This window comes from Spea bombifrons, chromosome 1 (genome assembly GCF_027358695.1).
Source record: "Spea bombifrons isolate aSpeBom1 chromosome 1, aSpeBom1.2.pri, whole genome shotgun sequence".
In the NCBI taxonomy this organism is placed as follows: Eukaryota; Metazoa; Chordata; class Amphibia; order Anura; family Pelobatidae; genus Spea; species Spea bombifrons.
In genome coordinates this window covers 61,879,160-62,015,501 of record NC_071087.1, presented here as the reverse complement: position 1 = coordinate 62,015,501, position 136,342 = coordinate 61,879,160, and the positions used below count along the sequence as shown (strand labels likewise).

At 39.8% G+C, this 136,342-nt stretch overlaps 2 protein-coding genes across 2 annotated transcripts; one reads left to right on the top strand and one right to left on the bottom strand.

The window, feature by feature from the left end:
- Nucleotides 1-40,292: 40,292 nt before the first annotated feature.
- LOC128490531 (tyrosine-protein kinase ZAP-70) lies at nucleotides 40,293-70,318 on the bottom strand. Its single transcript, XM_053462439.1, has 13 exons — nucleotides 70,254-70,318; nucleotides 60,821-61,249; nucleotides 52,636-52,796; nucleotides 52,310-52,448; nucleotides 51,743-51,813; nucleotides 48,810-48,858; nucleotides 48,388-48,430; nucleotides 45,775-45,949; nucleotides 45,394-45,606; nucleotides 44,720-44,912; nucleotides 41,814-41,954; nucleotides 41,632-41,744; nucleotides 40,293-40,582 (listed from the first exon to the last, which is right to left on the bottom strand). Exons 2-13 carry the CDS (start codon nucleotides 61,220-61,222, stop codon nucleotides 40,480-40,482), a joined length of 1,803 nt encoding a protein of 600 aa, XP_053318414.1. The 5' UTR covers nucleotides 61,223-61,249; nucleotides 70,254-70,318; the 3' UTR covers nucleotides 40,293-40,479.
- A 19,900-nt stretch (nucleotides 70,319-90,218) lies between these two features.
- ADAMTS10 (ADAM metallopeptidase with thrombospondin type 1 motif 10) lies at nucleotides 90,219-124,347 on the top strand. The gene is made up of 24 exons (XM_053462416.1): nucleotides 90,219-90,376; nucleotides 93,399-93,754; nucleotides 94,536-94,689; nucleotides 94,978-95,195; nucleotides 96,255-96,338; nucleotides 96,765-96,904; nucleotides 97,140-97,183; nucleotides 97,291-97,396; nucleotides 98,095-98,241; nucleotides 99,470-99,611; nucleotides 102,760-102,867; nucleotides 103,375-103,520; nucleotides 103,814-103,877; nucleotides 106,596-106,698; nucleotides 110,701-110,834; nucleotides 116,775-116,898; nucleotides 117,110-117,190; nucleotides 120,605-120,771; nucleotides 121,097-121,223; nucleotides 121,303-121,432; nucleotides 122,139-122,343; nucleotides 122,670-122,846; nucleotides 122,935-123,091; nucleotides 124,180-124,347. Exons 1-24 carry the CDS (start codon nucleotides 90,277-90,279, stop codon nucleotides 124,287-124,289), a joined length of 3,324 nt encoding a protein of 1,107 aa, XP_053318391.1. The 5' UTR covers nucleotides 90,219-90,276; the 3' UTR covers nucleotides 124,290-124,347.
- Nucleotides 124,348-136,342: the final 11,995 nt, after the last annotated feature.

Here is a 136,342-nt window from a genome sequence, read left to right as displayed (position 1 = left end):
CTCTGCCTCCAGAAATGCCTTATACCCCTATATCCCATTCTGGCATTTAGGGGGTTAAAATGCATATTATGGGGCAGAGTGGCATTAAGGGAGGTATAAGGCATTCCAGGAGGCAGAGTGGCATTAAGGGAGTTAAAAGGCATTATATAGAGCACTCTGCCTCCAGAAATGCCTTATACCCCTATATGCCACTCTGGCATTAAGGGGGTTAAAAGGCATATTATGGGGCAGAGTGGCATATAGGGAGGTATAAGGCATTTCAGGAGGCAGAGTGCTCTATTAAATGCCCCCTTAACGCCACTCTGCCTCCTGAAATGCCTTATACCTCCCTATATGCCACTCTGCCCCATAATATGCCTTTTAACCCCCTAAGTGCCAGAGTGGCATATAGGGGTGTAAGGCATTCCAGAAATGCCCTACACACACACACACACACACACACACACACACACACACTTACTTACTTACTTACTTACCGGTGCTTCCAATTTCCTGCTGTATTGCCGGGGCAGCGGGTTGACGTCTCATTCCGCGGCAGCCGGAAGGAGGTGGAGTTGGCAGCGGGGGTTTGAATGCGTCCGTCGCAATTACCTTCCCCGGCTGTCAGAGATCAGGAACTCTTGAACTCTGATCTCTGACAGTCGGGGAAGGTATTTGCGACGGACGCATACAAACCCCCGCTGCCAACTTCACCTCCGGACGCACCGGTAAGTGTGTGTGTGTGGGGGGGGGGCGACGACAGGAGGATCCAGGTCCCCTGCAGCGGTGCGGGGGATCTGGATCTTAGTCTCCTAATCAGACCTCTATTTGAGGTCTGATTAGAAGACGACCCCGATTATAAGACGAGGGGTATTTTTCAGAGCATTTGCTCTGAAAAAAACCTCGTCTTATAATCGAGCAAATACGGTACTATATACTATATACTATATATCTCTTTGAAATATGATTTCAAAATAACAGCTGAACTGGCAGTTATTTTTCATTCTTTAATATTAGCCCCTTCTACCAATGTATATATAAATATTAGCCCCTGCTGCGGATATATACTTATATTATACCCTGCTGCCGATATGCATAAAAATTATACCCTGCTGCTGATATATATTAATATTAGACTCTGCTGCCATTATATATTAATATTAGCCCCTACTGCTGATATATATTAATATTCGCCCCTGCTGCCAATATATATATATATATATATTAGACCCTGCTGCCGATAGATATAAATATTAGTCCCTGCTGCTTATATGAATATAAATACTAGACCCTGCTGCCAATAAATATTAATATTAGCCCCTGCTGCCAATATATGTTAATAATAGCCCCTGCTGCCAATCTATATATATATAAATATTAGCCCCTGCTGCTGATATATATATTATTAGCCTCTGCTGCTGATATGTGATAAACAACACATGGAAACAGCACGTGCAACTGAATAAGGCATAAAAATCCTGTATTTGCAGGTATACATAAATAATGTATGGAAACATAGCATTGCAGGTATAGATCAACAGAACACACAAACACAGCATTGAAGGTATAGATCAACTGGAAATCACATGTTAGCTCAGCACTGAAGGTATAGATCAAATAAACAACACATGGAAAAAGCATTCCAGTTATTGATCAAATGAATAAGACATACAAACACTGTATTTGCAGGTAAACATAAATAATGTATAGAAACATAGCATAGTAGATATAGAACACATAACACACAAACCCAGCTTTGCAGGTATAGATCAATTGAAATTTACATAAAATCTCAGCATTAAAGGTATATAGAAAACCCCCTTAAATTACAGGCACATATCGCAGGTTGAAAACCCAAAAGACAGCCCTGGGGTCCACATTTCCCACATAGAACCTGACCAGCATTCAAATTACACACACATAGGACGTGCCGTCTTTGCCCCCAAACAGCCCAGTATGAGTCAACATTGTCCCCAAACAGCCAAGCATACCCCATCTTTGTCCCATAAACACGCTACCTGTGCCATCTTTGTCCCATAAACAGCCTGCCTGTGCATCTTTGTCCCATAAGCATCCTGCTTATACTAATTCACACAATTCATCCACACATTAATTCATTTATTCTCTCATTCATACAATGCATCCACACATTAATCCATTCATTCTCTCGCTCTCTCATTCTGACTCTTTATTTCAATATTCTTGCTACCCTCCTTTTCCCTATCTTCCCCCTCTACCTCCCTTCTCCCTATCTACCCTCTCTCCCTCCCTTCTCCCTATCTACCACCCTCACTCCTTTCTGCCCTATCTATCCCTTCTGTCCTATCTACCCCTTCTCACTCCCTTCCGTCCTATCTACCCCTTCTCACTCCCTTCTGCCCTAACTACCCCCTTCTCACTCCCTTCTGCTTCACTGCTGTGCGCTGGAATATGACGTCATATTCCGGCGCTCAGCATGAAATGCCGACACCGCGACCAAGACAGAGGCCACGCGGAGGAGAGTGAGAGGCACTGAACGGTTGCTGAACCCGTATTCCTGAACAATCCATCGGCGCCGCTCTCTCTCCTCCGCGTCTATCACAGCAGTGGGGAAAAAACGGCAAGTCCATATGATCCCTACCATGATTAGCTGCTAAATGCTTGTTAAACTCCTCACCAACCTCCATTACCCCATAAATACAATAAGCCTCCCATATCGCATGTAAATAACAGAACAGGGAGGAGCACAGTATGCAAAATGCCCTCAGCCAGTTTCCATGCGTCCTGCATAGTTGAATGCTACCTGCCAACTGTTACTGTTTTGCCTCCCCCGACAACACTCCGCTTTGAGCACCACCACCGTACAGTACCAACCTCATGACAGGACCACCTGCTAACTTTCCCCATCTAGACTCCTGCTGCGTGATCTAGATAGCCTGTGTGTGCTCCTTATGGTTCTCAGCTGACACGCCTTTCCCTGCCTGCTGATCGGTCTATGGTGACACCTTCCAGGTCCTGTTTCTATTGGCTTCTGTGCTTGCATCTATGCTGGGTGATCTGGACCCCTCGTTCCAAGTGCGGGTGCCTGGCCTCCTGCCGTCCTAGTTGCGCCCCCTGCTCCCCATGTCTGAATATTATTCCTCCTCACAGCTGTTGCCAGCTCAGTCATTTGCTACTCCCACTGCTCATGGGATATCGTGGATCCTTTGGATTAGGCCCATCGCATCCACCAGAAAATGGTCCGAAAAAATATCTAGTGAGTAGCAGTTGTGTGGATGAAAATGCTGTGTTGATGTCAGAGGTCAGAGGAGAATGGGCAGGCTGGTTCAAAATGACAGAAAGGCAACAGTAACTCAAATAACCACTCGTTACAACCAAGGTATGCAGAATACCATCTCTGAATGCACAACACGTCGAACCTTGAAGCAGATGGGCTACAGGAGCAGAAGGCCACACCAGGTACCACTCCTATCTGCTAAGAACAGGAAACTGAGGCTACAATTCGCACAGGCTCACCAAAGCTTCCTATTCTTCATACCCATACACCTAAAGCTCCAGTGCTACCAGTTGATTTATATTTTGTATACCACTACACTGTGGCATATTTTGGTGACTTGCAAATGAATTATCAAATTGTATACTTTGATCAACAATCATGACTCAATTGGGAAATCCTATTCTTCACTTACTCAAACCCTACCAAAAAAACACATGACACCAGTTTTTTATTTTTCCAAAAAACACACTAACATAAAACATAACAAATCATTTTGACATTTTATAATAAACATCCATAAAAACCCCATCATAGAAAACCTAGGTTGAAAACATTTAAATCTGTAAACCAAACTTCCACTTGGCACGATCCTGCAAGCATTGACTTAGATGTAACAATTGTGACAGGGCGCCCTGTACCCTGACTGGGTACTCCCGACAAACGTTGCTTCCTCCTGCGAGGTCACCAACGATTAACCCCTTCAGTGCCAGACAGAACCAGCATTGTAGAGAGAAGGAGAGACGTCGCTGCACCGGAGCTGCGCTGGCACTGTGACTACCGAAGCTTAGCTACACAGTGTGGCTATTGTCCTGAAAAGGACAATAAAGTATCATAGCAGCCCACACCAAGCATCAGACCTCACTCATTTAAGGTGAAAACAGGACTCAGTTTATTTGGAAACACAGGGGTATTTAAACAGTGCAAGGGGTAATTTGCATACAATAGACACAGCAAGTCACATAAAGTTCTCCGTCAGGTCCTCCTTTAGACACAGCTCAGTATTTGCACTCAATATTAGACCCTACTTCCAATACATTTTATATTGAAAATATTGGACCCTACGCAAGTATTTCCTTGGGCCCCGGTTCACGCTCCTTAGCATGCAATCACTCCCTCACGCTCCTTAGGATGCAATCACGCTTTTGCACCCAAAAAATATTTGCCACACTGACTGCATACCTCTCTCTTGCTAAAACAGTAAATGAATGTGAGTGACCTGGCTTTAGGTGTTCAGGCACCCTGTACGAGCCTACCCTTTGTTGCCCTACCCCGGTCATCAACCCAGAGTCCCTTTGTTCCCTCTTTCACTGTACTACACCTCTATTTTCCTCCCTCATGTAGTTCAGGTATAGATCAAATAAACAACACATGGAAACACAGCATTGCATGTATAGATCAACTGAATAAAACATACAAACCTTGTATTTGCAGGTATTAATACAAAACATATGACACATAGCATTGCAGGTACAGAGGAACTAAATAACACATAGACTCAACCTTGCAGGTATAGACCAACTGAAAAATCTCAAGCATTGAAGATATAGATCAAATTAATAATGCATTGAAACCCTTAATTGCAGACATAGATTACTGGTTGCACACTCCAAAGGACAGCCCTGGTACCCATGATGCATATGACTTGCTATATTTGTCCACAAACAGCACATCTGTACCATCTTTGTCTCCAAATAGCCTTTCTGTGCCATCTTTGCCCTAAGCAGCTGCTTGCACACCATGTGCACAGCTCCTCTTTTACCGCTCAAGGGGAGCAGGAATAGGGTGACCACACATCCCGGGTCCCTCACCTTCAGTCCAGGACAATGTATTGTCCCGGAATTGAAGTGCCGTCTTTTTTTTTTTTTGACGCAGAGGAGAGAGGGGCACCAAGCGGTCGCTCATTAAGTTTTCAGCCCCTACGTCTCCTCCGCGAGGCCTCTAGCACGGTCACGGTGCCGGCAGTGAAGCAGTACGCACCGCGGAAGAGAAGGGAGACAGAGGCCTTGCGCTCTCACTGCAGGATTTCTGGAAGGTAAGTGAACTACAAAGGGGGGGTAGATAATGACAAGGGAGGGAGAGGGGGTAGATAGTTAGAAAGGGGGGGAGAGGGGGTAGATAGTGAGAAAGGGGATAGTAAGAATATTAAAATAAATAAAGAGTGAGATTGAGTGAGAGAATAAATGAATTAGTGTGTGGATAAATTGTGTGAATGAGGGAGAGAATTAATGAACTAATGTGTGGCTGAATTGTCTGAATCAGGGAGTATGAATTAATGTGTAGATAAATTGTATGAATGAGGGAGATTATTAATTAGTGTGTGGATGCATTGTCTGAATGAGGGAGAGAATAAATGATTATGTGAATGAATTATGTGAATAAAAGTGTGGATTAGTGAGTGACTGTAAAAGTGTTTGTGTGTATCATAGATGTCTAATTGATTTGTGGAAAGGCTTGAGCCTTGGGGACGAAGATGGTGCAGGAAGGGTGTTTATGAGACAAAGATGGCATAGGACGGACTGTTTGGGGACAAAGTTGACTCATGCTGGGCTGTTTGGGGACAAAGATGGCACGTCTTTTGTGTGTTATCTGGGTGCTGGTCAGGTTCTATGTGGGCAGTGTGGACGCTGGGCTGCTTTTGGGGCGTACAAACTGTGATCTATGTCTGTAATTTAGGGGTTTTACCTATACCTTTATTGATGAGTTCTGCAGTGCTGTTTCCATGTGTTTTTTATCTATACCATCAGTGCTGAGTTTACAAGTGATTTCCAGTTGACCTGCAATATTGGGTTTGTGTGTTCTGTTGATCTATACCTGCAATGCTATGTTTCTATACATTATTATTGTATACCTGCAAATACAGGATTTGTTTGTCTGATTGTTTGCTGAGTTCACATGTGAATTTCAATTGATCTATACATGCAAAGCTGGGTTTGTGTGTTACTGTGTTGATCTATCCCTGCTAGGCGATGTTTCCATACATTATTTATCTATGTAATTACCTATGTGTCCAATCTGCGTCCCGGGGCAGGTCCTATGTCTGCAATCTAGGTGCCAGGATGGCCTTTTGGGTGTGAAACCTGTGATTTCTATTGGCACTTTAGGGTTTCAATGCATTATTTATTTGATCTGTACCTTTAATGCTGAGTTTGCTTGGGTTTTTCAGACACTACTACAGCACTAGCAACTTCAACAACTGAACCAACAACTACAACCACTGTTTCATCAACAACTGAATCAACAACTCCTGCAACAACTACAACTGCCACTACAACCACAACTTCATTGACAACAACACCTGAATCAACCACAATTCCAGTAACAACAACTCAAGTAGCAACTTCAACAACTACAACCACTGTTCCAACAACAGTGCTTTCAACAACTGCTGCAGATACTACAACAACTGCTAAATCAACAACTCCTGCAACAACGACAACTGCTACTACAACCACAGCTACGGAAACAACAGTAGCATCCACAGCTGAGTCAACGACAAGTCCAGTAACAACAACGATAGCAACTTCAACAACAGTACCAACAACTACAACCACGATTCCAACAACAGTGATCTCAACAACTGTTGCAGCAACTACAACTGCTGCTACAGCCACAACTCCATTAACCACAACAGCGGCATCAACACCTGAATCATCCACAACTCCAGTAACAACAACTCAAATAACAACTTCAACAACTGCACCAACAACTCCAACATCCGTTTTACCAACAGCTGAATCAACAACAGCTGAATCAACTACAACTCCATTAACAACAATCGTAACTTCAACAATTCCACCAACTACAACCACTGTTCCAACAACAGTGCTTTCAACAACTGTTGCAGACACTAGAACAACAGTAGCACCAACAACATCTGATGCTACTATATTGACAGCAGAATCTAATATTTATATATGTATTGGGAGCAGGGGCTAATGTTTGGGGGCCCAGAATCTATTTGTAGGTGGTTTTGGTGCTAACCCTGCATTTTATTGAACTGGGAGACTTCAGATGAAACTACACATAATAAAGATGGAATATTTAATAAATAAAAGTAATGAGTATATAGTGCAAAACAGTGAAGGAACATGTGCGAAATTAGTGGGTGTCGTCTATGCCTACTCCCATCATCACCACCCAAAACCAAGGCTGATATGCAAACCAATGAGTAAGGACAAAGCAGTATATGGCTTTATGTAGGATCAGGACAGGTGAGTTAATTTATACATACACTCCCTTTACACACACACACACACATATGCACTACCCATATAAACACAAGTACATTGCCATTACACATGCCTGCCCATGCAGGCATTCCCTAAGCACTTTGCGCCGGCAGTTAAGCAGCAGAGCGCCAGATTATAATGTCATGTTCTAGCATCAATTGCTGGTGTATAGTGATTAGGGGGCACAGAAGCTGAAGTTTAAAGTGAAGTTAAACCCCTTAATGTTGGGCCAGTTAGAGGGAGATTGTGATCTCCCCAACTGTCCCTGCTCATCAGGCACAGGATGCCCCTGTGAGTGCCCGCTACCCAGACCAGAGCTTATGGTAACTGAAGACCCCAGGGGTGGCGGCTTACCAGAAAATTTAATGGTAGGCCAGTCTGGCTCTGGTGACTGTCTGTGACCCCTGCTTTATGTGCCCAGAGGAGCCTTACTTCTCGCCCATCTATAGATACGCTACTGCAGAAGAGTAGTAGAAGTATATTAGTTCAACTTCAAAACACATTTGGGTGTATACCGTATTTGCATGACGACCCTGATTATAAGACGACCCCCCAAACATTTGAATATTTATTTAGGAAAAATGAAAAAGCCTGAATATAAGAATATAGAAAAAAGCTTTACTAGTAAATATTAATTAACATGTAATTAATTCACTATTGTTTTCATATTTATAAAAACTATGATCAAGAAAAATGCATTTCCTATTTTTATTTTCTTTTATTTACCAATCTGCCCCCCAGTTATGCACATCTGCTCCCTGACTTGCAACTATGCCTTATACCCCTCTATATGCCACTCTGCCCCCAGATATACCTTATACCCCCCCTATATGCTACTTTGCCTCCCTGAAATGCCAGTCTGCCCCCCCAGACTTACCAATGCTTGCCCCCCCCGTGCTTTAGACTCCCTGGTGTCTAGTAGGGGCAGCCAGTGAACGTCTGTGCCATGCATGTAGATATCCTCTGCTGCTACCCTGCACTTCCGCCGGGGCTTCTATGACTGAGCATCAGAAGGTCATGTCACGCTGGCCCTCCGTCATAGAAGCCCTGGCAGAAGTGTTGGGCAGCAGAAGAGGTTGTCTACGCCCATGGCACAGAAATCCACCGGATGCCAGAGAGGAGTATCCAGGTCCCCTGCAGTGCTGTGGGGAATCTGGATCTTAGTCTTATAGTCAGACCTTTATTTGAGGTTTGATTATAAAACGACCTAAAATTTAAGAGGAGGAGCTCTAAAAAAAAGCCCTGGTCTTCTATTCAAGCAAATACGGTATTCTTTGGTAGATGTACATGCATCAATGTGGCATCTGTATCTAAGGCTCAGTCACCTGCCTCTATAATATAAAAAATCTTTGTACAGTTCTTGACTGATGTTGTTATGGCTGAGTAATGATGATGAAGAGCCATGTTTATTAGTAGACTTGTGCATTTGTCTTCAGGCGAACATGAAAACGAAGAGTGCGTTTTCGTGTTAGTTCCGAAGACATGAAGAAGAGAAGATAGCGGCGGTAAAACCTAGACGAAGACACATAACACGAAGAATCTTCGTGATCATCTTCGTCTACTAATCTCCCTGGTCCCTTCCCCATCTGGTCTACCTTATCTTTGCGGCATCGCAGGAGTTGACGGAAGCGTTAATCCGTAGGTTCGCTGTCAGGGGTTAAAGGGCAGAGCGAGTGAGCCTATTGGCCGCCTACAGGGACCTCCTCTGGCATCAACGCGATGCTGCGTTAGATAATGGGAGCGGAAATCCGTAGGTTAAAGGGCCGTGCAAGCGACCAATAGGCTCACTCACACGGCAACCTGACCACTGGTCTCCCTGCTGCAACAGTTAAAAGTCTGTACGAACGACCAATAATGTCGCTTGTACAGACATTTAACTGATAGAGCACGGAGACCAGTGGTCTCTGCCGGACAAATTGCTGCATTAGGATTTTAAAAGTCTGTACGAGGGACTCTATTGCTCTATTGACATGAATCAACATAAAAAAAGATAACACCAAGGAAGAGAACAGAACAGTGAAGACGTATGAGGCATGTAGGTAAATGTAGGTAAAACCAATGTAATTAATGGTAATTAAATTCCAGTATTGTAAACCTAAATAATTATATGGAATTAATGGGAAGGTTAATAGCGGTAACATATTAATAGGTTTCCCAACTCCAACAACCTGTCGGATTACCCTGTAAACAGTGAGTCAGAAACAGGATAAGGTGTATATATACCCTGAAGGCCATCAAATCACAAAGCTGTAAGGTTCTGGTCAGATTTTTTTTCCAACATAGCAGGCACATTCTTTTATCTAAACTTGCACAACTAGTAAGTAACACCAGAAGGCACAGACACATTAGACACAAAGAAAATCTTCAGACAAAGAAATTTTTATGTTTACAGAAGTGTGAAGTTTAAGAACAAAACTAGAGTAAAATCCTGTTTATATAACACCCACCCTGCAAGCTCATAGCTACCCATATCCCCTTGCGTATAATAAGACATACACATACACCAAATGCTTGGATAAGAATGGTCACAGCTTTTATTAACCACATTAGATGCATAACTTTACTACTTAAATAATTATTATCAGTACATCATTGCACACTATCAAATATCCCCTAGTACAATCACAGCCATGAATTTCTGAATTACTATCCCCTGCCTAATAAAATGTCAAATTTAATATCTTTAATCAGGTGGTGAATAGGCAACAACTTTAGGATACAACTTGTATCCTTCAATAATGCTTGATCCGGTCCAAGCATTCTTGAAGGTTACAAGTACATTTTGTTACCTGAAGAAGCCTATTATTGTGGGCCAAATGCATAGAGAAGATATTGAATTGATTTGTTTGTATTGGACTTTTGGATTTATCTTGCCTGCATTTTATACACACATTTTTCAGTGTGGCTCCTTATTTATTAAAGAACAGGAAAGAACTCCAGGGCAGAGTTTCATCTTTTCTCGTATTGGGCGCATTCCTATTCATCTGTTTGTGAGTGCAACTACTCCCTATTTCATTTATCATACATTTATTTTACATGTTGCACTATTGTTTTAATATTTTATAATATTATTTATTGTTTTTCAAGTTGTATTGGTGTCCCTGCCCATACCCTTTCAGTTTAGTTTTTCGCAAGAATAGTTTTTGGCAGGTTTATTTTTTCAATTTTTTCAATTTACTCAAATATTGTGTTTACATAATTTGATTTATGAACCAATTTATACAGTTTATTGTATTATTGTATTTGTTAGGGCTGTAGATACACTCAGAAAACATTCTGAGCGCCTACACAAGTGGGTCGTCAGCAGAGGTAAGGGGATGGCAGATAGATTTGGGTCACAAGCAATCTGCTCCTAGCAAAGTCGAAGAACACAAGCCTCGATTCAGGCAACCCAGGGCCACCTGTACATGTGTGACTTGGTTTTAAAAATATGCATTGATGGGAATGTATGTGGAAAGGAGTTGCAAAACCCTGAGTGTGATACAGTTGCTTAAAATAAGTTGAAACAGTTCACCTGTCCAGTTTCAGAACTGATGTAACTGATGTAAACGAACATGGGAACTAAGCCTGAAGATGTATTGTTCAGTGTTGCTCCCTTCTCTGTCGTCCCTCCCATCTAGAGTGTGTGAAAACAAGATTGTTTGTTTTTGTTCTGTGTTAGACACATAAAGCAAAGTGGTACTGGCTCTGCCATATATAAAAGGTTAAACTAAAATCTCCAGCAAAACTGCCTCACACGAGGAGACTACAAACACGCAACTGCAAACAAAAATTGACAAAGCTCATGAAAATAGCGAATTCAGTCCGACAATGGGGACATGATTTTCTTTCTTTTCTTTTTCTTAATACAGATTTTCTTCCCACAACAAAGGACCTTTGGCAAAGAACTAGATGAACCTGCTCAGTCAATACGCACATGAACCTCCCTTTGTGTCATAACGCTTTGTTTGAGAAACATATCATGCCCTTCAGCAACTTCTAGGGCACATTCTTTATGTAAGTTCTGTATACACCTTCTACTTCTCTGGCGCCCCCTTTGACAAAAAAGAAAGGGAAAAAACTTGTAGCGAACAACTAGTTTTAATTCGAGATTATTTATGTGCAAGTGCAAACAAGTACAATACAATATAACTGGAAACACTGGTAACAATAATGTACCTTAAATACATTAAATATAGGAAAAAAACAGCTATTTGCCACACTAACTGACTAACAAGAAAGGCACATTGAGAGCCGAAACGTTGGACCTTCACCAAGTCAATAAATTTTATAAAAAGAAGACCCGCTTAGTGCATCAACTTGATTTGCTGTATATATATATATATATATATATATATATATAAATATATATATATAAAATATTTTTATTGAATTTGTTGTCCAATTTTGGTGTGTTAACCACACTTTTATTAAAGTAAAACACCAAAATTGGACAAAAAAATACAATAACAATATTAATTTATATATGATTGTTAACAGCAATCACACTCCTATCATGCCCATGGTTGCCTACCAGTACATGCTGGGATCTGGGTATGCCTGAGATTGCTGTTAACAATTATATATTAATATATATTATATAATAACATTGTTATTTCATTTTGTACAATTTTGGTGTGTTACTTACTTTTATTAAAAGTGTGGTTATTTGTTTTATTTTTAAAGGTGTGGGGGGTCATTTTCGGTTTCGGTCCAGAACTTTCATTTCGGTGCCCTAAAATAAATAGAACTATTTAATTTTTACATATCCAGAATCCTAAATCTGTAGTCACTTCAGAGGATAAAACTTTCTAGGCCCAGAAATCAGCGTGAGGAAAAGTAAAGGTTTTGTGTCATTTACTTTATTTCAATCTGCACATCTTAATAAAGGTCATATTTTCTCTCAGTGAAAAATGAGTGCGGCCCATGCACGTATACAATTCTGATGAAGTGACCTAATGCAGAAAAAACTTGGACACCCCTGGTGTATAGTATTGCAGGTATAGTCCAAAAGAATAACACACAAACCCAGCGTTGCATGTATAGATCAACTGGTTATCACATAAGGTATAGATCAAATAAACAACACATGGAAACAGCACTGCAGGTATAGAACAACTAAATAAGATATACAAGAGAGAGGATATATAGTGGGTGGGGGGAGGATATATAGTGGGTAGGGGGGGAGATGATATATAGTGGGTAGGGGGAGAGGGTATATAGTGGGTGGGGGAGAGGATATATAGTGGGTGGGGGGGAGGGTATATAGTGGGTGGGGGGGGAGGGTATATAGTGGGTGGGGGGAGAGGGTATATAGTGGGTGGGGGGAAAAGGGTATATAGTGGGTGGGGGGAAGAGTATATAGTGGGGGGAGAGGGTATATAGTGGGTAGGGGGGAGAGGGTATATAGTGGGTAGGGGGAGAGGGTATATAGTGAGTAGGGGGGAGGGTATGTAGTGGGTAGGGGGAGAGGGTATATAGTGGGTAGGGGGAGGGAGAGGGGTTAGAAAGTGATAAGGGAGGGAGAGGGGGTTAGAAAGTGATAAGGGAGGGAGAGGGGGTTAGAAAGTGATAAGGGAGGGAGAGGGGGTTAGAAAGTGATAAGGGAGGGAGAGGGGGTAGAAAGTGATAAGGGAGAGAGAGGGGGATAGAAAGTGATAAGGGAGAGAGAGGGGGTAGAAAGTGATAGGGGAGGGAGAGGGGGTAGAAAGTGATGGGGAGGGAGAGGGGGGTAGAAAGTGATGGGGAGGGAGAGGGTGGTAGAAAGTGATAGGGGAGGGAGAGGGGGGGTAGAAAGTGATAGGGGAGGGAGAGGGGGGTAGAAAGTGATAGGGGAGGGAGAGGGGGGGTAGAAAGTGATAGGGGAGGGAGAGGGGGGGTGGAAAGTGATAGGGGAGGGAGAGGGGGTAGAAAGTGATAGGGGAGGGAGAGGGGGGTAGAAAGTGATAGGGAAGGGGGAGAGGGGGGTAGAAAGTGATAGGGGAGGGAGAGGGGGGTAGAAAGTGATAGGGGAGGGAGAGGGGGGTAGAAAGTGATAAGGGAGGGAGAGGGGGATAGAAAGTGATAAGGGAGGGAGAGGGGGGTAGAAAGTAATAAGGGAGGGAGAGGGGGTAGATATAAGTAAAAAGTGTGCATTAATGTGTGCATGCATTGAGTGAATGAGGGAGAGCATGAGTTAATGTGTGGATGAGTTGTCTGAATGAGGGAGAGCATGAGTTAATATGTGAATTATTGTCTGAATGAGGGAGAGCATGAGTTAATGTGTGGATGAGTTGTCTGAATGAGGGAGAGCATGAGTTAATGTGTGGATGAATTGTCTGAATGAGGGAGAGCATGACTTAATGTGTGGATGAGTTGTGTGAATTAGTGAGTGACTGTAAAAGTGTTTGTGTATCATAGATGTATAATTGTGGAAGGGCAAAGATGGCACTAGCAGGAGGTTTGAGCCTTGGGGACCAAGATGGCACAGGCAGGGTGTATATGGGACAAAGATGGCACAGGCCGGACTGTTTGGGGACAAAGTTGACTTGTGCTGGGCTATTTGGGGACAAAGATTGCAAATCTAATGTGTGTTATCTAGTTGCTGGTCAGGTTCTATGTGGGCAGTGTGGACGCCAGGGCTGGCTTTGGGGTGTGCAACCTGTGATCTATCCCTGTAATTTAGGGGTTTTTAAATATACCTTTTAATGCCGTGTTTTAATGCGAATTCCAATTGATCTTTACCTGCAAAGCTGGGTTTGTGTTATCCTGTAGATCCATATGTGCTATGCTATGTTTCCATACATTATTTATGTGTACCTGCAAATACAGGGTTAATATGTCTTATTCAGTTGATTAATACCTGCAATGCTGTTTCCATGTATTTATTTGATCTATACCTGCGATGCTACGTTTCATATATTATTATTGTATACCTGCAAATACAGGATTTGTATGTCTGATTCTGTTTATTTGATATATACCTTCAGTGCTGAGATCACAAGTGAATTTCAATTGATCTGGGTTTGTGTGTTGATCTATACCTGCTATCGGCAGCAGGGACTCATATTTATATATATATATATATATGGGCAGCAGGGGCTAATATTTGGACAGGGGCGCAATATCAGTGCTTGCCATAGGCGCTATTTTCAGTAGATACGCCTCTGCCCCCACCTATAAGAAATAATAAATAACCACACTTAAAAATAAGTAACACACCAACAGCAATCACACTCCAATCATTCCCAGGTTCTATCAAGTACTGGTTGCCTGGGCATGATAGGAGTGTGATTGCTGTTTTATATGTATATATGTAAATATTGCGATTGAATTTGTTTTGTCCAATTTCGGTGTGTTACTTACTTTTAATAAAAGTGTACCCTGCTGATATTTGTTTGAAAATACTCAATTTTTCCTCAGTGTTTTTATCCCTGAAGAGTTTATGCCAGTCAATAAGTTGTAAAGCTGCCCTTATCTTATTGAAATCAGCCCAATGCTCTAGGAAGCCAAAACCCTCCTTCCTAGACCCACGCATTTACCTCCCTGATCTCCCGATGCCTTTCTACTGTTGCACGTGGCACAGGTAATATTTCTGAAAATACTACCTTGGAGGTCCTTTTCTTCAGTTTATCTCCTAATTCCCTGAAATCATTCTTTAGGGCCTTCCATTTTCCACTGACTTTGTCATTGGTACTGTTATGGACCATGACAGCCGGGTCTTCCCCAGCCCCTCCCAATAATCCATCCACTCTGTCAGCAACATGCCGGGCCTGAGCACCCAGGAGACAGCAAACTGTCCGGTTGAGCCTATCAGAGCTGCAGATCACCCTATCTACTATCTTAATAATAGAGTCCCCTACCACCACAACCTGTCTAGCTTTTCTTACGATCTCTACCCCACTCATACTAGAGGGGCTGTTCCCTCGGCTGTAAGAAGGAACAGCTTCCTCCAGTATAGTTACTCCTGAGCTGATGCACCCAACATCTTCACTCAAGCGGGCAAATCTGGTAGGCTGCACAAGGTAAGGACTAGCTAACCACCCTCTACCACCACATGTAACTGTTACCCAACTACATGCCTGTTCGCCGGCTGACTCAGAAAAGCAGAGTTCATGGAAAACAACGACTTGAAAATCATAGAATGATTACCAGATTTTCAAATAATGTTTTATTGATTTAATTTCAACAATTTTAAATGTATGCATATTTGGTAAAATGAAAAGGAAAAGTATCCATAATAAAGAAAGTATTATTCAAAATAAATGTTTGTCTAAGGTACAAACATAACTTAAAGAGCCATTAGCTTTTCTGTCTGTTCATAAAATGTTCAAGCAAGCCTTGTATCCAATAAACCCACAGAAACGTACCTTCGCTGTCCACATACTAGTTCCATGTGTAGTTTCAATTTGTCCCTGAAAGCATCTCTGGAATCGTCACCATTAGTACAAATGTAGATTAGTACAAATGAAGATTTGATGGCATATAGAGATATTGCTGACTCCTGATAACGTGGACACTTCATCATTTAAATCTGATTATAAACATATATGTGTCATTCTATTTACCGTTTCACCTCTGGCCTAATGGGACTTACTTTAATTTCTCTTTTAAGATGCTTCTGGAATAAGGGCGTGCAATTTTGAAGTCTCTACTAATTGTCATTTCTGGTTTTGACTGTGTGCAACATAGGCCAGGGGCATCTTCTGGCCCAGGAACCAGGGGAGCAAATGGCACACTGCCCTCCAACTCTGCATCTCTCCCACACTCCGTGCCTGATACATGCGGGGCCATATAGCATCATGTTACATGACCCTGCTGAGCTTCTGCCCAGCATCAAGGGTCACGATTCCATAGCAGGCCCAGAGCGTACTTATACATGGAGCACCAGCACATGATGTTGTATCATCATAGAGGTCAGCAATAAGGAAGAAAGCCAGGAAGTGGCTTGGGGCACTATCCTGGGTCAGACCTAGGGCAGCACCCCAAATAAATTGTTGGTGTATAGCATAGCTAGATACCAGCCTTTATAGTTTGGGGAAATTACCTTCAAAGCTAACTTTTAAGCACAATTCAAAAAAATCATACTTGCAGTAGCATACCTAGGGGGGAAGCGTGAGGGACGGTCCACCCCGAGTGCCACTCATCAGGGGGATGCTAGAGAGAGAGAGAGAAGCATCGGTAAGCGTGTGGCAGTGATGGGAGTTATACTGTACTATTGTCAATGTGTCTTGTTCAGTGTATGGTGGTGGGAGTTATGCTGTAACTGCCATCAGTGCCCGGCTCAGTATGTAGTGATGGGAGTTATGTTTTAAAGTAGATCAAAACTTCCATCCCTTTATACGGAGACAGATGTTACATTATATGAATGTATATAGCGCCAGTAGATTCCGTAGTGTTGTTGCATTCAGTCAGTATCCAACACAAAAGGAGAAGAAGGCACAGCTCATGCGAGCTTACACTCTATTTGATGGTGGAACAGCATCATTCCTATAACTATATACCTCTGTCAATGTCTGTCGCAGGGTAACTACATCAGCGAAATTTTCCAGGACATGTATAAGTTTTTCATATTAATGACCAACACAGGTAAAGTGCTGCCCAGCGGTATGTGGGATGTACACATAACACATGGGTCTTATAATGCAAATTCCAACCAAGTATTCCCTATAATCAATCCAACAAAGTACTTATACTAGCAAATAATGGCTTGGCGAGTCTTTAAAGGTTAAAGTAACCTCTAAATGTAAACACGTATTGAATTAGCCCACAAATCTGTCGAAACTACGCCAAAGACTGCAGGGGTATGTGGACAAAAGGATACATACAGATATACAGGTACGTTTTGCTATACTAAAATTTGATTTGCTATTTTTTGTATTGCGCTAACCACAAGCCAAACCTGTCAAAAAGTTAAGTGGATTTAGAAGAGCCATTTATATTACAAGATAAGGAATATTAGTCATGGATACATTTGTGTAAAATAATGCTTAAGCATGTACTATGATAGTTAAACCGGTTCTAGGCTGGAATTTTTTTTACCTTGGGGGAAAATAGCATTACAATGTGACACTCCTGTGTACTGTCACACAGAGATTGCACAATAAATACAATAAGAATGCTATAATTTGGTAAAAGAAGACCTGAATAATCCAGATACAGGAACAACGTGTTTGGTGTGTGGCTTCACCTGAGATGTACAAAACAGGTTTAAAAATGTCACGCCTGTGGCATCAGAAGGTCAACATAAATACCCATAAATCTACTCACTAAATCTTCAGTAGTTGCTACTGTCATAGGCTCCAGCAGCTTGAGAGCAGACTTTTTGCAAATAAAGATTTCTGCGTATTCACCTTAAACCTAAAAATGTAAAAGTTCCAGCATACTCCCAGTTGATCTATTGTGAGATACCATAGAGTGATCACCCAAATTCTAAAAGCCCACTTCCCCAAATAAAAAAGTAAGACAACAGTAGACATTCATTTATTTTACCGTATTTGCTCGATTATAAGACAAGGTTTTTTTCAGAGCAAATGCTCTGAAAAATACCCCTCGTCTTCTAATCGGGGTCGTCTTCTATTCAGACCTCAAATAGAGGTTTGATTATGAGACTAAGATCCAGATCCCCCGCACCGCTGCAGGGGACCTGGATCCTCCTGTCTCACCCCCCCCTACACACAAGGAAATACACACTTGGGAAATACAAGGAAATAAAAACAAAAAAAAATATTTTTATCAATCATAGCTTTTATTAAAAAAAAATCGTTTACATGAATTAACATTTACTGGTAAAACTTTTTTCCTTTAGGGTCGTCTTATATTCAGGCTTTTTCTTTTTTTCCTAACTTAATATTAAGATTTTGGGGGGTCGTCTTATAATCAGGGTCGTCTTACAAATACGGTATTTGACATGCTTGTTAACATTAGTTAACTGTATCTTGATTTGTGTGCCTAAACCGTGTAATATTGTGTACGTCACCTACATGGGCTGCATTGCAACTACATGTATATACAGCCACATCCATTGTTTAAATGTATTATGTTTTTAAGAAAATTATTCAGTGTCTACTTATGTTAGTTGGTGTCAATATTATGGAGAAATAATGGGGAAAAATTACATTTTTTTTACACTATATCATGTTATGTGATGTATGATTTGACTTGTACTAGGTACTCATGAATAGTTTCACTTGGCTTGGAAAAAAGGATAGCAAGCACAAACTCCTTACAATAACTATAGCAAAGATACAAAAATTAGCGAGCCTCCCATGTGAAAAATTTGCAATCAAAAATCTCTACCACATCTTCTCTCGTTCTATCACTCACTGCTCTGGTTGCAACCAGATCATTAGATATACTGGCTCACTTTGGAGCAGTCTTTGTGAAGCCATGCCAGCTCAGTAGGAAATCCCATGGATTTTTCCCCAGAGTAGCAGAAAATGTTTCATTATGCTTGATAAAGATAGATGTCCATTTTAAATAAACTGAATTGCAGATTACTTAATTTGTTGTAAAGTATCTCATCTGGGGTTATAAAACCAGTTATATAAAACCAGTGGCTTTTAGGGATGACCGGGCAAGGTTGCTGATCATCACTGCAATCTTGTAAAACAAAATGTGTTTGTTAGCATGAATCAGACCTAATTGCACTTATCGACTGAAGTGAGCAATCCTTTTATTTAAAGGAAATACCATCTTGTCTAATGCTCAGAATTTCTGTGAAATTGCCTTGCGGCCTTCGTATAACTTAATAAACACTGGTAGTACAGTAACTTATCCAGTTATTAACAAATATATGTTTAAAAAAAAAGAAAGATAACAACATTGACCTATTCACCAGCTGCAATGTGAACCTATGTAACCCCTCGTTACACCTTCAAAGATATACCAAAAAAACAAAAATGTGATTCATGCGCTTATATTGATAAAAAAATATATATATATTGAACCTGTTTCTGAAAGCAAATTCCTTTTGATAAACCGGCTCATAAAAGGAGACAAAATAAAACAAGAAAAAACATATAGTATAGTATTCCAGAAATCCTTATTAGTGGTAATAATGCCTCAAATGCACTCACATTTGCCCAAGAGAAAGCAGACACTTCAGGGGATCTTGTGAGAAACTTCCTTATGTAGAGGAGACTTTTGAGACCTCTAGTATGTTCTCATAACAAGGTAAAAGGCAAAAAGCAATACAATAGTGAAATATTGTATGAAATCCTGATTATTTAAATATGCATCAGATGCACTCACATGTAATCCAAGATTCAATAAGCACTTCAAAAGTAAGATAAGTGGATATCTTCTTTATTTTGGAGTAACCTTCAATACACCCCAGGAGTAGGTATGAAGAAAAAAAATGTTTTCTAACGCATATGCTATATTATTCATCCATATCACAAATAGAGTTAAAAAATATATAAAAAACATTTATTTTTCAACAGGAAATGGAAGATTTTAAAAATGTATCAAATAAAAAAAATATAAAAAGGCTCATGAGAAGTAGTGCAGTTACACAACGCATTTCGCGGGCTTCTACCAGGCATCAGGTAAGCGCATGAATCACTTTTTTGGTTTTTTTGAAATTTTGTTTTTGATGCCATCAGGTATTGAGTTGAGGCAATACTATGCTTTGTAAATGCATTGCATTGCAACTCCTTTTTTCTGTCACTTTCTATCATTTTCTTAAAACTTACAGAATAAAACACAAGAAGGCTGTTTAATGGAGCATGGACTTTACTTTAAAATGTTACTTACGTATTATGGATTGTTGTAGTTTTTTGCTAGAATTTTCTAACCACATTAATAAATCAAGTTGGGGCTGCCACTAACTCAAGTTTTTGATTAATGGAGTAAGATTTTTGGTGATAAATTAACATGAACAGTTTTTGTACTGTACTTTGTCATGTTATATGACTTCAAAGACTACAAAACCTTCCTGAAATAAAATTATTTAAAGGGACCCATACAGCCTCACCGACAAATAATGCATATTAAAGAACTTTGTAAGAACTTTATTATGCATTCTTGTCCTGCCCCAAAAAAGCCTGGTGAAAATTACGCAACTCCTGTTTGAAGTCTAACATCACATACAGTTCCACCAGCAGAGAATGCATATTAAAGTATTTTCTGTGTACAGCAATGCTTTCTTTTAATACCCCCAAGGCACTTACCAGAGCTACAGTGTACCACCTCCCTCTTGTGGCTGCAAGAAAGCTTGCAAATTGAATTTCTATACCTGCCAAACCCAGCTAAACCATCTACTTCTACAGAAATATCTGTGGGGCATGAAATAAGCAATAGAGGGATTTTTTTTGGATGCAAAATATGTAAACAATTGGTTCCTACAGGTCAAGTATCTGGGGGTTTAGGAAGAAGTTAAATGCATATGAGGAGGAGGTAAGCATAATCTGTTCATGCATTTGCAAGCTATAATTTGCATCAAAGTGCAATGAAGAATACCGGAAAAGTTGACCCCAAGAGCCAGTAGATCACATTTTCTCCCTCTCACTCTTACGATAATGGATTTAATCCATTCAAACTGTGCCCTGTTCAAAGGGAACATTTTCCCTCACACCTAAAGGCAGCTGACACTTTTATGCTACACAATCCCTCTATAAGATGTGTTTGAGGTGTGCCATAGAGTTTGCGGTGGGCCGCTGTGTTTGTGGTGCTCCAAGGTAAGTAGGGTGTCTGAAATCCCTCACACAATGTGCTTTCAGAGCTTGTGCTTTGTATGGGTTATTTCGGTCTTTAGCATTCCAGGTTCAACTGCAAAAAAGTTGAAATTACTGAGCACTAACTTTAAAGCAAACATTATCCTCAATTTAAAATGGAACAATTAGGTTGAATTAAGCTGAACGACTTGTAAACATGTGTCTTTGATCCACAACTCTCTTGGGACTGGTTAAGTAGATTAGAAATCTCCTGTGAAACCACCCAGTCATACTGCAGAGGTCTCTGCATCTTAGACCTTCTTAGGATATTTTTGGCTCATACCCTCACACTCTGGACAAAGAAAATTGACAAAAGACACATTCGTATGGTTTGTCTGTAGGTAACTGAGAGGGTTGTTTGGATCAGATTTAGGTCAGCGACCCTTATTAATCCATGTTTTAAAGCAGGTGACATGTACCTTTAGGCCTAAAAATAGTTTCAGAGCTATTTGAAGCAGTTGAAGCAGAAGTCTTTATCAAGTGACTTCTCCTGATAAAGGGGATATTTGTTCACGCTATTCTAGTACCGTAGTTGCTCGATTATAAGACGACCCTGATTATCAGACGACCCCCCCCAAAAAATCCTTCCGTCGTAGTAGACATCTGCCCGCTGCCCCGACTACACACCAGGGAGTCAGAAGCACCAGTAAGTTTGGGGGGTTTACAAGATAGGAGGATTCAGGTCCCATGCAGCGCTGTGGGGGATCTGGATCTTAGTCTTATAGTCAGACTTATTTGAGGTCTGATTATAAGACGACCTCAATTATAAGCATTCATAAGCATTTGCTCTGAAAAAAAACCTTGTCTTATAATCGAGCAAATACGGTATTCAAGTAATCCAAGCTGTATAGTCATGAAACACAGAGCAGATGGTGGGGAGTAAATTAAGACAAGTTTTCTTTAATTAATGCTAAAGAAAACAAAATTATGAAAGTGCCTCTGTCACTTTACATTTAATTCATTTGTATAACCGGCTATGTGGTGTATTAAATATATCATTAGGTATTGCATAATCTTTTCTTGTATTTAGGTGTTTTGCCATAGCGTTACAATTGCATCCTCTGGGTTTTGTGACATATGTAAATTGCTAAATTACATACAGCTATGAATACAATTTCATCACACTTAAATAATTATAATTAACTTTTAGTTAATTAGTTAATTAACTTAGTATTTCACCTAACATCATAACAAACTGCCTGGTTAGTACCATCTCAAGCCACGCTCTTAATAGAAAAGCAGACCATTGGCAACTTTTACACACCATGCGTCTCAGACCTCGGTGACCCCGCGGTGACCGCCCAGTGACCTCGTTCTGTGACTTTATGTGGTAAACCGCCTCATGGTTGAGTTGCTGCTGTAAATGCTTCCACTTACCAATAATACCACATTTGATCGTGGAATATCTAACAAGGATGAAATTTCACGAACTGACAACTACGATGACCCTTTTTTTTCACAAATTTACAAAATTAGGAATGTAGTCTACATGGCTAAGTGCTTGATTTTATACACCTGTGGCAATGGGTTTGATTGACACACCTGAATTCAATAATTACGAGGTGTGTCCCAATACTTTTGTCCATATAGTGTAATTTCTTTTTTGGCCAAACTTAAGTATTTACCTTTTCAACTGCACGTTCCTTTGTCCTGTTACCTTCCCCCTCTGGCTTCCTACAGCCATAACGCCAGTCCTCTTTACTTTAAGCTTCTTTTTCTTATTCATCTATGTCTCTTTCCCCTCTTGTAGCCTTCCTTACAACCGGCCTGCTTACTACCTTCTCAAGCGAAGTACTAACCCACTGTTCCCACACTTACCCACCGCTCTTAATTTTATTTATACATCCTTTTGCATCCTGTAACCACTTGCCTCTAATCCCTGTTAGAGAGCCACTATTACTACTACTCCTTTTTTCACCCCTTCTTTTGTTTCAGTTACCCATACTATTCCTTTAGATTGCGAGATCTTGAGCAAGACCCTTAAAACCCCACCATTCTTGCCAGGAACTTTGTATAAAAGTACCATAAGACTAAATGGCAAGCTCATGGACAGGGTTCTCATATCTTTATGTGTTTGTATATATTAATGTATATTTGTTATGTGTGTTACATTTAAATTTTACAGCGCTGCATAATTTGTTGGCGCTTAATAAATAAAGGCTAATAATCATTAATCATGTAGACCTCTACTATTATCACAACATGGTGGACAATCTACATATAGCTTGTGCAACAAAAACGTTTTTGCACACAGATGACTGTTTATGTAACAACTGAAATATATCTGTTCACCTGTAATATTTTGTGAGCCTTGCCCTGAAGCAACTTCTATTATTTTGGTCTAGTCTTGCATGTATTGTTACTAAGTCTGCAATGAAATAGAAAACACCCTGAAACCATAAAGGACAAACATAGTTTCAACTGCTCAGTACTAAATAAACACCATTCTTAGCATGTCAAAGGGTATCCTACCTTATATTTACCACCTAATTAATCAATGCAAACATCTAGTGCATATGCTATTCTGCTGCTAATCTTCCATGTAATTTCTGTTAAATAGTGTTTTTTCTGCTGTCAAGGTCCATGGCAGATTGCAATGCCAAATAAACATCACATATCACATCTTCCCAGAGGCCTAAAATCATGCATGACAGAACTCTATGTTCATTTTGCCATATGGGTAATAATAATGATAAATATACTTTACCTTTATGCACTGATGTGGTGTGTTATCACAGAAAACCCATGGCATATCCTGTAATGTGGTGGAAAACGGATCAACACCACCCTGTTCGTAAAAACAATAAGTACTCTATATACCCTTTACCTTTTTAAAATAACCCCCGCACATGCTAAATATATTGTTTTTTTTAATAAATACCGTATTTGCTCGATTATAAGATGAGGTTTTTTTCAGACCAAATGCTCTGAAAAATACCCCTCATCTTATAATCGGGGTCGTCTTATAATCAGACCTCAAATAGGTCTGACTATGAGACGACTAAGATCCAGATCCCCTGCAGCTGCAGGGGACCTGGATCCTCCTGTCCCCCCCCCCACACACACACTTACCGGTACTTCTGAGTCCCCGGTGTGTAGCTGGGGCAGCGTGTAGATGTCTACGCGATTCGCGTAGACAACTTCCGCTGCAGCAGGAAGGAGGTGTGGCTAGCAGCGGGGGTTGTCTGCGTCTATCGCGCAGACCTTCCCCGGCTGTCAGAAATCAGAACTCGCTGCAGCGGAAGTGCATGGGATCTACACGTTGCCCCCCGGCTGCATGACAAGGGAGTCAGAAGCACAGGTAAGTTTGGAGGAGGGAGGGAGAGGGAGTGTTAAATGGGGGGCATAAGGCATTTCTGGAGGCAGAGTGCTCTGTGAAATGCCTTTTAACCCCCTTAATGCCACTCTGCCCCCAGAAATGCCTTTTTAACCCTCTATATGCCACTCTGCCTCCTGAATGCCTTAAACCTCCCTATATGCCACTCTTCCCCATAATATGCCTTTTAACCCTCTAAATGCCAGAGTGGCATATAGGGGTATAAGGCATTTCTGGAGGCAGAGTGGCACATAGGGGGTCAAAAGGCATATCATGGGGCACAGTGGCATATAGGTTTAAAGGCATAGCATGCAGCACAGTGGCATTTAGAGGGTTAAAAGGCATATCATGGGGCACAGTGGCATATAGGGGGTATAAGGCATTTCTGGGGCAGATGTGCCTAACTGGGGGGCAGGTTGGAAAATAGAAGGAAATAAAACCAAAATATTTTTCTCAATCATAGCTTTTATTAAAAAAAAATAGTTTAGATGAATTAACATTTACTGGTAAAGCTTTTTTCCTATAGAGTCGTCTTATATTCAGGCTTTTTCTTTTTTTCCTAAATTAATATTCAGATTTGGGGGGGTCGTCTTATAATCAGGGTCGTCTTATAATTGAGCAAATACGGTACATACATATAGTATTGATTGTCCATTAATGTGATAATATTTGCTATATAAGTAGCACAGGACCTTAGTGAAAGAATTGTAAATTGTTTTTATTCTTAGAATGTATTATAGTAGATGCGTATTACTTTAGTAGCAGCAATACACATTATCGTGTAAATATGTTACTTCTCTGCCATGCAGTAAAATCAATTAAATGTTGTTAACTAAAAAGTGTAATTTACATGTCACCGAATGGCTTTTCCTCTCCAGCAGGCACAATAAACCCTCTATTTTAAAATTCCATCCTGTCACACCCAAGTCTACAGACCATTTTAAAAATCACACATAGCTAATGCATAAGGAATTCAGGAATTCTATTTCTGCATTGCTATAAACATCTACAGGTGCAAAATATTTATTTGCCTACAACCATTTTTCCTGTCTGGGAAAGTAACTTTCCAACTACATTTGTTTACAAAAATCACTAAAAGAAAGGCATTTGTCCTTTGACTGTTGAGTAACATGTGTATAAAAAGGGGCATCAAGTCGCGGAATAAAGATATAATTTTGCCTCTGTATAAATCAATGGTAAGGCCGCACCTTGAGTATGCTGTGCAATTTTGGGCACCTTTTCTAAAGAAGGATATCACTAGAAAGGGTGCAGAGGCGGGCTACAAAATTAATAAAAGGAATGGAGCACTATAGTTATGAAGAAAGGTTAACTAATTTAAATCTGTTTAGTTTAGAAAAACGTCGCCTCAGAGGGGATATGATAACGTTATATAAATATATTCGGGGCAAATACAAACCATTGTGTGGAAATCTGTTCATAAACAGGACTATGCATAGGACACGCGGTCATGCGTTTAGACTGGAAGAAAGGAGATTTAGACTAAAGCAGAGGAAAGGGTTTTTTACAGTAAGGACAATAAGGATGTGGAATTCTCTGCCTGCAGAGGTAGTTTTATCAGAGTCTGTACAGACGTTTAAACTGCAACTGGATGGATACCTGGAAAAACATAATATTCGGGGATGGGGAAACAGCTTATTGATCCAAGGAGAAATCTGACTGCCATTTTGGGGTCAAGAAGGAATTTTTTTCCCTGGTTAGTGCAAAATTGGAAAGAGCGATATATATATAACAGATATAGGAAAGGCTGAACTTGATGGACGCATTTCTTTTTTCAGCCTATGTAACTATGTAACTATATGTAAATGAAGACATAAATGATTAATAGAACAAATCTCTGTGGCTTATCTGCACTAAAATCTACACCTTAGTTGTATGGATCTTTCATATTTGCACCCAGTGCCATATTTATCTTTACCACCCCTTCATGCCATCATCCTTAGTGCTTGGGGCTGAAGTAAACTATGGAGACTGTGCCAACTCAGCAAAGTCATCCATAGAGTTAATGGGCCACTTGGGGAGATAGTGATCTGCCTTTTTGCAAGCCTGTTCAAGAGTGGTGCTACAGGGAGCCTGATCGCCAAATAGGAGGTTTAGCTCCCTGTTATGCAGCAGAGGAGCTACTGCCCCTGTATCTGGTACCCTTAGCCTATGGTTAGTTGGCAATGATGATCAAGCTACCTGTAATTTTTACTTCAACCAAGGGACAGAAGACGTTATATTATGTCCCTGCAAAACGACTGATGTCAGTGGCCTCAACTGTTAGCAATTACATTTAAAAAATGCAATATTTATTTAACTTTTAACATTTAAAATAATACATTTACAACACTAATTAATGACCCTTTACGTCACTGATAATTGATATATCTCATCGATACCCATTGACCTACTCTGATCATCCCTGAGGCTAACACTATATAGTAACTTTAACCTAACCCTAACACTGCCACTATCCGCTAACGCTTCCCCTTACACTATCCCTTAGCTGCTAACTGCTACATATAATCACTAAACTGAGACACAAAAAGGAAATGAGAAAAAAAGGTCCCAAGCACAAGGAGAGGCTTTTTAAAAAAAACATTTTAATGTAAAAAAAAAAACATTTTAAAAATGTGCCCATAAACCCAGTGAAGTAGAGATACCAAAAACATTAAAAAAATTGACCCAGTGAAGGAACTTCAGCAAAAAACAAACGATGTGTGCAGGAAAAAAAAATCAAAGACTACAGCGTGTAGCATTCATCCTAATACAAGCAAAAATGGGACCAAGGCGGAAGAAAAAAAATCAATATCCAGTGTTCCTGATTACATTCATGGCAGTCCACCTAGAAAGATAATTGACTTTCATGTCATTGGGCAATGTGCTTTCAGATGATACATGGTTTATAGGAGTTATTTTGATGTTAAGGGGCATTTTACCCCCAAAAGCAAGAGGTGCGCCTTCTTCAACTGTAAAAAAAAAAAAAAAAAAAAAAAAAAAGGTAAAACCACTTTGCACTCATGCTTTGGGGGGTCTCTTTGACCCTGTAACACTGACATACTACAGATATGTGGATTCTATGTGCTCAAGAAAAGCAGCAGGAGATTATTGTGGGGATTTTCTTTCTTGTTCCAGGTAGCTCAGTGTGAAGCATCCTGATGTGTGGAAAGGTAAACCAAAAATTCCTTTGTCCCCATTAGATTTGTAGTTACAGTAGGCCACCTAGAAAGGCAAGTAGGTGTCTTGAAACACAGGCACAGCAAAGTGTTCTATCAAAATTGCAAGTTTGAAAACTGAAATGTGCATATTTCAATGTTTTTTTTCAGAAATGGCCATCCCTCTAGTAATACCCCAAATACTAAAGTTTAGACCCCCCAGAACACAGGAATTCGCCTATACTTTATACCATCTTTCTTGTTTGGAATCAGCTAGGTGCATCCTAAAAATATGTAACAGGTGTATAAATAGATATGTGCACTTTGGTAGCAGATATGATTTTAAGGCTTCTATGATTCTTTCCGACCATGACTTATTTATCTTTTTTGGAACATTGATACCTAAATAGCTTATTTCTTTTTTTGAATTATTAAACTGATTTTCTTCTTGAATTTTCCCGTTTGTTTATTTATCTATATTCCTGAATTAGGCCGTTGATTTATGGATACTTAATTCATAATTCGAGACTTTACTGTATTCTGTTATTTCTCTCATTAAACTTCATAGGCATACTAGTGCCTTATCATTTGCATATAAGGATATTTTTAAGTCTTTGTTCTTAATTGGAAAGCCCCTAATTTGTGGATTATTCCTTACATTAATTGCAAAAGGTACTGCCGTTATAATATATAATAAGAGAGACAGGACACCTTGAGCACAAATCTATACCTACTACTCTGGCAGAGGGATTGGTATATAACGTTCCTATAGCCCTAGCCATCCAGCCGGTAATACCAAAGGCATTAATCACCTGTTCCATGTATCCACACCCGAACCTGTCAAACACCTTTTCGGCATCAAGGGACAGGATAAGGAGGGGAGACCCTTTCCTACTGGCTCCGTCCACTATATTTATTAATCTTCTTGTGTTATTTTCTATATCTCTATAAGGGACAAATCCAATCTGGTCCCGGTGAATTATAGTTGGCATTATCTTTTTCAATCTATCTGCCAGAATTGCTGAGTACAGCTTAGTGTCCAGATTGATCAATGATATGGGGCAGTAGTTAGCTATATCTGTAGGAGGTTTATCTTGTTTTAAGATTGGCAAGATATTGGCGTATAGCATTTCTTCTATGCAGTCTCCTATCATTGCTATTTCGTTAAATTTTACCATCAAGTATTTTAATATTTCCGCCTTCATGGTTTTATAAAAAAAAAATTCCAAACCCATCAGGGCCTGGCATTTTATATTTGACCAAGTGATTTATTGCTCTGTTTACTTAGCTATTTGAGATTGGATCATTCAATATTTTTCTTTGTTCTTTTGTGATCTGGGGGATCTTTGTTGTTTTTATTTTAAACCTGTTTATTTGCAATTGTAAAAGAAGAATTTCAAAATCAATCAGATACAAGGAGGTTACACAATCTTGTACAAGACATATATGTAACAGAGTATCTAATCTGGGAGTGGAGCTGGAGAGCAGACAATTGCATTAACATAGAAACAATATTTTTGCAAATGAGATATGAGTAGGACAAGTTAAACAGACAAAAGTACTCATACAACTGTTGGAAAAGCATTGCATAGCTGATGGGACATAACTTGACCAGATAAACAAAAGTGTCTAATCATGGTGGGAAGCATAGACATTGTTCTGTTGCTACAGAGTACACACGTGAGTGACATACTGAAAACATGAGTGGGACATACACTGATACACAAACATATGGAGGGGAGAGGAGAGGAGTAAAATAGAGAAGAGAGGAGAAAAAAATATATATAAGGGTATAACTTGGATGTTGTCTGTTAAAGTGGTCAAAGGTGCACCAGTGGTAGTACCACAGTAGTGTTAGAGAATTCTGCAAGCCAAGGCCTCCAAATCGCCTCAAATTTAAGGATCCTGTCCTGTAGTTTAGCGGTGATATTTTCCATGGTCATGATGTTCCAAAAAGCAGCGTGGATCTCACTGAGCGAGGGAGGATACCCTTTCCAACGTCTAGCTATAACTTGTTTAATGGCTGCACAAATCCTATGAATGAGATGATGGTTAGCAGGGGTCAATTGGGGAAGTGGAGCATCCATGACTAACAGAGCCACCTCCGGTGATGCAGCAATATCCACACCAAGTACCTTCATGAGAAATCCAAAGAAAGTAGACCAAATGGGGAGTGCATGGGCGCATTCCCACCATGCATACAGACAAGTGCCAGGCTTCCCACAGCCGCGAAAACAGGTAGTATTGAATCCCGGGATCCATTGAGAAGGAGTCGGTACCAAGGGTACCAATGAGCCACGACTTTGTAGGATCTTTCTTTAATTATCGTGTTGGTAGTGAGACGGTGAATGTTAGTTGCAGCAGTGTGCAACGTATCATCATCAAGCTCCAAGTGTAGTATTTCGTGCCATCGGGCTCTGTGGGGGGGGTGCATCAATAGCAGTAGTAAGGAATTGAGCGTAGTAGAGGGAGATGGATTGTTTTGCCCGTTTGCGGGTAGAGAAGTGTCTTTCAAAGATGGTTAAAGGTTACATCCCTTCCTCTCTCAACAAGGACCGTATGAAGTGGTTCATCTGCATATAGAAGAATATTTCCCGTTGGGGAAGGTGCTTCTGAGTTTGCAAGTCTGTAAGCGTAAGTAGTTTACCTTTCTGTACTAATGCTCCCAGCCAGACTAAGCCTGCTTCAATCCACCATCGGAATTTAACTGTGTCTTCCCCCTCCGGAAATAGAGATTTGAGTTCGGCTAATTTGGAAGTGAGTGAGGTGATGGTCTCTTGTCGAAGTTTCTTGCGTCTAGCTTTGATACATATAAAGGAGCCCCGGACAAAGGCTTTGTGAGTCAACCAGACAAGTTGGGAATCAGTGTCTGGGAGTTAATTGTTGTGAAAGAAGTCTTGGAGATCTCTGGTTATTTCCGCTATCACCGTTGGGTCTGTCAAAAGAAATTCATCCAGCCTCCACTGAATCGGACCAGACTCCCAGTCAGGAGGGCGAAGAGTGCATTCAACAGCTCCATGATCGGACCAGCAAATCGGATGGATCGTCGAGGACCGGGCCGACGGGGCCAGACGTTGGCTCAAAAGAATACAGTCAATTCGCGAGTAAGAATTGTGCGGGTGTGAGAGAAAGGAGTAATCCAGTAGTTTTGGATGAAGTAGCCTCCAAATATCGACCAGCGCTGCTGTTTTAGCGAACAATTTCAAGTGCCTAGAGTTCTGGGAGGAGCGCGCTGACTCCGACATGCCCTTTCTGTCCATGAATTGGTCCCAGTAGGTATTAAAGTCACCCCCTGCAATAATCTGATGATTACGATAAGGTAAAAGGATGTCCGTGAGTCGCGCAAAGAATGAGTCCAACCCAATGGAGGGTGTATAAACCTTAAGTATCACAACTGGTTTGTTTTGTAAAGTCCCAAGGAGAAGTAAAAATCTACCCCATTTGTCTGCCTTGGAGGAACAAAGATGGAAACCCAAACTGCTTCTGAGAAAAACACTGATCCATTTTTTTCTGAGTAGGGTGTGTTCCATGGTAGTGGTCATGAAAGGACTTACTCCAAAAAGCTGGTAGGGAAGCCCTACGAAGGTGAGTTTTTTGCAACAGTACAATATCTCTGTGTAATTTCTGATAGTATCGCATCGCTTGTCTTCGTTTGTGTGGCGTGTTGAGGCCTCTCACATTGTGTGTGATTATTTTAATTGCTTGTGAAGGCCATCACCCAATGTGGGAGTTGATGTTGGGACCTCGGACCATTCTCCAACCATCTAGGGGCCTGGGTCTTCCCTAATCCTCCTGTGACCGATCAGCAGAGACGGCAATTCAAGCGCTGCTAAAAAGTCCGGTGCCTCTGAGATGGAGCGGATTGAGCCTCTCTTGTCGCCCTTGGATACTTGCAACGCAAAGGGAAATCTCCAACGGTAAGTGACTCCGAAGGCCCGCAGATGGTCAGTGAGGGGTTTCAGGAGTTTACGTTTCTGTAGGGTCCTTGGGGACAGGTCCGTGTAGACTTCTAAATCCACATTAGTCGTCAAATAGTCAGACCTATATGAGGTCTGATTATAAGACGACCCCGATTATAAAACAAGGGGTATTTTTCAGAGCATTTGCTCTGAAAAAAACCTCGTCTTATAATCGAGCAAATACGGTATTTAAAAAATATCTTGGTCCTGGGATCTGAAATAAGAACCCACAGCCGGGGAATTTTTGGCGCTTGTTTGACAAGTATCGGTAAAAAGATGTTGAAACAGCCTCAAGGCAATATCTCAATAATTGATTGATCCGAAAGTAAAAAGAGGAGAAAGAGAGAAACATAATCGAAGGGAGATGGAGGGAGGAAAAAAGGTTAAAAAAAAAAACTCAGGTGAGCACATAATGAACAATGATTTGTGTAATGTATTTTAACTTCCATGATAAAAAAGAGAAAATGTCAACGTCTAATAAACATGACATACTCATGGATGTGGAGCATTGCTGTACGCTGGGGGTGCTGCTGAATATAAATCATATTTTTTCTGTTCTCTCCCATATCCACTCAGAAAAAAAAACCTGGCAAAACTGCAAAGTAGTGTAGATGTGAAAGATGCATTTATTTTAATCTTAATTTTTGGTTTCTGACCAGTACCCAAATATATTTTTGTTTGTTTGCTTTTCATTTGCACTTGTTATATATAGTTTGTATCGGTGAAGCCATGAAAAATCTGACATTTTTTTTCCATAATATATCTATATATTTATATAGTTTTAAAATTAAGGCCTACTTGTCCTAAAGAAAAACAATCATTTATGTGGTCAACCTAAATGAGAGGGGAGGAAAGTGTGCAAAGATAGCAAAGGTGCAAAAAGCCTTCCAGTCATGAAGTGTAAAAATGTAAAAAAAATAAATACATATATATATATATACATATATATATATATATATATATATACTGTATGTGTGCGTAATTATATTTAAGTATATAATTATGAACATTGTGTTACCTTGTTGAGTGATACCTATAATCAAGTTTTACCTGTTATATACTGTATATATATGTGTGTGTGTAATTATATTTAAGTGTATAATTATGAACATTGTGTTACCTTGTTGAGTGACACCTATAGTCGAGTTTGACCTGTTATTTTGCATACATCAGCTTAGACATGCCCTGCAGCTCTTTCTGCCTTCTACTACTTTCACATGGTCTGTTTTGCAAATGCATGGGGTTTCCCAAGTGCTCTTGCCCCCCCCCTCCCAGCTAAATGCCATGCATGTATTCGCCTCCAATGCAAAAGCATTGCTAGGTTCCAGAAAGGTATGTAGCTGAAACTTAAACAAAAATCTATACCAGTCATTTAAGTATTAGACTGTTGATCCACTTGCCATCAAGCTAAGCAGCTAAACAATTCTGCAGAGTGTTGGGGAATTAAATATTAACTGCACAGTTATGTTAAAGAATGGTTAGATAATGGTTGATAAGGTTGACATGTATCATTAAAGAAGTCTTTTTGCCTAAAACTACATTTTAGGAATGTGAAACGTGAATGACAGTTTCATTGATGGGGAGCAGTTTATAGAAATTTCTGTGTAGACTTTCATGAGATTCAAAATCATGTGCTATAAGTCCCCCACTTATCTTTATTACATTGGTCGTTCCTGGAAACTCACAGTGTAGATACATTTGACTTTTTAGTATATTAATACTACCCTGTATGACACTGTATTGTAGGGTAAATGTATTTGTATTGTTTCTCCTGACATCTGATATCTTTCAACAGTGAGATCCCTCTGATGCTTTGGAAGCTCTCCGCGGACCATGGCCTTTTGTCTGAGATGCAACTAAGCAAATGTCAGGTAAATCCAACTAGAACAGCTGAACTTTTGTGATTAATCAGACTCACTTTAAATTATGACAGGTGTGTAATGACTTCTATTTAACATGATTTGAATGTGATTGGTTAATTCTGAACACAGCCACAGCCCCAGTTATAAGAGGGTGTGCACACTTATGCAACCAGGTTATTGTAAGTTTTTTTGTTTTTTTTCCCCTCAAAGATTTCAGCTTGTTTTACAATTGAATTGTTCACATTATAGGTCACAATAAAGGTGGAAAAAGTTCTGACATGATTTATCCCTGTCTCATTTATTAAAATCACAAGAACCTGGCATTTTAACAGGGGTGTGTAGACTTTTTATATCCACTGTAGGAAGTGAACCAGGAGAGAACGCTGTCACGGAGACCAAGAGCACGAAGAGTCTGAAGGAGAAGAGGGTGGTCCACATTGTCGAAAGCAGCAGAAAGGTCCAGTAGGATTAGCATGGAGTAGTGACTTTTGGATTTAGTAGTGAGTAGGTCATTAGTAACTTTAGTAAGAGAGGTCTCATTGCAGTGTTGAGGGCGAAAACCAGATAGAAGAGGGCCAAGTATGAAGTTGGAATCAAGAAACACAGTTATTTCAGTATAAACAATTCTTTCAAGAAACTTGGAGTCAAGAGGAAGTAGAGAGATTGGAGAGATCAGTAGGGTAGAGGGAGGGCTTTTTCAAGATTGGAATAATAGTAGCATGCTTGAAGGAGGGAGGATGGGACAGATCCAGTAGAGAGGGAGATATTAAAGATGTGAGCTAGAGTAGGGAAAGAGTAGATGAAAGGGACTGGGTGAGATGGGACGGGATTTGGTCAAGGGGACATGTGGTTGGATAAGAGGATAGAGCATGTACATGCTCTACAGTGACAACAGAGAATTGATTGTACCGAAAGAAGAAGAGGTCAGTGGGTAGGAAGACACATAGTCAGATGGAGGGTGAGGGCAGGGTGGGGACCGTCCAGATATTTCATATCTGATAGTTTTAATTTTATTATTGATATATGTGGAAAAGTCAGAGGTATTAAGGTAAGTGGAAGGGTTAGTAGGGATAGGCCAAAGAAGGGAATTGAATGTAAAAAGTCCTTTAGGTTTATGAGACAGGGAGGAGATGAGGGAGGTGAAGTAGGTTTCTTTAGCAAGGTTGAGAGCAGAATAGTAGGAACGTAACATTAATTTATAGTGCAGAAAGTCAGGCACTGAATGAGACTTCCGCCAACTACGTTCAGCGGTTCCCCAGATGTTTAAGGAACAGGTTTTAAAATACAGACACTAAGACTAAGGATAGGTCAACGTGCTAGTGCTGAAGTTTATGAGGACAGGAGGTATTGTAGACACAGCAGTTTAGATCTTGAGGGCTGAGAGAGGAACACTAAAGGATCATAACAGAAATTTTTATGTTAGATGTCCTACCTCAATCCCTGTTATGTTGTACCCCCTGTATTATTACAAGCGGTGTGTTCTGGCATTGTGATACGAATTGCCTAAAAATCTAGATGGCCCAATAAGACTGTCAATTGTCTTTGTAGTGTCAAGACCCATAAGAACATCCTCATGTCCCTTTTTAACACCTTGATTTAGAAATGTTGATTGGACAATAGGATTGCACCAAAGTCGCTCCTTTCCCTTTTTTGGTGATTACTATAATTTTAGCCACTGTTAGCGATCAAATATCAATATTTCCTTCCAGGATGTCATTGAAGAGACCAGTAAGTATAGGGGCAAACTAGGGTTTTATAACCCTCCACCCTCTTGAATCGATTAATTGAGAACAACCATTTGGGCATTTGTTAATTAAGGGGATTTGTCCTCTGCAGCAGCTTTAGTCCTTTCTCACTATCCTCCAGTTCCTGTGTTGGTCTGTGTGTTAGGATTACACGTAAGGATCGCACAAAATAAGCCATATACTGTACCTGTATGTTGTTTGAGATGTGCCATGTGATTTGTGTAGATGTGAAAATTTGGCAACCACTCTTAGATTATACCAACTGAGCAATGTTCTGTTCTTGGTGCCAAAGTATTTCCTGTGACCAATGAGACTTATACAATATGAACACTATTCTATTCTAGATTGGAAGCTTGTTTGAGCATGACCCTCCTCACCTGTTGTTTCCGTAAGTCAAATAGTTATATATTACGTGATATGTTCTTTTTACCCATTGTATAGTGCTATGAAATATGGTGGTGCTATATGAAACAATAATTGCAATAATAATAAGTTCAAACAAATATATGGTTGTTTTTTTACTTCAGCCTTGTGTCCACAATAACATAAAATAGAATAATAACCTGGTAATCACACGCCTGTTTTCCTTGTAACTCTGCAATACATATACAATTATTAGCCATGATTTAGTCCTGTGTACTTATGATTTAATAAATAGTTATCAAACATAACTAGAGGAAAAAGACACAGCCATTACAGAAAGATCAGTACCTAGTATGTAAAAATGGAAAAGTGTGCAAAGGAAGAATTATTAATATATGTGTGTATATGTTAGTAACTGGTATACAGTATGTACTGTACAGTGTATTTGTGTGAGCTATATAGTGTCTATAGAAGGTGTACATCGTTTATTAGACTGATTTGTTTTGTTGCTTAGTCAAGTCTAAAATCTAAGCCTATATTTCAGTGCTACAACATGCTAAAAATGCCATTTTTCGGAGTGTTACGCGGGAATAAAATAATAAAATATTTTAATCAAAATGAATATTCGGCCACACCCTGTTGTAGCTTTGAATTGTAAATGCCTCTCCCATCGTGAATACCGGACACATGGTTGCTATAATTAAATTCATGTTTTCAAAGGTCTGACCATAGATTTGCTTTTGAAAACTTCAGAACGATGAATATGATGATGTTTTTGTTTGCCAGTCTGTCTGTCAGTGTTAGGTGCCTAAGCTTTACAGTCAAGGTGACAGATATGTTTTCTTTAAAGTTGTCAGGACTTTGTTGAAACTACAAAATGTTGGTTAAATGATGGACCCAACAATGTCATTAATAAATTAATTAAATTATATAAAATATAATAATATATATATATATATATATATATATGTGTGTGTGTCAACAATTAGCACCTTTTACATTAGACAAGGCTCTTTTACATTTTGAGTTGAACAGTATTTCTTTTAACCACAGGGCTTTGATTATTCGATGCCAGTGGCGGAACTACCGGGGTCACAGGGGTCGCGACTGCAGAGCAGGGAGTTGTGCTCCCTGCTCTGCTTCCTGCCGCCTCCCTCAGTGCTGCCCCGAATGCAGTGGTGGGAGCGTGAGGCGCCTGTCTCGGATGCCTCACGCCGGCATATGATGTCGAGGCGTTACAGCAACACCGTTTAAGCAAAGAAAGCTTGTTTAATGCCATGATGTGCCAGACATGTGCGTCATTGGTCGTTAAGGGGCTAAGCATGTTCTTTCCAACCAATTATTCCTACTCTCATACTGTAAACATGCTATTGTCAAAATGTTATTTTACTATGTGACACTGACATTATGACTATTCCACCCTGACATTGAAGTTAATTATTTGCTGTCATTCAGTAAATACACATAAGCTAATAATAGATCACTTTATAATTTTGTTGTCCTGGATGATTCTATAGCACTACAGCATGTTACAATGACAACAGGTTATGTCATCGTTTATATAAGTTTTAACATATACATTAACATAGTTATTATATTACTATACAGGACTAGATTGTGCAGGTGAATAGAGGCAAGCAGCAAAACGTGTAAAATATTCTTTTTTAGGTGAGATGGTAGCCTATGTACCTAATGGCCCAAAATGTAAAAAAATTAAAGTAAATAAAGGAGATGAGACAACAGTTAAGAAAGCATATATGTCATTATGTAACTGCTAGCTAGCAATGACACCATTGTATGTGCCCATATTTAGCGGTAAGTAAGGCTACAAAGTTTTTTACTCTATTTTTACTTTATTCTACCCAACCTTGTATGTTAATTTGACTCTACAGTAACAAGGAGGTAGCTCCCACCGCATGTGAGCAGGACACAAGACAGGATCCAAGTAAGTATGTGTGAGAAATTATGCATGTGTGCTTATATACGCAGGTGGGGTGCCACTTGGCTTTGCTCGTGGACCAAATGATGCCAGTCCTCTCCTGGTGAGTCGATGCTACCATCAGTGGCGACTCTAGAAACAATATATAGGGGGGGCACACAAGATACCACAGTCAAACTGGGGGGTATTCATAATTTCCAAAAGTAATGTGCTATGGAATTATACTTTTGTTATTGGGCTAAAATAATACTTGATCATTCAACATGGGAAGCCTGAAGCCACAATTGAGTGCGACTAATCCTTGAAATAAACGTTTTGTCCCTACAACTTCAGGAGGGCATTTTATCTCTGGATAAATATAAATTAAATAATTCCTACCGTAAGTTAAGTGCCAAGAAACAGATGACCAAACAAACACACCAACACAGGCTCTGTCACACCAACACCCAGACACGCACACCAGGACAGGCTCTGCCACACAGACACCCGCACACATCAGGACAGGCTCTTCCACACCCACATCCAAACACACACACACATCAGGGCATGCTCTGACACACTGACAAACAACCATGCACCCTACGACAGGCTCTGCCACACTGACAACTGAACACACACACACCTGGACAGGCTCTGCCACACCAACACCCAAACACACACCAGGACAGGCTCTGCCACACCAACACCTATACACACACACACAAGGACAGGCTCTGCTACACTGATAACCAAAAACACACAAACAGCAGGACACAATCTACGTCACAGACGTAGATGGATTTTTCACACTGCATTGTCGTTTATACCCCCCTTAGTGTTTTTGCCCCTTGTGTATAGATGCCCCTGCTGCCCATATATATTAATATTAGCCCCAGTTGCCGATAGCAGGTATAGATCAACAAATTAACACACAAACCAAGCTTTGCATGTATAGATCAACTGAAATTCACTTGTGATCTCAGCACTGAAGGTATATATCAAATAAACAGAATCAGACATATAAATCCTGTATTTGCAGGTATACAATAGTATATGAAACGTAGCATTGCAGGTATAGATCAAATAAATACATGGAAACAGCATTGCAGGTATTAATCAACTGAATAAGACATACAAATACTGTATTTGCAGGTATACATAAATGATGCATGGAAATATATAGATATGGATCTACAGAATAACGCAAAAACCCAGCTTTGCAGGTATAGATCAATTGGAATTCACATAAAAACACGTCATTAAAAGGTATATTTAAAACCCCCTAAATTACAGGCATAGATCACAGGTTGCACGTCCCAAAGCCAGCCCTGGCGTCCACACTGCCCACACAGCAATCACACTCCTATCATACCCAGGCAACCAGTAAATGCTGGTACCTAGGCATGATGGGACTGTGCTTGCTGTTAGCAATCACACTCCTATCATGCCAGATCAGCCAGTACATGCTGGTACAGGGTGGCTGTAAGTGATGTGTAGACCCCATACTGCTGGCAGCATCAATACACAAGGGGGCAGCTAGGTAGGTTTCAGCATGTACTGGCTGACTTGGCATGATAGGAGTGTGATTGCTAACAGCAATCAAAGTCCCATCATGCCTAGGTTCCAGCACTTACACATCCAACCAATAAATGCTGGAACCTAGGCATGATGGGACTGTGATTGCTGTTAGCAATCACACTCCTATCATGCCAAGTCAGCCAGTACATGCTGGTACAGGGTGGCTGTAAGTGATGTGCAGACCCCATACTGCTGGCAGCAGCTAGCTAGGTTTCAGCATGTACTGGCTGACTTGGCATGATAGGAGTGTGATTGCTAACAGCAATCACAGTCCCATCATGCCTAGGGCCTAGGTTCCAGCACTTACACATCCATACTATCACACACACTCATTCATTCATTCATTCATATACTCATTCATTCACAGATTCATTCCCTCAATCACGCATACTCATTCAAACACCCTCCCCACCCCCTTACCTGCACTGCAGCTCCTCGATGCCGCTCACAGATTCAGCAGAGGGCGCGGCCTCCCTCTGCGTTCTCTGGTACTGCACAGAGGAAGCAGGGCTGGAGCAGAGTCATGTGATGTCACGTGAACTCTGCTAGGTTCCACTTCCTCTATACAGTACAGAAGACCCTCCCACAGGTAAGTAGCAGGGCTCGAGGTGCGGCCCGCGTAAGATCGGTTGCCCTGGCTGCCGATCTTACGCAGGCCGCACCCTCTCTCTTCTCTGCATTAAAAAAAATAAACAATAATAATAAAAAAAAGCCGGGATTTAAAGTCGCATTGCGACTTTATTCCAAATTCGGCAGGGGAGCAACAGGGGGGGCAAGGATTAACCCCTTGCCCCCCTGTAGCGACACCACTGGCTACCATAAAGGAGAACAGTAGACAGGGGAGAGTTGACAACCATCAATTTGAGTGGCAAAGCCTGACAAAAGGCCCTATACCAGAAATTACTGCACAAAGCTCATACTACCTACTCCTGTTAAATACACACTCAGAAACTGGGACTGCATAAAGAGCACAGAAAGAATCCTGTAATAATGTAAATGTTGCACAATGTTCACTTGTTATTGTGAACACCACTTTGCCTATACATTTATGTATTGTATTGTCTTGGCTAAAATAGATGAAAACACTGATGACAAGCAAAAAATGATTATTAGCAGGTATAATTAAATTATTGTATCATTAAAGAGATGTTTTACCATGCCAATAGGTAAGTAATCAAAATGGCATGAAGATTATGAAATAAAACATTGTCAATAAGCTGTGGGAGATACTGGAGTGGTTCATTGTGTCTCCTTTATTTGTATGCTGTTATTTGGTGTGGTCTAAAAAAGCTTCAAAGTGTGGCTTTGACAAACATAAAAACCATGATGCTCCTCTTGTATACTCAATTAATCTCACACATTTTTGTTGCAAGGTTTAATTGCTTTTAAACAAAAGATAGAAATAAAGATGGGATTCAGATTATGGTACACAGAATGTCTTGTTCACTACTCCTTTGTCATTTCTGCTTCTTCGGTTTTGTTAGAGATACTGTAGTAATAAAGACGCATGCGAGATTCCACATTTTCGAAATTAGGACGATCTTCCATCCTAAACACAGAGTTTGGAACAGGTTAATGGCATATATCTGGGCATGTTAACCTCTTAAATACATCATATTCACTTTGCATCAGTGGAGACATCTGCAGATGGAAGATTAGTCTTCTAGTCAGCAAGGGCTAGTAAAAACCTAAGATATGTTATAGTTAAACACTTGTTAACTACACAAACTCCTGTTCATGCATTCACTTCTGGGGCTTTAGGTAGTATCTGAGCTTGGTGAGTCACAGTGAGGATATATTTGAGAAGAAAAAAGGAAAAAAAAGAAAGTTACAATCCCATATGAAAATTTAATTATTATATGGATGCAATGTCGTTATGACATCCAGAGCCGGCCTTAAGTGTTCTGGCGCCCTGTGCAGACTACTCCTCTGGCGCCCCCCATCCCAAAAAAAATCTCACTGATTAAACTATGCATTATGCAGGTCCATCTCAGCCTTTCCTGAAGATTAATTTTCCATTTAGCAGAGTGAATTCAGGGAGCAGAAACCACAAATATCGTGCTAACTCCCACTTTAGTGATTAAACTCGATTTCATGAAAGGGTTAATAAATATGTAATTGTTTACTAACCGATTACATTTCCATGGCACTAAACAACCTCTAGCTAGAATGCAGTTTGCAGTGTTTTTACCATTTAAATGGTTATGCATGTACTTGTTAGACTCATCCTTAAAACAAGTGTGCAAGAAGTAATTTCACATTCTTTTGTAACAGATTTGGATATTTAAAAGAGGACGATGTTTCCTTGAGCAGCTCAGTCCCTCATATAAATTATTATTATGTGTATATTTCTTATTTATTCTTGTTTGTCTGCAGGTTTTTTGAAGGACATCAGGGAAAGTGAGATAAATGGGGGGATTTGGGTGCCAAAGAGGTTCTGTCCCTTCTAAACACCAAAATTGGGAGATATAGCAATATGATTCACTACAGGAAAAAACATGATTAGTAGCAGCAGGAGTTTAATGGAAGATGTATAAGAAGCAAATGGAGTTATAAATAAGACACGTTATAGTCAGGTTCTGATAACATTTTACTTACTTGAAAATCCAGCAATCTAACATGAGTTGATGCATCTCTTTAGGACAATTGGTGGGGCAAGGCAGACGTTCATTTCTTTCAATGAAACTCAGGACTTCCTGACCTTTGAGTTTCTACGTCACAAATACAATGATTAGACATCAGGTGTTAATGTTCATACATTACCCTTCGTCTATACTTACCCTGTATGGTTTTTGTCCATAGCTGAATGCTTCCCACATGGTTATACCATAACTCCATACATCACTCCTACTAGAAAATTTTAGAAATTTAATACACTCTGGGGCATACCACTTCAGAGGCCATTTTCCAGATGTCCGAGCCTAAAAGTTATAAATAAAGATGCAAAAAACAAAACAAAAAAACATTACAATTTCATTTACTGAAGTAAAAGAAGATGTATAGATATACAGAGAAAGCAGGGATTATTTAGCCAAAGCCACATCCCCATGTAAGCATGCAACATATGTGTGTAAGTTTACCAACTTACACACATATGTTGCATGCTTACATGCATGCTTATTATGTTACCATGTGCAATGTTACTGTTAGTGAGTAAATATGATACTGAGTGTGTAAGTATGATACTGTTTGTGTAGGTATGTCAGTAGGCTACTATGTGCAAGTATGTTTAAGTATGTGTGTGTTAGTATGTGTAAGTACATGTGTTAGTGTGTCTGTAAATATGTTAGTATGTGCAAACAAGTATTAAGTCCACTTAGCATACATCCATTGATAATAAAGATATTTATACAGAACCTGTGTATGTATTCTGAATTTGAGTAACCTCTTGATATACTATATCTTATAGTGTGAGGGAAAAGAAACAGAGAACACACAATAGTGCAATATAGTCAGAGCACAATCCACTTTATAAGCTAGCTATTGCACTCACATATTCCATTGTCAGTATGTGCTCTTCATAAATCTTTTCTTAGAATTGGCCTTCAACTTCTGAGACCTCGCCGTACAGGATCTTCAAGCATCGTCTCCAGAAAATCCTCCACCGATTCCGAACCTCCCGTGACGAAAAAAGGACCGTACTCAAGGAAAAAACGAATAAATATTTATTTCCAATAAATATTAAAAAGTTTAAATCTGTGCGCTACGCGTTTCGCTCTATTGAGCTTCAACCAGGTGTGAAAAACGCCTGGACGAAGCTCAATAGAGCAATTTTAACTTTTTAATATTTATTGGCAATAAATATTTATTCGTTTTTACCTTGAGTACGGCCCTTTTTTCGTCGAGGTTCGGAATCGGTGGAGGATTTTCTGAAGATGAGGCCAATCCTAAGAAATGATTTATGAAGAGCACATACTGACTATGGAATATGTGAGTACAATAGCTAGCTTATAAAGTGGATTGTGCTCTGACTATATTACACTATTGTGTGTTCTCTGTTTCTTTTCTCTCACACTCTAAGATATATTATATCAAGAGGTTACACAAATTCAGAATACATACACAGGTTTTAAGCGCACTTAATACTTATTTGCACTATTTCTTGTGATATTCATATTTGTATGTGCATGTGAAACCACATAATTAAGGTGCTGCCAGCATAGAAAGGAGAGCGCAGGAACAGTCACTTTTTTTGTGTGTGTGACACTAAATCATGTTAGTATGTGTATGTGTGTGTGTGTATGTATGTTAGTGTGTGTATAAGTATGCTACTGTGTGTGTGCAGTGTCGTAACTACAGGGGCAGCAAAGGCTATGGGGCCTGTCTTTCTAGGGGGCAGGCAACTCCTGTGACTGTGACCACTTGTTCCTGTCTGCTCATGCCTGTTCAAAAGTGTTTAAAAATGGCCCTTCTGGCATAGAGAGAGGCAGCGCCTCGGCAGCTCACACAGTGAAATCAGTGAGGTAAGAGGGGGAAGAGGGCGTATGTATGTGTATTGTACTGTACTGTTTTGTTAGAGTCAATAGGTATGTATGTAAATGTTAGAGTCAGTTTGTTCATTATATCTCAAGACTAAGTGATTGGTGGGACAATGGGATGGACATGGAGCGGGCTGATGGGAAGGGCATGGGGGCAAGGCATTAAGCCTGTTCTTTGCCTACACTCTGATTGCCATAAACGTAGATCCAATCTCCTACCTACAAAGAATTCATATGCAGAATGTCTCGGCTTATGCCACTGCTTCGGGAGAAGGGCCCCGTGTGCATAGTGTGCCCCCATCGTGACCTCCTACATTGCCCAGTTTAAGTACTGTATTCGGTCTATGCAGTGCCTCAAGCAAGAAATGGGGGGGTTTTGCCACGAAGGGGCCCGGGGCAAATACTACAATTGGGCAGGGATATCCATAAGGTGGTGTCCATGGGAATACAGTTTTTTCCTTTCTTTATTTTTTGTATGTGTAAAGCTGCATCTACTAAACATGAATTGCAGATGAAACTCCAAATATAAAACAAATAAACAGACATGAAACACCATAAACCTACTAGTATATTATCCCATGGCAGAAAAAGTAATTGCCTTTCTGTTCATATGAAAATGCTAATTTGTATATATGAGCATTATATTATATTATTCAGTAACCCCACAGTTAAATATCTTAACCATTGCGAAGAGCTCTGCACCTCATAAAACTTAGGAGTTTGCTTGTATTACTCTGATAGTAATAGTATGTCTTATTTTTTGCTTTCTAACATTAAACAAAATCTCAAAACATCTAGTGCAAAAACATCTGTGCTGGGTCCTCTACTTGATTCACACAAATAATGGATGGGACACCCTTTTGATTTGGGTCCTCAAATTTGTACGTGTCATATTATACATAGACATATATTTATTATCACAAATAAAAACATACATACTAGCAATTTGCTGCTAGGCAATATATGGTTCGCTCTCACTTTGACTAGGAGACAAGATTGAGAATAGAGGATACAGAGTGAGAAATTATCCTTGTACCCAGCAGGGCTGACAAGGGCAAGTTACCGTGTCCCAGACAGGGATGACTAAGGTTCTCCTTGTGTGGTTCTGCCAGATATATGCCACTATATTATGAAAGCATTTGGCAGTTGATGTCTGTTATAAAGATATTGACTAAATGGTTGTTCTTTAAATTCAGAAAATAGCATACCGTGTAGTAGCTGTTATCTGCAGCCAGGGCTTTAGAGAGACCAAAATCACTGATTTTAGCATAGTGCTGATTCACCATAAGAACATTACGAGCTGCAAGGTCGCGATGTACAAAGTTATTCTCTTCTAAATACTTCATTCCCATGGAAACCTGGTGCATAAGTTCTACTATGTTGCTAACTGGTATCAAGTCCCTGTAGATAAATAGAATGGAAGGTTACTATAAGCCCATGACAATAGTAAAACATGTAAAAAATATAAAGTAATTTCAGCATCCCTCCCAATATTCAAGAAAAATCTCAAAACTTCAGAGAACTTCTAAGTAGCTAGAACGTGTCTCCCACTAATACAAATCCACACTACTTCTCCTCTTCCGCCATACCTCATGTTTCTCCTCACCCCAATATGTATTGTAAGAAGCACTGTGTAAATTGTTGGCGCTATATAAATAAAAGATGATAATAATAATAATTAACATAGGGTTATTTTTTTAGCCAGTATTAGATTACATATCTAATTGAACTTCTTTATTTACAAAAATGGTCCACATAGCCTAACATCAATATTAACAGGATTCAATTTATTATCTAAATTTTCCACGCCAATTTAACAAGCTAGGTATTTCATAAAGAGAATCCCACTAGTCTAAATCCTGCACTATGGCATGTGACTTACTTCTTGACGGCCAAGAATTTGTTGAGGGGCCCCCCTGATGCCATCTCCATCACAAGCATGAGGCTTTCTGCCTCACAAACTCCAATCATCCTGACAATGTAAGGATTATCCAGTTGATGCATAATCTCGGCTTCCTTCATCATATCATCCTTCATTGTCTTCTCGTTACCATTCTGTATTTTCAGAACCTTGATGGCTACATCAATCTGTCTCCTGAAATATTAGGTAATATATAAGGTGTTATTAAACTACTATTTAGAACTACATCCACACCTTTTTTCAAAAAATCACTGACAAACTGCACACAACTTTAAGAACTATTCGTAAAAGAAAATGTCAGATCTTGTTATTCTTTCTTAGAAATCCAACATGTGTTCTTACTTCTTCATCTTGTAGACACCTTTCTTGACACATCCAAAATTTCCTGAGCCCAACTCTACTTCATCTATTAGAAGGAGATCTCTTTTCAGGAAAAGCTTGCGTTCTCTTAATTCGTCTGGATCGCTGTAAGGACTCTCATACACACTGGTGTCCATTGGTAAGATTCTCGACTTTCCTTGAGCTAAAAAAATATTATAAATAAGTTACATGTTTTGTAACTTTAATTACAAAATTATGTATGTTTTGTTGTAGATTTGGATGACCTCTTCCAAGAAAATATACTGTATAGCTATGAGTGGACCTAAAGAGTCAAATGTGCTCTTGCCAAGTTTTTGTTGGCTACTGCTCCTCTTCCTGCTTTGCATCCCTGTCTCAAATAGGGAGGCAAGCAGTAAGAGTATCATTCCCCATGGTGGCTAGCTAGGGTAGTACAAGATCTGTGCCATCTAGGTATCTAGATAACCTGATCCACTACTTGAATATCAAGATAAATATTGAAACAATGCAGGCTTTGAGCCTATTCACCATACCCGAATAACCATGGGAGTCTTTCTTCTCTTAAACAGTGTTGATGTAATGCCTCGATGTCAAGGCATTCAGCAACACCGAGATCGGCATCAGGGGCCATGTCCCGCCCCTCCCCAGCGTGTCAACATCCACCATACACTTTATGGTGGCAGATGTGCGTTTTAAAAGAGTTTAGGAGGCGATCAACAATATTGTCGCTGAAATGCCTTGATAACGAACCCCAGAGAGCGGTCACGACTTTATTTATAAAAAATAAAGTTGGAAAAGTTTGCTAAAGGGTCTTCAGACAAATACAAGACAAACCCATCCATGGGTGGTATCACTGTACTTGAGACATGTTGCTGAACACATATTGGGGTGTTGTTTGATAGTGACGTACACCTGAAGCTATAAATTTATACCTGAAGGACAATTTGTGTGAAAAAAAAAACATTGGCAAAGGCTAGTGGTAGAATCTAATGCATGGAAAGGGTTCAAATACTAGCATCTGAAATACCTTGGGGTGTCTAGTTTTCAAAAATATATAGTTTGATGGGATAGAATTGTATTAGCCGGCTTCAAAGATGGCCCTATTAGGACATGGGAGCAGTAGTAGTTCCAAGTAAAAAAATGCCCACTTCCTAAATGTGGCGTTTTTACCTCCCACACAAACCGACAAACCCATGCATGGGAGGTATCACTGTATTCGGGACATATGAACACATATTGGGGTCTTGTTTGAAATTTTTGTGAGAAAAAAAACACAAAATAAATTACTACCACAAAGTTTGACAAAGGGTGGTAGTAGAATTAGTGCATGAAAAGGGTTAAATACCAGCATTTGAAATACCTTTAGGTGTCTAGTTTTCAAAAATATATGGTTTGATGGGGTAAATTGCATTGGGCAGCTTCAAAGATACCCGAAATAGCACATGGGGCAGACCAGATTTGGAAAAAAAATGGTTTTTAAATTGCAAAACGCTACTTGTACTTATTGTCCAATAACTTGCAGAAAAAAACCATTTCTAAACTCAGGACAAATCGTAGAATCTATTTAGCAGGATTAGCTTTTTTGGATGAGTAAAAGATTTTTCAAATAAAAGTGAGAAAAACTTTTTCTTTTTTCAATTTTTCATCATATTTTATTATTTTGTTTATAGGAAATTAGATACTATGATATCAAAGATATCCCAAATAGGACGGGATAGGACAGGCAAGGGTGCAGGATGAGCGGATGTCAAAATTTCAAGTTGAACAACTGAAATGTGCATTTTTCCTATGTGGCATTTAACCCCCAAACACACCGACAAATCTATGCATGGGTGGTATCACTTTACTCAGGGGATGTTGCTGAGCAAAAATTGGAGTATTTTCCATCAGCATCACACAGCAATCAAAATTAATTGGAAATGGTGACACAATGTGTTGTTTTTTGTTTCTATGTATTTTAATACTAAAATGTAGTTATATATATGGTATCAAAAAAAGCTTTCTATAACTTGTATGGGTGTGTTAAATGAGAGAGAAGAAATTACATTTCAAAAACCACATATCTAAAAAAAATCGATCTGGTCATTGACCTAGAAAACCCCTTGGTCATTACTGGGTTAAGGTAGAGAAGGAGACACAGCTGTTACATTATTGTTATATGCAACCACTATGTATGCTGGTAGAAGACCAGGGGCTGCGCTATATTATACAATACAACTTGGCTCTTGGAAATATTACAAGAGGCACGGAATGATCTATACAATAATTGTTATATTCTTATTGCAATAATTGTTATATTATTATTTTTATTAACTTGAAATGCTATGGACACTATTCAGACCCACAACTAAAGAAAATGCAGCTGTCCCATCCTCTTACTATCACTGTTTCTGGTTCTCTTCTAATTTTAATTAGAGGGCGATCTAATGCCCCATCTTGCTAAGAGTGGCCTGTGTGAAATGAGGAAGTTCCTGAAGATAGATAAAATAGGTTCAGATTATATAGCATGGAAATGACTTGAATAGAGTGTTAATATCCTATATATGCAGTTTTTGCAGCAAGTGGAAAAGATTGCATTAAATTAGAATACAGTATGCCATAGGTTTATATTCTCACCATCGAAAGGTTCAGGTGTGTAACCATTTGATCCATTTGGCCTCTGTTAAAAAAATATTAAAAAAAATCAAGATAAACCATAAATAAAAAATTCTATTGTTTTTCAGTTACAGACATTAATGCTACATAGTATCTGTTTTACTTTTATTCACAAGGAAATATTTATAGCAAAATATGGACTATTGTGTAAGTGTAAAAGTTACATATTGTCCATAGTATGCTTCCAATCTTTCGTAATTAATTATTTTCTCCAATTTCTCCAATTAGTTAATGTGACTAAGAAACTTGATAAAAAGATTGAAAGGGACACAGTGACTGAAAAATAGTTCTTGAGTAGAGCATATTTGGAAAAAATGACAGGAGAAAATTAAAAACAACACATTCATAAATTGTATAAGGTATATTTTATAGGATTTACTTACACCTTTAGGGAGGGAAGGTGGCGCAGGAGCTACAAGAAAAGAGAAATTATATGGTATCACCTATTTATTAGCAATGTGGTATATGTGATCTAATGTTTACCTAACTACCTGTCAAGGATTGTAAGTTTCTCTGAGGTCTATTCACTAAAATGCAAGTTGAGTAAATGTGGGGTTAGTGCTCACAAATTCACTAGCAAATACACTTGCAAATACACTTGCAAATACACTTGCATTCTGTATTCCAGTTAATAGAGGATGCAGTTCTCCCTCTAACCCCTTTGGCCTGCTGGTGCAAGGGAGTATACAGGTTTCCACAAAATAAGCAGCCATTTTAGCAGGGCAGGCCTTAGTACCAGGTGGCCCAGGCAGCCACGTGAGGAGTCATAATCAGGGGCAGGGCCGTAGCACCCAGGCAGGGCCGGTCTTAGCATCAGGAGCCTCATTGAAGGTAAGTCCCAAGGAAGGGGGGCTGTCCACCTCCAGAAAGGAGGGAGAATAGAAACAGAGGACTGTAGCAATGAACCTCACACTCAAGATCAAACCACCTCAAGATCAAACTAAAGGGAACAGAAAAGCAGACGGCAACAAAGGGGAGGGATGTTAAAGAGAAAAGAGAGATATGGTAAGGAGTGGAGATCATGAGAAATAAGAGAGATAAACAGAAATGGGAGAGGTAATGAAAAACAAGATGAGGAAAAGGGGGAAAGGTAATGAATTGAGCGAGATAATGAGATAGGGATGGGGAGAGATAAGGAGGAAGGAGAAAGAGAAAAAAGGGAGAAATAATGTCAAAGGAGATAGATAATTAGAAGGAATAGAGATAACCAGAAAGGAGAGAGTTCATTAGAAAAAGGAGAGAGAGAGAGATGGTGTGTTTGTGTTGTGAAAGTGTTTACATGTTAAGGCAAGTGTGTGTGGCTGCAAGGCGAAGTGTAAGCCAGAATGTTTTTGTATAAGGGCAAGTCTGAATGTGTGTGTGTATGTATCTGTGTATGGGCATATGTGTGTGGGCAGGCATTTGTAATAGCAGTGTATATGTGTGTATTTTGGTAATTATCTATTACTATTACTGTTTGGGGTCTAAAGGGAATATAATGATACATTCTAACATATTTTATCCAATGGGAGTATGCATTATTGTTTCAAATTAAAAACATATTTAGTGTCTGCTGGATCCAGCAATTGTGAAAATGGCCACTATGAACCGTGTCTGTGCCAATCCTTGCTTAGCAAGTGTGTGTGGGTGTCAGTGTGGTTTAAAATACATGTGGTTATGTGTCAGTATACAGTGTATGGTTTTTGTGTTTGTTAGAGAGAGGATAATCAGTGTACAGTGCTACAATGAATATGTGGGCGAGTGTACTATGTGGAATGTCAGTCTACAGTGTAACATTGTGTGTATATTAGCGTACCGTTTTTGAGGGTGTCAGAGTACAGTGTTTGATTGTATAGGGTGTTAGTGTTGGGTGTTAGACTGAGTGTGTATGGGGTACCACTGTACAGTGTTAGAATGTGTAGTGTGTGCTGCACAGTGTTACAGTTAGTGTGTGGGGGTGTCAGTGTATAGTGTTAGACTAGTGTTGGGTGTCAGTTCACTGTGTTACAGTGTTAGTGTCCATGTACAGTATTAGAGTGTGTGTTATTGTACATGGATTGTATATATTGTTACAGTGCGTGTTAGTGTATGGTGTTAGACTGAGTGTGTATGTTTGCATGTAGTGTAGAGTGTATGAGCCAGGAAGATGGCGTGCAGGGTGACATACAGGGAGCAGAGAACTGAGCAGTGAAGAAGCTGTACAGAGTAGAGGGCAGAGTAATTATTTCTTGTTCCTGGGTGTGATGCCCACAGGCCCTACTGCCCCTGCATAAGAAACACATTATCTGTAGCCTACTCTGTATTGCTTCTTCACTGCTCGATACTCCATGCCTTACAATATTGCTATCTACGACTGGGGTGCCACTAGGTCTAGAACTGGCCCTTTAATATCGGATCTGCTTCCATTGGGATAAGACAGGCCCTTTTGGTGTCTTTTTTTTTTAATTTGTATTTTTTGAATCCTTACTTTGCCTGGGCCCAAGGTGAAGGATGGATGGCTGATGGATTGCCTCCATCATAATTTGTCCTCCAAAGGTTGATCATTTTGAGTGCCAAAAGGGGTGAACATCCAAACTCGGATTAACCTCATCTTTAGTTTTTCACGTACTACTGCCCTATTCCACTGTGCAAGAATGGAGGGGGGTACAGGAAGTGGTACATATTTTTCACAGGGTAATTTTTTATATATATTAATTCCTCCTTATCCCACTGAGCAAGATATATACAGGAGTATGGGTGTGCATTATACCCACGCAAGATTCATTTGTTACCCCACTGCATACAGGGAGGGGGACGAGTGGGGTGGTCGATATCCCCATTGGTTAATAGGGGATCCAGGTGCCACCTGTATTATTAATCAGTTAATTTATTTCATCATATGTAAATATATTATATATTGTAGTGTGTGTTTTTTGTTTTCTTAAATAATTTTGAAAATTTTAGGCAAGGACATACACATTTTCAATCAACTCACATGCACTCGCAAGGTGCATGCATCTGCACACAAGCACACCATATATTAGTGAATATACAAGTTGTTGCAGGCAAGTCTGGTCAGTGAAGCTGACACTTAACTAACAATTTCACAACTTGAACAGACAGATATGCTCTCACTTGTAAAAATAACCCCCCAAACAATATATATTACAGTTTTATTAGGCTGCATTGCTTTGGAGATGTGAGCCAGCTAGTTTTACCAGAGGAAAGGTCATTTTACTAAGGCACTGTGCTTGAGCTGTAATTCCTTTTACTAACTTTCCTCGCTCAATTAGACTGACCAGTCATATTCGTGATCCGATCAACAAAGTGATGAAAATGTTAATATTCAAACTCACCTATGGCGTTAGGACAGGCTTCCTTTAAGACGGTTATGATCCCATCTGACTTGATTTTGAGGTACTCAACAAGCTTTAGGTAGTACAAGAAGTAAAATGTGAAACAACATAGATACCTGAAATAGCCAAATCTCACATAAAGGGGCTGGTCCACTTCTAAATGTTGGGGTTTAAACTAAATACAACATTTTTGCCAGGAACACTTAATTTTATTCTGGCAAAAAAACAATACATAGTCGCACATTTCTGTGCTGTTGTATGTGATACACATATAGAGGAAATAATAAATTGACAGATATGCTAAAGTTTATTTGCTTAACATAATTGTATGTTGAAACATTTACATTTAGGATTAACACAATGTGCCCAAAACAAAGCCTGTCACCGTGAGTCATACATGAGCCAAATGCTTCTCATTTGCCATCAAATTCCATGTTCAATGTTTTTGGAGTACAAGAAGACAGTTTATATTTATTTTGAAGAAAAATGTTGGACATTGTTTGCATATACGAAAGCATATAGAAAGGATATACATCCTAGAGAATAGACTCATGAGTAAATAGACTTACCTGCCACAAGGTGTCAAATCTACTCCCTTCAGGAATTGAGTATTTTCCAGATTTGTCATGATCAATTTTATAATGGTATACGGTTTTGCCATAAACTACAGAAAGCGCAAAAGACCCTGCATCTTTTCTTTCTCGCATCCTAGAGATCAATAGAGAAAAGCGATATAAACATATTCTCATTTTTTCTCTGTTTATTCAACAATACAATTATTATTCATAATAAGATTTGCATGCATGCAAGAAATACAAGACCACAAGAAATATGTTTAATATACAATTTAAGGTAAATCAAGTGACAATAATGGATTGCCTTTACAAAAACTCACAGAAATTTGCCATCTGGCTGTGCTCCAGAATATAGTTTGCGTTGTGCTTCATCTCTGCTAATGTTTCCATGGTACCATGCCATCTGTTCATGGGCAGTGGTGGCTATAAGTTTCTCCACCTGTGGTGCCTGGCTGATAATGGCTTGTTCCAGTGACTGTCCCTGTATGTCAGGTGGGAATATGTTTTATACCTGATCTCAAGTTTCATTGTGAATCAGTACAGTAATTATAACATTTAAACATTAGTGCATCATATAGCTGAGCGATCGCTCCAAATTTATGTGATGTCCACCTTGCAAATACAAAGCAGATTCTGCAGAATCCCCATATGCATTTGTCCACCGCCCTGCTACTTGCCATGCTGGAAATTGTATGAGCACATCTCCTGATGTGACACACCACCAGTCAGCTCCAGCTGACCATGAAACCATGCATGGGCTAAAAGCTCTTTCATTGACTTCAAGCTTGCCTCTGATGTCGTATCCAGGCTCATAGAGTAACCTGGGAGACTCATCCTGACCTGCCCCTGATGCTTGATCACTCCATTAGAGAGATTGTGCAGTGTTAACTCTTTCAAAGTCGCAATGGTCTCTATGGAGTGACCTCAGTATTTTAGAGGTTAGTACTTGTGGCTCAAATGACAGTCAAAGCTGTGCTATTGAAAGAATAAAAAAAATCCAGCACTGACCTGGAATTCAAAAGGTACTTCTATGTCGCTGTCACTTAAGGCTCTAATGCATTTCAAATAGGATAAACTTCGCGCAAGGACGACCAACAAACCTGTGAAACACCAGTGTGCTAATAAAAAAGTGTGAATTTGGGTATACAAATATATACCTTAAGGCATGTCACGGATCTGAATAGTCCGACCGACTACCTGTCAGGGTCCATCCAGGCTGCGGAGCTGCATATCTCTGTTTTTCCCTGCCTTGCCTCAGTTCCCATGTTTTGCTGTGGTCCACTCCTGGATTTCCATATGCTCTGTCCTGAACCTCTGATTCCTTGATTCAAGTCTGCTCTTTGATTCAGCTCTGTTTCCTTTATAAGGTGTGTCCCACCCGTTTGTTCTGTTTGTCTCAGTCTGTAGTCTAAAGGTTTATCCTTCTCTGTTCTGTGTTTGGATTCAACATTTAGGTTATCAGTACTTTCGTATGCAGGGCTTAGTGTTAGGACCCACCGTCATTGGAGTACTGTGGCGTAGTGGTGGGCTAAGCATACTATGGCCATATGATGTGACGGGATCTCCAATTGTTATCACATAGTCCTAGGCTAGTTCCTGTATTCATGTTTGTCTGTCTCTTATGTACCTTTACCCTCCTTCCCTGAATCATCTGCTCCTTGCTCTGTCCTTGCTTGCTACGTTTCTGTTGATAATCTGCTTAGCTTTCCTACTCTCAGACTGCAGCATCCTGCACATGATTCCAGTGCTATGTTTCATGCCTGCTCCAGGGTGCCTGCAGGATATTTCCAAGTTTTGCTCGTTTTGTCAGATCCAAGTTTAGTGTGGATTTCTGCATCCAACCAAGATTAGTTCTGCTCTGTTCTGGACTACCTCAGCTGCTATGTCAGGGTGCTGGTATGTGGCTGCTCAACCCTAGATGCCCACCTGGGAGAGTGCAGTCGCCCTGCACCAGGCCCTGTCCTACTCCACTCCTGCGCAATACCTCCTGAACTCCATCTATGGGTGCACTGGGTCTTTACAGTCGTCTGTATGGACCCAGTCCCTGACACTACCTCCGCTGACTTGGGCTCCCATAGCCTGGGACAACACGCTCTTTCCCCAGTTTCCCAGTCACTAGCCGTGATTTAAACAATGGTGGTCACTCCCTGGTTGCAGATCCTGGCTGTCTGCCAGAGATAATCCCCTCAGCAAGTGATGGGATGATATACTGCTGGGGGTAGCCACAGAAGTCTTTGCAAAGTGCCCATAGTCAATAGGGAGGAGGCTGGCTGTCAGGCCTCTCCAGTGGCCGTAGAGTAGCAGAAAAGGCGCCGTCTGCAGCAATAGAGTCAACTACGGAAGCTGGAAAGTGCCAAAATGAAAACACGTTTCATCACAGTACTGACTTCATCAGGGTAATATGCCAATGCTTATGAAGACGTACTTATATACCAAGTACAGAGTCATGGAACCTCCCAATTAAAAGGTATATAAAAAAGAGAAGTATAATAATAAAAAAGATGAATAATAATAAAGCAATATAAAATGTACAATCTGTATTGATGACACAATAGCAATAATATGAATAGATAAAAAATGAATAATAAAAAATAAAAATAGTAATTGCAAATAAATATAATTAACCCCTTCACAACAAAGCATTGTCCATAATGGGTTTAAGGACAACCCATTGTCCTTCAGGGGTTAAATGATGCACAGGGTACAAATAAATAATACTAAGTATGACTATATACAATATCTTTATAAAAAAGCTTTAAGAGGGAAATATTTGTTTAGATCCAAAATGTTTCCCTTTCCAAACGTCTACTTGTTCTATTACCCCGTCAGACACCTTCCCCGCTTCCCCCAGCAGCTTGCACCTTGGATCCATGGACTGCCGTTTTTTATTTGTATTTATTACCTGTAAAGCCTTGTTAATACCTTTTATCCACTGAAGCCCACGTCTTTGGATTCTATTTACTCGTTGCGCTGCCCCACGCTTTCACATAGAGCTGATTTTGTGAGTGCAATCTTATCTCACTTTATTAGGACTAAGGACTACTGATTAGTACCCACTGCACCATTGTCTTATATTTTGTTTTGCAGATCATTTTATTATTCTTTGGATCTGCCTTAAGGTATATTTTTTTATACCTAAGTAATTTCACACTTTTTTATTAGCACACTGGTGTTTCACAGGTTTGTTGGTCATCCTTGTGCAAGGTTTATCCTGTTTGTGTCTTTTACACAATATTAGGTGTATTGTTGTTTAACCCCTGCTGCACTGTTTGACTTTATTCCCTGGCCACCCCTTATTTCTTTGTATTGTCTAATGCAGTTCAAACTGCAGAGCCAATCAAGAGAGGGCTGATGACCAATCGGAGTGATCTGATCATTATGACAGCACATATCAGAGGCATCTGCTCCAGAGAGAGAGAGAGGTTGACAAACATAAAAAGGCACACAAATTATTAATAAAAAGTAAAAATTGTACTATTTTTTTAATACATAGCTCATTATTACTACACTACCACAGGTCCAAAATTACATACCCATATATACATTTTTGGAGGGGCGCACCTACATTTCATATCTGTTACACATCCCACATACTACAGGGCAGCATTTTACATGTGCAGGTTGGCAGCATGTGAAATGAATGTGTGTGTATTTCAAATAAAATGGTACAGTACACACAAATATACATTTACAAGTACGCACACATACACACCAATACACATGTGCACACATTAACACAGTGAAACACTCATATACAGTATAAACCAACAAACACACTCTGACACTCTCACAGAAACAATGACTTCTCCAGTCGATTATTGGGCAAGGGGCAGCACCTCCTTGCACACAGAGCCATAGCTAGCTTCTTTTGCGCCTGAGGCAGGAACAGAAAATTGTGCCCCCCCCCTATTTTTACAAAGGTTATTTTGAGGAAAGGAGATAAAAAATTAAGAACAGAGTAATAACGATATATAACTTAGCATGATCAATTTATATGTGACAAATTACAATCATCACAACTTGCCTACAAAATAAAGTAAGGTAAATAAGATATTGAAAAAAATACAAATGTACACAAAAATAAAGTGCTCTCAGTATTAATTGTATTTATTAAGATTGTATACAATCTTTAAATTAAAGAATTAAAGTGTTTTTCATGGTAATTCATCCTCCAGAAATGCAATCATGTTTGAATATTAAGAAAAAAAGATTATAAACTATTATAAGTGAGCAACGAGTGTTCACAGAGGGTTATCTTTTTTATGAGAAGGTACACTATATGGACACAAGATCTGAGACGCACGACCATTACACCAACAGGGACTTTTATAATGTTGCATTCTAAATACATAGACATCAATATGAAGTTGGTCCCCTCTTTGCGGCTATAACAGCTTCCAATTTTCTGGGAAGGCTTTCTACATGTCTTTATGGCCAGTGTCCAAAATGGCTTGATATGTCCCCTTCAGCTCACAAATTCTCTACTGGATGAATGGGTGAAAACTCACAAAAAAGAAAGCTTACAAACACAGATGGACCCCACTGGACACGGCCACAGAGACTACTATGATGTATTGAAGGAACCATCTAAGACTCCTGACACATCAAACATGTTGTCACACACACCCATGCACACAGGAACATGTCCACACACTTAAACACTTGAATAACATACACACACACACGTACACTATTACATACACAGACAAGCACACACTAACATATACACACACAATACCCAATATATATATATATATATAATATACCCAAAAAAAAGATACATTCATAAACAGCAAACATTCTGAGCTGCAGGAAAGTGGGTAAAAACCCAGGTAAGGTCTTCATAAAGAAGGACACTTCGGTAGTATGTAGCAGTGGGTTAGCTTGCATGGTCGTTACAGATTTGTACACTGTGCAAGCAGAGAAGAAAATCTACAGCTGAACTAACGGGGGTGAATGAGAGAAGGAGGGTGTCAGGGTCCCGGACCCCAACGTAGCCACTCACCCGAATACCCGTTAGCCGCGGGTATTGGATCCCGCGACGCTTCTCTTCCCTTCTCGGCAGCCGGTGTGTCTGTCTCTAGAGGCGCGCGCGCGCGCCTCCAACAAGCTTTATGCGTCCCCGAGTGGAGACGCCGGGGAACGCGCCTGAATGACGTCACGCTCGGGGGCGGAGTATGCCCAGAGCGGCAAGTTTAAAACCAAGCACTGAGCAAAGCTCAGTGCTCAGTTATTGTGCCGTGTATTGCGTTTCTAGCTACTATTTGTTGCTTCCCGTGTATGATCCTGGCTATTCCTTTGATGTGTCTGCTTTCTATTGTCCTGACCCTGGTCTACTTAACGGCTCTCCTGATCTCCTGTGTACCGACCCTGGTCTACTTAACGGCTCTCCTGATCTCCTGTGTACCGACCCTGGTCTACTTAACGGCTCTCCTGATCTCCTGTGAACCGACCCTGGTCTACTTAACGGCTCTCCTGATCTCCTGTGAACCTGACCCCGGCTCTGTATACAGACTATTTTCAGTACCTGTTGTTTTTTCACCTGGCGTATTCTACCTGCATACTGGACTCCTCTCTCTCCTCAATCCTTACAGAGGGAGGAAGGCAGATAAGTGTATGTTTGTGAGTTTGCATTTATGTATATATGTTTGTGTCTGAGAATGTATGTGTAAGTGTGTGTAAGCATGGATGTGTGCGTGTGAGCACGGATGTATATGTGTGAGCATGGGTGAGTGAGCATGGATCTGTGTAAGCACATGTGTATATGTGTGTGGGGACGGATGTGTATGTGTGGGCATGAATGTGTATGTGTAAGGGTATGCAAATGTGTGTGCCACTGTAGGTTACTGGGAGAGAAGCAAGGGAAAGATAGGGGGCTGCAAAAATAGTAACGAATAAGAGGAGAAACAGGGAGAAAGCAGAGAGATAATGAGTTGAAGGAGAGATGGGGAAAAAGGGGAGAGATAAAGTTGATGAAAGAAAAGAGATTGAGATAAAGAGGAAGATGGAGATAATGAGAGATGAAGAGAAAAGAGACAAATGAGGAAAATGAGGAGAGATAATGAAAAGTGGGAAAGATATCGAGAAAAGAGATGAGATAAATCTATGATAATGAGAAAGGGGATCACAAAAGGAAAGAGAAGGAGAGGTACAGTGAAGGAAAAATTATTTGATCCCTGCTGATTTTGTACATTTGCCCTCTGACAAAGACATGGTCAGCCTATAATTGTAATGGTATGTTTATTTGAACAGTGAGCTACAGAATAACAACAAAAAATCCAGAAAAGAGAGAGATAAATAGGGAGAGGAGAGGGAAAGATGATAAGAGAGAAAGTGAAGAGATGAACAGAAAATGGAATAGATAAAAAAGAAAAAGAGAAAAAAGGAGAATAGATAAAAAAAGGGGAGAGATAAAGAGAAAGAAGAGAGATAAAGAAAAAAGGAGAGAACAGGGAGAGATAAAGGGAAAGAGGAGGAGCTATAAAGAGCAAAGGAGGCCTGAGATAAAGAGAAACGGAAGAGATAATGACAAGCGAGAATGAGAGGAGACCACTGTGGGTGCAAGCTGGGTGTGGGGTCAAATCCTTATGTATATATTATAGAGTATTTTATCCATTTTAGGGATGTCTAAAGGAGATAGACTTGGCTCACAGAGGTTGCTGGAAATAAAGAAATAAAGAAAATTTATAAAAGTTTTGCAAATACTTGTGAGTATATATACAGTATCTCACAAAAGTGAGTACACCCCTCACATTTTTGTAAATACTTTATTATATCTTTATTATATCTCTGCTGCAATGTAAAGTAGTAAGTGTAAAGCCTGTATAACAGTGTGAATTTGCTGTCCCCTTAAAAATAACTCAACACTCAGTCATTAATGTCTAAACTTTGGCAACAAAAGTGAGTACACCCCTAAGTGGAAATGTCAAAATTGGGTCCGTTTAGCCATTTCCCCTCCCCGGTGTCTTGTGATTCGTTAGTGTTACAAGGTCTCAGGTGTGAATGGGGAACAGGTGTGTTAAATTTGGTGTTATCGCTCTCACACTCAATCATACTGGTCACTGGAAGTTCAACATGGCACCTCATGGCAAAGAACTCTCTGAGGATCTGAAAAAAAGAATTATTGCTCTACATAAAGATGGCCTGGGCTATAAGAATATTGCCAAGACCCTGAAACTGAGCTGCAGCATGGTGGGGAAGACCATACAGCGGTTTCACAGGACAGGTTCCACTCAGAACAGGCCTTGCCATGGTCGACTAAAGAAGTTGAGTGCACATGCTCAGCGTCATATCCCAAATATAGTCTTTGGGAAATAGACGTATGAGTGCTGCTAGCATTGCTGCAGAGGTTGAAGGAGTGGGGGGGGTCAGCCTGTCAGTGCTCAGACCATACGCTGCACACTACATCAAATTGGTCTGCATGGCTGTCGTCCCAGAAGGAAGCCTTTTCTAAAGATGAGACACAAGAAAGCCCGCAAACGGTTCGCTGAAGACAAGCAGACAAAGGACATGGATTATTGGAACCATGTCCTGTGGTCCGATGAGACCAAGATAAACGTATTTGGTTCAGATGGTGTCAAGCATGTGTGGGGGCAACCAGGTGAGGAGTACAAAGACAAGTGTGTCTTGCCTACAATCAAGCATGGTGGTGGGAGTGTCATGGTCTGGGCCTGCATGAGTTCTGCAGGCACTGGGGAGCTACAGTTCATTGAGGGAACCATGAGTGCCAACATGTACCGTGACATAGTGAAGCAGAGCCTTATCCCCCTTCCTTCGGAGACTGGGCCGCAGGGCAGTATTCCAGCATGATAACGACCCCAAACACACCTCCAAAACGACGACTGCCTTGCTAAACAAGCTGAGGTGATGGACTGGCCAAGCATGGCTCCAGACCTAAACCCTATTGAGCATCTGTGGGGCATCCTAAAACAGAAGGTGTGGGAGCGCAAGGTCTCTAACATCCACCAGCTCCGTGATGTTGTCATGGAGGAGTAGAAGAGGACTCTAGTGGCAACCTGTGAAGCTCTGCCCAAGAGGGTTAAGGCAGTGCTGGAAAATAATGGTGGCCACATAAAATATTGACACTTTGGGCCCAATTTGGATATTTCCACAAGTGTACTCACTTTTGTTGCCAAGGTTTAGACATTAATGGCTGTGTGTTGAGTTATTTTAAGGTAGCAGCAAATATACACTGTTATACAGGTTGTACACCCACTACTTTACATCGTAGCAGAGTGTCATTTCTTCAGTGTTGTCACATGAAAAGATATAATAAAACATTTACAAAAATGTGAGGGGTGTACTCACTTTTGTGAGATACTGTAAATATATATATATATATATATATATATATGTGTGTGTGTGTGTGCGTGTGTGTGTGCAGTGACCACTCCCAAAGTGGACTCCACTACTTTCAAATCTGTTGTGGGCTCTAACTCTGATTTTAGCAATGCCCCTGAAAAGCACATTCTCATCCTGTGGTATACATTTTCAAAAACAGCTTACCTCCAGATTCCATGTCTGTCGGACATATTCTCTCATCATGTTGTCCCGTATACTGTCAAATACCCCAGGCTTACATTCTACTCCACTAGGTCGATTGCAAGGCCACCTGAGAGCACAACATAATCCATCTGCATCTTTTGAGTAATATTCACAAAGTTCAGCAGGCCCACAGTGAGGTTTTCCCCCTACAATAATATACGTTCCATTCAATTGTTTTTCCACAGGATAATGGTGAAATTGCAGATTGTAAACAACAGAGAGAACATATCCACCCAGGGTTCTAAGGCACTGTCTCAGCAAAAATGAGCCATCCTTCATACCAGCTAGTTTGAGATACTCTTCGGCATCAGTACGTGAAATACTGCCATAGAAAAAGGGCAAATGGCCAGCGGCATCTGGCATTTTTAAATCCTGGCGCTTACCAAAGACCTAGAAAAAAAAAACAGTAAGAAATATGATTTTGAGAAATACAGTATGTCAATGTATTTTTATAGATAGTAGCACAGAGAGTTTCTGAAACATACAAATTGTTCTTCTATTAGCCACAAAAAGACATAAACATACACCCACACCTAGGTAAGAAATTACATAGTGACCTAGCTAGTTGGGATTCACAGACATAGGCACAGAAATGTAATAAACCTGAAGAAGCTTTTTTATTATTATTATTAATAACGAATACAGAACTGAAGTAATTCACTAAAAATAGGTTAATATAATTTCATTATAATATATATTCCTGGGATCTGTTTCTATAGGAGTTTCTAGCATATTTGTACTTTAGCCCAAGACATGTCCAGACTTTTAGGGGAATTGTTTCCAGGGAAAATGTCAAACATAATGAAGTTCAAATATGGAATTTCTACTTCTGATGGCATTTTGAATAACTTTTCAGAAATCTCACCATCCGACGCAGTTTTTTATCCTTTCCTAAATAAAGTCAAGAAATAGCCCCTGGGTTTAAGTGGCTACAGACTGGGCACCTGTAGATAGCAGAACAAGATGACAGGGCAAGGTATCCATAAGGGTTTTAGGACAGGCTCTAGTACTGAAGGCATCCTAGTTTTTATAGGGAAAATTGAACCTAATGAGCTAGGTCAGAAATATGGAGTGTATCTGCTAGAATAGGGCAGGTGGCTACAATGCTGATCACTGAAAGACTTTCCCCAGGCAGTCTCCATGTTCTATCTGTATGACATACTCAGGAGAAAGAGAATTGCGCCTCTGCAACCACAGACGCCTTAAGTCACTGCCATGCCAATGTGTGAATTTCGTTAATCATTTTGATCGTACCGATAGAACAATTCTGACCAAAAACAATACATTTTTCTATGATTTAACAACTGGGAAGATAAACTGGAAAAATATATTACAATTCTGCAGGGAAGACAACATACGTGTCTTGCTTTTGGCCTGATAACTACGAACCACACAACCGGGGGGCAGGGGACAAATGCACCATGGGCTGCATTTAAATATATGTGGCCACTGACACGTTTTTGTGTTCTACTTGCAAACACTAGGGTACATGGAGTAATAGCATTATTTATAATCTGGCTCAGTTTTTGGTTTGCTAACCAGTCTACAAATGTGTTTTGGACAGAACACCGTGCACACCAACTGTGTTGTCTGACAAAAATGTTTTAGACTGCTTTATTACTGGGGCCATTTGGCTGGGCATGCCCCAAGCTTAATACTGCCATGCCCCCATGCAACCATCTCAACAGAGAAAAAAAGCTAAACTAAATAATAAACTAAAAAGGAAACTGCAGGCAGTTGGAAGCAGAGTGACATCAGTAGGAAAACTTTGGTGATGTAATGAGCATTACAGGTAGAAGAAGACAGGGAAGAAGGGAGACTAACTGGCTATGAGATTTTCAGCAAGGGAGTCACACTATAGTCCATTTAAAAGGGACTTCACACCAAAGTCTCTGCGGTACAAAAAAATATCCAGTCATAGGAAAAACTACCTTTATTACTAATTGTATATTGATGACATCTCTTATGTTGCAATTTTAACTTAAGGTGGAAAAAGAACATAGCATTAGGACAAAAACATGCTTACCTAAAGAACCACATAGACTAATGATTGGGTCACAGAGTATAAAAAAATATATAAATGCAGATGGACGGACCTTCTCCAAAAAAATATTGTTTGAGGTAAATTAATTTTACTATATATATATATATATATATATATATATACACACATATGACCTATTAGCTTCTCATGTATGTAATCTTCTATAGGGTAAATGTTTTTTAGGGTAAATGGGTTATCTTTATTCCGTTTTGATTGATCTTTAGTCAGATTATGTAAAACGCAACAGAACGTTGCCTTTTACAGGAAACTGAGACAGGAAATGCTTTTTCTGTTGCAAGGGTCGGAAAATATTTTGGTTCCCACACATCCCCCCCCCCCAGAATTGTGTTTTAATTGTAAAACTTATTCCTTTTAACTCTTTGGTATGTGGCTTGGTTTTCTTTGTAATTCATTACTTATATGCTTAATGCACATTACAAATATTACAAACTTTTTGTGGAAAGTTAGGGAAAAAAAGCAAAAATGATCAATTATCAAGGGAGCATCTATCTAGTGGTGGCACATTTAAAATAGAAGAATGTGTTACAAAAAGTGCTATGTTTAATTGTTTACCTTGATAAGGGTGTTTGGTGTTTTCAGAAATAAAGAAAATAACCGCTTAGACTATTATCCTGGCTGATGTTCCTACTTTCTTCTCATTCATGACTGAGGGTGATACATTTGTATGCAGTGAGTACCTACTCCTCTGTATCCCCTTTCTCTCTCACTGAGGGCCTTTTTGTAATTGTTTGTTATCAAATCCCTGATAGAACTGGAAGCAAGCAATTTAAAGCTAGCAGAAACTTGTGGTTATCATATGTGGTTAACAGCATTGCCTTAAGCCCCAGATATTTCAGACACGACAAGTTATTTAACCCTAAAGACACCAAAGTGAAATTTCTAATGGACGTAGTTGAAAATAAACAAATTATTTTCTGTAGAAAACAGAGCAAGTGGAAACTGAGCGTGGGTATCTATGTAAAATGCGGTTATTTTCAGGAAACTAATTTGGTTTATGTTTAACTGTAATTCATATCTGCCATACTAGAATGATATTTGGGTGCAGCTGAATATATATGTATTATCTTTATATGTAAATCAAAATTAATTAAATCTTAAACCAGTATTTCCTTTGTTGTTATATTTAGGAAAAGAAGAAATGTGTATTATATTTAAGAGTTGTATTAAAATAGAATGGCAGTACTCTCTTAACAAAAAGAAACAAAGAGCAGATGATCGGGCAAAAATATTTAAATACATTATTATCATAGATGTTAGTGATTTACATAGGGCCATGTGGTAAGAAGAATCAAGTATTTCATCTAATTTTTTGATGTTTATAAACATATTATTGAGACTTTTAAGGCTGCAGAAAACGAATACACTTATACTCAACGAACAGTATGAGCTCCTGTGAAAGGGGGCATCAGGGGAAGAAAAAGGTATGGAGGCATTTAAGAGGGGCTATCCCTCCTAAAATTAGACATTTGGCCACAATGCTTATGTGTAGTATATCAGTCATCTTAGTAAATTCAAGGAGTAAACCTGTCTGAACTTAAGATCACATAAATGCATATGACTGTGAACTTGCACAGTAAACATTTTTTTTTCCTACACAGACTTTTTTCCTGACCTTTATGATCATGTATGACACACACAACCTAGTTTCATTATATTTACTCATACATTTCTATTTTGTATGCTTTATTGTATATTAATATATTGTATTGTTTCTGTAGAAATTTGTTTTGGAAGAATCCATTATGATCTAATAGTTTACTTTATCTTTGAAGATATATTGTCTTGAACCATTTGTAGCAAACTTCTGACTAAAAAGTGGATCCAGCTGAAAAGCCCTATAAAGAAAATAATTAGATCCCCCTCCTATAGCACAATTCTCAGTGTGTATTAATTTAGTATTATTTATTCGAACACCATAAATAATAATCAATGTAGTAAGTACATTGATATCAGATCCTCCTTCCTCAGACACCTCTACACTATGGCTACAGCCTATGGCTATGCAGTTAGGTTGTCCACTGTCTATATTCAAAACAGTGGATATTTTATTGAGTAGTTGTGCTATGCGTACCTAGAAATATCTCTTGGTTTGATCTGGATTCTCTGGATGAAGCCCACTTCTGGATAATTGGGTCAATTATTTCTTCTTCTGGGCAGGGGAGTAGCATTTGTCCATGCCCACTCCACAACCATTAAAGGCTGCCTGGGGACAGCACTGTCCTTACATGCCCTAGCTCCAGCTCTGTGTGTGTGTGTTAACAAAGGCACTCCACTGGAAAAGAGAGTGCTCTGGGTAGCCTACCAGGTGAGCTGATTTAGTGGTTACAACTATTGTAGAAAAGATACAAACCTAGTGGAGCTACACTGGTTTCATTGGATACAATGTAGTTATAACAGAGTCACCAGGATACACCTGACTTGCATTCAGTGTGGTGGACATCACCCGCTGATAAAGATGAAGTTTAGTGGTCCCCAAGACACTAGAAAATAGAGTGCTCTGGGTAGCCTACCAGGTGAGGTGATTAAGTGGTTCCAACTATTGGAGAAAAGATACAAACCTAGTGGAGCTCACTAGTTTGCTTGGATACAATGTAGATATAGCAGAATCACCAGGATACAGCTGACTTACCTTCAGTGTGGTGGACATCACCAGCTGATGAAGTTCTGTGGTCCCCAAGACAATTTTGTGAGAGAATTGATTTTAGAAACTGACAATCTCCCATTGCACAGACAGGAATAAAATCTTAAATATGATTTTCAGTCAAAGAACAGCTGAAGACAGAAATAGTCTTCTTAAGGATTGACCATTGCAGGATCCAAATAGTATAACAATTACATTATTACACTACATAACTAAAGCAATGTTCATGTATTTTGATATATCTTTCATTATCCCTAATTTCCCTCTTCTATTTTAGATACTCACACAAATTACGGTATGTATTACTTTGTCAGGACAAGCAGGACTTTCATTTGTAACCATATCCATACAAATAAACCAAAATATATTAGGACTGATGGAACTCTTAATTTATCACAATGTTGCATTTCTTCCAAGGGATAGCTGCTAATACTAAAAACAAATCTTCAAGAACAGTAACACGTGCACAGTTCTTTTAGGTTTTGGAGTGCCAAAATAGTCCTTACTTTTTATATTATCAGAAACTTTATTTCCCCTTGTTCTCACAGACTGCTGCCCACGATCAACATCGCCTACATTGTTAATTCATTCCAGCTACCAAATTGCCACCCCCCAACATATCAGTGAAGCTTTGAGGGTATGGTTGGAAGTGATGTTTACTGCCCTAGGTTGACTACACCTAACTGGCTTCCCTGCGCTGTGCAATAGGCCAGCTAGGTGTAGTAGAGATAAAAGACATCCCTTTAACCGCTCCATTTACACTATGAGGTCCATGCTTATTTGGCACAACCTCTGTGATATTTTATATCTCATGCTGTGCATCCTTCTGAGGCAGAGTAACGGAATAAAACAAAACAAATCCTGTCACTCTGCGTCAGAAGTACATAGAGGTATGCCTTGGTTGCAGTTGGGGTTATTGCAATAGGTCAGGTCTTGGGCAGCACCTAACCAACATATTTCACTGGTGGTTAGAGTTGTGGCATTAATTACCACTAGGCACAAAGGAAGACATCCCCTCATAATTAAAAATCAGTATGGGGAAGGGGGACAGGACACTATATTTGTTATGGGCCTGCCTTTTGCCAGGCCTAAGGCAGAAAACCCACAAAAATAAAACACTGAGCAGTGTACTATAAACTGTAACATTTAAAATGAATAGTTTCTATGAAATCTCTAATGGAATTGGAAATATTGTTGTTCTATACAAAAGCATATTGTGTATTAACATCAGTTGGTGTTTTTGTCATTTACCAAGATAGAAAGTGACGGCAGATAAGAACCAATCGGCCAATCCAGTCTGCCCAACTTCTGAATACTTCCTTTAGTGCCTGGCCTTATCTAATATGTAGCTTAACCTTATGCCTTAACCCATGCTTGCTTCAACACTTTCACTGTATTAACATCACCTCTGCTGGAAGACCATTCCATGCACCTACCACTCTTTCAGTAAAGTACAATTTCCTAATGTTACTTTTAAACCTTTGCCCCTCTGCCTTCCTGATATTCCTTTTAACCCCCTAAATGCCACTCTGCCTCCTTGACATTCCTTTTAACCCCTCTGAAAAAGTAATTGTCTTATAATTGAGCAAATACGGTGTGTGTGTGTATATACCATACCACCCTGAAAGCGCCCGATCTCGTCTGATCTCGGAAGCTAAGCAGGGATGGCCATATAATGTGACTAAAACTCCAATTTTGTCATCTTAGAAAGGTGTTTTTAAGTAGCTTTAACCACAGTCATTAGAGTTTATAACCTATTTGATGTGAGTGCGCTGATTTAGAGATTGTGTATGACTTTGGTCTTCAGCAGCACCCCCTTATAATTAATGCAAGACAATATCTGCAATATCACTAATAAAAAATGAAAGCGAATGAGTCCAAGTACAGATCACTGAGGTACCCCACTGGTAATAAGACCTTTCTCTGAATATACTCCATTGACTACAACCCTCTGTTGTCTGTCACTCAGCCACTGCCTAATCCATTCAACAATATTGAGATCTAAACTCAGAGATTGACGTTTATTGATAAGTCTTCTTTGTGGGACAGTGTCAAAGGCCTTACTGAAATCCAGATATGCAATGTCTACTGCACCACCTTGATCAATAATTTTAGTCACCCAATCAAAAAAATCAGTAAGAATAGTTTGGCCTGAGGTAAACCCATGGCGTTTTTGATCTTGAAACCCATGTGACATTAGATGTTCAACAATCCTATCCTTTAACATAGTTTCCATTAATTTCCCCACTACAGATGTAAGACTCACTGGCCTGTAGTTGCCCAACTCCTCTCTACTGCCTTTTTTGTGAACGGGCACAACATTCACTAATTTCTAATCATCTGGGACTACTACCATTAACAATGAATCGTTAAATGAATCTGCCCTTTAATAACTTGGGGTGTATCCCATCAGGCCCCAGACCTCTGCCTTGATAAACTCACATGTATCAAATGACTCTAGACAGCTAGACCTTTATCATCTTCTACATACATTCTTTGTTTTGTTTTCAATCTTACTACTCCTTGTATTACTTTCCTTTTCTCAATTACATATCTAAAAACATTTTATCCTCCTCTTTACAATTTTTTCTTCTGTGTGTGCTTTGGCAGCTCTTAAAACTTGCTTTGCCTCTTTCTGTCTAATCTTAAAGATTTTCCTTACTTTGAGATTTTTGTATTTACTAAATGTTAACTTCGTGTTTTTTCTATTCTGGCCACTTCCGCGGTGTACCACAGTGGTTTCTTTAATTTTTTGCTCTTACTGACCAGCCTAATACATTTTTTGTTACCTTCAATAATTCAACTTTTAAATAATCCCTTTTCTCCTGGACTCCATTTAAATGTGTGGTGTGTTTCAGTCACTGTTCGTATATGAAACCACACAGACTGATAATCACTAGATCCCAAACTTTCACCTACTGAAATATCCATTTACATTTCTCCAGTTCTCCATCTGTGAGCATTAAATGTAATATGGCCTCCTTACGAGTTGGCTCCTCAATTACTTGTTTTAAAAATGATCCCAGTAGGGAGTTTAGAATATCTGCACTCCGGACACAAGCAGCTACTTTGGTTTTCGAGTTCACATTATTAAAGATTAAAGTCACCCATGGTTATAACCTCCCCCTTCACTGTCATTTTAGCTCTTTCCTTAATTAGTAGATTATCGAGTTCTTCTACTTGTTCAGGGGGTCTATAAATCACACCTACATGAGTTAATGTACGCTTACCAAATTGTAACATAACCCAAACTGACTCGATGTTCTCCTCATCAACTTGTGTTAGGTTAGATTTTATGTTAGCGTTCACATCTCCCCTTTCTGTCTTTTCTGTATAAAGAGTACCCCGGTATCGCTATGTCCCAGTCATTTTACCATGTCTCAGTAACAGCCACTAAATCAACACTACTGTTCATGGAATGTATTCCCTAAACTGTTAGAATTTGTAGACATGACCTTAAGCTTGTAATTTAACATACATGCTGCAAGTGCTTTTCTGTTCCTGTTTTGGGGGGGGGGGGAATATATGCTTCTATTATGTATATAAATATATATATATATATATGAAACCAAAGAAAAAATGGGCACTCACGGGTCTTTGCAGTAAAGTGCATTAAGCACAATTTTATTTCAACCAGCACAGCCATATATATATATATGTATATGTATAAATGCTCCCTATTACCTGTACAGCCCAAGCCCCCAGATCCACCTGGTTACTAACTAAAACACCTTCCCTTTTTATACTGTCTAGCCCGGTATTGATTACCCCCCCATTCCTAGTTAAAATCTCTTCCAACCGTCTAGCCGATCTCACCCCTATCATCTCACCCCTGCATTGTGCCCTCTTTATTACACCAATCTCCCACTGTCTTTCTGGTGTAGCACATGGCACAGGTAGTATTTCAGAGAAGGTCCTTTTTTTGTATATAAGATAATAGGGTTACTTGAAATTTCCATTTTTCTTTAGGCACATTTGTATGCAGTGCAACCATAAACTAAAGACCACGTTTAAAAAATACAAAAAAGTTGAGACTCTACCAGAAGAAACAAAAAATTGGAGAGATACCTCTATATAGCTATAAATACCTATCCATTCTTAGGTATATGCAAGATTTGTAGTTTTTATTTTTTTGTGGTCTAGCAGCATTTTGAATTGTTTTTAATGTTATATGCTTTTTTATCTTTCTTAGTTTTCAAAAACTGGCTACAGTTACACTTCTTTGATGAAGCACCAGTGTTTCAGAACATTACCCGATCCTAACTGAAAAAATACATTCTAAAACATTCCGCATCTTTTGGCACCAGTAAACAATTCTAAAGATATACCACGTCCATATCAGACATCTATAGTTACTACTCTGCCTCTCCCTTTAAATGAACTGTGTTCTCCGTTTTTGACTCACTAAAGGCCATGGTAGTTTTCTCTAGGTTGTGTCCCTCATAATGAATTGTTATTTTTTTTTGGCACAACATTTACTCTCTGATATCTTTAAACTCATCCTCCTACTTCTGCGCCTTAATATTTTCTTCATATTAACCCAGCATTTTATACATGTGTATTTGTATTTCATTTTCATATTCCCTAATACTGGAATCGTTATCTATCTCAAAGTGATAGTTTAGTAACACCTACAACTTCAGAGAATAAGAATACATTAGACATTTAAATGGAAGAGGTAAGCTTACCTAAATAGACAAAATAAAACCTCTGGCTGCACGGTTTCTGTCTGACGCAGTGTGCATGAGCTTGATTTCTTGCTAGGTTTCTACAAGAAGGTGTCCTCATTTTAGACTTAAAAGAAGCAGGAAAGATGGGTGTGCTGGGAGGGGCTGCAAAATTCTAACAACGTCAATATCATTATCTTGATCATGTTAGCAGGTAAAAGCGCTTTTACACTGGTTGTATATGTATTTATGCACATATATAAAGAAATAAATTGCCTTTTACACAAAATGTAACTTTACAGCATGCAGTAAAATGTATATAATTATATTTGCCTGTTAAACTACAGCTATTGATAGAGTTAAACCTATTTTAAAGCCTTTGTACTAAGCAATCAAACTCATATTGTGTGAATTAAAAGAAGTTATTTAGGAAAATGTCTGGATTAAAAAAATAAAATATGATGATAAATGATGGGGTGTAATTCACTTTACATCTAGGTTAAATCCTTACATTTATATATATAATATTACATGTATTTTTCAATCTTTGAGCAAGCAATCCCTCTCCTAGTCTAAGTTTCATATATTGTTTTGCTATTTTAACTTTAAAATATAATGGTAATAATTTAGTTTTATTATTGATATTAGAGGCGGATTCTTCCCTTTTTTGGTTTCTAATTTTATATCAAATATATAACTATATATATTGAAATATAAATACACATAACCAACATTTTTTATTATTTCATAAAACAGGCAAGAATATTCTAAATTTAGAATTCATACACATTTATATCCTATGATATATTCCACAGCCATGTTAAACTCATATCGCAAAGCAACGCTTTACCTGTGCTGGTCAGTGATAAATGAAAATTATATGTGTCCTAGAAAAAAAAAAGGTCAATGTGGTCATTCCAGGATTTATTTGCCCCTTCATAGATTGTCAAGGCTGTGATATTGCGTCTGCTGCATTCATAATATTGCCCCAACCCTTCCTGCACAAGTATATAAATATAATATAAAAATAGGGATATAATTGAGGAAATAGCTAAAATGACATTTAAGGGGGAAGTTATAATCATGGGTGACTTTAATCTTCCTGATGTGAACTGGAAAACCAAACAAGCTGGTTGTACCAGCAGTACAGATAATCTAAACAACCTACTTACTTTAAAACAAGTAGTTGAGGAGCCAACTCATAAGGAGGCCAGATATTACTCTAGGTGAAAGTTTGGGATCTAGTGATCATCAGTCTGTGTGGTTTAATATATGGACAGTAACTGAGTCACACCACACACACACACAAAAGTTTTCCATTTTTTAAAAAACTACTTTTTTTTTGAATATTTGTAAAGGAGTCATCATCAGGTTGGAGCGGTTTAATGGGATTCTTTAAAAGTTAAATTATTTAAAGCAACAGAAAATTGTATTAGGCTTGTCAGTAAGACGGAAAATGTAAGAAACCACTGTGGTACTCCACAGAAGTGGCCAAAATAGTAAAAAACAGTTAGCAATTAGTATTTATAAAAATCTGAGACTGAAAAAAGATAAACAGACCTATAACATTAGACAGAGAGAGGCAAAGCAAGTTATAAGAGCTTTCAAAGAATACACAGAAGAGAAAATAGCCCAGTCACTAAAAAAAAGAGATGCATACATGAGAAAAGGAAAGTAAAACAAGTATTAGTTACATTAAAAACAAAACGAAGGAAGATATGTAGAAGAGAATAAATGTCTACCTGACTGCTTAATGAATATTTGTGTTTAGTTATCACAGATGAAATGAAGGAAAGGGACCTTGTTAAGGAAAAGGGACTAATAAGTAATTTGATACATATGATACACATGAGGAAGAGGTCTAAAGACAAATAAGTCAATGGGGCCTGACTGGGGCGCAGACTGAATAAATGAAAAAAGTGTACCTCCCAAATGTGGCCTTTTAGCCCTCATACAACTCATTCATGGGTGGTATCACTGGTGATGGTGTTTGTCAGTGAAATATACCAAAGGCTGTGAATTCCTACCTAAAGTACAATGTGTGTGAAAAAAACACACAACAATTACTACCATAAACTTTGACAAAGGCTGGTGGTAAAATACCACCATTTGAAATACCCTGGGTTGTCTAATTTTCAAAAAAATATGGTTTGATTGGGTAAATTCAATTGGCCTGTTTTAAAGATGTCCCAAATAGAACACGGGGAGCAGGATGACCAGATGGTAACATCATAAACTGAAAAATGTACTCCTCCCAAATGCGGCTTTTATAACTTGCAAAAAAAAAACATAAAAACATTGGGTATTTCTAAACTCAGGACAAATCGTAGAATCAGGTTTTGTAGATGAGTAAACGTTTTTTCAAATAAAAGTAAGAAAAGGAGCTTTTTTCAAATTTTCACCATATTTAATTAGATGATATGCTCAACATAATGGTATCTAAAGCTCTTCTAGTGCTGAAAAAAAACCAATATATAACTTTTGTGGGTTCAGTAAATGAGATAGCTTTATATATATATAAATATATAAATAACTATAATATATAGTTATTTAACTCAGTACAAGTGTTCTGACCTGACTTGGCAATGGAAAAATAGTGATCATTGGAGCATTAGAATATTTTTGTAGTTTTCAAAAGTTTCCTCCGCTTTCCGATTGGTGTGAGGCAGGGAGAAAGAGAACGTTGCAGATAAAAACAGTATTTCTAAATATTGCCTTTGTCATCTAAGTTGTGATTGTCGCAAAACAATTCTATTTAAACAGCTCCATAACAGCCATTGAGACAGCAAGGAGCGTTGTTGAAAACTTGTGAAACTTGGTCAAATATCCCAGCAGTGTAGTTGAATTGCCAATCATCAAAATATGGAGGCAAGTGGTTGCGAATGTAGACTAGCCCTCAAGATTTCATTATTACCTACTTTAGGGCTGCAACTAACGATTATTTTAATAATCGATTAGTTGGCCGATTATTTTTTCGATTAATCGATTAATCGGATAAAAAAAATGAATGTAAATTTTTCATTTATTTAGTATAATTTACTAAACAAATGATGTTAAATACAAACAGCAGAATAAAAAAACTTTGATAATACATTTCTTGTCTTTATTTCCCAACCAGCCCCCCAATTTATGCACATTTGAGCCCAGGCTTGCTACGCTGCCTCCCAGACATGCCATGCTGCCCCCCCACATATGCCACGCTGCCTACCACAGCACTCCACGCTGCCTCCCACATATACCACACCACGCTGCCTCCCACATCTGCCACTCCACGCTGCCTCCCACATATGCCACTCCATGCTGCCTCCCACATATGCCACTCCACGCTGCCTCCCACATCTGCCACTCCACGCTGCCTCCCACATCTGCCACTGTGCCTGATACGCCTTATATCCCCTGATACCCCACTCCATCCTCCCCAGACATGCCACCCTGCCTCCCAGACATGCCACTTCTCTACCCCCAGATATGCCACTCTACCCCCAGATATGCCTTATACACCCTGATACACCACTCCGTCCTCCCCAGACATGCCACACTGCCCTCCCCACATATGCCTTATATACTGTATATGCCTTATACCCCCAGATATGTCACTTCACTGCCCCCAGGATTTAGATTCCCCTAAATTAACCCTAAACTCCCCATTAACCATAACTGCCCCTAAATTAACCCTTAACACCCCCTTAACCACAGCATCCCCTAAATTAACCCTAAAGACCCCATCAACCACAGCATCCCCTAAATTAACCCTAAACACACCATTAACCACAACTGCCTCAAATTAACCCCAAACACCCCATTAACCACAGCTGCTCCTAAATTAACCCTAAACACCCTATTAACATAACTGCCCCTAAATTAACCCTAAACACCCAATTAACCATAACTGCCCCTAAATTAACCCTAAACACCCCACTAACCATAACTGCCCCTAAATTAACCCCCACCTCCCCTAACTTTCAGTAGCCCAAATATATATATATATATATATATATATATATATATATATATATATTACATACATATATACACATTATATATATATATATATATATATATATATATATATACACACACATTATATATATATATATATATATATATATATATATATATACACATATACTTACAGTTAGATGAGTGTCACAGCCATGTGGTTCTGGCCTGGAGAAGGAAGGGGCGGGGCCAGTTGTCACAGTGATTACAGGGAGGGGGAGTAAGTAGGAGCTGCTGCTGTGAGTCAGACTAAACGGATTATATAATGAGGGGGATTTTTCAGAGCGTTTGCTCTGAAAAAACCCTCATTTTATAATCGATAAAAATCGATTCAACTAATCGATAATGAAATTCGTTGCCAACGAATTTCATTATCGATTATTATCGATTTTATTGATTAGTTGTTGCAGCCCTAACCTACTTATTATTATTACCTTTTATACACAGAGCTGTACAATTTAAACAAGATGGTTTAATACACTGTCAGGCCCCACTGGGGATTAAACCACAAACTTGCCTTTGGTAGGTACTATACCTAACCACGAGGTGAGTAGGTGGCTTTAGGGTTGCTGGTCTCTGCCTCCCTACTAACATGTGCAGCGCATGTCCATGTGCAGTGGCGGGATTGGCCTTGGGACTGTGCTCAAGACAGCCCGGTGTTGCCATGGCCAGTCGCCCCCTGGGGGAACAAGGGGTCTTCAAAGGAGGCTAGTATGGCCAGACTACAGAGGGGGTCTGTGGCACAGTACCAGGGATGATGCAGAATAGAAGTCAAAGTCCACGCCAAATAAGTCAAAATCCAGGTGATCAAACTAATACGCGGTACACAGGGGCAAAGCAAAGTCCACGCCAAGGTTCAAACCCAAAATAACAACTAGAATTAACAAAAGCCTCCAGATGCAAGTAGGGCCAAAAACAAGTAAACTAGTAAGGAGCTAGGAGCATGCCAAGAAAGATATAGAGCAATAATCACTTACCTATCTAAAGATGGCTTTATAGTTTTATATAAAACAAATTCTGCAGTGTTGACAAAGACAAACCAATACAGTTGATAATGACAACCAATTTCACACATTCTTTTTTTTGCTGCATTGGATAATGAAGATGCAGCTGCTGCTCGTGGACAATATATTAGACTGGTTTTACTAAAGATTTCCCATTGAAGACTAAGAATCTTCCACATAGGTAGTTATATTTTTAGGTAACTTGATGGGAAAAATAGGATTCAATAGGATGGGAAAAATAGGATCTGTCAGATTTAGTGGTACCCTGTTATTCTGAATACCTTATAGCTTGGGGTATTCTGGTGCCTTCATAGTGACCCATGGTTCTCTGTCATTCCTCTAAGGAATTCATAGAAAAAGTAGTTCTGAGTCCTGAGTTGTGGGCTGTACACCACTGGCTCCACTGTGCCAAGTCTTAAGTAGAAAAAAGTAGAAACTGGATAAAACACAACGCATAACAGACAAAATTGCACCCCTAGGTAAAGTAACCAACTAGTTACCTTAAGGTAGAGTCTGGAAGCTGGTGTCCCTGTCAAGATGGTTTATTCACCAAAGAGCTTGTTGCAGTTTCATCTTACTTCACTTTAGTTTACATTATTTTTGCATCAAGAATAGCTTGTTTGGCCCTGTATAAAGCATTTATAAATTGGGAAGATTTCTTGACTAATTGAACTATGCATTAAGGGGTGCTGGTTTACAACTTCTTTAACCGGAATTTTCCAGAGACGGCCCTATTTAGCACAATGGTAATTTCTTCAGGTAGTTGCAACTACAATAAGCAGCTTTAGTGAATAAACTCCAACGTCAAAGCAAACTTCAAAGCCAGCACCGAACTAGAGACTTACACTCTTACACACTCACAGATTGTGGCCATGTGTATCCAGCCAGTGGTCTCACATTAAGGGACCAAATCTGTAGCCTGAACAACAAGGTAAGAGACCGATGCCATCTGGTTGCCCGGTTTGCCAGATGACTAGTCCAGGCCTACTACCATCCTAAAGACCAGGGCGGACAAACTACTGGTGTTTAAAAGTGAACGTCCATTTCTTCGGTGCAGTGTTGTCACTAAAGCAAAATTTTATTTTTTAAAATGTTATTTCCAGCTTCTACCACTTGAGGACACTCCAGCTCTTGAATTGTACAGTTCGAAATGCCACATGGCAACCATATTGCAGTTTAAACAGTCAGCCATTGAAACACTCACGTATTTTATTGCAATATTTGAAAAGGAACGTCTTCGAAACATCGTAAAGTACGTCCCTGTACAACACGGCATTGGGCTTTTAAAAGCATTAGGCTTAAAAGGTAAAATAACACGGGTGCAGCGTGTACACTTTTGTTTTACTAAAATCTACACACTGTTCTAAATTTAAAATAAACAAAATAAATGATGATTATCTATCTTAATGTAGCTTACATTGAGACAAATGTATTCAACCAGCTTACATTGATTGCATTTACACTATTTTGTTCAAAGCCATGACTTTTATCAATAGTATTTCCCAGATGAATAAATTACTCAAAAAATACCCCTTACAGTGCATTACTGATTTTATATATGTCAACAAAAATGAAAATGTTGATTTTGTAGGAGAAAGGAGAAGCACACACTGACAAGCATCAATTCCTAGCTCTCTGCACTCCCACTGCGAAATGAGAAGATGCCAGGGTAGCTGCCGCTTTAAGAGGGGTATAACAAGGGGCGGGGTCTAATGGAGCCCTTCCTACCTATTTTGCATCAGTCACTTCCCACTGCCCCTGTGGCAACTTAACTCTTTTGTTGCCAGGGAACTCTGACAAGCTTTGCGGAATGATGCTTTTTTGAGCCCCGTGGTAATGAAGGAGTTAGAGTTATGCTCCCTCTCTAATGACACCTTAAAAAAAGGGAAAAGAAAACCGGCTACTGTAGGGGAGTGTCCCGTTTAATACAACCCACTTGAATTATGTGAGGTCAACGAAACTTTCTTTCTTTTCTTTTTTTTAAAGCTAGAAGCTGCCAATAAATCATCCAGTACATAGATTCCTTAAGAATTTAATGGGAATAGTAAAAAAAAAGAACCGAAGAAGGCTTAGAAATCAGTGAACGGGACGCCTGTAATTCATTCACAGATGCTTCACAGTCAGGTGCATTACACACTTCGGATCATCGAAAGTAACAGGTATGTCAGCACAACTCTTTTGTTTTGTAATGAGTTTTAGTTTTGCTGTTTCCAGTAGGGGGAAATAGTTACTAATTCCCTGTTAACCAAACAAACAAACCTGTACCATTTTTTTGTGCTTCTAAAATCTGTGCTGACTCCTTCTGCCTTAAACCCATTAAGTAATCTTTCATATTGCTCCATAGAACCTATTACTGTAAAATATTCTATTGTTACATATGACAACCTCTCTTTGTTCCAGAAGCTCTTTTTATCTCACCTTCCACAAAGTATGGTGATCAGATTGCTTCATTAACTGTGGACCCTTAAAGAAAATGTATACTGCAAGCTTGCATTTAAATACTCATAAAATATTTCGTTTTTATGGCAGGTAAAATTCCAATTTAAACACCCATTTTGTTCCATACAAGCCTCTCTTATAATGCCATATTTTCTCCTTTATACAGTCCCATTCTGCAACTAGTTCTACTGCGCAATATAACCTCTTCCTATTCCATCATAAAACTTCTACACAAACTCTCCTTCTGATGTAACTCTAGCTTTTTTCAAACCTAATTTCCTCACTACAGCATGTATTCCATCCTTTTAGGAATTATCATCTAAATAACTCCCTGTTGCTCCTGCTGTTTGTCTTCTCAACCTCTAGTAAATAGCTTGTTAATCAAGATATAGGATCACCTTTTACTGGAAATGCTTTTTGTGGATCAATTCCGTTGGGCATTCTTAAAACAATTTCTTACCCCGTAAGACACTCATATTCTGTGTCCTTAATTAAATGACCGTTACTGTAACTATGCCGCTCTAACATCTTTTACAGTAATTATGGGTTTTCGCTATAATTCCTTCTATGGCCCCATTTACTTGCATACATTGTATTGTCTTCCTTAGAAAATCTTCCATCCCTTCATAACTTACTGCAACATGTTTTCACATTGCATCCTTAAACAATTTCATTTTACACTTGATCCTCTAAAATACTCTCCTCAGGGTACAAGGCCCCACTCCCTGCATGCCTCCTGTCCTAACAGAAGCCGTCTTTCTTTGAAGTTGACCTCTGACCTTAATTAGACATGAAGGAACTTAGGGAAGATAGAGTGGATAGCGTTCAAAGGATAATTAGGACAAGAAAGAAAAATTACTGCAATTGAACTTGTCTATACTGTGTTGAGATGATCAGGACTTCTAGAACAGTAGAATTAAAACCTATTTTGTTATTAATTTATGTTTGTAAGCACACTGTTGCCAATCCCAAACCAATAAATAGTACACAGCCATAGAAAACCTAAACATATGAAACATTACACTGTATAAAATGTGCATTATCTGAGTTCAGGATTGAACCAAGCCTCAACTCGGTATCCTCCTAGATGGACTAATGTGATGATGAATGTGAATGGGTAGAGTATAGTAGTTCTGTAGATTGTTTCACATCTGCACCATTCCTTCAATGCACTACTTTACTTTAATGTACTACTTTGGCCTTGTGAAGAATGTTCGACATTGGTAAATGTTAAAGTTATGCTAATACTAATTTTGAGTTGAATCAAAGATCTTGAAAACATCTGTGACTACTAGTCAATTTCATTTCACCCAAACACACATACACACCAGGACAGACTCTGCCACACCGACACCCAAACACACACACACACACACACACACACACACCAGGACAGGCTCTGCCACACTGACACCCAAACAGGACAGGCTCTGCCACACCGACACCCAAACACACACACCAGGACAGGCTCTGCCACACTGACACCCAAACACACACACCAGGACAGGCTCTGCCACACTGACACTCAAACACACACACCAGGACAGGCTCTGCCACACTGACACCCAAACACACACACCAGGACAGGCTCTGCCACACTGACACCCAAACAGACACCAGGACAGGCTCTGCCACACCGACACCCAAACACACACACCAGGACAGGCTCTGCCACACCGATACCCAAACAGACACCAGGACAGGCTCTGCCACACCGACACCCAAACACACAACCAGGACAGGCTCTGCCACACTGATGCCCAGACGCACACACCAAGACAGGCTCTGCCACACCGACACCCAAACACACACACCAGGACAGGTTAAAAGTTATATGTGTCCTGGAAAACATGGCCGATGTGGGCACCGTAATGTCCCCACACCCTTGCACCCTGATTGCATCCACAGGATCTGCCCAACACTCAGATTGAAAGCATAGGACTTGCCACATTTGCCCCCAAACAGCCTGCTTGTGGCATCATAGCCTCAAACAGTCTCCCAGTGCCATGCTTTCCCCTACTTACGCATGCTATCACACACTTATTCATTAATTTACTCATTAATATACTAATTTACAGATACTTATTCATTCACAGATACTGATTCATTCAGATACTCATTCAAAGATACTCATTCACAGATACTCAATTAAGCCACGGTCGTTTAGATTTAGGGCAGCCTGGGGGCAATTCCTTCCTGGCCACCAGCCCATCTCTGGTCAGGGGCAAACCAAAATTTTGAATCCACAGAGACCACAATAGACAGGGTATACAGTCATTAAAATCAAGTAAATATTCCTGCTCCCCATGCATTTCGTTGTGCTTCTCCACAACGTCTTCCGGGGGGAAATGAAAAGTGATAAAGCAAATCTAACAAACCACACTATAAATACACTCCCCTTCCCCTATTATTCAGTCTTCATTAATTAGTGAAATGTTTCATTTACTGCCAGTATATGGGAGGGGGAGGAGGCAGAGTGGTGTATGGGAGTGGTGTATAATTAATTAGTAGAATTCAATTATATTACTTCATAAAAATACATTGTATCAAAATCTTAAATAAGACCTTTAGGTTGAAGATTGGAAAGCAGGAGAAGGGGAAGGGCATTTATAGTGTGGTTTGTTAGATTTTCTTTATAATTTTTCATGCACCCCTGTAGAATTTGTGGACAAGCACATCAAAACGTGCGGGTGTGGGAGTATTTCTTTGATTTTACTTATTGCATACCGTGTCTATTGCGGTCTCTGTGGACTCTGAATTTTCGTTTTCCAACGATCAGAGGATAGCGTTAATGATAACAGAAGCCCTGGAGTACAGTCATGGTCTTTAATAAAGTTTTACACACTTTCTCACTTGGTCTCAGTGCCATTTTTAAATGAAAGTGCATTAATAAAGTTGTGCAAATTAACTAGTCTACGCTAGAGATTTATTTTTTTCCCCTTATATTATACAAAGTCCTCTTTGGTTCATCTATCTGAGTGAAACGTAATAAACTTTGCATAGTCACACTTAAAACATACACAAATCTTACTCTATATGATCTTACTCAAATCTCTGTATGTGTAAGTAAGTGTGAACATGAATGTGTATGTGTATTTGTTTGTTAGCATGAATGTGTATTTGTGATTGTGTGTAGGCATGTACTGTATGTGAGAGTGAGCATGAAAGTGTATGTGTGGTTGAGTTAACACGAATGTGTATGTGTAAGTGTGTCAGAGGGCATGGGTGTTAGCATGAGTATATGTAATTGTGTGTGGGAGTGTTTATGTGCATTGGCCTGAGTGTCTAAGTATGAAAGTGTATGTGTATATATGTAACAGGTCAATAGGGCCACTTGGCCAGAAGGTGCCTACCCTTCCCTGTGGCCTATCATAGTAAGTAATCCTGTCTCATCAATGTAACTTTATTTAACAGTGTTATGTTTAGACATTTACGTTCAAATTACACTTCTTTTTACACAAGGTATGTGTTATATTGATTGTTGTTCATGGTAATGACAATATTAAAAAAATACACTAACTAAAAAGAAGAATTGTGCAATATTTTCTCCAGCTTTATTTGTTTAAGCAATTATGTTATTAGTTAAGTTACAGTACAACCAGAAATCTGGCAAGCAAATGTAGACAAAAACTCAATAAGTAATTCCTTCACCTTCTATCATCCTTTCATTGTATAAGTTAGATATTGAAAGACATTATGCGTCCACCCAGATTATTTAAGTAGGGAATGTGTAATCAGGCAACTTGTGTGGCAAAGGTTTGATGTGGTCGTTTCCACTTGTAAACTGATAAATAAATTCTGATCCATATATCTGTGTAAATAAACATGGAGAGATTCAGTATACCAGAATGTATTCTAGGCTATGGCCGCAACATTGAGAGGGGAAGATCTTCCTCTACCATTGTGTCAGTGGTTGTGGTGTAGGCTGGTTACAAGGGAAATCATGCCAACTGACACACTCATACTATGGTGGAGTGTGCTGACTCAGCACACATTCTATAGACTGCATTAAAAGGCTGCCCTTATGAGATGGAGAGCCAGGATTTGACTTATATCTTATCTCTTTGCGCTGCAGTGAGGACAGTGGCTGCAAAAGAGGTGCCTAGAGGCACTGTCCTGAATCAGGCCTAAGGCACCATCAGAAGTGAATTAAAAACAGAGTTTGATTATCTCTGTAAAATGGTAGTATATCACATAAAAGTCTCAAGCAATTGATATACATGAGTGAAGTAGTGAAGTAATTAACATCATGGTTGTACAAGTATTAAGAGAAGTAAATCCTAGACCAGTATACTAATCCAGCCAATGACCTCAATGATGATTGCTAAATAGTGAACGCTGAAGTTTTTAAAGCCAAAAATTGATTTAAACATAGAGTTTATTCCAGCAGTGAAAAAAGTGCAACTGTAACATATTCCATCACAATCCCTCTGTCATTACAACTGTGTGATTATGTGTTGTTCCATGTGATAATAGGTTGTTACAGGTCCAGCTGCTGTCAGTAAAAAAGTTTTATGTGTTGATAATAATGCTATTGAGGCAGTGGGAGATAAGCTCATGGCTTAGATTTTCTAAGCACTCCCTTGTGACAGGAATCTCTCCAATTCAATTTCTATTCCATAGTACATTCTTGTCAAGATAAGTAAATCTCAATATAAGAGTTTATAGCCCTAGAAATGTAGAACTTTCTTAGAACATATAAACATATACATTTTAGTTACATTGCATGCAGAGTTCCATTAACATTTGTAACAATCTAACATCTACTTTAACCAGGCCTGCATTCCAACATTAGTTCGATTTACACTTGTCAAAGATAAATTGTAGTGTAAAAAAGAGATTTAAGATGTGGTCGCAATGGTGGATGCCTCTGTTGCACAAGACCCAGAGGACCGCAGGTGCCTAAGGCCCACAGTATTAAATGTGCTATTCTGCTTGCACAAGAAAATGTTCTAGAATGTTAGGAAAATAAACCCTGGCAGAGAGTTTAAGCACAGGAAAATCACAAGAAACTGCAAATCTTTAAGACTTTTTTTTGTTCTTTTATGAAACCTATTAGTGCCTATTAGGAAATTGTGATCTAGACCAGTGGTTCTCAACCCGTGTATCCTCAGGACCCACATTTGTCTTTGGTCATTAAGTCGCGACCCAAAAATAATTTCATAAAACACATTATATTTTATTCCATGAAACAACTTGTGCAGTATTCCACATATATATATATATATATATATATATATATATATATATATATATATATATATATATGTTGTGCATATTAATTGTGCAATAATCACAGTGCTAGTGAAATGAAAGTGCCATTGAGGCAAAAACCCAATAAATAAACAGTCATTGAAACATATGAGGTAGAACTAATGGGAAAACTGGGGATGCTTTTTGCTTTTGAGGAGTGTCTCAAAGTCTGGGGTGATGGTAGATGTTCAATGTCCATTCTGTTTCTAGGCTTTGTCTTTAACTGAGCCAGAGTTGAGAAGCCACTCTCACAAAGATAAGTTGTGCTGAATGGTAGTAAAACTTTGATAGCATGGGTTGAGATGGAAGGATATTCAGCCATAACATTACACCAAAACTGGGAGAGGGTTAGCTCAGTAAAAAAAAAAATTCCGGGAAGTAGCCTTTAAAATATTCCTGCAGCTTTGTGAGATGTGCTACTATAGTGTTCTTCAGTTCATTTCTGCCTGTGGAGCCCAGGTGTGTAAGCTCATGACTAGCACTGGGGAACATATCAAATCTCTCTTTGGAAACATGACTTGTCCACAATGACATTTTCTTTTTGTCACCACTTTGACAGCATCTTTCAAAGTTTCATGAAGCACTGGTACCATATCCTTGGCTGCTAATGCCTCCCTGTGCAATGGTCCCAAACCGCATTTGGTGCCTTTTCAAGAATTATCTTCACCACCCCTGAGTGTTTTGGATGGTGGATAGGGGCTGTGGTGGGGGTAACTGGGGCTATAGTGGGGGTAATAAGGGATTTGGTTGGGTAACAGGGGCTGTGTCCTAGTGGGGGACAGAGGCAATAGGGACAGCAGAGCAGAAAATATATATATATATATATACACACATATATATATATATATATATATATATATATATATATACACATACACATACACATAATTAGTACACTAAAAAAATATATACTTACCTCAGAAAAGATGAGGGAGTGGAGAGGCTGTCTGCGGGCTGCAGCAGGAAGAGGGGAGGAGAAAAACTAGGCGTAGACAGCGACCGTAAACCAATCAAGAAACTTGCTTTGCGGTCGGGAAGTAATACTAAAGTACATGCTGGACCGGAAGCTGCCTGATGGCCCTGATTGTTGCGGCCGCGGTCTTGACAGCCTGCGGCTCGCGGATTGCCGCTAGAATGTGTAAGGCAGCCCCAGGAAAGTGACATTTTCCCGGTATGCCTCCATTCCAGCCCTGACCCTCCGCGACCCACTGAAGACAGGGTCGCGACCCACTTTGAGTTGAGTACCACCCATGAGTTAAGGTACCACTGATCTAGACAATATTTTACATAATTAAAAAGTAGGTAGAACAGCACTGTTATCAATAAAGACTTCATGTCTATTATTCAATATATATTTTTTCTCTCTAGAATGAAAGACAATGTGGAGTCTGTGTAACTAGCTATCGGGGACTAAAAATTAGGATGTCAGTAGATGCTTAAAATACTTCTTCCGGAAAGAAAGGTTATGCACAGCTATACCACAAGATATTGATGTGCATTTCGTTAAGTTCATTTTCTTTAATTTTGTTAATCTTTTGTTAAAAAAAGGAGAAAAATGTGACACAAAAAGTGACACAATATTTAATGCTACAAAATCAAGTACACAAAATAAACGGATGGTTTCTTTTAACTGGCAAAATGTATAGACAACGAAACAAAACAAATATTTTTGTCAAACATAATTTAAAAAAATTAGATGGAACCTGCACCATTTATTGATAACCTGGTATAGACATACACTATATGGACAAACTTATGTGCACACATATTCTTTCTCCTGCTTTTCCATCTCCTAGGCAACACTAACTGTAGGCTCACCCCTGACATGATAACACCATAGACTAGCATACACTTAAACACCGTAGACTAGCATACACTTAGACACACATGTGCTAACATCATAAGCCCACAAACACTAACACCTTACAGTAACACATGCTAACACCATGCACCAACACACACACACGCACACTCCAACACTATATGCTGACATATACACTCACACTAATTACATACAGTTACACACAACATACACTTATACACGCTAACATCACACTATTATATGCAGGCACACACAATCCACAATAGCACACACATATTTCCAAACAAAACACATACACACACTAACACTATATATGTATATATAAATATACCGTGTTTCCCCGATAGTAAGACACCCCCGATAGTAAGACGTATCGGGAGTTTCAGAGGGGTCGGCTAATATAAGCCGTACCCCGAAAGTAAGACATATGTCTTACTTTCGGGGAAACACGGGGGATTTGCTGGAGCAGCAATGTTTTCCGTGGTCCATCAGGACCAGGGCCGGCCTTTGGGGTGTGCGACCTGTGCGACCGCACAGGGCGCCACACTCCAGGGGGCGCCGCCGCGGGGTCCGCCGCAGCGCGGTCCGACGCCACTGCCGTCGCGGGGTCCGCCGCAGCGCGGTCCGACGCCCCTGCCGCCCCTCCAGAGACGGACAGTAATGTCCGCCGCTGGAGGAGCAGGCTCGCAAGGGAGCAGTATCGGAGGTCTTTAACAGACCTCCGATACCGCTCCCTTGTGATCCCCGCGGCAACAGCTGCTGTGCGCCGGGGTTTGCTGCCAGATCCCGGCGCACAGCACTGAAGCCGCGCCCACCGGTCTCCGTGCCCTCTGACCCGGAAGAAGAGAAGACAGAAGAACTAAGAAGAAGAGCGAAGAGGCGGCAAAGAAACTGAAAGAGGAAAGGTAGGAAAGCATAGAGTGACAGTGAGAGTGGATTGGTGTATATGTGTGGATTAGTATATATGTGTGGTTTGGTATATATGTGTGGTTTGGTATATATGTGTGGTTTGGTATATGTGTGGATTAGTATATATGTGTGGATTGGTATATGTGTGTGGTTTGGTGTATATGTGTGGTTTGGTGTATATGTGTGTGGTTTGGTGTATATGTGTGGTTTGGTATATGTGTGGATTAGTATATATGTGTGGATTGGTATATGTGTGTGGTTTGGTGTATATGTGTGGTTTGGTGTATATGTGTGTGGATTGGTGTATGTGTGTGGATTGGTATATGTGTGTGGATTGGTATATGTGTGTGGTTTGGTGTATATGTGTGGTTTGGTGTATATGTGTGTGGTTTGGTGTATATGTGTGGATTGGTATGCGTGTGGATTGGTATATATGGACAATTTTTTCCCAATATAAGACATACCCCGAAAGTAAGACATAGTGGGGCTTTTAGGGATAAAAAGAAAGTAAGACACTGTCTTACTTTCGGGGAAACACGGTATATATATATATATATATCTGTTTATATAGTACACTTTGACTCCACTCTACAGTACACATACACACACACTGACTCTAGCACTATACATATACATACATAAACTCTGACTAACACAAAAATACAGTACACACACATTACTGTGTAGGGATCTGTGTGGCTGGCAGTAATGTGTGTTTAAGTGCCCATCTTGTCTGGCTGTGTGTGTGTAAGTTCTGGCTCATGCCAGTTGTGAGTATCTATGAGTTTGCATCAGTGTGGTTTATTTGAGGATATGTGCGACCGCATGCTACATTGTAATGCTCACATGGCATACAGCTGGGCATATCCAGCCACAGATCAGGTGACTGTGTAGCGCCAACGGCCAGCTGAGTGCTAGTTGGCCTGACTAACTTAACAGGGGCATAAGTCCCTCTGCTCTTTATCTGATGTAGAGGAGCAGAGTTTAGACTTGCCCACTCCTGTACAATTTTTCTCCCATTCCCATAGAACTTGATGCTATCTGGAGCTAACCCCCTCCCCTCAGATGGCTAATCCCATGCACATGTGTGGCTAGCACTCCTCCTTGAGAAACCCTTTCACCAGAATAGGGTGATCTGGCATCCTTACATGATTCCACATATGGCAGGCTGGCCTGGGGGACTGGGATCCTAATTGTACAATTCAGTGTCACACTATACAATGTTGTATGATCCTGCAGTAGTAAAATGACTCACACAGTGACACCTTGAGTGTGTACGAGATGAAAGTGTGCATTGCCGTATGTGTGTAAGTGTGTTAGTGTCTGTGTGTGTTACGGTGGCTGGGGTGTGGAAACACTTGCCTCTGCGTGCCCCTAGGCTGAAAGTAGCCTGCCCTCCTTGATTGGAAAATAATTTTGTAAACCCTAAAGCTTGGTGTTGACCATAATAGAAATTGTAACGATAACAAGGGTATATGTCATACAAATGCAAAGTTAATAGTAGACACCATTTATATTCCGTTTATAGGGCTGAATTATAAATGTGCTTGTGTCAATTTTAACCCTGCTCCAAGCCACTTTTATACCCACATTTGTAGTTGTAGTTTAATCCCATGTGCTATCCTTTTTTATTTAAAAGTGTTTTTAGAGTGTGTAAAGAGGTGCCAATTATCTTTTTTTGACATCTGGAATGTAATTGGCTGACAGCTTGAAAAATTATAAATGTTACTTTTAATTGAGATCCACAAAAATATATTTTAGTTCCCGTTCTAAAGCAAGGTCAAAATGAAGCCAAAGTGAATAGTTACAGCGAAATACAAAGCAGAATTATTTTTTCTGTCATATTGTTCAGGGGCATCCAGGGACACCAGAGTATCCTTTGATAATATGAAAGGACTCAATGGATTGAGCAACTTCAAACTATAAACAACGCAGCTATATAAAATGCAACCAAAAAGATCCATACTAAACTTTTCCATCTCATGTCTAGTTTTATCTAACAAATAGAATTGTGTACATATACAGTCATGATGAAATGCATACAAAGCACACTAAAATAATAATTAAAAAAAACGGCTAGTTCACACGGTACCAAACTGATATACAGAAACAAGTTCACATGCTGTATAGACGGTACCCCATACTGAGACAGCTTCAGTGACGTCTGCAGGAAGTCACTGCCCAAATAGACAGACAGCCTTTGAGAAGACTGAATGGCTGGAGAACAGCAAAAGTGTTGTATTAAACTATCAGACCCTTCCATGCACACCACCCCTCTAAAAATAAAAAACACAGACACACCTTCTAACACAATAGTACATTCACTCTACAGTTAGACTTACATGTGGCAAGTTTGCAAGAGAAGCAAGCAAAAGCAAAAAAAGATTAGGACGAGTAGCCAGATTATAAGGAAAAAGAAGTTACCTCTGGGTTATTAATAACAGAGACATAGGGAGAGCTAGTCTGCGTACACATATGGCAAAGCAATATGGAGGGTGCTGAAAGAAATGGAACAGCAGGACAAGAAACGCCACATTTTAAAGAGATTTGGGACAGTGTACTAGTACTAGTGTACTTTTAAAGTAATAATCTAGTCATTTAAATGAAAAAAATGGTGGCCAACTAGGAACTAAGTTGTGGATAGATTTAAATGGAGCTTTACATTTTTTACAGATGTTGGATATGGGTAGCCTATATGAAATCTTGGATTTGCAACAACTTGAGTATTTTAGAAAGCTCCTTTTTGTCTCTCAAACAAATACTTGCTGCAACACTGGTACATAAAAGAACAGAAATGTCCACGCTAAACCACAAGTTCCACTAAAACAAATATAAGGAAGTGTGAGTACCCTATTATTAAATCATGATTAAAGGCATAAACTATAAACTAGTGTAGTAAACCACCATAACATGGATATTTAAAGAGCCAGTACATGTTTAAAGTAAATCTAGTATCGCTGGTGACCGACTCACTATTTGCAAGCAGGTGGTGGCAGCTGCCCTGAGAAAACAACTTTCAACTTCTAAATATAAGCTACCTTTTAAAGAAATGATTTGATGGTTAGCATATTACTAAGTATTTCAGATTTTGTTCCTTTTTATCTGATATTATGATAAGAACCTTTTCTTATTCTTCAATTTTAAAAAAAAACATTTAGGACAATATGTAGTAATAGCTCTACTTGTAGGGTTGGGGAGCTTTGGTCAGGTCTGTTTAGTTTTTTTCAATTTGTATTCCGTCTCGGTGATGACACCCCGAGCAAATCCATTTCAAAATCTCAACTTTTGCATAAACAATGCCTTCTTTTTACTTTCTATTTTCTTATTCTGCTATTCTTCTTTAATCTCCACATCTGGTCCTAATCTCTGTTCCCATGTTGTCCTTTTTATTTTCCTCCTTCGTTTTATTTCTCCCCCAGCATGCTCTTTTTCTGCAGCTCTAAAAACTTGACTATGCAACACATTGCTAACACCTAGACAGAAGATCAAGTGTTGATTCACAATTAGCATAACCAGTGCAATTCAAATTTGAATGACTTTGTTCCGTCTCCCTTGTTGTAACTTTTTTCCCAGCGTTTTTGTCCTGTTTTGTACCTGCTACTCTGCTCAATTCTGAAGTCTTTCAATAAGCTCTTGTTCATTTTCCAGTTTAATTTTTTTCTTTTACAGTACCATGTCTTTATTCACAAATTTCACAAGACATCTTATCTTATTACCTTCCTCATCTTTTGTCATGCTTCTTGCCATCAAGTTCCACTCATATCAGTGTTCCTCTCATTCAAAATTTGCAAACTTCTAAAACCATATGATTTTGTGGCACATTAATGGAGACACATCTAAGTTTAGGATGCACATGTGATGTGATATGGGATGTTTCATTTGAATCCTTGATGTCAGAGGGCATAGAAACGCCACATAGAAACATGATTTCAAGTAGCTCTGGTAATAAAAAGGTTAAAAAATGAGAATGTGCCTGGCTGAGCTGCCTCCAGCCAAATATAATAATCATTTGCACATCTGGAACTCTTCAGAGCTGCCAATATGTTGAGTAGCTGAGGGAGATAAGAGAGTACAATTGAGAGCAATGGTTAGGGTGTTATATAGTGCATATAAATATTTAGAAAATAAACAATACTTAGAGAACTATTAAGTATAGCAAGTAGTTGTATTCATATTAGTTATGTTAAACTAAACTAGATGCTATAAGGAAGAGTCTAAGTAACTATAGTTATTGCCTTTAGGACTCTTCCTTGTGCTTCAAATTTGCCCTTTCAATACCTACTGCCATTAAAGATTTCTCAACATACTGGCGTTTGTAAACCATGTAACAGCTTTGTAAAAAGACTGGTCTTAAATTGTTATCTAGGTTAATATAACCCCTACTTTTACAGGTTTTCAAGGTTCTGCGGTGTAAATAAAGACTACTATTAAAATTCCAAAAGGCTTTCATCAAGAACAAAAAAGCCACATCAAGACAAAAACAAGTAAGACATTATTAAAGATCATAAGAGGAAGATGCCTTCACAGGCTTCAGGTTAGCAGCCCCTGAAAAGAGGCCTCAGGGAAAGCGTCATGGTGACACCGGAAGGCACGGCTGAGCCTAAGAAGATCTCTCACCATGGCAGCAATTTGGGGCCTACTGGTTTGGACTTTCACCCTTACTGCAGCCGAGACATTGAACTTCAAGAGACCCAGAGGTCCTAAGCAGGGTTCACAAGGTGAGAGGTCAACAGCTGTGAATGTCATCTCTGCCATTATGAGTTGTGAAGAGTGTCAGATTCCTAAGCCTAGGAGGGACTGACTTCTTGAATTGTAGTCTTATAAAGACAACATAAAGCAGCATTCTCGCCTGGAAATACATAATGGTATGTTGTTTGGCACTGTTGTTTTGCCTTTGTTTTGCAGTTCTTATATACTCGGCAAAAAAAAGGTTTACAAATGCTACACAGCTGTTTTGATATGGGTGGATACATGGCAAATCTCAGGTTTTGTGGGGCCCTGTGCAATGAGATTTTGTAGGAGCCCTAAAAAAGGACCAAGAGTGGCTCCTGCTCTTCCTCACATTTATGGTCTTTGCAGTTCTGACAGAAGGGGAGCGCTGGGATATGACCTCATATCTTAGCACTACACTCAGGGGCCACAAGTGTGAGGAATAGAGCGGTGAGCAGCTGCAGTGTGGGGTCATGGCTTCTAACATTTATATTGATAAATATGGATGCATCCTTATCTGTTTAAAAGAAAATGTCATTAGTTTAGACTTGTCCAGGCATGTCTATAATCTCCAAATGTGTACGGGAAAATGTCTCATGTGAGTTCCCTAAGAACCGAGCCTGAATTTCGTTCTTTACCAATGACTGTACAACTTAAAAAAGCTAAACATATTATCAGAAAAAATATGTTCTTTTACAGTTCCTTTAATTAATGGAGAACTTATATTTGTCAGTTCTATATTTAACATCATACTGCCTTCAAGCTGTGAACTGTGAACCAGAGATTATCTTTAAACTAATTGAATGAGAACAGTTAAACTTTTGCAAAAGTAAAACTTACAGACATTTATGGAATCGCCCAAGTGACAACAGCTGCATTAACATTTTAGTAGCTGCCCAAAGGAAAAATCTAAATCTAATGGACCCATTTGTAACGTTTCTCAATTGTATGTCAATAAGATGTTGGCATTTATAAAACAGAGTATTGATTCGTGGGAGGAGGATGTCATCTTGCCAATTTACGAGTCAATGGTAAGATGTCACCTTGAATATGCAGTGCATCGGCCCTTCAAAAGGGCATTACAGAAGTAGAAAAAATGCCAAGCAGGGTTACAAAATTAGTAAGGGGATTGGAAGGTCTTAGTTGTCATTATAAAATGAAAAGGAATTTCATATAAAAAACAATAAATAATAATAATATAAATATGTGCAGGTGCAGGGCCAATATAAAGAGCTCTCCAGTACAAAGCTCTGAAGGTACAAAGGAGTCATCCTCTGGCAGTGGAAGAGTAAAGATTTCATAGACAACAAAGAAAGGGATTCTTTAAAGTAAGGACAATAAAAGTATAGAATCCACTGCCAAGTGAGGTGGTACTGTAAAATACATTAGACACCTTCAAAAAGGGTCTGGTTATTTTTTTTTAGAAAAGTAGAATATGCAGGGCTATAGATGATAGAATAAACATTAATATTTTAGAGCTTCTTAATCCAAGGAGATTTCCACTAAGTGGGAAATTAAAAAAATAGATTAATTGGGTGTTTTTTTGCCTTCTTTTGGACAAAATGCAGGTAGAATGGTAGAACTTGATGGATTTAGGACTTATTTCAACCTAAATTACTATGTAATTACTATGAAATCCCTGCCTAAATACAGATGTCTTTATTCTGAGTATTTGATAGGTAATTATATTCATTAGGCTGTTATAACCATTGGGTTGCAACCATTAGTCACTGAAATTAGTAAGCACCCATGTATGGTAATTAAACCATGACTTATGAAGTAGATGAAATCAATTAGGTTACATTATATATATATATATATATATATATATATATATATAGATATACGTTTTCAAGTTTTTTAAATACTACAGAGGTCCCTTGCAATGGAGACAAGTAAACAGAAAAGGAGGCTGTCTTAAAATTATCAAAAGTGTGTTTTATCAACATTTTAGTTAAGATCCAAATCGATATCCAGAATACTGCTTAGCCTGAACTAAAATGTTGATCACTATTAAAAAATCATTTTTGGTGGTTTAGAAAAACGCTCATAAAATGTAGCTCATTACATTATTTGGAATGTTATTTACCGTATTTCCCCATGTGTAAGACGCACCTTTCTAAAAACTGGGTGCGTCTTATACAGTGTTTTGTTTTTTTTTACCGGAAAGGGGACCTGCTGCTTACCTCTGTGTTGCCCGGCAGCGTCTCTTGATCCGCTGAGGCGACATAGGAACCCCGTGGAGTCATGTGAATGTACATCACATCACATGACTCCGCTCCATTCCTGTTCCTGTTCGAGCAACGCAGAGGGAAACAGTGGCCTCACAGAAGTCTGCGAGCGGCACCAGAAGATCAGTTCAGGTAAGGGTGGGGGAGTAAATGAATGAATATATGTGTGTGTGTGATAGCATGGATGTGTGTGTGTAGGGGGCACAGGGAGGCTGAAAGTGATGTGCATGTACTGGCTGCCTCAGCATGATAGGAGTGTGATTGCTAACAATTGCTAGCAGCTAACATCAAGCTCACTCAAATCATGTCCTGGCAGCCAGTTCAATAACTTTATGTAATATATATATATTTTTTTTATTTCAGGCCCCAAAATTAAGATGCGTCTTATACATGGGAGCGTCTTACACATGGGGAAATACAGTATTACGGCTATACTTAGGGTAAATTAATGAACCATGGCAACACAATCTAGGTTGAGCAATACATTTATTGAAGTGCCGTAGTCTCAGTGAAGCAGATCGGGTGTTATACACTTGCCACGTTTCGCTCCTTAGCCCTTAATCTTAAATGGTTCCTTATATCCTGGTTGCTTTTTTGTTTTTCCTCCTTCTGATTTTGCTTGTCATGTGGTTCTATTATTATACTTAAGCTGAATTAGGGAACAGATTTTCAATTATACCATTTAGTCTATTATAAGCTATTTTGTTATATGTTTGGTGTGGTGCCTTGTAATTCAGACTAAGTCGCTACATCGCTGGAATGACAGCAGCCAGTGAAGTCCTCTCCTCTGACCCAGCAGATTTCCTCTCCAGTCTGAGCCATTATGAGATCGCCTTCCCAGCCCAGGTGGACCAGAGTGGAAATTTTTTGACCTATGATCTCCGTAAGACCCTTCCTAGCCTCCGTCGGCCCCGGCGGAGCCTTCCTGATGAGTCCGAGCGTCAGCTATTCTATCGGTTGCAGGCACAGAGTTCCACTTTCATGCTCAACTTAACCTTGCAGACAGAACTACTGGGTCAGCACTTCACTGTGGAATACTGGAAAAGAGGAGGTGTGGACTGGAAACATGAGCTGTATGAAGACTGTCATTATGTGGGCCATGTTCAAGACCAACAGCTAAGTTCCAGAGTGGCTATCAGCAACTGCAATGGTTTGGTGAGGAGAGGGTAAATTGAGATATAGAAAGCTTAACCTATAAGGTTATTTGTTCTAAACGATACTAAATGCATGTTAGTCACCTCAAGCAATGTTTTACAGTTCATGGCCAAGTTACATAGACCAGGATATATTGTAAGTGACCTTTATTTCCAACAAAGGCTCTAGGCAATTTCTACCGTGGGACACTCTTTTACAAATCTTTCTTGATCTCGGTGATGTAGAAATCCATGTAGAAATGTTTTACCAATGGAATAATAGTTGTCAATTTTGTTTAGTAATTCCCAAAATAACTTTCTGTCTCTAAAAGGCAATTTGAATAATCCCAGGGTTCCTCTCTTTTATGGAACTTGTGTAGCAAATATTTCTGTATTAAAAATTTGTATTTCAGTAGAACCCACTTAAACGGGTAACTAGCAATTGAATCTCCTTTGCATGAATCCAAATTTGTTGGTATGGTCTGATATGCGTACATGCTTAGTTTAGCATTTAGACTTCTATTTTAATTTTTCTTTTTTCTTTAACTTCAGTTAATATCCACAACTAAAGGGCATTTGTGCCTTTTTATACAAAAATCAATGGTGCATATATAGGCTGCCAATTGGAAAGAGTGTACACAATTATTTATTTTCGATCAGAACAGCCTTAATATTTTAAAGATAAAGTCTGTTATGGAAAAGCCTATTATCCTGAAAGTTTAGAAAAATATATATAACTCTTAAACAAATTGCCATACTTTGACACTTTTCCTTTTGATTCTTTACCTTGTATCAATTTCTAGCTTGGAGTGATAGTTTCAGGAGAAGAAGAATATCTCATTGAGCCACTACCGGCAGGTGCCAACTTGACCCGTAATAGCGAGGGGACCCCACATATTGTATATAAGCGATCTTCCCTGCAACGCCAACACCTAGATGCAGCCTGTGGGGTTATAGGTAAGCTTACATCCATAGGCTATTGTTGATGTCAGCCTTCATACAAAAGACAACAAAGTATCTACTTACAGTTGAACACATTTTTCGGAAGACAATTTACCATAGAGGCATTCGATAGAGCATTGTTTGATCAAGTATATATTGGCACAGATGGCAATATTTCATCTGTAATGTATAAAATGCATCCTTTGTAAGGTTAGAATCAGTAGGACATTTTCTGTGTATTGTTTAATTACGCTATATTTGCTCATTAAGACCTAGAGGTATTGTATACCCATTCCTCACCAGATGACAAGCCTTGGAAGGATCGCCATTGGTGGCTGAGAAACCCAAGACCACCACCCCTAAGGCCAACGTATAACCAGACACAAAGAGGCCTTCTCCCCCTTAAGCGGTCAGTGAGCACAGAGAGATATGTGGAGACCTTGGTTGTTGCTGACAAAATGATGATTGCATACCACGGACGCAGGGACATCGAGCAATATATCCTTGCTGTCATGAACATTGTAAGTGTCACATCCAACTAGTTGTCATTTTCTGTGCAACTTCAGTGATATTTTAGGATGTGGAATAGCAGAGGGTGGTTGTTTACACTTGTGAGTGAACCAATGTATTTACCGTATTGGCTCGAATATAGGCCGCACTTTTTCCCCCCACTTTAAGTCTTTAAAGTGGGGGTGTGGCCTATATTCGGGGTCTAGCGCCCGACGGCCGGGACATGCAGTCCCGGGGCGCCGGGCAGGCAGCGGGGTTAGGATACAGATCCCCCGCAGCGGTGCAGGGGACCTGTATCCTACTCTCTGATACGCTCAGACAGCCTCCCCTGCCAGCACTTCCCACGGGGGGAGTGTCGGCACGGGAGATTGTCTAAGCGCATAGTGCAGACGTTCACTGGCAGCGGCGATGTGCGTAAACAGCCTCCGTTGCCGGCACGTCTGCACGATGTGCTTTAACAATCTCCCTTGCCGGGAATTCCCACAAGGGGAGTCCCGGCAAGGGAGATTGTTAAAGCACATCTTGCAGACGTGCCGGCAGCGGAGGTTGTTTCTGCTCGCATCGCCGCTGCCGGTGAACGTCTGCGCGAACAATCTTCCTTGCCGGTACTTCCCACGGCGGAAGTGCTGGCACCGGAAGTTGAATACGTGTTATGTGTAGATGTCCCCCACCGGCCCCGCAAGACCCCCTGGAGTCTGCACCGGTAAGTCTGGTGGGGGGGGACATCTTGGGGACAGAGTGGCAGCATATCTCGGGGGGTAGAGTGGCAGCATATCTCGGGGGGGTAGAGTGGCAGCATATCTCGGGGGGGTAGAGTGGCAGCATATCTCGGGGGGGTACATCTTCTGGAAAGAGTGGCAGCATACCTCGGGGGGGGCAGAAACTTTTTTCATTAAAAAAGCACCTAACTTTTAGGGTGCGGCCTATATTCGGGTGCGGCCTATATCCGAGCCAATACGGTATTTTGCCAAATTAAACATTGGTCTTTTAATTTTGATTTTTTTTTGTTTGTTTTCTGGTTATTTTCGTAGTATTTTAATACTGGTCTTTTCTTGTTTCCTGGAGGTCAGGTTGCCAAACTTTTTCAGGACTCAAGTCTGGGTAACATTGTCAATATCATGGTTACACGTCTGATCCTCTTAACAGAAGATCAGGTGAGAGAAATTTTAACAATGACAAACTCACCGGGTTCTGGCTGCACGCCAAGCAAAAATGTTATTGCTTTATTTCACCTTTGAGACACTCATACAATTCTGAATCATGTGTTTCTGTCTCATAAAAAAATCTAGAGTTGTTTCAATTATTCTTATTTCATACTTCTAAAGAAAAGAAAAAAAGACAAGAGATCTTACATAAGAGCTCTTCGTGGATTCTTTAGAAAAGGCAAATGGCACCAGAATTAAGTTCCTGGTAGGTTTACCAGAAATAAGGCCAACATGCTATTTATGAGACTGCCTTGTGTAGCATAGTCCTCTTCTTAATAATGCTTTCATAATAACATTGAATGCTACTGCTTACTCTCTACATGCAATTAGTAAACATGTATTTCCTGGTACTGAATTGGTATTATATTTTCGCAGCCTACACTGGAGATCAATCATCACGCAGGAAAGTCTCTTGACAGCTTCTGCCGGTGGCAAAAATCCATTGTTAGCCGCAATGGAAATGCAATCCCAGAGAGTGGAATTGCTGACCACGATACAGCTGTCTTGATAACCAGGTACGAAAAAAAAAAAGAGAAAATTACTGTATAATGGTGAGAGCCATAAATAAAAAACATAATTAGCAGTTGCACATCAGTGCAAGTAAGGGATTTAATTGAACATTGTTTGAAAACATCAAATTCATAAAATAATAAACAAGTATATAGAGGAATTTATGTTGTACCTGACATCTTGTACAAATTCATAAAATAAATGTGCACCAATAACCACTTTACCTGTTCTTTCATTCAGGTATGACATCTGCATTTACAAGAACAAGCCCTGTGGAACTCTAGGTGAGAAGTTTTTGGATGTCAGTGGTTTCATATGATAGCGAATTATATTTACTTGCAGGAATGCCGTAAGAATATATAAAACCCCTTGAGAAATTTTCTTCTGTCAGGTTTGGCGCCTGTAGGTGGGATGTGTGAGCGGGAAAGAAGCTGCAGCATAAATGAAGATATTGGCTTAGCCACAGCATTCACTATTGCACACGAGGTTGGACACACGTGAGTTTGATGTGTAGTATGACCTGATGGTTGCCTAAAGAGGGTTTCATGCTAGATGGCCTTCTTGTCTCCTGATTGTTTCCTATGACATTCTGTAAATACATTTTCTGTAAATACATTTTCAATGCTTTCTCTCCCAAAGCTACAGTATCACCAACCTATTCTCTAAAAGGAGCTATTTATGGTTAAAGAAAAACTTTATATTGGAAGCTTTTTTTATGTAATGTCTTTTTTGAGGGTATATGTAATTGGACAGACATAAACCCCCATAGAGGTGTATGACTCATCAAGTACAGCTGTGGAATGGTATGAGCTACTTGTACCTCTCAACTCATCTCTTGAAGGCCCCTGAAAAATATGCTTGCTCTAGAAAGAACATAATTTGAATAGCTTATGCTGTTCAAGAGGTGTGGAGTAATAGATAGATAGATAGATAGATAGATAGATAGATAGATAGATAGATAGATAGATAGATAAACTACAATTCGATCTGGTAGCTGTGGGCTACAAATTACAGCAGTTACACATCATAGCAAAATCTGTGAGCAATACTACCCTATACTAGCATCCAAAACTGTTGAAGACACTGTGGTAATACATATTGAGAACTATAGTGTTTAAAAGGCAAGCTGGAGATGCTTTAACCATTCTAAATATGTGGTACCCAAACTCTTTCTGTTTAAAATGTCTCCGTTTAGATTTGGAATGAATCATGATGGAATTGGCAATGGATGTGGATCAAGAGGCCAGGAGACAGCCAAGCTGATGGCAGCTCATATTACTATGAAAACAAATCCTTTTGTGTGGTCAGCCTGTAGCCGGGACTACATCACAAGCTTTTTAGAGTAAGATTTTGAGCAATTGTTTTACATGCATGGATTTTTTTTTCATGTCAGGGTATAAACCACAAGCCTGTTGTTTATGCCAGTATATGGTGTATGCTAAGCAAACATTTTTATTAATTTTGTTATAAAAATGGTCTATGATATTATTAGGTCCAATTTGCATTTAGCCAGCAATGTCGTCTATTTTTCTTCCTCCTCTTCTTCTTCCTCTCCTTCTTATTCTTATAAAGGGCCATCATATTTCGTAGCACTGTGTAATGGTTAGGACAATACAAGTAGTATATAACATAACAATTTGACTTACAGAAAGAACAGGTAAGGAGGACCCTGCTCAAACAAGCTTACAATCTACAGGAGTATTTTACCTCTTGTGTATTACACAAGAGGTAAAAGTGCCAGTGTTGTATAGTTATTGCAGGAGAGGGACTAGGAAAAGCTAAGGAATATGAGAGGAAGGATGTTAATTTATAAGTTCGTAGGCATCCTTAAAGAAGTGGGTCTTGAGGGGTTTATTGAAGGACTGAAGGCAGGTGGAAAGATAGATAGGCCAGGAAAAGTCATTCCAGAGGATAGGGGCAGCTCTTGAGAAATCTTGCAAGCATAGATGAGAGCTAGAAAACAGAAGAAAGGACAGTTAGAGATCATTGGATGAGCGTAGAGATGGGCTAGGAGTGTATTTAGAGATGAGTGAGGAGATGTAAGTAGGGTAACTGTTGTGAAGGGCTTTGAAAGTAAGAGTCAGGATTTTAAAATATATCCTGAACCACAGAGGCCAATAAAGAGACTTACAGAAGGGAGAGATGTTAGTAAAGCAATCAGAGAGGAAGATAAGTCTGGCAGCAGCGTTTACGTTGGATTGTAGAGGTGGGAAATTGGTAAGAGGGCAAGGACTGCCCACCGTGCCTGCAGTGTTTCAATGGAGTTCCCAGGTATGTGACCAAGATATATGGCAATCCAACAAATTTACCAGCTATGGAAAAGCCAAAGCCTTACTCTCTGCCATTATGAATCATCAAAAATTAAACTAAAGACTTCAAGGTGTTCAACACAAAAGCTTATGTGCTAACATACATTTTTGCCTAATAGCCCATTCCCATTTGTTGTATTAACCTGTATACCACCCAGAAAAGCCATACATGTTAGGAGAGTGCCCATCACTGTTATATAATATAGATTAGGCAGATATTTCAGTTGTTCGTTTTCAATGTCTGTCTCCTTGTCTACACAGCTCAGGTCTTGGACTTTGTCTGAACAATGCTCCCCCACGACAAGATTTTATATACCCCACCCAGGCTCCAGGACAGGCCTACGATGCAGATGACCAGTGCCGCTTCCAACATGGAGTTAAATCTCGCCAGTGTAAATACGGGGTAGAGTCACTTCCTATTTTGTCTTGTCACTTCCTATTTTGTCTCCACCAAAGACAGCACAAATCTGGCGTAACATGCATAAAAACACATATCACATTCCTGTGGGTGTCAGCTGCAGACTGGTGCAAAAATAGGCCTAATCCAAGAAATCTAAGCACCCACCCAAAATTGAAACATATGTCTCCGTATTTGCTTAATTATAAGACAAGTTTTTTTTTCTTGAAATTTTCTGAAAAATACCCCTCGTCTTATAATCGAGGTTGTCTTCTAATCAGACCTCAAATAGGTCTGACTATGAGACTGAGATCCAGATCCCCCGCAGCGCTGCAGAGGACCTGAATCCTCCTGTCTGATAACCTCAGCTGCTGCCGGCACATCCACCAGGGCTTCTATCACCAAACGGGGGTTAAAAGGCATATCATGGGTCATTCTGGCTCCAGAAAAGCCTCCTTCCCCCCCCATATAAAACTCCCCCCCAACTTACCATTGCTTCTGACTGCGGGTGGAGGCCGGCGTTAGTTCCGCCGGCGCTTCTATTACTGAGCACCGGAAGGTCATGTGACGCTGGTGCTCTGTCATAGAATCCCCGGCGAATGTGCGGTATATAGTTAAGGTCTATAGACAGATCTTTCTGTATTGCTTTGTGGCCTTTTACCATACATTTGCTATACTGAAGCAAATAATAACCACAATGGTTCAAAGGACTTATTTGTACCCAAGTGGTCCTTTTACCCCATTAATGGACTCATATGTCTCTTTCCCCTTTGTTTATTAACAACAATGGTTTGTGGGCAAGGCAAAAGCTGATTGTTCATCTTACCTTCCTACCAACAGGTATGTAAGGGTAATTTGTTGGTTCCATATCCAAATGGGGAAATTAGCCCCATACTTTTGGGTTTACACTGCCCCATGGATGGGGTTGTTATTGTTTAAATTTCCCCTCAGTAACAAAAAAGTGGTCAACCAAATAAACAAATAAAAAAACAGCTTAAAGAAATACTTTATATTTTATTAAGAGTTTTGGTTAAAATGTATATAAACCACAGTATTTATTAATAGGAAATGTACTGCTTTTGCATTTGATACGTTTGCTGAACCAATTTCCACCTAGTGCCAAATTAAAAATGAGACAGAAAAATTCCCTTTAACTGCTCTGTGAAAATATTGAGGTACAGGCTCAACATGGGCAAGAAAGTTGCTTTTCAGACGCTATGACGATACCAATGAAACAGCACTTGTGATTTAAGCATTGCAGCTCTCTATTTTTGGAAAAGAAATGTATGTGCTGAAAGTATGTTGGATTGTGCACCTGGAATTTCTTGACTCTTTACCAGGGGTAGCCTGCTGTGGGCCCCTCAATCTGCTTTGCACCTGCTGGTCTGAAAAAAGCAAAACTGAATCATTGGCTCATTATACATAAGTGATGACACACACACAAAAGGAAACACAAGCTTTCTAGTGTAATATACGAGGAACGTTTAAAAAGTTTCCACACTGTTTTTAACTCTATTTATTTCAAAACAAATTACATCACTTTTCTACGTAGTCACCTTCCTTTGCGATGCAATTTTCCCACATCACTGCTGCTTTCACATCATCATCATGATGGATGCTTCCACTGCATACTTTGCCGCTTGCTTTGGGGCTATCTTTTGCATATGACGGGCCATTTGTCGGGAACAAACGTCTAAGGGCTTGCGCTTATGCTCCTCTGTCAGCTGCTTAGGCACTCACCTGGCACACGCTTCACTGAACGTAAGGGTGTCATGAATCAGGGCATTGGCAGATCCAACACTCACAGCATCTTTAACTGAGCACACGTGGGAAGATGAATCTTTGCTCCCGGCACACCTTCTGCCCACACAAAGCGTACGGCCGAACGCTGTTCCTACTTGGTGCAATTTTCACAGCCATCTTCACCCCAGGGTAAAAACTCTTATACTAAACTTCTCTATACTACTCTATACTAAACAAGGGCAGCCGGCTTGCCAGACAGAACTAGTCACATGACATGACCTATTACTACTCCTCCCGCCTTCACTGTTTCCAACGAAAATATAAAAGTGCAAAAGCTTTTCGAACGTCCCTTATATCTGTATACAATTAAAAAACAAATAAAAAAAATACCGGATGGAAACAATGCCCGTCCTACAATGTAGGCAGCCCATATGGTGCATGCAGATCGAGGCATCAGTGTTGATCACCTAGGGTGCTAGATACCCTTGGGACCTCGATTGATAGGTGTGATGCTAGAGGGCACTCATTTATTTATGGCATGGTATTTATTTGGTAAGTTTGAGTAGGTTTTCTTTCTTCTATTTCATGCTTGTTGCTCTTCTGGTGAATGAATACTCAACAGTGCTGGGATACTAGCTAAACTGTGTGACAGTTGTTTGATGCTTTTTAAAATGTTTTTAGATGATTTTGTTTTGATTTGATTTCTCTGTGTTTGAGGTAAAGACACTGAAATATGTAGACCTTTATACATGATAATGTGTTATTTTTGTAAATAAAGTACCATAGTGTAGTGTAAAGATTTTTCAGTGTAAAAGTTTTTCACCAAACATTGCAAATGGCCAGAGAGGGAGAATTATTTTAAGAGGTGTAGTTAGAATTCTGGCTACAAGGCTTTACTTAACATGACTTTGTGACCTGTTGGTAGCTTATTATGTGAGTGAGGGATTTAGAACACGCATAATGTATTGTACATAGTTGATTTAAAAACAACTTTTTGGTGTTTGCTACACATTACTTACTTTTAGAAATGTAGGACAGGAGATATGCCATAGTCTTAATGTTTTGGTTTACTGCTTTCGTGTATTACTACCAGAAACAAGATGTGCAGCTGTATTTCTTGATAAGAAAAATAGACATAACCTATGAGTCCAAGAGAAAATCGAGTCTTTAGTTGAAGTTGACACCTTTTATTGGGCCAACATAGAAAAACATGTAACGTTACATAACCTTTTTGAAACCCCAGAGGTCCCTTCTACAGACAGCTCTATTCCTTGTAAATATTGCAATTCACCACACAACAAAATATTGAACAAGCTAATTAATAGGTACTGAAGATACAGTAGTATTAGCATCCTCATGTATGAGATGCAGTGTACACTAATATATTTGTCACTATCTTTTGGATTTGCAGGAAGTGTGTAGTGAATTGTGGTGTTTGAGCAAAACTGGTCGTTGTATCACTAACAGCATTCCAGCTGCTGAGGGAACCATCTGCCAAACAAACACAATTGACAAGGGGGTAAGTCGTGTGTCCTAAACCAACACAATGAATCATCTAGGGGTCATGCTCGTCAGATTATGAACTGATGGATCATTGTCTACATTTTATTTTTTTAAAGATTCAGAGTCTACATGTCTCTTTTTAATTGCAGCTTGTCCCATAAAAAAAAAATGTTGATTAATGTGAGCCAGGTTGAAATTCAGCAGAACTGGCCAGCTTGACCCAGATGATCTTTAAAGACTTTCCACTAAAATTCACAAGGACCTGTGTGCTAAGAGATCCTGCTGATTGTATGAGCAGGACCCTCTTCTCCTTTTGTACCAGTTTGTTATTGTGTGTGATTTTAAATTATTTTACTGACTCTGTTGTAAGAGCGCTACGGAGTCTGCTGGCGCTATATATATATATAAAAATGTAATGACTGCAGTTTTAAGCTGTCAGGAAGAATTTATGGGTTTTAAGAGAGAAAAAAAACCTTAGATCCCTAATTGGATCATCAGATTAATGACTCTTTTTTATTTCTAGTGGTGTTATAAGAGGGAATGTGTGCCATTTGGAACCCGTCCAGAAGGTGTAGATGGAGCATGGGGTCCATGGTCTTCATGGGGGGAGTGTAGCAGGACATGTGGAGGAGGAGTATCCTCATCTGCCCGTCACTGTGACAGCCCAAGGTAAATTAAAGTTGCTTTCTGTGTGTAATTAATAAATAATAATATGATTTTAAGGTGAAAACATAATCATTAATACATTTCAACCATCTGATGCTAATGAATGTGAGATGTTAATTGCATATTTTAAGAAACCTAATTATTTTATGCAGTCCTGCTTAAGTCCATAATTTAGATAAAGATCTGCAACACATAATTTTTGGAAACCCAAATCAGGTTTCAGTAGAGTCTACTGTAGCATGTATTATTTGTCATCACATCAAATACGGTGACATTTTCTCTGCATTTGGTTACAGGCCTACAATCGGTGGAAAATATTGTCTGGGGGAGCGCAAGCGGTATCGATCATGCAATATTGATGTGAGTGCTAAATCAAACCTAATCAATATTATCAAAAGGTGTCCATGATGGCATACAACGTAGACTACACATGCAAATAGTTAAGATCAGCTGAATTAATTATGGACAAATTGACTTCTAATTTCTGTTATTCAACATTATTTGTATTGCACAGTATACTTGGTATTTTTACAACGATTTAATTTTGATCAATTAAATAGCACTCTTTATATAAAATACTTTACCTGTATTGCATATGTTAAGTATTGCAGTACAACCCCGCCAATGTCTTTAATCATGATTTGTACATGTTTCTTAGCATAAATAGGTTAAATACTTTGTATTATGCAGTAGAAGCACAGGGATTTTTATATTGTTGATTCAATTTAAAGAGATGTTAGAAATAAAGAAAATCATGCAATGTTATGGTTATTTTCATATTATCCCCTCATGTAATAATGCCACAGAATTCACTGGTGCTCAATAATTAAAACGTAATAATAATAATAATGATACATCAAATGCAGCTCTGTCTCTAAATGGAACTGGGTTGCCAACTTGTCATAACCCAACTAAATCTCAGCCATATGAACTGAGAGAATTTGTGTCAAGTGGACAATGTTTGGGTGACTGTGACAAATGAGTCATCTGCTTGAGAACTTTGCTTTAACAACTTTCTTGAATTAAGTACAGCAAGAATGAATATTTTCTAGTTGTAAAGCAGGGGCTCCCAACGTGCGGCCCACGTGCCAAATTCAGCCCTCCGTGTGAGCAGGGCCCGACTGTGAGCCCCGTCCCCTTGAGCGTCACATCTTGAAAGGGGCGGGACCGAAGAGCCTCACTGTGCAGCTTGGTGTGTGCACGCCGGCCGCCTAATAAAAATAAAGAGGAGAGCAGGAAAAAAAGAAAAGCGAAAACGTACTTAAAAAAAAAGTTGGGGGTTCGAGGAAAGTGGACCTATATTTAAGGGAGGGGGTGGAATTCCCTTGGGACATCTTTAAAACTTAAATAATACAAAAGGGGGATGGCTGGGTTTTGAAATTAAAAAATCAATATAAACAGGGGTGTGTGTGGCTGGGGGTAATACACATGGCAGTGGGGACATCGATAGACAAGAGGGTGGTTGGACATCACATAAATTAATACTTAAGTGGGGGCTTGCTGGGGGGCATCACATTAACCACTATAAAAGGGGTGGGAACCTCAATACACAAGGGAGGAGGGTTGCCTGGGGCAACACATAAATCAGTACACATGGGCATGGTGGTATAAATGCACAAAGGGGGGGAATACACAAGGTTGTGGGGTGGAACACATTAATAAATACTAAAGGGGGGCATGACTGGGGCATTAATACACAAGGGGCCTGTCCTGGTGTGTGTGTGTGTTTAGGTGTCGGTGTGGCAGAGCCTGTCCTGGTGTGTGTGTTTGATGTGTCGGTGTGGCAGAGCCTGTCCTGGTGTGTGTTTGGGTGTCGATGTGGCAGAGCCTGCCCTGGTGTGTGCGTGTTTGGTGAGTCAGTGTGGCAGAGCCTGCCCTTGTGTGTGTGTTTGGGTGTCGGTGTGGCAGAGCCTGTCCTGGTGTGTGTGTGTTTGGTGTGTCAGTGTAGCAGAGCCTGTCATGATGTGTGTTTGGGTGTCGGTGTGCCAGAGCCTGTCCTGGTGTGTGTGTTTGAGTGTAGCTGTGCCAGAGCCTGTCCTGGTGTGTGTGTTTGGGTGTCGTCGTGGCAGAGCCTTTCCTGGTGTGTGTGTTTGGGTGTCGACGTGGCAGAGCCTTTCCTGGTCTGTGTGTGTTTGGGTGTTGGTGTGGCAGAGCTTATCCTGGTGTGTGTGTCTAGGTGTCAGTGTGGCAGAGCCTGTCCTGGTGTGTGTGTATTTGGGTGTCGGGGTGGCAGAGCCTGTCCTAGGGTGTGTGTGTTTGGGTGTCGGTGTCCTGGTGTGTGTGTTTGGGTGTCGGGGTGGCAGAGCCTGTCCTGGTGTGTGTGTGTTTGGGTGTCAGTGTGGTAGAGCCTGTCATGGTGTGTGTGTTTGGGTGTCGATGTGGCAGAGCCTGTCCTGGTATGTGTGTTTTCGGGTCATCTGTTTCCTGGCACTTTACTTTCCGTTGGAATAAATTGAACTATTTAATTTTACTTATCCAGTGATAAAACGACCTCCTGAATTTGTAGTCACTTCAGAGGACAAAACTTTCTAGGCCCAGAAATCAGTGAGAGGAAAAGTAAATGTTTTGCGTTATTTACTGTGTTTCAATCTGCATATTTTATTAAAAATTGTGGCTTCAGGCGTCCCATGTATGATGACTTTTTTTAGTGTACTGATTACTCCCAATCCCATCACATAAGATTCTATCTTGTATTATCTGCCGAGCACAGAAGTCATCTTTATCCAGTACACATGGATGCCGAGGAGTTAAGATTCTGTCTATTTTATTTATTTCCATAAAATGTATTAATGTATTAATTAGGAATGTATTAACAATACCCATACATATTGTGGGTTGTACGGCTAAACAGACTCTATGAAAAACACAGGAAAGGTTGCATAATCAAAAATATAAGTTAAACACCTAGTATGGGCGGTTTATAAAGTGGCGGTTTAAAAGTGACATTTTAATAGTTCTGTCTAATGTTGCAACGTATATTGATCACTTAAGAAATAGGTGAAATTTGTTTTATAAAAGAAAAAGCATATTGGATTTTTTTATCTAGCATAACATAGTGGAAACATGTTCAATTTTTAGGACTGTCCTGTGGGTTCACAAGATTTTCGGGAGTTGCAGTGTGCAGAATTTGACAACGTGCCATTTCGGGGAAAATACTACTCCTGGAAAAGTTACAGAGGAGGTAAACAATGTTACCCTACTCCCTTGTCTAATGTCTTATTATATATATATATATACACATACATACAAACATATATACAAATATATAGACATTTTTTAAGTACTTTTGCTATGTTTTTTATTCAACAGTGGTTTCCCTCTCACTCTTTTAGAGTACCCAGGTTATATAAAAATGTTATATATTTGTTTTCTTTCATCACAACCATGACTTTGATTTGAAATCACATCCATACAAAGGCAAACACAAACAATATGTTATAGTACTAATATAAAAAGATTGGAGAAAATTGGAAAAAATAAAATATTATTATATTATTCCATAGGATAGATGAACTGGCTACACAGAATATTTAACATCCTCCAAGTACAACAATATTATGCATGCATAAAAAACCTTGTAAAATCAACACAGAAGGCATGGGATTCATCATAGCCAAAACTATTGTATTTGTTTCTTGGCATTGTCATTGTGGTTGTATTTTTTAGGACAAAGGATACATGGCCAAACGTATGAATATCATTAGAGAAAGAAGAGCCAGAGCATTTTTTTTTTTGTTAAAAGCAACATTCTCAAATCTTAAAATGTGGATATGTGTACTAATCCAACTTTTAAAACATAAATACATTAGGTTGCTGCCTTGTGTGGAGACTATCAGTGTGAGATAAATAAATTAAATATAAGCAGTAGTGGTAGGATTAATATTATTAGGATTATGATTTTATAGTATTATTTTGACCAGTATGAGAATTGATTACAGTTTTTTTTAAACTTTAGATGGTTTTCATTTCAGGTAGTCATAGTTCACCTTGGTCAATCCGTTTACATAGATGTCTAGATATCTATATTTATACAGTGGCTTTTCATGTGACACTGTGTCATGCTATGGCAAAATCTGTGTAGACCACATGTGCTGCAACACCCTGATTTTCATAGTTTAGACATGCTTGGCATTTCGACATCTGTTTTTTTGTTGTTTTGTTTTTAACTTGCATACCCTAGATTACACCCAATATGATACACATGTTCACAATCCTGCATGTATCATTAAAACCTACAATTTTATCAAGAGATGATATTTAGGATTATTGATGATTCATATTGGAAACTGATTTATTGCATCTAGTGGGATGGTCCAATCAAAAAGAACATTGGCTGCGTTGGTAATAAAACCACTTTCACCCTCAACTTTGTATACCTAAACCGGAATATGTCTTTTTTTAAATTTGAAACTTAAATAAGGAATAAATCGAAATTGGTTTTGTGGTCTAACTCAACACGAACAGGCTTAGTAGCAAAAGGTGAATAAAATGAATACCTTATGATATGTTTTGGATATACTAAATGGTCAAAACAATACTCAATGGTATGTGTATGAGTGTTACTACCTAGGTGCCACTATCTGCCGCCCTTGAAAATGCCATGGTGACTGTATCTCACTTATTTACACTATATAGCTCTAAAACTAGCAGCCACAAAGAAGATTATTCATATATATATATATATATATATGATTTATATTACCGTATTGGCTCGAATATAGGCCGCACTTTTTCCCCCCACTTTAAGTCTTTAAAGTGGGGGTGCGGCAGCGGCGTTAGTATACAGATCCCCCGCAGCGGTGCAGGGGACCTGCATCCTACTCTCTGATACACTGAGACAACCTCCCCTGCCAGCACTTTCCACGGGGGGGGGGGGGTGCCGGCACGGGAGGTTGTCTAAGCGCATCGTCCGGACGGTCACCTTTCTTTAAAAAAGCACCAAACTTTTAGGGTGCGGCCTATATACGGGGGCGGCCTATATCCGAGCCAATACGGTATTTTGATTTATATTGCATCACCCTATTCCACAGGGCTCTAAGATGGTTAAAACAGGACATGACAAATAGTGCATTTGGACATAAAAACCATCATGGTCTGCAGTGCTGTACAATTGGTAAACAGGACATAATTTGAAAAAAGAGGATGAGCAGACCGGACTGGTGATGACAGGAAAAAATGTCATAAGATTGTGTTGGTGTGTGGTTCTTTTGGCCAGTGGTGTCAGATGGCCAGTCTGGGCCTGGTGATGAGGGCCTTGCTTAAACTAGCTAATAGTCTAGATCTCCACTGCCCACTAAAGAGTCGCATAGGGAAACTTTATCACAGAATAGGGTGATCTGCTCTCATAGTGCAGTCTAAAGGCAACCACCTCCATAGACTTGCTACCTATGTCTAGTGGACTTAGGCCAGAATACACATCTCTCAATAATATAAAGAATATTTTTCAACTGAAATCTAAGAAACTTTACCGATGTTTTGTGCTTTTCTGTTCTGCGTTCTTGAACATGCAATTCTGTGTCACTGTATCTGGTCATTGTCCCTTTTCATTCTTTTGTTCATTGTACATCATTGCATTTTCATCTGTTTGTACAACTAGTGTGCTGTCTACTTCATTTTTTTTCAATTTCACACATTTTCCATGTCCGCCCCCTACCCTCTCATTGAGTCCTGACTTGTCCCCTTTATTGACTTGCTGAGGAATTTCTCCCTCGGGAGATTCTGCATAGAGATTCTAAGTGGAAGAATTAGCTGGAGTGCTCAGCTCAGCACATTCCTAGAGGGAGAGAGGGCAGAGGTGCAGAGTGAAAATGAGGCCATGATCACAGCCTAATACAGTCCAGATGCAACTAAATTCCTCTGGTGATCAGACACAGGGAACCCTTTCTCTATATGGGGTCCACACAAGTATTTCCCCTCAGATTCAAAGTAATTTCCTGATTTTAGGGCAATTCTGATCATTCTTGTTATGTTGTGTTTTCAGATCTCGAAGTAAAAAATCAGCTAAAAAGGGACACTTCCTGGACTTAAATGACCTGTTATACATTTGTTGTATTGCAATAATAAATACACAAGATAAAGTGCAGGCACGTGAGCGCTGGATTGCATTTGCATTCCTAAAGTTGTCTGGACCAAAAAGCAATGGGTTCAGATCCGGTCACTGTTGTGTTTGCAGACAAGCTTTAGAAGTTCATGTGAGTGTTATCTTTATAGGTCCTCTGTAGATTTATTTATTTTGTTGCTTGGATTGGGAAACATAGGCTTGTCAAGCCAAAACTAGATCTAGATTCATAGTGATAACACCTAGTCAGTATCTCACCCAGTGAGTCCAAGGTTCTTTTAAGTGCTGTGCAAAACAGCCACAGTGTTGTTTGGGGGCAATAGGAAATTATAGACCGGTTGCACATACAAATTAAGTCTATGCTAAAATATGTCCCAAATCTAGACATAATATTAACATAATTCTCTGGCACTGTTTTTCATTAACTTCATTCCCCAAGTGTCCAGAACACTGCATGTTTGCTGATAGTCTGGTCTGTTTGAGGTACCTTATCAACATGATGGCTTACCCTAAAAAAAACACTTTTAATTTAATAGACAGAAGAGGAACACTCAGCATAGAAGGCTGATCATAAGTAAAAGTAGCAAATGGTACAAATAAAATTAAAGTGCAATTGAAATTGTGGGATGCACTTCGATCTGAAAAAGAGAGCATGTCCATTTTATGCTTTTCTTTCCTTCACTTCATACATTTTTTTCTTTCCGAAAGAATTACCTGGACATAATTATCTTTAATAGTAATAGAAATTCAACTTATGTGATCCAGTTAAACATTATTGAGTATTTTTTATGCTTCCATTTGGACCCTGTGAAGGTATGGGCATTCCACAGGTCTACTCCCCATCCACCTTCAATAGCATTGCAAACGTGCCGTGGAGATGTCAGATGGTATACAGCTGCGCATTATTGTTTGCAAATGGTAGACCTATTGAGCAGATACTCAGCGACTTCTCCATTACTAGATATATTATTCTTCCATTTGTATCTAGATCCATAGCATATGATCCAAAGTCCTCCTTTTCAACCTCCAGTCATCTTCACCCATGTCCACTGAGATCTCCCTTCTAATTTCTCCTTAATATATTCCTACCAATAAATCTCTAGTTGTCTTTCCTCTAATTATCAGGTGGAGTGAAAGCTTGCTCCTTGAACTGCCTGGCAGAGGGGTTTAACTTTTATACTGAAAGAGCTGCAGCAGTGATTGATGGAACCCCCTGCAGACAAGACTCATATGATGTTTGTGTCAATGGAGAGTGCAAGGTATGGCTATGGAAAATAATTTGATTACTATATTCATTTGATACTATATAATAAATATTTTATTTACAAGATTACTCATTATAAATGTAGCTGTAAAATAAGGATAAACTGAAAACCGAATTTCATCAGTTTTAAAAAATGATCACTGATTACGTGTGTATGTGTATTTGAATCTGTATACATCTTAGTTACATACTGTCTATATATATAATGTATATATAAATTATATATATATATATATATATATATATATATAATATATATAATGTATTAGTTCTCCAAGATTTTTGAAACAACCTACTTGCCAAGTTCCTTAAAAACTGTGTCCAAAACTGCAGCTCTGAGCGGTGAGCCGGTGACAGGGTCATGGGCCGCCAAGCAGTAGCGTACCTAGCGGGGGGCGGGGGGGGCGGTCCGCACCGGGTGCCGCTCATCAGGGGGGTGCCAACTTGCCGGCACCCGGCACCCCTCCAGAGACGGACAGTAATGTCCGCCGCTGGAGGAGCAGGCTCGCAAGAGAGCGGTATCGGAGGTCTTTAACAGACCTCCGGCTCCCTTGAGTGATTTTAAGCCGGTTCCCTTGAACCGGCTTAAAATCACTCAAGGGAGCCGGAGGTCTGTTAAAGACCTCCGATTCTGCTCCCTTGCGATCCGCGCGGCAACTGCTGCTGTGCAGAGGGCACTGTGGGCGCGGCTTCAGTGCCGCCGGGATCTGACAACAAACCCCGGCGGCACTGAAGCCGCGCCCACAGTGCCCTCTGACCCGGAAGAAGACAGAAGAAGAGGAGCGAAGAGGAAGACTGCTGTAAAAAGAAAAGACTGCTGTAAGAAGAAAAGAAGTAGAAAAGAAGGTAGGAAATCATTCATTAAGACTGAGTGACAGTGAGAGTGGATTGGTATGTGTGGAATCTGTGGATTGGTATGTGTGGATTGGTTTATGTGTGGATTAGTATGTGTGGAATCTGTGGATTGGTATGTGTGGATTGGTATATGTGGAATCTGTGGATTGGTATGTGTGGTATGTGTGGAATCTGTGGATTGGTATGTGTGGAATCTGTGGATTGGTAAGTGTGGAATGTGTGGATTGGTATGTGTGGAATCTGTGGATTGGTAAGTGTTGATTGGTAAATGTGTGAGAGTGATGGGTGTTATGCTGTACCATTTCCAATGTCTTTTTCATTATAATTATGCTCTAAAGTACATCATAACTCCCATCACTCTATACTGTTCCGTACAGTGGCAGAGCTGGGAGACAGAGGCCTTGCACCCCCACCGCAGGGTGCTGGTCAGGTTCTATGTGGGCAATGTGGACGCTGGCTTTGGGGTGTGCAATCTGTGATCTATGCCTGTAATTTAGGGTGTTTTATCTATAACTTTAATGCTGAGTTTTTATGTGAATTCCAATTGATCAATACCTGAAAAGCTGGGGTTGTGTGTTAATGTGTTGGTCTATATCTGCTATGCTATGTTTCTATACATTATTTATGTTTACCAGCAAATACAGGATTTGTATGTCTTATTCAGTTGATCAATACCTGGGGTGCTGTTTCCATGTGTTGTTTATTTGATCTATACCTTCAGTGCTGAGTGATTTCCAGTTGATCTATACCTGCAATGCTGGGTTTGTGTGTTCTGTTGATTTATACCTGCAATGCTATGTTTCCATACATTATTTATGTATACCTGTAAATACAGGATATTTATGTCTTATTCAGTTGCACGTGCTGTTTCCATGTGTTGTTAATTTGATCTATACCTGAACTACAGGGAGTAATTAAAAGAGAGTTGTGGTTTAGTGACGTAGGGGACAAATGGACTTTGGGGATGATTATGGGGAGAGGACCTCCCAATGTCACGGTGCAGTCAGAAAAAGGGAAGGCTGTACTGACTCTCACAGTCTTCCCCTGATCTGCAGTTGAGGGCAGTACAACATAATCCCTATCACTATACATCGATCAACCCCTACCACTATATACTAAGCCAGACACTGAAGTGGTAGGCCTACACCACATCAATGGCTTTGTATATAGTGATATGGGTTATGCTGCATTATTGTAAATGTCAGGCTCAATGTATAGTGATATGGATTACGCTGCCCCACCGTCAATGTGTGCTCAGTATAAAGTGATAGGTGTTATCCTGTATCACCGGCAATGTGGGCCTCAGTATATATTAACAGTTATGTTGTACCACCGTCAGCGCGTGCCTCAGTATATAATGGAAACAGTTATGTTGTACTACTGTCAGCGCGTGTCTCAGTATATAATGATAGCAGTTGTGCTGCACAACTGTCAATGTCTGCCTCAGTGTATAATGATAGTTATGTTGTACTACTATAAGTGTCTAGCTCAGTATATAAAGATAGCGGTTATGCTGTACCACCATCAATATCTGGCTCAGTTATAGTAATAGGTGTTATGCTGTTCCACTGTAGTATCTGGCTCAGTGTATAGTGATAGGAGTTATGCTGTTTCACTGTAATGTTTGCCTCAATATATAATGAAATTACTTAAGCTGCACCACCGTCAATGTCTGTCTCAGTATAGAGTGATAGGCATTATGCTGTACCACCGTCACTGCCTGGCTCAGTATATAGTGATAGGTGTCATGCTATACCACAGTCAGTGTCTGGTTCATATGGTATATATAATCATGAGTCGACATGGCAACACCACTATATATGCAAATGCTTAAATAAAAAGAGAACAATGTTATGGTGACTCCTGATTATAATATCAGAATTTTTTTTAGTTTATAGTGTCTTTAGCTGCTTAGCCAGTACTTAATTTGTAATGTTTGTCACTCATTTGTTAGGGCTTCTTAGAAACTTGTTGTGTTTGTTGTTTTTTTTGGGGGGGGTTATTAAAGAAAGCACTATTATATGTTCAGTAAATGTTATTTAAACATATTTATTTTACTTACAAGTTATTAATTTATTTTTTCAGATTTCTTGTTGTTTACAGTTGACATACAGTTTACAAATTGGTGCAATAAATATTCTTGGCAACATAATTTTGTAGATGTCTTTACATTTGGGGGGGGTGCCACTTACAGGATCCGCCCCGGGTGCCAAATACTCTAGGTACGCCCCTGCCGCCAAGGCTCATTGATGCACATTGGGGGGGGGGTGAAGGTTGGCCTGTGTGGTCAAATCCAACAGACGAACTACAGTAGCTCAAATTGCTGAAAATGTTAATGCTGGTTCTGATAGAAAGGTGTCAGGCAACAAGCTGCTATGCACTATGTGTTCTATGGGGCTGCATAGCTGCAGACCAATCAGGGTGCCCATGCTGACCCCTGTCCACTAAAAGTACCTACAATGGGCACGTGAGTATAAGAACTGGACCACGGAGCAATGGAAGAAGGTGGACTGGTCTGATGAATAAAATTTTCTGATACATCACGTGGATGGCCAGGTGCGTGTGTGTCACTTACCTGGAGAACACGTGGCACTAGGATGGACTATGGGAAGGAGGCAAGCCAGCAGAGGCAGTCTGATGCTTTGGGTAATGTTCTTCTGAGAAATCTTAGGTTCTGCCATTCATGAGGATGTTACTTACCACCTACCTAAGCATTGTTGCAGACCATGTACACCCTTTCATGGACACGGTATTCCCTGATGGCATTGGCCTCTTTCAGCAGGATAATGCGCCCTGCCACAGAGCAAAATCCCCAGATCTTAATTCAATCAAACATCTGTAGGATGTGTAGGACAAATAAGTCCAAGGAGGCCCCACCTCGCAACTAACAGTACAGGATCTGCTGCTAACATCTTGGTGCCAGATACAACAGCACACCTTCAGAGGTCTAGTGGAGTCCATGTCTCAACTGGTCAGGGCTGGTTTGGTGGCAAAAGGGGGACCTACACAATATTAGGCAGGTGGTCATAATGTTATGGCTGATCTTTGTATATTTAACAGCATCTAATGTCAACATATAATAACTGCTGGAGATGCAAAATATCAAATGACAATACTGGAAAATTATTTTCTCTGCAGTATACAGTCCATCCTGCTGGCACCCAAATGCTGCAAAAATTGGACCTTGGTTAATCAAGGGTTAAGATATTTATGGGACCAAGGGAATGGGTGTCCAATATATTGGAGCCCCTGCTTGGGTACAGTACATTTAACCCAGTGCCCTTTTCATTACAGTTCCCTCCCACCCCAGAAAAAGGTAGTGCATCAGTCAGCTCAACACTGGCTAATATGGGGTCCTCTGACATTATTATTTATTTTTTTGAGGCGATTTTTTTTTTTTGAGGTACTTTACTGTAGGGTTTTCATTTTTCCTGTAACTTTTTAACTCAACTGAAACTTACCGCAACTATAGGTTTACTGAATACACTAATTGGTGGGGTCGGGTCTATCTTGGAACAACTTGACTATGAAGTATTTTACATAGGGCTGCAACTAACGATTATTTTAATAATCGATTAATCGGCCGATTATTTTTTCGATTAATCGATTAATCGGATAAAAAAAACAATATGCAAATTTTTCGTTTATTTAAAAGAATTTAATGAACTGGATGTTAAAAAACAACTTAAAATTTACATTAACATTCTTATTTTGTTATGATGTAATAAAAAACAATATTTTCAAAGTACAAGAACCCAAACACAATATTTATGAAACAAAATAACCCCAAACATTCTGAAAAGAGGTGGACTATTACTGTTCAAGAAACTTTGCCCCAGCACTTTGCACTTTGCACCCAGCACTTTGCACCCAGCCCTGGCACTTTGCACCCAGCACTTTGCACCCAGCACTTTGCCCCAGCCCTGGCACTTTGCATCCAGCACTTTGCACCCAGCATTCAGCACTTTGCACCAGCACTTTGCACTTTGCACCCAGCCCTGGCACTTTGCACCCAGCACTTTGCACCCAGCCCTGGCACTTTGCACCCAGCACTTTGCACTGTGCCCCTGCACCCAGTCTCTAACTCTGCCCTGCACCCAGCCCTGCCCCCACATTCTGCCCTGCCCCCACACTCACACTCTGCCCTGCACCCACACTCACACCCTGCCCTGCATCCCCACCCCCACTCTGCCCTGCACCCAGTCTCCCACTCTGCTCTGCACCCACACTCACACCCTGCATCCCCACCCCCACTCTGCCCTGCACCCAGTCTCCTGCCCTGCACCCCCCACCCCCACTCTGCCCTGCACCCCCACTCTGCCCTGCACCCCCACCCCCACTCTGCCCTGCACCCACACTCACGAACCGCTCTGTGCGAATGGAGCCACTCGCACAGAGCGAACCGCTCTGTGCGAATGGAGCCACTCGCACAGAGCGAACCGCTCTGTGCGAATGGAGCCACTCGCACAGAGCGAACCGCTCTGTGCGAATGGAGCCACTCGCACAGAGCGAACCGCTCTGTGCGAATGGAGCCACTCGCACAGAGCGAACCGCTCTGTGCGAATGGAGCCACTCGCACAGAGCGAACCGCTCTGTGCGAATGGAGCCACTCGCACAGAGCGAACCGCTCTGTGCGAGTGGAGCCACTCGCACAGAGCGAACCGCTCTGTGCGAGTGGCTCCATTCGCACAGAGCGATTCGCTCTGTGCGAGTGGCTCTGTGCGATCCGTGCACATAGACATGAAGAATACTTACCTCCGGAACGCGTCACATCCGTCACGTAGCTAGAAGGCGGAGACTGCAGAGCGTGTAGCAGAAGCGGGGAACGCTCGCGGAGGTAAGTAAAAGGAGCCGAGTGCTCCAACAACGAATTGATCACTCGATTAATCGATAACGGAAATCGTTATCGATGATTTCCGTTATCGATTATTATCGATTTTATCGATTCGTTGTTTCAGCTCTAATTTTACATGATCCAAAGTTCCTGCTGTGTGTGGCTGAGTTGCAGTTTTGAGTATTAGTTTGTATTTCTATATAATTATTGCAAGCTACACTGCTAATTGTTATGTTTTCTTGAAAGCATGTGGGCTGTGATCGGATACTGGGGTCAGATACAAAAGAGGATAAATGTCGTGTGTGTGGAGGCGAAGGAAACACATGTGAGACTATTGAGGGCATATTCAATGAGTCACTGCCAGAGGGAGGTAAGAGACTTGTATGTGGGTACAAAGTGTCCTTTTACAACATTGGGTTGTGGGTGCAATGCATATTTGGGTAGTTAGATTATTCTTAGGAGGCTTAACCTATACATGAAATACTTCATTTTGGCTTTATTACATTGTGAAGCGCTGTTTCAGAAAATGAAATGCATATCAAGTGGAACTATTCTCTTTTTTACAATGTTTTCTTCATAAGGGTATGAAGAGGTGATATGGATCCCCAAGGGCTCTGTTCATATTGACATTCGGCAGCTCAATTTATCACTCAATTACCTAGGTAAGTAGGCTGAAAACTCCCATGTTGACATAATATTTGAAAGACGGTCTTAACTGCTGAAACTACTTTTCCTTACAATCTAGATGAAATGCCAACTAATGCAGTTTCCTAAACATATTGAAATAATTACTAATGAACAATAATAATTTCTTCAGTTAGCATGGAGAGAAACCTTGGACACCCAAATTCTCATAGACTATACCTTTACTTTACCAGGTTGTTGGACAAGGTCCCCTGAACACTCAACTAAAGTGACAGGAAAATAGATGACAAGACTGAATTACCGTATTTGCTCGATTATAAGACAAGGGTTTTTTCAGAGCAAATGCTCTGAAAAATACCCCTCATCTTATAATCGAGGTCGTCTTCTAAGATCCAGATCCCCTGCAGCACTGCAGGGGACCTGGATCCTCCTGTCTGGTAACCTTAGCTGCTGCCGGCACTTGCACCAGGCATCTATCACCAAGCGCCGCCGAAAGTGCCGGCAGCAGCAGAGGTTGTCTTCGTGCATCGTGCATACCTTCCCCAGCTGCCAGAGAGGAGAATTCCCTGCATCGCTGCGATGAACGCAGACAACCCCCGCTACTGCTTGTACTTCACCGTAGCGTCTATGGCGTAGCACTGGCGTCACATGACCTTCCGGTGCTCATAGAAGTTCCGGCGGAACACCCGCTGCCCCCACCAGACACTAGGGAGTCAGAAGCACTGGTAAGTCGGGGGTGGGAGTGTTGTATGGGTGGCATATGGCTTTTCTGGAGGCAGAGTGCCCCATGATATGTCTTTTAACCCATGATATGCCACTCTGCCTCCAGAAATGCCTTAATATCTTGTTTTAGAGCCCTCATAGGGCGAGAGAAAAAAGACCTGTGCTGGAATGAATGATATTCTTTATTATTAAGCTGGTTTGTACTGTGGACCCCACACTCCTGTCAGCATGTTTCCAATTATAAACCAAAATGATTTTCACTGTTGAAACTAACCACCAGAGCCGTAGCTAGTTTCTTTTGCGTCTGAGGCAGGAACAGAAAATTGTGACACCCCCCCCCCCTTATTTTTACAAAGGTTATTTTGAGGAAAGGAGATAAAAAATAAAGATATTAATAACATTAGAACAGATTTATAAAGATATGTAACTTAGCATGATCAATGTATATGTGACAAATTACAGTCATCAAACTTGAATACGAAATAAAGTAAGGTAAATAAGATATTAAAAAATACAAATTTACTCAAAAATAAAGTGCTCTCAGTTTTAATCTGTATTTATTAAGATTGTATACAATCTTTAAAACTAAGAATTAAAGTATTTTTCATGGTAATCCATCCCCCAGAGATGTAACTAAAAAAGAAAGCTTACAAACACAGATGGACCCCCTGGAAATGGCCACAGAGACTACTATGATGTATTGAAGGAACCATCTCCTGACAAGTCAAACATGTTGTCACACAAACCCATGCACACAGGAACATGTCCACACACTTAAAACACTTGAATAACATACACACATAGACAAGCACACACTAACATACACGCACACAATATTATACCCAAAAACATTCCCACACTAATATACCTAGATACATGCCCACCATAACACACCTGGAAACACATTAACATACCCAGAAACATACGCTGTCATCCCCATACACACATTCAAACACACAATTCACTTACTCTGCCTACCCTTAGATTTAACACATGGTGCTGTGCCCAGGGCCGGCCCTAGACCAAGTGGCACCCAGGAAATTTTCTCTTGTACCCAGATGCTGCATACAGTGACACACACACACTTATTTTAATCAGGAATATGCCTGGAGATATTTGATGGAGGACATTTTCACTGCTGCTAGACTCAGCTAAGGACATTATTGTTTTTAAAACAATAATAATACTGCCCCTGGGTTAAATGTGTGTTACAGGGAATCATTCTCTTCCCATACACACATATACACTATCCATACACACAGATACACTGCTCTTACGCATGCTTGCCCACCCACACATATACACTGCACTTGTCTGCACATACACACACATATGCAATACCATTATACACGCCTGCCCACACATACATAAACTGCCCACACACACACGCTTCCTCATAAACATACATATACACTGCCCTCGCACATGCCTACACAGACATATACACTGTAAGACATACCGTATATACACACACACTGCCCTTATACACGCATGCTCATACACACACATATACACACTGCTTTTATACACACACATATGCCTGCCCATACACACACATAAACATCCATATACATGCCTCACCATTTGGCATTACATACAGGCTTACAGGCACACACATACTGGCTTACATGTAGGCTTAAAGCACCCCTTTCCTCTGCATCATCTACCCTTTTCCCCATCAGATAACCCCTTGTATTTTCCCCATCAGATACCCCCAGATACCCAGTGCACAGTAAGAGGGAGCTTGCTACCTTAATGTTGGGGTGGTTAGGGAGATTTGTGATCTCCCCAACCAGTCCTTCAGGCTGCAGCTACTGATCGGGCGGCTGTGCGCCCCCTCGCAGCTGCGCCCTAGGCAAGTGCTTCTGTCGCATCACCCTTCCTACGGCCCTGCTAACCACCTTTTAAAAAAAAAAATTGACAGATTTCTGGTTGTTTTTGAAATTCTACATTATGTGGCATTGACAATTGTGCTTCCTAAGCGTAGCTCCACATTAACAGCAGCCACAGAGAACACATTTAGCTTCATTGCATATTGTAGTGTCTTCAAAGCGGCAATATCGTTTACATTTAAGCCTTTTGTTTAACAACTTAATAAGAGTTGTAGCCCAAAAGGGCAATCAAAATGGGATGGCGTAGAGTAGTTCAAATGGACAGGAGAGATTGAAGTAAGAGGGAACTAAAACAAGGAGAAGGGGGAACTGAAAAATGATGGAAGTAGGGTATAAATTTGCAAAAGATGTGTTCATAAACCTTCACATATTTCTGCGTGAATATCTTTGTCGCGTGGCTTTCCTAGTTCTCTCTAAAGTTTTGGGAGATGATTTCTTTACACTACTTTATTTACTCTGTCAGTAAATAAGAGTGCCAGGTGGTTCTGGATATCTCAGGTTCTCATACTTTATAACTTTTTAAATGATCAAAGAGGAACTGGTTTTAGAAAATATGGCTATGGGCACACCTTATGCTTTATGTAAAGTTGCGACCAATTTATAGCTAAGTATGACACTAAGATTTAGAAGAAGAATCATGTGATTAGTTTATAAACCAATATCCAGCTGTATAGGTACATCTTCTTGTGACCTGTTTTTAACAGGTAACAAAGCATTATTAGTGTCCTTTAGAATACTTAGGCCTTCGCTCGAATTTATAAGAGTGCTGGCAAAAATAGTATATCTAGATTTTAAAGTGAAGCTCTTGTTCAACAGCACTAAAGGCAAAGGAGGGAGGTGAATATTTCATCAATGGAAGGCTCCCACCAGACACTTCCCAAAGAATTGATGTGGCCGGGACAACCTTTCACTACAGGAGGCCTCAAGATGAACCAGAGTCATTGGAAGCTTTGGGGCCTACTAATGCAACTCTTATTGTTATGGTAACAGTTTTTTTTAAATTGCACATCTTTTAAGGCAAATCCAGAAATGCTAAAAAAGAGTTAACTATATAAGACATCTTATTCTAGATAAGCCCAGCTTCTTGTCATCCATTATTGTGGTTAGGGTTTTCATTCCTGCTTAGTACTCCATATGTTATATGCTGATGTGACTTAAGGTGGACTTAGTTCAACATTTTAACTCCCTGAGGCCAACCCAAGTAGGTTGACCTTGCATAATTGATAGTTAAACTTGTGAGATGGCTTTTAAGAACTTTCTCCACATTATATTTCACAGAGACATTATATGTATTACTATACTTTGCAGGTTATCGTCAGAGAAGAAATACCTGGGATCCGTTACAGGTTTAATGCCCCAATCAGCACAGACACAAAGAGTGGATATACCTGGCATCTCACTCCATGGACCAAATGCTCTTCTATATGTGCTGGAGGTGAAATATAAAAGAGATTTTTGTTATCTATTACTCTCCTATTCAAAGCTAGAGATGCCTATTCCTCCTCTGTTCACAGGGGTGCAGTTACAGCAAGTCCTGTGTAAGAAGCTAGAAGATGGATCCACGGTTTCTGATGACATGTGCAATGCATCTACCAAGATTCCAGAGAAACAGCGTCCATGTAATACTGAGCCATGCCCCCCTGAGTAAGTAAGCTTAAAGGAGCGTTATATGTATGTATATTTACAGTTGTGCTCGAAAGTTTGCATACCCTGGCAGAAATTGTGAAATGTTGATTTTGAAAATATCATGCAAAAACTTGTATTTAAGGCTAATGATCATATGAAACCATTTATTATCACATAGTTGTTTGGCTCCTTTTTAAATCATAATAAGAGATGTCACCCTGATCAAAAGTTTACATGCCCTTGAATGTTTGGCCTTTTTACAGACACACAAAGTGACGCATAGATTAAAATGACAATTAAGGGTTAATTTCCCACACCTGTGACTTTTTAAATTGAAATTAGAGTCTGTGTATAAATAGTCAATGAGTTTGTTAGCTCTGACATGGACACAGGCTAGATACTGAACCATGGGGAGCAGAAAATAACTGTCAAAAGACAAAAGACCTGCGTAACAAGGTAATGGAACTTTATAGATGGAAAAGGATATAAAAAGATATCCAAAGCCTTTAAATACAAGGTACAGTCAGTACTGTTCCCAAGATTTTTGATGGTAACCATGGATATAAGCAGCAACTCTAAAGACATCAATGTGAACTAGAAGGTTACCCGTAGGAGCAGTTTCCCATACTGTGAGGCAAACACTATACATACGGTCACATACATGTGTGAATGTTATTAACCTTTTTTCATTACTCCTGCATAACGAACATATTTTCTATCTAAGGTGGGCAATAGGGCCCTGGTCTGATTGCACTCGTAGCTGCAATGCTGGAGTGCGCACTCGTAGCGTGATCTGCCAGCGTCGGGTGTCAGCAAGTGAAGAGAGATCTATGGATGATCGTTCTTGCCCCCAACCACGCCCATCAATGCTGGAACCCTGCAATACAGAAACATGTCCACCAGAGTGGGTGGCTCTGGACTGGTCCGAGGTAACAGTAAAATAAATAGAAGAAAAACAAAAATGGTGTGTGTACCACTTCATATGTGAACCATAAGGTTTCACTCGAGCATTATAAACTGCCAATGAGTGTTCCATTCCTTCAAAGGGTATGACATTTTTATTTGTGAAATGGTAACCGCAGGGAAGAATGAATGTAAATCAAGTTAATGTCTCTGTCAATGATTTTATATACGATTTTTCCAGTGTGTAGCTTTAGCATTAAACTTACATTGATGGAAGTGCAAAATAAACCTACGCAGTACCAAAAATAACTAGTGTATGTGGAATTAATAAATGTGTTGTATCTGCCTATAGTGCACACCAAATTGTGGACCAGGGCACAGGCACAGAGTAGTCCTTTGCAAGAGTGGAGACCATGGGAATACAGTGCCTCCTTCCCAATGCCCAGCCAAAGACAAACCTGCAACTAGCATGCGTTGTACCGTGCAAAGATGTCCTCCACCCCGCTGGGTAACTGGAGAATGGGGAGAGGTAATTTTCAAGAAGGTTTTGAATAATGACATCTTCATAGATCATTTTTACAGCAATGATTGATTGTCCAACTTTTCCACTCTCATAGTGTTCTGCCCCATGTGGCCTTGGGCAGCAGAGACGTTCTGTGCAGTGCCTAAGTCACATAGGTCAACCCTCAATGGAATGCACAGAATCTCTGCGCCCTTCTGCCATGCAGCAGTGCGAAAACAAATGTGAGGCCGGACCCTCTGATAGCCCAGATGGTAAGAAAGGAAGTATTTTGCATTATCTCTGTCTGTTACAGGCCTTGTCTTCCAACCTTTTTTTTATGTCATTGTTGATTTCATGTTGGTTATTGCTTCCAGTAATGTATTTTGTCATTGTCACAGTCTTCCAGAATCAGACTATATGCGTAGTTGTTTCTATATACAATGTATAGAGAGGAGTTATCATATCAATACCAGGGTAGTCTTTATATAGAAAAGACAGAAAGGGCAAGAAAGGGGGGGGGTGGCCCTATATGTGAAAAATAACGTAAAATCTAACTTAACACAAGTTGGTGAGGAGAACATAGAGTCGGTTTGGGTTACATTACAATTTGACAAAAGCAAAGTAACTCGGGTAGGTGTGATTTATAGACCCCCAGTAGAAGAACTAGATAATCTACTAGTGGAGGAAATAGCTAAAATGACAGTGAAGGGGGATGTTATAATCATGGGTGACTTTAGTCTCCCTGATGTGAACTGAAAAACCAAAGTAGCAGGTTGTGCCCGGAGTGCAGATATTCTGAGCTCCCTACTGGGATTATCTTTAAAACAAGTAGTTGAGGAGGGAACTCGTAAACAGGCCATATTGGATTTAGTGTTCACAAATGGACATTTGTTAACAGATATTTATGTAGGTGAAAGTTTGGGATCTAGTGATCATCAGTCTGTGTGGTTTAATATACGAACAGGGACTGAGTCACACCACACAAAAACAAAAGTTTTTTGAAAAGCTATCCTAGAATCCTTTTAGGCAGACAGCATTAGGTTAATAGGAACAGTTGTATTATATATGACTTTAGAACTAACTATTGAACTACTGTTCCATGAATTATTTAATATCTGCCTATTTTTTTTAACTCATTTTGTACCTTCCTCATTTTTTGATGAGCCTTAGACTTGTTCCCTAAACTAATTTTATTTATATATAATAAATGAAAGGTTAAGTTTTATAAAAATAGTTTTTCTATTCATAATCCCCTTTCATAGTTAATTTTTGCTCTGTATTCGCTGTTCTTTCCACTCAAGTAAATATAAAGCTATAAGGTTTGTGCCTCCTACATTATTTCTTCTCCCTTTCTCTGCAGAATGTAAAGATGTGAACAAGGTGGCATACTGCCCTCTGGTGCTCAAATTCAAGTTCTGCAGCCGCCCCTACTTCAGACAGATGTGTTGCAGAACTTGCCAAGGACATTGACCTTAACACAGCCTTCCTCTTGTTGTTGTTCTTCTCTTCATTTTCTTATTCTCTCCCATCATCTCTAATACTTAACTCCCCTTTATCCACTGGCTTCTATTATGTTCTCTACCTCACAATATGCTTTTACTTCCAACACGTCTCCTCCTCCAAGGTCCTATATCATGAAGAGTTGCTGTGCCCATAGAAACTAAAAATGTCTTCCTGAAACAGCATTTGGATACAAAATGGACATTAAGCCATTAAATTGAATAGGAGACACAAAGCACATAAAGTTAACTTTCTGGGTATTAATGCTTAAAGAAACCAGATGTCTACATGGACTTTTGCATGTGTTTTCCTTCACTAGCTTCCTGGCAAAGATCAGATTTGTCCACTGGGCACATTTTCTGACTAGGATACAAAGTAGCTATCAAAGTCAAGTTTACATGAGCAGCCACTAGAAAACTGCAATGCCGTTTAATAGAATTAGAAAATAATTGTAACAAGAGATGGTGCTTATTATAATTAATTTAAAAACCCTAGAAGAAAATGTAAAATTAAAGAATTACTAGATGTTTTAGTTATTTTTGTATACTGCTTCACCTGCCTCTTTAGTTTGCAACATGCACGCACTAATCCCCATTGCATGTCATGGTAACTTAATGCATTAATGATGGTTTTCCTGTACGTTGGGCAAAAATCAATTACATTCTTGCAGAATGTAGCTTGATCTAAGGTAGTACTTTACTGCGTGTGCTGCTTTTTAACTTCTGTAAACGTAGGACACTTGTTAACTAGTTTTATCATTATCTGTCTCTCAAACTGAACAGTGGCATTAAGACTGAAAGGAGGAGCCAGGAACGTCATTTCACGATTCTATTTTAATTCACTGAACCTAACATAATGTATTTTAAATCAACTGTAAATAGTATTTCTGAATTTATAAAATTACCACCGTTAACCTTTTGGCCATTGAGACAAGCACTGCAGCTGTAAAGTTTAAAAAAAAAAAAGTGGTCTGAAAATCTTGAGTGTATTGAGAAGCAATGCATATCCAACAGGCGGCCATTTCTCGTTCGCTGGCCTTAAAGTCAATCTGTTCATGTCCATTAGCATGTCCCCCTCTGTGCTGTTTTTAGTTCCCAATTAAGTTTGGCATGGTAATACTTTTATGTTATTATTTGTCATAAGCTAATTTTGAATCCATAATATTGGATGGCTGGGAGTTTGTGTATGCTTGGCTTTCAACCAGGGCCGGCCGAAGACTTAACGCCGCCCGGGGCGAAGTTTAAAATGGCGCCCCCCCCCCCGGGCCGGCCCTGCTTTTAACATCTTTCCTTTCTTATATACCTTCTATCTCACACAGTGTTAAGAAAATTCTTGTAACTATAGTTTAATTCTTTTTTTTATTCTTTAATGGTGCTATTAAGTTATATTTATTCCACTAAGGGCTCCTGAGCTATGTGCGTATATTTCCGGGAAAGATGCCAAATCCCTCCGATACATGTCACCAAGCACTTGATTCCCAGAATCCTCTATAATACTGTCAGCATAGCTGCTATTAAAGGGCAGGTAAAGTACTACATCATCAAATGGTGCCATCATTTCGTGACACTTTAAAACATACTAATTGTACTGTTAAATTAGATAAAGTGCTTTATTTTTTTTTCCTATCCTGACCCTTAGTATTTATGATAGTATCTGTAAACATCAAAGTACTGTCTTTTAACCCTGTTATTACCAAATGGGTGATCAATGAAGCAATGGTCCTTTTCCCAATTGACACTGAAATGGACTTGGAAGGTTATGTATAAATAGCAGTTCTTTGCACCACTTTGAATCTGAACAACTTATTCTACATAACCCCTTATCTAACTGAGCAACCTTGAATGCCCATGCATTCTAGCAAATCACTGCGGAGACCCTGAACCGTTTGCTCCAATACCAACTCAGGTGTGTGGGTTTTTTCAAGGGCTTTTATTTAATATAAAAAAGGATGCTTTGCATTTTTTACCCTGATATTGTGCTGTAACGTACACATATATAGCATTAGTGAAAATGGCATACACATTATTGTGGCTATACATAAAGTGGGATTAGAAATGCTCTTAGTTAAAACAGGTTCTAAAAACAGGTTCTCCCTTTGAATACTAGACAAATAATATACTGCAAATCACCTAAACCCCTACCCAGTCAGACAAGAACAGCAGTTTTATATATATGACAAATGGTTACTGAACACAAGTGTATCCCTGAGATGGAAACGGCAAAATTGAACAGACACATATTATTTTTTATTATATTATAGACACATACATCACAACTGACTGCAATTTGATTCATCCCTGATGTCACACGTTTCAAGCATTACTATTGTATGTTATCTTGTTTATATATCTGTATAAAATGTGTTCTTCCAAGTTCATCAGCAAATGTCTCCTCAATCATAAAAAGGCAGAACCATTAAACATCTTTTATTCCTACAATGTTTATTATTATGCCTTCTTAACAAAAAAAATCAACATCTGCTTAAATGTATTTCTCATATGACACTCAATTTAAGGTGCTGTGTTAAAAACTGTACCCTATAGATGATGGGTACATGAAAGTATCCCAGTTTTGCTTCCTACAGTTACAACAGATACAACTACAGTTGTGGCCAAAAGTTTTGAGAATGACGCAAGTTTTGGTCTTCACAAAGTTTGCTGCTTCGGGGTTCTTAGATATTTTTGTCAGATGTTACTATGGTATACTGAAGTATAATTACAAGCATTTCATAAGTGTCAAAGCCTTTTATTGCCAATGACATTAAGTTTATGCAAAGAGTCAATATTTGCAGTGTTGACCCTTCTTTTTCAGGACCTCTCCAATCTGCCGTGGCATGCAGTCAATAAAATTCTGGGCCACATCCTGACTGATGGTAGCCCATTCTTGCATACTCAATGCTTGGAGTTTGTGGGTTTTTATTTGTCCACCCGCCTCTTGAGGATTGACCACGAGTTATCAATGGGATTAAGGTCTGGGGTGTTTCCTAGTCATGGACCCAAAATTGTGATGTTTTGTTCCCCGAGCCACTTAGTTATCATTTTTGCCTTATGGCAAGGTGCTCCATCATGCTGGAAAAGGCATTGTTCATCACCAAACTGTTCTTGAATGGTTGGGAGACGTTTCTCTTGGATGTGTTCTTACCATTCTTTATTCATGGGTGTGTTCTTAGGCAAAATTGAGAATGAGCCCACTCCCTTGGCTTAGAAGCAACCCACACATAAATCACTAAATCACTGTCTTTACTAGACTGGAAAATAATGACAAAAGGTCCCACGTACACACCTCCACCTCTAATATCAAGATAATGCTGCCACCAAACCAAACCTGGTTAAAACGCTCAACTTACATTTAATATACTATCCCCAAATAGCTTATAAAAGATACCCCGAACATGCCGATTAGCTAAGCATCTATGCAAATTACAGACTATTAAATAAGTCTCTTCGAGGAAAATGTGGTTCTTATATCAGACAAAGGCAGGAACTTAAATGAATGATTTATTATGAAATAAAAAAATATTCACAGTACATATAAAAAATATATAAACAATTTAATCACACCAACAGATAAAAAAGAGTGAAGAATTAATAGAAATCCTACTTACAGAAGTACTCGATTCTATTCCCGGGGGAGCTTCCGGTAGGAAAATGGTGACTTATTTCAAAGTTAGTTTCAAAATAAGCATACTTTAATTCCGAAGTCCAGGGTACTTTATACCTGTTGCCTGCAGGTCAGATTTTAGGCCGGCCTCTGAGATGAACGGGGTGGAAAGATAGGGGTGGCTACGAGATAGAGCCACCTTTTTGACACATAGCAAAGGGGTTTTTCCATTTACAGCACCCTACATCAAGAAAAGCTTAATATCTTGAAGTATGTATTTTCTATAAAGGTTATATTTTCAGATTCAGACTTGTCAGAATTTCCTCTTTCCGTGAAGACGCCACACGGTCAGTCTGTGATCTAACACAGCAGACTTTTGTTATCTCTTAAACAATTGGAGATACCCCAACCTTGTCTGGTGTCATTCTGTTAGAGTGGGGGCACCTCAAAGTCTGAATCTTTAAATATACATACGAGGACCCCCAGATGTTAAGCCCTCGATCTATAGTTAATCTTTTAAATATAACCTTTAGTAGAAAAGGGGCTGAGTTTGTAACTCCTTTGTTTGATGGAGGGTTCTTTGCAGGGTCAAAACAGTGCCTTTCTGGCTAGAAGAGGTGTCACATTTGCCACCTGGTCATGGTTTAGGCAAAAGGACTCCCATAATAACACAAAGATGCCAATTGACTATAGTAAACCTCATGTATGGTTCATTGGGTTCACGCTGCATCTCATTTAAACTCTCGCAACTCCACCCTCGTACCATCTCTGCATGCTGCTTAATGAAGTCTGGGGGGCCACGGGGCAATCTGCGCACACCGAGGGCCTGTGGTTTTTAGTTATGCACCTAATATACCTATACCATGTGTAGATGCCACTTCTGAAGAGAGTGTGTTCGACTCTCACCCTCTCAGTAAATGAAATGGGTAAGGAGACTGAGGAAAATCTCACTTATTTAGCTATGCATTATACAGGACAAGCAAATAAAGGCATAATTACGCCAGCTGAAAATGCTGCTTGCTACATGATGTGAACACAACATAACGTCACAGAACAACTTTAAATGGACTTAGAGCAGAAAAAAACTCTGTCTCATTCACAGGTGTCTCGTGATGTTATGACATTGTCACGTCGCAAGCCATCATGGTGGCCGCCGCAGCGTTTTCAGCGGAGGTAGTTATGCATTTATTTGCTGGTTTATATAATAGTAGAATATTGCTTGTACTTTCTTTAAATCACCCTTGAGAGACACAGCTCTCCCCTTTAACTTCCCTAGCAGAAGTCATACAGCATCTTCTGCACTCTTTACTCTACACCATGATACGCAGATACTCCTAACTTTCACAAAATTGTAGCAGATTGTAGCAGATAATGAAATTGACAATTGAGCTATAACTTCTTCTGTTAGCATCTTCGTCTCCAAAAGATAATTGCGCAGCTCTCAAAAACTGTGGGATGTCTCCTAAAGTTCATATCATACTAATCACTAGCAGAAACAAACGGGATACATGCAGGGCCGGCCAAAGACAAAATGCCGCCTGGGGCAAAGTTTAAAATGCCGCCCTCCCCCATTATCTACCCTTCCTCTCCCTGCCACCCCCCCCCATTATCTACCCTTCCTACCCCCCTCCCCCGTACTTACCTTTCAGCAGTCCTGCAGTGAGTCTCCCTGCTCGGTCTCGGTGCCGGCTTGTAATGCTGAGCGCCGGAAATGACGTCATCTTCCGGCGCTCAACATTACAAGCCGGCACCAAGACCGAGCTAGAGGGCTCGCAGAGGAGAGAGAGAGGCACTGAGCGGGTACAGACAACTTGGTAAGATAAAACCACTCGGCGCCCTCTCTCTCTTTTCGGCTTAAAAAAATAAAAAAGGGCTTCAAAAGTGCCACCTGGAGCGGTTGCCCCACTCGGCTCCATTGTCGGGCCGGCCCTGGATACATGGCAAAAAATACTAGTGTTTCTGCCTTTTATATACACATATGCCTTATATACCCTATATGCCTTATACCCCAGATATACCCCGGATGTCACTCCGTCCTCCCCAGGTATGCCGTATACCCCCGATATGCCATAGTGCACTCATAGACTTGCAGACTCATTCACAGACACAATACTTTTAGAAATAAATACAGGGTTAATCGTCACTGCCCCAAGGATTTAGATTCCCCTCAGTTTGTCCCCCTTTACCTCTAACTGCACCTTAAATTAACATTATTAATTAAATTAACCCTCAGTCCTCAGCATTAAATTAATCCCGAAGAGAAGACCCCATTAACGATAACTGCCCCTAAATTAACCCTGAAGACCCCATCAACCACAACTGCCCCTAAATTAACCCATTAACTATAACTGCCCCTAAATTAACCCTAAACACCCCATTAACTATAACTGCCCCTAAATTAACCCTAAACACCCCATCAACCACAACTGCCCCTTAATTCACCCTAAACACCCCATCAATCACAACTGTCCCTAATTTAACCCTGAAGACCCCATCAACCACAACTGCCCCTAAATTAACCCTGAAGACCCCATCAACCACAACTGCCCCTAAATTAACCCTAAACACCCCATTAACTATAACTGCCCCTAAATTAACCCCCACCTCCCCTAACTTTCAGCAGCTCAAATATTAATTTTATACTCACAGTTAGATGAGTGTCAAAATCTACAGGAAATGGGCGGGGGCCAATTGACCATTTAGCCCCACCCCTTTCTTCATCCCTGTCCCTCCCTGCAGTCACTGCCGATTGGCCCTGCCCCTTTATTTCTCCAGCAGTGATTGCAGGGAGGGACTGGTAAGTAGGAACTGCTGCTGTGAGTCACAAACGGATTATAAAACAAGGGGTATTTTTGAGAGCGTTTGCGCTGAAAAAAACCCTCATTTTATAATCAATAAAAATCGATTCAACTAATCGATAATGAAATTCGTTGGCAACGATTTTCATTATCGATTTTATCGATTAGTTGTTGCAGCCCTAAAAAATATTATAGAATCAAATTACTTAAATAATATTTAATACAAATTATCACTAACATCATATCTTTAACCTATTTAATCAATCTGATTAAAGAGACCACCTTATTTTATTTTATTGCTGCTGCAATATATAAACCCAAAGAAAGTTTCAAATATATTACAGGGTTTGTATATGTAAAATATAATTTAAAATATAATTTAAACACCCTGGTTATAAGGAATCTTACTTATGAGACTCAATGAAATAATGAAGTGAGTGAGTGAGTGAATGAATGTACAAGCTGTTTGGCAGCAGAGATAGAACAGACAGGCTGCTAAAGGGGCAGAGGTGGCAAAGGCAGGCTGCTTCAGGGGCAGAGGTGGCACAGGCAGGCTGCTAAAGGACAGAGGCCTACCACGTCAATCTCTGGCCAGAGTGCGAGCAACACAGAAGGAAGCAGCAGGCCCCTGCAGAAGTCTGTGAACGGCACCAGACATCTGCAGTTCAGGTAAGGGGGTGGGGGAGGCTGTATGAATGACTATGTAAGATTGAGTGAATTAATGAGTATCTGAATGAATATCTGTGAATGAATATGTGTGTGTGATAGCATGGATGTGTAAGTTGGGGGACATGGCCCAGGCAGGCTGTTTGGGGGCACAGATGCCACAGGCAGGCTGTTTCCGGGGCACAGATGCCTCTGGCAGGCTGTTTTGGGGGCACAGATGCCACAGGCAGGATGTTTTGGGGGCACAGATGCCACAGGCAGGCTGTTTTGGGGGCACAGATGCCACAAGCAGGCTGGTTTGGGGGCACAGATGCCACAGGGAGGCTGCTTTGGGGGCAAAGATGGCAAGTCCTATGCTTCCAACCTAAGTGCTAGGCATGTCCTGTGGATGCAATCTGGGTGCTAGGGCTTATTTGATACTAAAGGGGGGGGCTGGCTGGGTGGCATAAATACACAATGTGGGGCTGTTTGGGGGCAATAAACAAGGGTGTGGGGGCATTAAATCACAATGGGGTGCTGGCTGGGGCATCACATAAATCAATACTTAAGGAATGCTGTCTGGTGGGATAAATATACAATGTGGGGCTGGCTGGGAGCATAAATGCACAATGGGGGGCTCGCTGGAGTGCACAAATACATGTAGGGGCATCAATACACAAGGGAGGCAGCTGGGGCCATCACATAAAATAATGCCAAACGGAGGGGCAAGCTGGGGACATAAATACACATAGGGATGGCTGGGGGCAATACACAAGAGGATAAGAACACAAAAGACATAAGCAGTGTGGAAAAATAAAAAATTATGTTAAGCTTAGCCCGTCCGGATGCGGGTGTCAGTGCTGCAGAGCCTGTCCTGGTGTGTGTCTTTGGGTGTCCGTGTAGCAAAGCCTGTCCTGGTGTGTGTGTGTTTGGGTGACGGTGTGGCAGAGCCTGTCCTGAGGTGTGTGTGTGTTAGAGTGTCCGTGTGGCAGAGCCTGTCCTGGTGTGTGTGTGTGTGTGTGTGTGTGTGTGTGTGTGTGTTTGGGTGTCGGTGTGGCAGAGCCTGTCGCGGTGTGTGTGTGTTTGGGAGTGTGGCAGAGCCTTTCTTGGTGTGTGTTTGGGTTTTAGTGTGGCAGAGCCTGTCCTGGTGTGTGTGTGTTTGGGTGTCGGTTTGGCAGAGCTTCTCTAGAGATAAAGCACGCTCTTGAATTGGTAGTCACTTCAGGCGTCCCGTGTATGATGACTTTTTTTTGTCAATTCCCAATCCTATCAAATTCTGTCTTATACTATCTGCCTAGTACTGATGTAATACTAATACTAATCCTCAACACCAGGCCCATGATGCTCTTAGTTCAGCCCTGACTAGTGGTATACTGCTTAACTTTTCCTCTTTGTAGCACCAACTATCATACTCCACCCCAGAAAAAAACTAAAACAAAAAAGGAAGTCAGTATAAGATAGAGAGAGGAACTGCTGCAATAGTTAACTTGTCTCTTAACTGGGTGCAGGGGAACAAGAAATGTCCGTTTACACCAATACTCTCTGGATTATGATGGTATTTTAAAGAGGTAAAGAAGACTATCACTGCAAAACAAAATCAAGACCCTGGATAAGCCTTAAAAAATGGTAGGTTTCCTACTTGGTTGTTCATATGGGCATTTCTCATAGAGACCCTGCACCTGGACTAGAGTGTTTCTGGAACAGTCAATGGGGCTTCTATGTCTGTTTCTCACTAGTATATTTAAAAGTGATACTGCCCACTTCTAATCTGCTTCTTAAAACCTATAAAGTTCTATAAATGTTAGTTCTGTTTGACACATCAAACATATTTTTTAAATATTACCTATGTAGTCATATTGACATTAACGGAGATAATTATTTTTAACAAATAATGGCATATTTTAAAGTGCTGCTAACCCCCACCCCCACTCTCTATGTCTGCAACTTGCCAAGGATCTAAAATTGTAGTTTTGCAGATGTCAGTATGTGTAAATCTGATATTCAGCCATGTGTGTTTTTAACCAGAAATACCAGATATATAAATAAGACGGTTGAATAGTATAAAGTAAAAGAAGGAAGGTTGTTGTACATCCCTTGAAGAAAAATAATAAACTAAATTAAAGAAGTTTTTAGAAGCTTTGGTGGCTTCATAGGATGCTCTTGTGGATGAAAATGTCTGGAGCCATAAACCTATAGTCAATCTGACTTATTACTATAAGCAGACAGTATACGGTCCATTCAATAAACTAAGGTATTGTTGGAAAAATAAACATTTGAACATACAACCTCACTATGCATTATGAAGGATCAACCCTGGTGAACAGAGCAGCCCATGAGGCAAGTCCAGCCAAGTACCCCAAGACATATATGTCAGACAAGCAGACAAAGCCTCAAATAGTTTCCCAAAATATTTCAATCACAGCAGCCTAGAGAACAATTGCTCCCTCGCCAGCTCCCCCCTGTTGGAGAGTTTCCTATGCAATCATGCATCGTTATAGCAGTGAAATGTGTTGGGAGCAATCTCACATAATTAACTATGCATTTTGCAAAGCTAGGTATTCACATTGAAGAAATTATTAGGGCTCCTAACATTCTGCAGAAGCTGTGAGCTATAATCATGTCTGGTAAGTCTCTGGATATCACCCAGGGGCTCAACAAATCTGAGCTAGTTTCGAGCCCTCCGAGTCAATGTGTTTAATCTTCAATTGGGGTGCAGCACTTAATCACAGCCCCTACCTTTCCAGCTGGTTTCTGGCTAACCCCATACGTATATCCCCTGCCTGGGGATGGCTATGGGTAGAAAATCATTAATTATGTCTTGTGCGTTTTTTTATCTAATCAATAAAATATGTATATGTATATGTATATATATATATATATATATATATATATATACTATTTCCTTACTGTAATTTTCTGCATTTTCTGATAATCTGGTTTACATAGGGATCTGGTCAAATTAACACACAAATATTTATGAAAAGTGGAATTATAGGTAGGGCTAAATTTCAATGTTAATATTTTTTTTTTGTATCATTATTACTATGATGATGATGACTCAAAGTTTTTGTCTAGAGTGAGCCTTGGCATTAAGGAATATCGCAACATCAATGACAAGGAATATGAAACTGCTTGTCTGTATGAATCTGCTTCAGAATTTAAAAGAACAAAAAAAAACAGAAGTAATATTTCACTATAACATCCCTTCTGGTGCAGTGTCTGCTAAATCATGTACTGAACCATATACTTTAAACTTACCGAAGCCACTCGAGTGGTAGCTTATAATGATCTGAAAATATAATTAAAGCTTAATGTATTAACTGCTCCTAACATGCTAAACTAGTTTAAAGTGCAATTTACAATTTCAATATTTTAACCACAAAATGAATGTCACTTATCTTCCTGTTTCATACAGATTGCATGCTTGTTGCCATTGCTTTCCTTTGCAGTTGTATTCATAACAGGAAGCACCGAACATCTCACCTAAAGATAATGTTTCAGTGGTCAGGTGTGACTATTGCCACACAGCCCATCCCGTTAGAGGAAGACCATGCTTTCCCTGTCACACCATAACTCACAAGTGCAAGCTTCACAAGTTTACTTCATGGTTGATTACACAGCAGTGGGTTGAATGAGCGAGGCAATGTGTTGAACAAAAATGGACACTTTATAAAAAAAAAGTGAAGCCTGAAACTTTTCATATATAAAACCTTCTATTTTCAATAACAATAGAATGACTCCGTTTTACTCACGCAGACATTTACACTAGTTAATGTTTACAAAGGGAGACGTAACGTTAACTTTCATTGCTTTTTTTCACCAAACTTCCCATGTTTCTTAGGGTTGTTTGGTGGGATTAAATGCACCAATGCCTCACCCCCCCCCCCCCAATAATAAGGAGCTGGAACTAAATCTACTAACAATTTAACAAGAATTTAATTAATATAAAACTTTTTATTTATTTTAATTAATTTAACATTAACATTTAATTCATAATTCAAAAAGAAAAATACAAAGAATATCACCTCTCACTGTTATGATGTTACTTGAACTTTTAAAAAAAAAATTGAGACGCCTATGTATGATTTGGGACTGTTTAGCAGCCCACCAGCGCAAAATACCTCCGCAAAAGTATATGTTTGTGGAGAGAAGACAAACCAGGGTATTTCACTAGGAGCATTTAGACACTTGCCATGCATACAGTTAGTCACCATTTTTTTTGTTGCGTTTTCACCAAGCTTTCCTTGTTTTTGAGGATTGTTTGCATGCAAGTGCAGAAAACCCCACCAATATATATTCAGCTGAATCTCCAGATTACAGAAATACCCCACATGCATAGGTTTTTTTGCACTCTACAGGGAACACTAAATGAAATGCTAATTTTACTGTGCAATCGGGCAAGGTAGGGGCACAGAAAATAAAGAATTAAATGATAATACGCTATATAAACACAGTTAAGATGAAAAAACATTTTCACAAGTGGGCCTCAACTCCCACCACCCTTATCAGCTTGGCAGAAGGTGATGGGAGTTTTAATCCACAAAAACAGGTGTAGGAGAAAAGCAAAAAAAAAAAAAAGAATACTCTGTAGAGTATTTGTATTACTTGGGTTTTATTTGTGATGAATTTTATTGATTTTATTTGGAGTTAGAGTGGGGGTGGCTGTGCCATAATGTCTGATCCCCTGGAAGACAGCAGGGATAAGTCATTTGTTTTTCAGTGTTCCAGACAGCTGATCTATCTATAGATACGCATGCATACACTAACATACATACCCAGACACATACTGGCATACCTCTTTAGAAATCCCCTGATAATAGGGATAACTACAGCGAAACAGGCATGGGCTTAATTATTTTGGATTTAATTAGCCTTTTTTTATTCCCATCCGTCTTGCTATATCAGACAGGGTTTAGGTAGTGAACATGATATCAAGAGGCAGGTTGCAGATACTGAATAGATACACAGGAGGAGTTACAC

What these genes read in the sequence shown, in the direction of transcription:
- ADAMTS10 (XM_053462416.1), top strand. Translation starts at nt 90,277, where the DNA reads ATGGCAGCAATTTGGGGCCTACTGGTTTGGACTTTCACCCTTACTGCA. An exon ending in GTGTCAATGGAGAGTGCAAG is followed by an intron (nt 110,835 to 116,774) that starts GTATGGCTATGG and finishes TTTTCTTGAAAG; the next exon opens with CATGTGGGCTGTGATCGGAT. An exon ending in TTTATCACTCAATTACCTAG is followed by an intron (nt 117,191 to 120,604) that starts GTAAGTAGGCTG and finishes CTTGTTCAACAG; the next exon opens with CACTAAAGGCAAAGGAGGGA.
- LOC128490531 (XM_053462439.1), bottom strand. Translation starts at nt 61,222, where the DNA reads ATGCCAGATGCCGCTGGCCATTTGCCCTTTTTCTATGGCAGTATTTCA. An exon ending in GGTGTCTACAAGATGAAGAA is followed by an intron (nt 45,607 to 45,774) that starts GTAAGAACACAT and finishes CTAATATTTCAG; the next exon opens with GAGACAGATTGATGTAGCCA. An exon ending in CAGATAACAGCTACTACACG is followed by an intron (nt 41,955 to 44,719) that starts GTATGCTATTTT and finishes TATAACTTTTAG; the next exon opens with GCTCGGACATCTGGAAAATG.